The sequence below is a fragment of the Dermacentor silvarum genome, chromosome 6 (genome assembly GCF_013339745.2).
Source record: "Dermacentor silvarum isolate Dsil-2018 chromosome 6, BIME_Dsil_1.4, whole genome shotgun sequence".
NCBI lineage: Eukaryota > Metazoa > Arthropoda > Arachnida > Ixodida > Ixodidae > Dermacentor > Dermacentor silvarum.
In genome coordinates this window covers 170,276,686-170,397,761 of record NC_051159.1, presented here as the reverse complement: position 1 = coordinate 170,397,761, position 121,076 = coordinate 170,276,686, and the positions used below count along the sequence as shown (strand labels likewise).

The window sequence follows — 121,076 nt, the reverse complement described above, 5'->3', positions numbered from 1 at the left end:
AGCGGATCCTGAGCTTCGAGAACGGGAAGCCGCGTTGGTTCGTGAACGTCGAGCAGCAGAACCTGAGGTTCGGGACCGTGAAGTTCAACGTAAACGTACTAAGCGAGCGGCGGAACCCGACCTTCGAGAACGTGAAGCAGCGTCGGTTCGAGAACGTCGAGCAGCAGCACGGCGTTCACGCGATGTGATGGTGACCAACGCAAGTTAACACGTAATAAAAACGTAATAGCACCAAGTTAACAACGTTAATAACACCGTAATAACAACGTAATTAACGCCGTTATAACGACCGCAATGCTCCGCATCAGCCCATGGTTCCCCTCGGAAAGATGGTGTAATTTTTTTTAAGTTCCAAAGCCTTCCCCGCTCCTCGCGAAAAGAACAAGCAAACCCAATAATTATGAGTGAGACATCAGTTTCTCCTTGTCGACGACTGAATGCTTCACTATAACCTATTGTTGGGCCAAGTTGATTAAACAATAAACTATAAAGAGCGGAGAAAAATACAGAGAAAAATACAGCAAAGACAAACGCTCACTGCCAAATATTTATTGTCAGAAGGATGCAAGAATAATGTAGACATTATGAGATATTGATAAAATCAGAGCCTACACTTACGTCAAAGCTGGTTTTTCAAGCAGTATTACTCACTCTCTAGTGCAAGTATATGGGTTTCTCGTGTGGTTATACCGTATGGGTTTCATTTTTAGCTTCGTGCTACAGTCTACTGGATCTGAATTTGCCATTTCATTAACCTTCCTCCACTGTACGGGCTTCCGCTGAACTGACTTACCATAATCTGTGTCTCGAGTTGACGAATAATACCGCCTCGCACTGCGATCTACTAGCCTTCTGGTTAGCTCGAATGGTAAAGCGACCACTCCGGAAAGATGATGGTTCGATCACCGGAGCAGGACGAATTTTTTCTACTGCGAAGCTTTTTTAATTGTTTTTTTTTTATTAGAAACCCATATGGGTTTCCTTTCCGTATAGGTTTCCTTTTAGTTTTGGGCTACATTTATCTGAATGTCAATTTCCCCTTGCATATGCAAACTAGTGCAAACATATATCACTCTATAATGCAAGCATCTTAAAGGCGGTTAACGTATATGGAAAATGAGAAAGAAGGGTTGCGTAAGATTATTCAGCACATGGGCTAGGGCTCAGCACATGATACTCTTGCAAAACCAATTTGCAATGGACGTCGATCTAGTACGGACCCATCCTCAGCGCTTTAAAGTGGCGGTTAAGAAGGCGTGATGTGTGGATGGGATCCTCTTTCGCGGCGTTCCTGCACAAAAGAAAGACGCTTTATTTGGAAAATGTGCTAAACTGAAAACGTTCTTTACTCGAAGCGTACAAAATAACATGTCGTTCTTGCGTCTTAAACATGCTGTCTTAACATGCTGTCTTAACATGCTGTCTTAAAAAGCCCTTACTGTCTAGAACGTTGTTTTTAAATAATTCGGGAGTCATCTCACGACACCTATACGCCGTATTCGCATCAACACACTGACTGTTATGCTGTAATGTCGTTGTGCATGCATTAACTGTTATTCTACTCGTTCTTCTGCACAAACAATGTGCAGTAGTTTACAAACCCATACGTGTAACTGTACAGCCTGTTCATGAGACAAAGAGGAGTCGGCACCGTATTTGCGCACCGATATCTCCTTTATCGACAGGTCAATAAAAAAATGACATATTAAAATTTCTCACGGGCGCATACATTTCGGACGCATTGAAGCCATAATATCAGAATCATGTTTTAGAGTTTCCGTCAAGAAGGATCATGTGACCTAAAAGCATTTAGAATTCGTTTTAGTTTAATGCGTAGCCGTGAGGTGACGCTGATAGCATGCACTCTTTGTCCTGAGTTGCTATTCTGGACATTTTCAAGTTCAGCTTTATTGTCAAATTCTGTAATGGCAGCATAGTGAGCCAGTCAGAGAAGCCGTGACAGCCCTCTGGCCTGATCAGAGTTAACAAGATGGCGAATTCTACAATACTTCGACTTAAAAGTATTTTTGCGTTTCAACGAGCGAAACTATCTTACGCGTGAAATTGGGTGCAGAGAAATTCGAAACAACCACTGTTCCGACAGGACACGAAAATCCCCCGAGATGCCCAGTGCCCATGTGAATGTTAATCTCTATTTCTGTCCCTTTGTCGCTTTTGCAATGCAATAGTAATTATCGAATGAAAGACCAAGCAGCTATTGTGCGCTACATCGCTCTGTGCGTGTGCGTATACCTTGAAATCCGTATAGACGTTACTCTGTCGCTTCCGAAGAAGAAATTGAGGATCTTCTCCTCCAAGCGCTTAAGAATTGAGAGCAGCGAGAATCCAAGCCACATTCCTAGGTACCCGCCCATGTAGCCAAAAGCCTCCACAATCTGGTAAAATGAACGGAGAGCGGATTATAATACGCTTCATCTTATACGCATTATATAGACCGCCTAACTCAACTCTTGAATACTTACTAAAATGAAAGGCAAATATGTCTAAATATCAGGACAGCAAAGTTCTTTTTATCGGCGATTTTGATCTACCTGGAGTAGACTGGAAACGTTTTGATAATTTTTCAACCAACAACAGTCATGCAAGTGCAGTGTTTGACATAATGCTTACACATAATTTGATACAATTAGTTCATGAACCAACGCGTTATCAAGGTGCCTCTAAATCTGCTTTTGATTTGGTATTTATTCCACGTGATTTTCGCCCACCCACCATTGTAATTGATCAAGGGCTGTCTAACCACTACCTTGTCTCAGTTTATATTCCGCTGGCGCAGTTTTCGCAGACTATGAACCCGTCCTTTCCTTGTGTGAAAGACTATGCACATTCCCATGATGCACGCATTATCGACCACCGAGAAACTTGTCTTATAGAGTTTGTTGATACCGATGTTCGCAGTTTGTGGGACCAATTTAAACGCATATGCTTCTACTGCATCGAAAACTTTATACCATCTAAACGCAAAAAAGGTGCATAGGCATATACGCCCTGGATAACGAGAGGCATCACTCATCTCAAGCGTAAAGCGGAAAGATTAAAGAAAAATCATGCTGACCCCGAACTTATATCTGACGCTCTAAATAACCTTGCACATGCGGTGCATACCTCGAAAGAATACTACCTCAACACGTCTCTCGCAAAATTCATAAAAAAATGATCCAAGGAAATTTTAGAACTACATCAGCGAAAAAAAGAAACCCGTATCACAGGTTCTTGTCGATGGTTTAATGGTCAATCTGCCACAGGCAACCTTTCAGAATTTTTGAAAGTGTTCGCTGAAACACCCTGTATATATATATATATATATATATATATATATATATATATATATATATATATATATATATATATATATATATATACATACATGTATGTATATGTATATGTATGTATATATATATATATATATATATATATATATATATATATATATATATATATATATATATATATATATATATATATAATATTAATATCCCCCCTCATTACGAGTTTATGGCCTTCGATGAGTCTAAGTGACCAAAGTCACATAGCGGATCCCTGGGTGCATAATACCGGGTGTCCCAGCTAACTTGGACCAAGATCTTAAAGAGAAAAAAACAGCTCTAGATAAATCCTACCAACTGCATATTAGCGGTAGTCGTGTGTACTTCCAGCCAGTTTCTTTTTTCATCACTAAATATTAATTAACTTTTTGTTTTCATTTGGTGAACTGTTTAGTTATTGCTTGAATCACTAACATGACCATTTTAAAGTTTTGGACCACCTCAAGTAACCTTGGAATCAAGCATTTGATTCAGGAGCTTATTCCAATAAACAAAATTATTGGAATAAGCTCCTGTGTAGCCCTTTTCTGTTTTTCTGAGAGCTGCCTTTTCACCATTTCCGTGCTCTGCTGCGCATCGTTTTTTTTTTTAACATTGCTTGAATTTTTTTCGTTGTTTTGTTTCATGATATGCGAAGGTTAAAGCTATGCTGAGTGCCGCATCAGCACAACATTGTCGCGTCAGCAGACGTTGACGCTTTTCTAACCGCCAGTTAGGTCGCGAAGCCTATCGACCCATCCTAATTGACGAAGCCCCCTCTATGATGCGGCGATAAACAAATGTAGCCGTGCATCCATCAAAGTTCACTTGAGAGCGCTTGACTAGCGGTGCGAGCGCGTATCTATTTCATATCTCGCGTGTTTCGCGAGCTTTTTTTTTTTTTTTCTCGGCAAAAACAACCAGGCAAGTATTAGCACTAAACAATAATGCTTGAATCAGAGGTTATTTGAGGCGTTCTACAACTTTATAATTGACGACTTAAAGTTTCAAGCAATAATTAAAAATTTGACCAAATAAACACAATTTACTAAGTATTATTTAGTGATGAAAAAAAAATAGTGGTTGTAAGTACCCATGAATACCGTTAATATGTAGTTGGTACGATTTCTCTTGAGCCTTAGGTTGCTGTTTTTTATTATTATTATTATTATTATTATTATTATTATTATTATATTATTATTATTATTATTATTATTATTATTATTATTATTATTATTATTATTATTATTCGTATAAGTTAGCTGGGACACCAGGTATAAGCATAGGACGTATAGACTTTGGTGTGTCTTCTTCTCAGGTACACTTCCACTAGGGCGTGTTCTACAGTTGTTTGCAGGATTGCGTGACCTTGCATGGTGAGATTTTTCTTCGTCAGGATGGCTGTTCTCTGGGATCCGATGTGTGTATCGTATCCCTGTAAACGGAGAGTGGTGTGATATTTTTCTTGGATAGCGATGATGTCTGGTTGTTCCTCTCTGGTCAGTTCCTAGAGGTATTGTTTTCTTTTCGTTTCTAGTGGACAGAGCGACAGTTCTATTGCCGATGAAGCTATGGCAATGGAACTGTCGGTCTATCCACTATACACGAAAAGAAAACATAGAATACAGAAATGAAATGAAACATAGAATACAAAAAAGCGACCTACTTAAAAATAGCAGGAAAGTAAGCGCCACGGAGTGTATTGCACAGCGATATTAAGGAGTTACTGGTATATGTAGCTCGAAATAGGACCACGGACTCTCATTTACGCCGTTTTCTATCATATCTTGGTCATAATTAAATCTTTTTTTCTCGTTTTCATATGTCATCATACATTACACTCGGCCTAGCATTCAAAGCCTGTAGCTGGCCTAACCTCTCCAGTTAGCACTGAACTTTAAGTCACTCTCTCTCTCTCTCTCTCTCTCTCTCTCTCTCTCTCTCTCTCTCTCTCTCTCTCTCTCTCTCTCGTGTGCCAGTTAAAAGGGCCCTGAAACCCTTTTTTCAACACAGTAAAAAAACGGTGTTGATCTGTTAACGAGGCTCCTGTGAACATGAGAGCCAAATATTATTGCACTGCATGCAGCAGGTAATTTACAATCTCGTGTCAGAAGCAGTGAACAGTCGCTTGCTCTCGCATTCGCAATGTCGCCATCGAAAGCAGTTAGCGTATGATTAGTTATAAAAGTGTTTCAGGACCCCTTTAAAAGGCGTCCGCGTTAACTTAGACAACATTTACAATTTAAATTACCCTTTCATTCAAGTGCCACTTTCACATTACGCCTACCATGTGTATATTCTCACAGCCACCGATTTCGAGCTTGCAGCATCTTCGGCACGCGCACACCGCAATTTTTTTTTTTTATCTGAGGTGGGCTACTGCCATAAGGCACAGTAATAAAGTAAACTTATATAAGCGGTTGAAACCCCGCGTCATGCAGGAAGTCCAGCAAGTATCTGTAATGAGAGTCATTTTCAATCCACGTGCTGAAGTCGGCATGCCGGTCACTGCGGAGGCCAGACCGTCTGAGCAAAAGCTCCGGGATATGTCGGGTGCCCGGGTAAGTCCGCAACAGGTGGTATATGTAAGTGTATTGTGCCATGGTCGTGCAATTGGGTCAGGTGGCGTTGCTTTTGAGGATGCCCTGTCATTTGTAATCCGATATCCAATACACAGTCCAACATGCTGTCACGAATATATATTGTCACGGGAAGTGATTAACAATGGTCTAACGAGAGACATCGCTGGAGCAACGTTTCCACAAGAGGACTTGCCTTCTCCTTGACTAAGCCAACTTGGTGGGAAGTGGCGCTGCATAGCTCAAACAAGACACACACGAACGAAACACGATCCCACACACACACACACACACACACACACACACACACACACACACACACACACACACACACACACACACACACACACACACACACACACACACACACACACACACACACACACACACACACACACACACACACACACACACACACACACACACACAAGCTAATGCACAAGAATATCCGTGACAAAAAAATTGCCGCGTATCTGCGTGCTTCGCTGCAAATGTCGTCGAAAGACGATAGTCTTCTGCCGGCCGTACTACATGAGTGCTGGTCTGATCCGCGGCCACCCGTGATGCTGTTCTCGTACCATTTCCGTCCTGGCATGATAAATGCAATGGAGGTTTGTTTGAACAGATTTCATTTTACCGCATTATTTCATCAAGCGGCCATTTATGTTTTGCCCTGCCTCAGACAGCGCTTCCTTTATGTTGAATCGGCCGCATCTGGCTGGCATTGATAAAATTGAGGAGGCGCTGCGTGAGACATGGACGCCATCTGGCAATACATCGGGAAACATGAGCTTGTGCAGAGGGTTTCCTTCCTCCATGGCAGAGGGCGCTCGTCGGCGCGCAGTCGGGGAACGCCGTTCGTCGGCGCGCATAGCATGGCATTTTCAGCGCAGCTTAAGAAACTAGGGTCTTCAGAGTTACGTATCTATGTATTTTCTATTAAAGGAACACACCTCCTAATACTTACCTAGTGATGTTGCGCCTCAGATATGCGTAATATTTACTTTGTGATCGATAACGTTCACAAGTATGAACAGCCGTACCAGTTTAAGTAGTGTGGGCAGTAAGCAAGTGGTCCAACTTTGGCCGGGTGGCTGAATCGGGTGACAGACAGACAGACCAAATTTTCAGCGTTTAAGTTCCCCAAGAAAGACTATCGTCTTTAAAAGAACCAACTAGCCTACACGCAACCGTTTACAAGTGCCCTTGTCGAAATGTTGGCTCCAGCGACATCCCTTGTTCGACCATTATTGATCATCTTTCCACGAACCTCTGTTTTACAAACACATGAGTGAATGAGCACATTGTACGCAAATAACTGAACCTAATAATCTGGTATGTGCAAGGCCTTGCAGTAATCGCTCTCTCCTCTCTCGCATCACCTTGGATGCAGAGCACGTGTGTTGGCTATTGCCACTGATGCTGCACGCTTTGAAAAAAAAAAAAGAAACGCGGGAATCGTGTCTGAGATAAACACTGCAGCAGTGCGCTCGCTGTGCCATTTGCTACTGAGTGCCGACGGACTGGACAAGAGCTCGGACGGTGTCCCTTAACGAATGCAATAAAGAACAGTACGGGTGATTGGGCGCATTTTCCAAGGTTGCTGCCGGCACAAAAGCCGTGTGTTTCGTGTACTTCTACGGCGCTTCGACGTGACGTCGTAAAGCAGACCGGCACTGTGGATCCGGATCTACTGACGTTCTCAGTTCTTTGTTTCGGACGGGCTCCGCGAATCGGACTTGTTGCGGGATCACGTCTCGCTTCCCTGGAGCCCACTTAGGGTGCGAGAAGCACGTCGTCGGAAAACGGGAAGTAGAAAGCGAGAAAGTTTAATAACAAGGAAAGGGAAAGAGATCAGGGCGTGAGGCAGATTGCTGACTACTCACCGTAAACGGCCAAAGTCACTCACCGTAAGATTAGGCTCGTAGACGAAGATCTTCTGTGTGTCCGAGGAGAACTTTACGGTCAGACCGAAATGCTTGATCCTTGCAATGAAATGAACAAAGCAGACGGTCGACAAATGTGCGCTATTTCTTTTTTACGTGTACGAAATTTTGTTTTCCTTACTCGTCGCTCGATAAGAACTTGGTCTGGAAATGGAGAGAAGAGAAAAACAAGAACATCTATTAGAAAAGTGTGAACGATCATACGCGTGACTTATATGTCTTACTTCGTTTGTCTTTTCTTTAACTCTTGAAGCTAACACATACTAAAGCTATAAGGCGCAACAAAAGGTAATCGAGTAAATAGTGCCAAGTACTTCTTTTAGTGGACGCTAGTTTTGGAACCAGACCAAGCATACGAACATATATTAGACACGTATTCCTGTAAGTTATCTGCGTGCTTAGCCGCCAATAAAGTCATGAGGGCCTGCAGATTAAGAAACTTACTTTCCGGCATTACGATTTCTGTTAGTGGATATCACGTACTAACAAGACTGATTCGATATCAAGATATATTTATGCGGAAGAAGCCGCTGTGCTCGTACCTGTTGCCTCTTTTGGCGCTGTTTGTCGATTTGCGCCAATTTCACGTATTTTGAAATCCGCTAACATGATCAGACCTCGGTTTGCTACTTTGTTAGAGCATGCTGGACCGGTATTTTGTAGCAATGCGTTACGCTTTATTCTATACTAGTCTTATCATCCACCGCTCGCAGCCGGCTGATCCCGTTGATAACGTGAGCGGACCGTCGCTCTGACCAATGACCAAGCGCGAAAATAGCGAAGAGGCATTAGCATTGCAAAGGCATCGCTACAAAATACCGGCCCTGGCTTTCGTGCTTTGATGCACGCTGCTATAACCTACCGAATCGACAACCATGCCCGTGAGTCGAACGTCGTACGTAGTGTCCCTGTTGAAGAGAGCAAAAAAAAATTTTTGTTTAAACACGCGTGGGAGAAATGAAAACATTATCAGAAAAAAATCATGCCAATACAACGCAAATTTCGGAATCTATGTAAAGAGAAGCTTTCGTAAGAGACTGTAAACCCGCTCATCTTTTGCAACGCGTTTTCGAAGCATAGCGATTGCGCGCATGTCCGACAAATAAGCAAGATGCGAAACCCCCCACCATACGACCCACGTGATCCATGCGACTATGGTTGCACTGGGATCCGCCCGCTTTTCATCACACCATCTCCAGTACCAGCCCAGATTACTATTGCGTTATCACCGAGACCGGCGCCCCTTACTCAGCGAGGTGCCGCAGACGCGCCAAACCCCGGGAAAGGGGGAAGAGAAAGATTCGCTTTAATAAAAGAATTGTGCATTTGACGGCGTATATTTGTTGCTTTGAGGATATTTAGGTCCAGTTTCTTGTTTCGCTGTGTATTTCCGTAGACAGCACAGCCGACAACCGACATCTCTGTAGGTATAGTTCTAGGGACGGGGGGTATTCTGTGTCAGCCTAGTGGAATGTGCATTTCGGCCACCGCTGACTGGCTGAAGCTGTACGAGAGAGAAGAAAGCAGACTGGAGGCGCCTGCCTAGTTCTCGCTCGTACCCCAGCCCAGCCGATCAGCACTTCAGCTGCAGCCGAAATGCACAATTCACTAACTGAACTCTTACAGAATACTCCCCCAGATGGGACTATATGCGAGGTTGGTCCCAAAATACCGTGCAGTGAGTCAGCAAAAAAGTGGAAGAAGGCGTCGCGGTGCCACTTTCTCGCTCTTTCCAATCGAAATGATCCGGTTGACCTCTAGAACGAGCCGGAATGCTGAATGGCAAGGCAGACCTTTATGCGTGCACTTCTTGCGCAACCTATGTTTTATTTGTTTTTGACGAAATGGAGATCGACGAACAGACGGAACAAATTATCAATTTCTAATTTCTTGTGAAATTGGGCAAGAGTTGTGCCGTAATTCATAAAATGTTGCAATACGCCTGTGGAAAGTGCGTCCTAAAGGAAAGAACTGCGTTCACGTGGGTCAAGCGTTTTCGGGAAGGCCGTAGAGACCCCTAAGCCGATGCTAGATCAGGACACCCGTCCACCTCATGCGAAGATGAAAGCATCGATTGCGTGCGTCCTCTTGTGCACGATGACCGCCAAATGACAGTTAGGACGATATCAGAAGTATTTGATTTAGAAAAGCGTCTATTTACAGAACATTGACAGAACATTTGAAATGAAGAAAAAAAGGTTTGTGCCAGGATGATGCCGGAACCTGCTGACTCCTGAGAAAAAGTTGCGACGAAAAGAATGTTGCATCGATTGGAAAACTTCAGACGACAACGATGAATTCTTGTAAAGGGTTGTATACCAGCCACGAAACTTGAATTTACAAGTACGCAATCGAGATGAAGTCACAGAGCAAGGAGTGGAAAGCGAAAGATGAGACAAGGATAAAAAAAAGAAGCGTGGAAGAACAAAGCAAAACTCAGTCATGTTGATCGTGTGTTTTGACAGTCATGGCACCATGCATTTTTGCCTGAAAGTCAAACTGCCAATGCAACTTTCTATGTGGAGTTCCTGCGAAGCGTCCGAAAGATCGTGTGCGCCGCGTGCGACCAAATTTGTCGGAAGGGGGGCGCTGCATTCTGCACCACAAAGATGCCCTTGACCACTCTGCGTTGATAATACGCGAGTTCGTGGCACGCAGTTCTATCACTGAGCTGGAACATCTCCCTACTCACCGGATTTAGTCACCCGCGACTCTTTTTTATTCCCCAAATGCAAACTGACGCTCCGGGGGCGGCATTTCGGGGATGTAATGGCACTTAAAAAGGAAACGACATGGCTGCTGAGGCGCTTCACAGGAGAGGACTTCCAAGAGTGTTTCCAGCAATGAAAGAAGAGGTGGAACAAGTGTATTGTGTCTACTAGAAAGCAGTTTGAAGGTGACCACACAGATCCATCTGAAAGTTTGTGAAATATATTTTTTAACGTGCTGTGCGGACATTACAGACCTCGTATAAGCGGATTCTACTACTAACACGATAAACCGGACACGTGAGCCCTCCTTGAGTGGTACGCAAGCGCATTACGTCTTCAGACGCGTATTTAATAAAGACCACCATGCATTCGTTCATTGTGAACAAGGCACTCGTACTGGGCGCTGAGTGATGGCCTGTGTGTCAGCTATTCAGTAAAATAGCACAATCCAGCAACCACGGTAAGCAAGGTCTGGGAAGGTTTCCGCAGAAAGCTTTGCGTTAAAAAGTACAAAGCAGTAATACTCACACACACGGTGCCCGGCACTTCTTGTGGCACGGTTTGAAAGTGTTGTTTCTAGTGAGAGTTGCCACACAAACCTCTGAAGGAGAGGAAGAGTAATTAAGCTGATACATCCATTATTCATTCACGCTTCTCTTTGGCACGCTCTCTCTTTTTTTCGTTTCTGACTTTTTTTTTTGCAAAGATTAGGCAAGCGAGGTAAAAATGCGCCAGGTAGGACTTTTCTGAAAAATTGCGCTGAAAAATTGGAAAACATGTTGCCAAGTGCGTGCGCACCACAGACATGTTGATTCTGAATCCTTCGCGGGTGAATTCTGAATTTTTTTATTAAGCAGTTCCGTTGATACAGTCGTGTTAATCGATTCAGTGGCTATAACTATGCAATGGTAAGGAACTCATTAGGTGATGTCTTCACATACTTCATAGACACAGGATGCCGGCTAGCTCAAGTAAATGTGACGTTCTCCCGCGAGGTCATGACAAAAAGGGACCATAAAGAAAAAAAATTGTTCAGCTGTATTAATGAAGTATACTCTTTTACAATGACAGGAAAGCCGCTCTTACCGTGAGGGGAGGCTTGGTAAGCGAGAAAAGACGCAAGAACGAAATTCGGCAGGTCAAGCATGGTTCCCGCACCAGCTTATACCGTATAAGGTCATACGTTTTGAAAGCTTCTGCACGCGCCTATTTTTTTTTTTTTTATTGATAAAGAGGGACTACACTATACTATAAGCAAGCAAAAACATTAACTAAGTAAGTTTCGAGAACTGTTACTGCACCCCCCTCCCACATGGGCCCATAAGAAAACAAAAAACAAGAACTTGAAAACCGTGACGTCACACTGACCTACCGGCGATGTGGATTCGGCGCGAAATTTAAAACATGAAAGTTTGGCCATCATTTTATTTTGTAGCAACCCATCTCTTACCGCGAAATTTAAACAAAAATAGTTTTAAAAGAGACATTTGTAATTTTAGTTTGATCTTGTGGTTCTCTTTGGCGTCCGTTTAAAAAAACTGACAGTCACTTTAGCATACGCCAAAGAGGGCGAAGGCGTAAGCCTTCGCGCTCAAGAGACATTCGTTAAATTACTGGGCATTCTCATTCGAATGCGTTGTTACTGCTAATTACTTGTTTTCTATCACCAAAAGTCGTGGGTTCGAGCGCCTTAAACGAATTAACTGCACCTTGTTAACTTCGCCCTAATTAACACCAAAGGTTATGGGTTCGACTCCTACATAAGCTCCATGGTTCGACTCCCACCGAAGGTCGTGGTTCGAGTGCCTGAATTAATTCTATCTTAAAGGGACACTAAAGAGAAACAGGAAGTTCAGCTGGAATAAAAGAGGGACCTTCAGGAATGCATGCAGTTTTTGTTGGGTGCAAAAATGTGAGTTATTAGCGAAGAAATTCGTAAGCAAAGACCAAATATCTCTTCCTCAATTTCTCTCACCCCAGATTCGGCGCTGAAGTAGTGTCGTCACAGATTTCATTGCTGTCAGCGAATCAGAGGGCGCCATGATACGTCACCGCTTGCGTAAACGGCCGAGGCGCTCGCTCCATCACAGGCTGCATGGCCGCTGCGTTTGCGTTCGCTGCGACTTTTGCCAAGGCGTTCTGTGGCCGCGATGGATACCATTTCTGACGCTGAACCTTGAAACGAAGAGCTCGCCAGGGAAGCAGGACTGCGTTTGAGCGACTTCGGTTAAACGGAGTGCGAAATGATCCTCCGTGCTCGCGCGGTAGGTGTTTCCGCGTACGATGGCGGTGAGCCGCTGGCCGCGCCGACGGAAAGCGAAGCCTCGTTTTCGTCGACGCCAGGCGACAATGTTCCCGATAGAACAAGCGTAGAAAGTTCCGACAGAACAAGCGTACTCGGTATGGTTTTTTCCTGTTTTTATTAATGACATTCAGCACTCACCGAGCCGCCAGTTTGCTGCTGCAGGGGCATCAGTAGGGGATTTGATGAAGCGACATTGATGGGACGAGAAAGGACTGTTCGAGAAAGGACTGACCTCTGGGGCACGCCAAGATACTTTCCGAAAGCAGGATTATATACATAATCCGAGGGCGCAAAATGCAGAGAGCATACCATCGGTTTCTCTGGCTCTTTTGCCGTTTTATCATCGGCAGAGCACTGGGCCATTGCGAACGCCGGGGCTCATCGCGCGGCACCGCATGATAGGACACAGTCGGGTTAACACTGCCGCTGCCTCTGAACAAGCGCCTTGCGCCGTTGATACAGCCCTCAACACTACACACACGAGCCATTTTCTGGCTGTTTCCCGCGAAGTCAACGTTTCTCGAGCCACGCAACACACAACCAAACACTGCATCACTGTAGAGCGGTACAGGCGCGCGCGCGATAATGCATGGAGCAAAAACGAAACTACGAAACTATCACGACCGCATGTGCGCCACGCCATTTTTTCTTATTACTTATTTAATTTTGCGCTAAACTTGTATGTCCTCGCTTGAAACGGCTTAAAAAGTTGGCAAATGCTGTTTATGTACGTTTAAGGTGTATTTCATTTTGCGTTTTATTAACGACGATAAATCGCTTTCGACCAATCGCGGCCGGGCCGCGTTTGTGATCTCCGACGTCACGAACGTGTAGTGCGGGAAATTCGAAGGGGCGTCAGCACCTATCCTTCAGTCTTTAGCCATTTTCTCGCTTATTAAACCTCCGTTCGCAGTAAAACTGGTATGTCTGTGATCGTGATAGGATAATCTACCATTAAAGCTGAACTTCCGGTTTCTCTTTAGTGTCCCTTTAATTAACTTTGCATTTTTCGGCACGATGAGCGGCAACGGAGCCAGCTGTGGAAGAAGACGACGGAAGCGACAGCAGTGGCACGAGCGCGAGGGGCCTTAAGGGAACATTGGCATGATGAGTGGCATCGGAGCCAGGTGTGGAAGAAGCATTGCGCGCGCGAGCATTGGCACGAGCGCGTCTCTGCGCTAGACAAGCTCGCATGACTCTCTGTACCCTACGCCGCATTTTCAAGGCCCCCGTCTGATGAGGCATTTAATGCTTTCGCCTTAATAAAACTCGCTCCTTACCAGCGCTGCCTGGTGCACAACCCCTGGCTCCAACAGCACCAGCAAATGCAAGCGCAGGATGCGCGCAGCCGCAATGCGTTGTTTGGAGCATTATTTCACATTCCTGAAGACATGTCTGGAAGCAACCGATAAACTCAGTTTATAGACATCGCATTGCAGGAAACCCTTGTAGTAGAACTTGAGCTCCTAGCTGTTTATTTCAAGAATTCGGTTTTTTGCCGCCACGATTGCATGTTTTCAGAAAGGTAGAACAGCAGCAACGAAATACGCAGTGAGGGAAGTCCGGAAACAGAAAAAAAAGAGAAAAAGAAAAGTAGGAAAAAAAGTAGGATCTATTAATCCGGCTTGCAATTTGTGTGTGTGAAAGGGAGAGGGGTGGAATTAGGAAAGAACGCAATTCAATTCAAGTCGAGTTCAATTCCAGAAACATTTCTAGAAATGAATATAGGCTAAAAGCTGATTCACCACCTTTGCTAGGCCCATAACCCCCATAAGGCAGTGACGAAACGACATCGAAGAACGTAGACGAAGTAACAGAAGTAAAGCATGCTTAATATCAGGTCTGTGGTATGCATAAATTATTTTAAAAATTATGCTTTAAAAGCGTGTTCTTTGTCTGCATACGCATTATCTCTGATGAACAAGGAAGGCATTACGTGCTTTGCATTTATGAGGTATCATACTCACGTCTTGATTCAAGTATCCACCGAAGGCTCTGTGCTTGCCGAACCTTGCATAGTCGGCGCACTTAGACGCATAAGGTAGTGGCAAGCGTTTGACGGTTTGCTGTTCGCAAGTACAAGAATATAAATGTATTGAACGGCGTATAACATACACGGAGAATCAATATTAGAAGTTTATATGCAGGGAGTGTAAAAACAATGGAAGAGCAGCAAATTATTTTTTTGCTCAAGCTTAAGCGTATTGTTCGTCTCGTTCAAGTGTCTATTGTACAGTCGTCACTAGTCAGGGCCGCTAATGGAGCTTAAGAGGTAGCTTCAGCCCAGAAACGCCTATTTAAATACATGGGAATTGAGAAATCATTTTTCTTCGCAACGACTGCTCTGATTTCGATGAAATTACATTTAAAATAAAAAGTTAAAATCTATATATAGTAGCTGTAGGATTCAGGTTTTCTTTTAGAACTGTAGACCATTTTTTTTTCACAAAGATTGTTGAAAATTGCAAAATCGAAAAAGAAAACTTATAAGTGCCAAGTTTTTAACTCTGTAATTCAGTAAAACATAGCGATGTTACAATTCTGCAAACTGTACCTATTAGGACATCTAAAGCGGGCATTATACACCGCTCTGATATATACCACTAATTTGTTAATAGGAATTATGCAACAATTGTAACAATGCAACCATTTCACGTAAGCTGTAAATTCAGGTATCAAATGTATCTTTTTGATATGCTCTAATAGATGCAATTTCCACAGCTGTGAGATCTATTTTGGGTGCAGAGTTACGAATTTGTAAACTTTGTGCTTCAGTTTTTTCATTTTTTTAACTTACCAACTTACGGGAATTTAAAAGAATTCCAGGACTTGAATGTAAATTCTGTTTTCTGGAGTTACTAGAATTTCTCTCAAGTGCAACAAATTTCATTCAAATCAGTTCACGGGGAATGTCTCATAAAAGCGCTTACGCGTCTTACATGTATTAACGCGATATATTTAAGGGCCCCGTGTCGCAGAAAATCCGGTGTCGGCGTCGGCGGCGTTGTCCGTTAACGCTGATTCACACTAGGCGGACACGGCACCGATTTTGGCCTGCCGACTGTTGGCGACAGCGTTTTCCTTCGTCTAAATCGTTGGCCACAACGTTTCCTGTCCTGTAAACCGCTGTCGTCATAAGTCGGCAGATCAATATCGTCATCGTGTCGGCGTAGTGTGAATCAGCCTTTAGAGAAAAATCATCCCGAACCACGCAGGTCCTCCGCAAGGTGCATAGGCGTTACTGAACTAATTGAATTTCTCAAAGCAAAATGCGTCAGTACGACTTACACACAACCTACAGACACGATAGCGTCGGATTGTAATTTGAATATACGAGAAAACATATTTCTGTTACGCGGAAACTCAAATACAAGCCCCTTTCCCAGCTGCCGTTTGAGGTCTGTCTTAGTGGGAGCGGCGCGCCCCGCTCGGTTTCTTGCAACACCATCCAGATGGCGCTCGCCTCCGCGCATACGCGGCAGCGGCGGATCCCGCCGCGCAGGGAAAAGAAAACAAATACCAGAAAGCTCGCCTTCGTGCTTAGCGTTCGCCGCCAGCGTTTGCAGGTAAACATTACGGTTACATAAGCTGCAGTTGCCGGGAAGCGTGAGAAGCAGTCGGGGATCTTTGAATGCTATCGCGTTCCACTCTTTTTTTTTTAAAGAAAATTGGAGTTGGCCCTGATAGTATGCTTCATTTGAAGTATCGCAAATAACCTTCATATTTTAACAGCTGCATATTTGCACATACGTCCGCCCCATATATGCACGTGACTAAAAAATAATATAACGGAAGTAGTCTGCGTCAATACAACCAGATAGAACCAATCATCTATATGTTGTTAGCATTTGTGCAGGCACGTCGTCAGAATCTTTTATGTTGCACGTAAATAGTTGGTTGACTAGAACTAATCAAGAAAGTTTCATTACTTCTCAAAGGTATATTAAGATTTTTGTCTGAGCATGGTATGTTTATCTAGAATGTTTTTGAAAAGAGGTGGACGTATAAGGAATCAAAGCGACCCTTTCACATGTGTGATCCTCGTCATTTTTTTTTCTTGGTTCCCTTATAAATCCTCCAATCAATTTGTATTACATCGAGGAATTAGCACATTCCCGATAACCCTTTCTGTGTTCCGTTACCTTGGGTGCTGCACATGTTCGACTTGACCGCTTTGTACTGATAGCGATTCTTCACGTACGTATACCGCCATTCGCTACAGCGAGAAAGTTGCACGCACCTGCGTCACAGAGAGTACGTATTCAACACCGACTTCTCCAACGATAGCCGACAGCTTGTCTGGGATGCACGTCTCAGGTCTGTGCACAATCACAGGAAATTTGTTCGTGTCTTCGATGGCCATCGAAGTTCTCGTGGTCCAGTATACATTCATGTTGAGCTCTGAAGGAAATGCATCGCGCGCAGCACGACAGAATGAATGAATGAATGAATGAATGAATGAATGAATGAATGAATGAATGAATGAATGAATGAATGAATGAATGAATGAATGAATGAATAACTGTCGTAACTAAACAGCGGAATCAGTGCGTTATGGTCACATCGAGCGTCATCAACACAAGTTGTAAATCGCAGTATATCCGTTCTATGTTAATAAAAGGCAGGCGCGTGAGCATGGACACAAGAAACGAACAGGGCAACACAAGCCGGTGTTCGGGCTGTCCCGTTCGTTAAGGAAAGGACAGGCCAAACGATGGTTTTTTGTTATCCTGTTCGTTTCTTCTCGTGTACGTGTTTGCACGTTTGCCTTTCCGTAACATGAATGCCTGCCAACTTGCTCAAGCTGCAGCTGTTCTAAATATCTGTTCTATTTTGCCTTGCTCTTTTCTGCTATGCTTTACCATGATTTGTTCTGTACGGCTCTATTCTGTTCGGTGAATTCAGGACACATTCCTGTCACTTCCCGTTCTCTTCCGTGCTATTCTGTTATTAAGTGCTTCCGAGCGGTTTCCGAGCGGTTGACATTTTGCGTATGTCGACTACTCTATTTCTAGAAATTTGACAGAGAATAAGACACGAAAAGAGCAGAAAGGAAATGGAAATGTGCAAAGTAAAAAAGTAACAAAACGGAATGACAGGCACAATGCGAAGACGCTGTCGCATAAGCCTCAAAAGACGTTAAACACATATGCAGGTAACAGAAAAAGAAAATTTTCATGCTTCACTTGTATATCATCTTAAGTTTTCTCAGTTTCTGTACAGAAACCATTTGAAAGCCAGCATAAGAAAGAAAGAAAGAAAGAAAGAAAGAAAGAAAGAAAGAAAGAAAGAAAGAAAGAAAGAAAGAAAGAAAGAAAGAAAGAAAGAAAGAAAGAAAGAAAGAAAGAAAGAAAGAAAGAAAGAAAGAAAGAAAGAAAGAAAGAAAGAGAGCTGCTCCAGCGGTCGTTAGAGTGGATATCTTTACTTTAAATGCAACGAAGTTCATTCATATCGGTCCAGTGATTGTCTAAGTGGGCAACTTTGCTTTTCACGTGCGTGAATTTGGCATGACAAAGAGATCGCTTGTGCGACCGTGGTACATCACTTGCTCACCCCATGTCCAAGGCGCCTTGCACTGGAGAAATGTGCTCTCAGGTTCCGCGTACTCTATAAGGTCCAGCGTGTAACACATGTGGTTCGGGTGGCGGAAGTACGTGCGCACTATGCTGCGTACAGAGAGCCATCCAAACAAGACAGTCGTACACGGAAACAGTGGAAACTTCAACTGTTCAACAGCGGTGAAACGAGGGACGCCTCTCCGAAGCCCGCTTTTCGAAAAGGGAAACTTGTGGCAAGAAACGACCAAGTTTCCTGGTTGACTCCGGAGACATCCCTCGTTCCACCACTGTTGATTGTATTACAGAGAGTCAGTGAACCAAACATGCTTTTGTTAACGTGACCAGTTTTTCATATTGAAAAAAAAAAATCAGGAGCCATTCCACTCTGTGAAGGTGGATGACCAGCGGAGCTGTTTAGCACACGACGCAGAGCACACGACTAGTGTCGTCTTGCATGGCGAGCCGCTTGCGGCTGACCTATCGGGAACGATCTTCATCAGTGTTTGCCGCCCGCCGCCGCCGATTGCATTCTCGCATCTGTTCTCGCCGCGCTGCTCTTCGGGAGTTCGCGCTACACGCGGCCTCCCCATTATGACGAGAGAAGAATGCGGGACATCAAATTCGGGACCTGAGGTATTGCTCACGGAGTTGAAAAATCCGCGGAACCCCAGCCATAAACAGCTTCGCTGTAAAAAGTTTGACCCCAGAATTTCGCAAACTTGCGCTAGAAATATTCATTTACGAATGTTGGGAGCAACGATTGCTGTTTTTGTTATTATTATTTCCTGCCAATATCAACATCCTGCATGCGACAGTACTCTTTCCTTTTCTCGCCTTTTCCTTTTCTCCTCTTTTTTTTTTTCCTCCTTCTTTTCTGGCACTCGCATTTACTTGCTTTAAAGAGTAGAGAAGTGCGAATACTCGATATTTTGAAAACGCATCGAATAGACTTTGCTATTCGACTCTAAAATTTGCGATTCGAAGTTTCAGTTAATTGCACATAATAAGGTATGAAATGTGTATTATGCATTCATACAGAAGGCATTGACTAGAAAACATAAATACCGCAGCGATACGTAACTACATAAACAGCATATTACTGGAGTCGCTAAAACAATATATATATATATATATATATATATATTATATATATATATATTTATTTATTTATTGGAATTACCCTCAGGGCCAGAGGCATTATAGAGGGGAGTGGTACATTTAAAAAGTACAGTACAAACGTTCTTCTGTAAATACAAAGTTGGCTGAAAAAAAAGAATAAGTGAACAGTACTAGTCGTAACTAAACAAACAAGAATCAGAGTTTGCGAAAAAAGCAGAATTACATAAATAAACAAGTAACAGTACATGTCTTTAGCAAACAAACAAGAATCACACAGTTTGCCAAAAAACGTAATTACATGGTTGGTTGCACAACAGTAGACTTGAGTTTAAAACGTTATGGAAATGAGAATGATGAACGATGGACGTGATTGATCCTGGAAGATTGTTCCAGTCCTGTGAGGTTCGGGGAATAAATGACTGACTACATGTGTGGGTTGAGCATCGCATGATTCCCACCTTTTGGGAATGATCAGAACGAGTGGAGATGTATGATGGAGGAAGAATAAGGTTGTTGTGCAGGGTGGGACTGTAGTATATTTTGTGAAAAAGACTTATGCGGGAGAGTTTGCGACGACAAGCGAGAGACGGAAGTTCTAAAGAGTCTTTCATTGCAGTGATACTCGCGGTACGACTGTAGTTTCCAAGGATAAAGCGGACAGAATTATTTTGGACTAGCTCAAGAGCTGAGGTTAGTACAATAGTCGGACGGGTCCCAAATGGATGCGGCATATTCTAGTTAACTTCGTGTTAGAGTTTTGTAAAGGAGGAGTTTCAATGGGACAGGGGCAGAAGAAAAGTTGCGTCGGAGATAACCTATCGAACGGTTAGTATTACGAATTATTTTGTTAATGTGGACAGACCAGGTAAGAGTGCTAGTTATGTGTACACCTAAGTAGCGATAAGACGTTACGGGTTCAACAGCGAAGTTGTCAAGCAAATAAGTGGTGGAGCAAGAAGATGTACGAGAAACGCGTAATACTTTACATTTAGTAGTGTTCAGTTCCATTATCCAGGCTTTACACCACGTTAGATATAGAGTTGAGGTCATTCTGAAGAATTGTTACGTCATTTGGATCCGTAATTTCTCGATATAATACACAGTCATCGGCAAATAAATGAATGTTAGATGTAACGCAATCAGGCAAGTCATTAATATAAATGAGGAAAAGGAGGGGGCCAAGTACAGAACCTTGCGGTACGCCAGAATGGACGGGACTCAATTGGGAACTAAAAGTGTTAGCCCACACATATTGTGAGCGACCGGTCAGGAAATATTCAATCCAAGAAAGTAGCTTGCTATCGATGTTTACTTTGCTTAATTTCATGAGAAGTAAATTGTGGCAAACTTTCGCAAAAGCTTTTGCAAAATCAAGCATAATTTTGCATTATATATATATATAATACCACAAAACAATTATTGTCAAGAACGGTAACTGGTAGAATGATTGCTTCGAGTGCAAAAAATTACGGTGGGTTGGCTTAAATCTGTAGAAGTCAGATGGTACCTTAAGATGAGATGGTGTTCAATTCCGTGGTAACGTGGCCGAAAAAGTGGTAGTAAAGTTTTCATAATTGTGTGCAGGTGTTAGTAATATGCAGTCTTTGTAAGATGTAAATCGGGTTAACACGGAGTGATATAACTGGCTTCTAGTAATTGCAGGAAAGGGGAGCTTTCGGTAATCGAATATTCAGTTCTGTTCGATTTGAAGATATAGCGACACTTATTGGAGCCTTCCACTGTGGTGAAGTGGAGCCCCCCGAACGCTTTCTCCTGTGGTACAGTGCACAAGTTGCTCGGGCTTAGAGCACTGCACGGGCCCGGGCCAGACTCGGGCCTGATCATTGAAGGGCCTAAGTAGGCCTTCCAGCACACGCGACCGCTATGCATAGCATGGTTCAATGCATTCTGCGCCAAGCTGAAGTTACACGTGCAAGATGACTGTCATCATCATCATCTGCCTATATTTATGTCCACTGCAGGACCACGGCCGCTGGATAAAAAAAAAAGCCCCCGGCGTGTGGCGCCGCGGCGGATCACACCATTTTCAATGCACGCGGCAGGCCGCACCTTTTTTTTATCCAGTGGCTGTGGCAGGTCGAAGGCCTCTCCCTGCGATTTCCAATTAACCCGGTCTTGCGCTAGCTGATTCCAATTTGCGCCTGCGAATTTTCTAACTTCAACTACTACTATACAGAACTAATAGAAGAGGCCGCAAACCCAGGCGATGGATTCCTCCTGGGGAGAACGATATAACGCTCTATACCAGGAGCGGAAGCGTCATCCCAAGAGTGGACTCCATCCGGGTCCTGGGCTTGGTGATAGAAGCCAACGGGTCCAATAATCAAACGATTCTACGTATCGCTAAGAAAGTGGACAACGCAATCAGGCTTATCAAAAGAGTAACTAACCGCCGACATGGACTTGGAGAAGACAACGTCGTTAGACTGCTTCACGCCTTTGTGCTATGTCACTTCGCCTACGTAGCATCCATGCACGAGTGGCAGAGATCCGAAAGAGACAAGCTCAATGCATTGTTAAGGAAGATAATCAAGGTAGCTCTTGGGCTACCTATGTACACGGAAACCGAAAGACTCATGCAACTAGGAATGCACAATACACTGGAGGAAATAGCCGAGGCACAAGAAAGAGCCCAGTTCTTTAGACTCTCTACCACGCGATCAGGAAGACAGATCCTCAAACGAATTGGTATACCAATTACAGCAATAAATAATAATTCCCAAAGATCTGCGGAAGAATATCACAGTCATGCCTGTTCCAAGGAATGTTCACCCAATTCATAACGTGGGCAGAAGGCAAGCCATAGCCAAAGCCCTGCTAGAGAAAGCTCAAAATCAGCCTGAAGAATGCTCGTTCGTCGACGCGGCTTTCATGCCCAATAGACGAGCCTTCAAAGCTGTCCTTCTGAACGGCAAAGGTGAAGTCGTCAACTCGGCTTCCACTTACACCACGCAACCAGACATTGCAGAACAAGCAGCCATCGCATTGGCACTTTTAGACCAAAAGAGATCCAGGATCCATAGCGATTCTAGGGCAGCCGTCCGAGCATTTACCAAAAGAGTCATTTCTAGACAGGCCCTGGCAATTCTCGACGGAAAGGTTGTCAAACCCCACACGATCATCTGGTTTCCTGCTCATATGGGAGAAATCAACGGTGCTCCCGTGAACCTCAACGAATCTGCCCACAATGCTGCACGAGGACTTGCCAACCATGCAGCCACAAGGCAAGAAGATGCTGAGATTCCTGATTGCAAGGACCACCTCCTCACGTACAACGAGCTAACCAAGCACTTCTACCTACAACGCAGGGTCTTCCCCCCTCCACACAGTAAACTAAATAGAGCTCAGGTCATTACACTAAGGCTCTTACAAACAAGAACTTACCCGAACCCTTTATTAATCAGCAAGATCTATCCGGAGATCTCTGCTCATACAAGATGCGATAAATGTAACGGTACCATAGATCTAAGGCATATGCTCTGGCGTTGCTCCGCGTTACGCAGCGACAAGGACAACACTGAAGAGCGGTGGGACGCAGCTCTACGCAGTCTCACATTAGATGAACAGCTATGAGCAGTCAAACGGGCCCGCGAAGTGGCCGATAGGCTGAGCCTTTTGATCCCAACGTGGGAGCGGCCCGCTTCGGGCTAGGAAACTAGCGCGATCCAATGGACCAAAATAAAGTTTTTCCATCCATCCATCACCCCACCTAGTTTACTGCCGTCCTCGACTGTGCTTCCCTTCTCTTGGTATCCATTCTGTAGCTCTAATGGTCCATAGGTTATCCATCCTACGCATTACATGGCCTGCCCAGCTCCATTTTTTTCCGCTTAATGTCAACTAGAATATCGGTTATCCCCGTTTGTTCTCTGATCCACACCGCTCTCTTGACTGTATATCTTATCAGATGACCGTATATCTTATCAAAGAAAATATTAAAGCAGATGAAGTGCTCATTTTTAACAGCGGAGCTGTTTCAGCCGGGCGTAATGTGTCTGTTGAATCCAAAAATATGGGCCGATCCTGGCAGCAGTGCAGAAAGGGTCTAATTAAGCGCAATGGCACATACACCTGTGAACTAGCGAAGCTGAGCCTGGGTAAGTCTAGCTAAGAAAGGTGGGGACTACTTAAACTTAATCATCGATAGACAATTGATTGCCTATCAATAGCTAGTCGATAATCGAGCAATAATCAATAAATTCCCGAAAATGCTAGGGATGACTTAGTAGTGCTTAGCCTAGCCCAAACACGTGGCCAATACCTTGCGATAACCAATCAATAGCCAATCAATAGCTAATCGATAATCGATCAATAAATTCGGATAACTTGGTAGTGCTTAGCTTATCTTAAATACGTGACCAATATCTTGCGATTCACAATCGATAGCCAATCAATAGCTAATCTATAATCAATCAATAATAAATAAATTCCGGAAAATGCTGGGGATGACTTGGTAGTGCTTAGCCTAGCCCAAAAGGCAGGACTAGCTAGGTGCCCATCAGCTCCGCTGTCTCTTTAGCATTGCGCCGCCAGTGCAAGCGACGCTAATTTCTTTCTTTTCCGCAAAAACGAACATTGCTTCCACGTAAGGAAAAATAAATTATACAAAGAACCACTCCTCAAACCATTTCCATGTTACCGCTTTTGCGATCGCACTATTACCAGTGTCGATACTATGGCATTATTTTAGCGCTAAGGCCAGTTACTTTTGTGCTTCAATGCATAAAACAGCGTTTTCCTCAAAAAGTTAACTGGAACGCCCATGCATTTCGTCGGACACTTTGAAAATGAATATCTCGAAACTGGTTCAGTTCTGAGAATTCGTCCCAAATGGATACGCCTTGCGAACTCAGCGGCTATAATTCGTAGATTGAAAGATGTGCCGTAAAATAATTAATTAAAAAGTTATTTAGCGTAATTATGTTAAATATTCAATTAGGCGTTTTGACCATCCATTAGGCCATCCATGTCAGAATTGGCTTGGAACTACATAAAGCAATTAGCCTCCTTAGAGCATCGTCGTATTAATGCGAACACAATAAATCCTAAGATATGGTCAATTCCATACTTCAGAACACTCTATAAGCATCAGTGGTTAATATATAACCTACCATTCACTTTGAACAAATACAAAAATGTCGATAATTTCAGTAAAGAAGAGCTCGGCTGATACTTTGGTCGCTTGTGATGACCTGATGTAATTATTATTCTGTCCTTGTGTATGGTTCTGAGTATATAATGTACATCCTGTTTCGTTTTCTTAGCAAATGTTAATCTTGTAAAATTCAGTCTCATGCTATGTTGTATAGCTGGTGTTGCGTTGTTTTGTAAAGCTAGTATTGCTATTGTAGTGTTGTTTAAAATGCATTCTGTTAAAACTTTTTCCAATTCTGTTAACTCACCGTTACGGAAATAACCTTTGTCTTTGCGTTCATAGCTATTTCGTCTATGAGGAATTCCAGCGACAGCTGGAAATATATGTGAATAATTGTGCATGTGCGCACACTGTTTGCTATACTATTGCCTTGCCTGATCTTTTGGTTCACGTCAAGCTACATATGTAGCTTTTAGTCCAAAATGACCGTCCAGCATGTAAACTGGAGAATAAATAGATTTGATTGATTTCGTCGGACACTTTGAAAATTATTATCTCGAAGCTGATTTAGTCCTGGGAATTCGTTCCAAGTGGATACGCCTTGCGAACTCGGCGGCTATAATTCGTAGATTGAAAGATGTGCCGTAAAATAATTAATTAAAAAGTAATTAGCGTAATTATGTTAATTCTACAATTAGGCGTTTTGATTTCTCGTGGAAGTAATGGCCGACTCATCGAGTAGTTTAGATCAAGGATTATAATTGTGCTATCTGCCACAGGCAATCTTTAAAAATTTGGTTCAGTTAAAACAAAACCTTTATATTTGCATGCTAAATGACATCATAGAACCATATCGTACAAATCAAGGTAAGTGCATGTGCACCAGCAGAAAAATAGCAGCACATGCAATGGGCCGGATTACTGATGTTCCCGTGGGAGAAACAAAGATTTCGGCCTTTTCTTGCTTATATACTGCAGCTGATTAAACCTCGAGAAGGTGAGGCTGACAGATACGGTACAATCTGTAAGTAAAAAAAAAAAGAGTTCTTTTCTTACAGGCCGGGCCTGGTCATGCACACGCGGGCCCTAGCTAAGCTTAGTAATGAACGCCCGGGCCCGGGCCGGGCCCGGGCTTTGTATTACGGGCCCGGGCTGGGCTCGGGCCTCGTAAAGCGGGCCCGGGCCGGGCTCGCGCCGAAAATTGAGGCACGTGCAGTGTTCTACTCGGACTTGCATAGATCTGCGAATTGCAATTTTCTTTGCGAGACTGTTCGTGCTCACAGGGTACCCCGTGAAACAAACGTTTGTTTCACGGGGTTTCAACGAAACGGACAGTCTGGCTTGGTTTAGGCACACTATATAACTAATCCATGGATGGAGGGAAGCCATTAGCACTCAGTGTTCCAGTGTTTCAATTCCAAGGACTGTTTTCAACTGTTTAAGTCCAATGCTGCTGCTTATAGTTCAGTGCTCGAACGAGAAGCTGCGTATTCAGCGTGTAGGTCACGCTCAATGTGACACAATTAGCGGATACGAATTTAACTTACTTCTCTTTGCAGCGAATGGCCGAGCATGTTGGGTCACTGGAGCGCAAGTAACACTCGAACATGTCGCCCGCGGACATGGACACCTTGGCCTGTGCCTCCAGGTCATGCACCAGCACCAACAGTTGGCCGGGACGAGGCTTGCGATCATGTCATGAGAGTCAAAACAAACGCGGTACAACACAGCAAGGCGCACACCGGGTGTTGCAGCCGAGGCACCCGAATTACTCCACTAATTATACTCGGTGAATACCCAAGAAATCACTAAAAGCTCAGTCCACAAAACCGCACCGCATCTGCCCTATGTGCTTCAAATTTCCAAGACATATAGTTGCCGAGGCACTCCTGTTCATAGTTAACTAGAATAACCAGCCTAACTATACTCATGTTGAAAGAAGTTCGTCTCCGATGTGACGCCATGAAAATAATAATAGTCATCATCATCAGCCTATTTTTAAGTCCACTACAGGACGAAAGCCTCTCCCTGCGATCTCCAATAATTGCAGGAGTCATGAGGGAGCCAAGAAAATAAAGCAACGTAATTGACTGGCGCATCTATGCATCGTCTTCTTGAGTTAGACAGTTGTGTATACTCTACTGGATCCTTAGGCTGTCACCAACTATATAGTAAATTGTACTATAGCTAATTACGTACATTAAATCCGGCCCATCTAGGCACACCACTGGCTGGACGCCTTCACGGCGGCCGCTCGACTCCTGAAGTTTTTAGCCTCTCAAGCAGTCTCATGACACTCTTAAAAAGGCCCTTCGATAAAATAGCTTGCGAAATAGCAGATAGGCGGCTTCAGGGGTTTATCCAGAAGTTCGACTTTGGGGAGGGCCGGGGCGGTCAAGGGGCGGGGCGAGGACCCTTTTTACCACGTTATTTTATTTAATTAAGGCTCAACGCTTTTTTTCATCAAATGGTGATGAAAAAGCTGCTAATTAGCAGAAGTACACTAATTAACCTTTTAAGCAAGCATATTAAACCACATGTTACAAGTTCGGCCTTGTTGGTCCATGTCGAGCTGATGTCGTTGCGCAAGGAATACAACGAAGGTGAAGACAGGCGCGTGCACAGACAGACGGGCACGAACGAACGCTGTATAGAAGACCAAAATGTGTGCCTCATTTTGTCAGGTCTACAAATTCAATACTATATTTAAACACCCATGGCATTCTGTCACCACGTTTGACAATTGCAAGAACATAAGGGACAGCGTTTAGAGTTTTCATTTGGTTGCACAAAGTGTATTCTTCTTTTTTTCTATGCAGAACAAAGTGAAGCAAGTTCTTCAATCTTCAAGTCTTGAGAGAACAAAGTGCAGACATTTTCAAAACTAATATATCATTTATCAGTACCGGTATTGGCACAAGAGATCTAGTTGTGTTGATAGCGGCGAATAGAGGCAGCTCCAGTGCGACGGAGCGTGCACGGCCGAACTTAGGTATATACCCGTGACGACAGTGAAATGCCTCTAGATGTCCATTAGCCATGACTATAGTAGGCCGCGCAACTCTGAGCGCCGGCAGTTGCATAGACGAAAACACACGGACGTGTCTTGCGTTTACCGGGACGTCAAGGTTTCTCTCATCCCTGCAGCTCGCAGTGCAGCACTGTCGTCTGCGCGCTGTGCACTGAACGTCAAAAGAGGGCGTCAAAATTAGGGCTACGTAGCGTCCACCTCCGCAAAAGAGTAAATATTACTTAAAAGATATTACCACAGAGCATGGGATCAGCATGATTTTTTTTTCAGGAGGAATGCCTGTCTGTGAGAGGGGAGGAGGGGGGGGGGGGGCAGGGCTGAAATATATTTTTTTGGGGGGGGAGGGGGGGAGGGATGCTCCTGAGGTGGGGGGGGGGGGGGGGTGTTAGGAGGGTGTTGAAAAGATATTACCACAGTGCGTGGGATCAGCATGATTTTATTTTTTTCCAGGATGAATGCTTGTCTGTGAGAGGGGAGGGGGCGGGGAGGTCTGAAATATTTTTTTTTTTTGGGGGGGGGGGGTGTTAGGAGGGTGTTGAGGGGGTGTGTATAAGTCCCTGGGCGGCATTCACCAAACGCGAAGGCCTCGATAAGGCCAAAAAAACATGCAAGGTCGAATCATCAGTGGCGTTCGCAAACGCAGTGAGCGCCATGACATGATCCAACAGTTGTAGCCGCGCGCGCACAGACCTGAAAAGTTTTCGAGAGGTCGGTGCACAGAAAATTTGTGAGCTTCACGCGGCTTGAAGAGAAACCATGCTACTCGTCTAAGAGAAAAGGTTTTCTGCTTGCCTACCTGATCTTTATCGTCGCAGTTGCTTTTCAACATGGTGCAGAAGGCAGACTTGTTAATCCTATAGGAAAGTAACAGATTTTTAAGGGTCTGAGCCATCAATGCCTAAGGTCATAGGCTAGAAGATAAATTAATACGCAGAAAAAGCTAAAGTGATGATCCGAAGCTTAGGGAGGTAACAAGACTGCGTAGTAGCCATTTAAAACAGTGAAGAGTATGCAAATAAATAGCGGGCACAAAATCATGAGAACAAAATTTGCACACTCGTAAATACTGATTCGAATGGCATGTGGCAAAGTCCCATGCAATGAACGGCCACTAGCAATGACTATAAAAGAAAAAGTGTATAATAATACAATGTGCCAGTACTAACTTCTCGGGCCGAAACTCTTAAGGATAAATAGAAAACTTCAAAGCAACGTGACGTCACCGCTAAGGGCAATGTTACGTAAATAACAGGCGCAACGTTATCATATATGAAAGTGGAAGTATAGATTAAACATAAAAGGTGGGCAAGTTAGTTTTATTTTAGATTAAGCGGTAGAAATGCGATGAGAAATCGTGCACGTGATGTCTAAAACTGTTAGCCAGTGGCTTTTAGTGAAACAGAACGGGTACCAAAGGAAGCCGAAAGCAGCCGACGGCAACAAAAGATTACGTGGAATTTGGAGATAAGGAAATCGACAGGTACACGATGCAGTCGGCCGTTGCAGAACATAAGTAACAAGGTATCGCTTGGAGAGGCATTCGTCCTGCTGCGGACTTAAATGCGATAATAATGAACATCATTAGAGAGAAACCATTATATAAAAACACAGCACTTGGTAACCGGCAGCGCTCCTATAACAGTATACCTATAGTCAAATGATGCATATACCCTCTGACAGCTAGAGGCGCAAAATTTTGAACCACTAGATGGGTGGCGCGGCGTCCCCCCTGCGTCTTCTCTGGACCGAAATCAAGTTATTTCACTCACTCACTCACAAAGCGTTCAACTACAAGTTTCTCATTACTTCATCGACATCGCGTTTGTGTGTGGTTACAGAAACTAAATTATAGCAGATTAATTTTCCAGCGCAATCATTGAAGGCGGTTGTATAGTCATCTACAACTAAAGACAACGAAAAGAGAAAGTTGCGTAGGTGGACTTGCCAGTTTTCCGTGCAGACAGTGAGGGCTGGGAACATGATACCCTTCTGGAGTTCTTCGACAACTGTGACAGAGAATGGGTACTGGAAATACATCTTGAGGATTATGCCCGTCTGCCAAAGGAAACCCGTGAGTGAAACGAGCCATATTGCGGCGCGCACCACGCCACGTTCTGTTACATGCATCTGCGGAAGGAAGATTAAGCAAGATCTCGAAAGCACGCCACGCCGATTAAAAACAACACAAGTATAAAGAGCACGGAACTTCAAGTATATCACTTCTAAGCATGACACTTCAAATCGACTTCATTGAAGCAAGGACCAATTTTGAAGCTACGTTCTCCTACACGTCCCTTTTTGTCGTCGTTATAAGTTTGTAAAGTCAAAACAGGCGCTGCTATTAAAATAAATATAACAGCTATAAAATGACTTCACTTGTTCCGGGAAACAAGCACCGGCAGCCAGCAGTGTTCCAGATACGGTCTAAACTCTCGCTCTTTGTCCCGTAACTGCATCTGCGCCGTCCTTTATACGCCAACCAACACACACCAGGACTCCGTGACAATGACGAAACCGCAGGACTGTGCAAGTGTTGACCGCAAGCTCGCAGCTGCAGATGGCGAGGATAAACGAGTATATCTTCGCTACGCCTTTCTTCCCTTTCAGTGCCTAACTTTAGATGACACGATAGAAAGTCGGAAACTGGCGCTGATTTCGCAAAGCTTGTCGTTCGTAATGCATATTGTCTTATAAGCTATAAGTCTGCGAAAATATAGTTTTCCTCAGAAGGCGCTTAGAAAAAGAGCCTTCTGTGTTTCAAAAGCCATCTGACCTTTACTCCCATGGTATGTCTGCGGTGCAGGCAGGCTATTTTAAGTGCATTGATAACGCACTGATATGAGAGGTACGCAAAACGCCTTACTGCGCATTACCCTAAATTAGACGGGCGAATAGTTAGCATGGCCTAAAGAATGTGAGAACAGTTGGTAGAGCATGCCCACGTCATTCCATAGGAGCCTGTGTCAAAGCTGTCCAACTTAAGCCTTCCCTTTCCACTCTACATCTTGCAAGTTCCGAAGCGCTCGCCAGGTTCCGTAATTTTTGCTACAGCGCTCTTCAAGCCGTCTCTCACAAAACTTTCACAATACTGCTTGGTTTTCATGCGGCTGTCTTCAAACTTGAGTGTTCCTTCTCTTTTAAGCTACAAAAGCGTGAAATGGGAAGTAATTTTCTGGCATTGCAAGTCGTCTCACCAAAGCTTCACAATTCTGTGTGTTTTCATGAAGCCACCCTTGAATGCTCACACATCCCTCGCAAGTTCAAGGCATGTGCTCGCGCATTGAAGCACAACCGCTCCGAAGGTCACACGTGACACTTGCCATTGTTTATATTCTATGAAGGGAGTTGAAACCCCAACCGCTATAGATGTAACGTGCAAGACAGTATTGAAGAACAGATTAACCTTGACCTCGGGTACAGCACGAAGAGCACAGTTGATTACAGTGACTCGCAAGGGACATGTCTGAAAGCACTCTTTCGTAGGACCACACCTTCTAGTAAAGAAAGCCAATCAGCAAGGACAACTGAAAGTCTGTATTTCAAAGGACTCAGCGAAAGGCGCCAGTCAGAAACGTTCTGTCATACTATATTACCCGGAGGAAGGTGCATATGGCAATCCAAATCAGAATCGTGAAAAAAAAAATAAATGCAAGGCTATCGTGCTGTCTTAAAATCTTTACAACAAGCAGTGATACAGCACCAGCGTTAGTGAACTTTCAGAAGAACCTTCGCTTACTCACCGGTGTGCTCAGTGACGGTTCCAAGACTAGACTTTCGAGCAACGCTATAGCCGCTTAACTGACCGGCTTCGTTTGGTCCATGGAAACCGTTGTGAAAGCCGCCAGTAAATTAAGCAGCTTACAAAAAAGAAGCATAGATTATGAAAGCAAGAAACGCGGTTCCACCGATGCAAAACTATGCTGCCAGGCTGAAAGGCAGATTCTGCGGTGAGGATCCAAAAATGAAGATTCTGTGCAGAACAAGCAAGGGAGCATGTAGCCACCCCAGACGACATGGTAAAATTGACTTCTGTGACAACGGAGACCTGCAGGCAAGGTTCAATTTATTATTTTATGGCAAAAAAAAAAAAAAACTGCCCAGCGGAGGGCAACAGCGAAAAAAATAAAACGGTTTGCATGCTGTTGCGGAGCCGGCTTTGCAAGTCGTCAGAACGCGAGGCCAGTCAAAATTCAGCGACGTACACAAAGCATGCTTGCGAAGCACATGGAAGCATAGCTGGCAAGTTTAGCTCATTAGACTGAAGTTCGATGTCCCAGAAATTTGTCAGCTATCGAGCAAGGGGAATTGAACGTAATGCAAGATCAATACTTCGTTTACATGCGGGAAAGAAAGAAAGAAAGCATTCACAAGCAACGTGTCTGAATTTGCAAAGAAGTTTCAAACTTTCAAACCTCCGTTAACGGCGAACTAATATGATGAACAGCAGCTTATATATTCGGTGCAGACGCGTGTTCACTACTAACTGCGGGCACAGGTTTCCAAGCCAGCATCCGTCTACGTTTATTTTTCTGTGGGATACGTCTTGTGCGCAAATAATGTAGCTGTTGTGAAAAGGTAATTAGTTGGACAATTACCTGATTAAGAGAGAACAGGGTAGAAATGTTTGGCTAAATTGAGAAAGAAGGATAAGTGTGATGAAACGACACGCTTATCAGTGTGACCTATCAGTACCTTTGGCTCAGTTTCTGAAGTTGCCTGACATGGAAAAGCCACATCGATACAATCCTTGCATCTGTAATGGCCTCATCAAACGTAATCTGAAACACGCTTCGACACACACGAGGAAATTAGCCAACATTGCGCTAATTCACCCAAAAGTTAAGTACGCGTCCACTCTGTGGGACCCACACAAAGAGTAAATATTCATGGCATTGAAGTCCTGCAAAATCGCGCTGCTAAATTTGTATGTTCAGATTATTCACGTGGCCCCAACGTCACACTCCTAAAACAACCTGGTGAACCCGAAAGCTAATTGCAGTTCGTCGAACAATAGCACGTTTCACACTCTTTCCTAAACTTTATCACCACCCATTCCTTCATGATTATCTTTTTCATACCTCGTCTGCTATACTCGCCTCGTCGTAACCTTCCTTTCAAAATAAAACGTGTAATTTGCCGCACATCCCAATATGATCAATCTTTCATACCACGCACTACAGCTGAGTGTGATAATTCGCCTTCTCAGAGCTCAACTTAACGTGAAGCTAATGAATTTCAAAAACTTGCTCGCCTGTGTTGCATGTCCTGAGTGCTAGTAATCGGTGCGCGGTTTTTCGTTTTACATGGAAGCTGAGTATGGCTAGGATCTGGGAAAAAATGTGTCCGAGATGTTGACAAAAACAAATCATCATGTGGGCCGATCCCGATGATAGTGCAGAAAGGGCCCAAGCTCAATGGAACATACCCCTGTGGGCTCGGGGACCTGTAGCGCGCCCTTGCACTACCCTTGTCAATGAATGGACACGCGGGATTGACGTGCAACAAGAGCGTCGAGTCCCGGGCGGGTGGAGTCGCCATCTATGCAAAGACCGACTGCATGAGTGCCACCCCGTACGATATGCCAGTCGTAAATGATGCCACCGTCTCGGATTGTGCGGACGTTTGTGCCGTTAGGCTAAAAAAATGGCTCAGTAGTTGCTGCGGTATACATCCCTCCCGCAACCTCAAAGAGAGAGTGATCGAAGTCTTTCTGACTGGCGCGTTCGGTCGCGTGTCTCTCGACAACAACGCATCCATCGTCGACGTGGGGAACTCAGCAGACCCGACGGAAGGTGGATCTCATCGTTCATGTTGGAACGTTTCGGTTTAAAGTGTTACAATGGAGTGGATGTGCCAACAACAACACGCAACAGATCATGCATTGATCTCAAGCAAGAATGCGTCTAGAGTCGATATGCAACCAAATGCAGTTTACCATAGCGACCATAAGGCAAAGATCTAAATTGTGACCAAGTGAATGGAATTTTAAAAAAGACAAGAGTAAACAACTAAGTTATGTGTTGTCTTTTCAACCATTTAACATAACCACCAAATTTAAATATATATATATATATATATATATATATATATATATATATATATTTAAACAAATCCAACAGCTTCGCTGGTCTTCCATCTTCCCATAATGGAATTGGGCTCTGAATTTTTCTTTGTCTTTCAGATTTGACACGCATCCTCTGCTTACATGTTACTCAGTCTACTATGTTTTGTAGTGCAAAATTCATGTGTTTATAATGTATAATTTCAGTGTTTCTTTTAATTTTTAGCAAATGTCCTCTGCTTACATGCCATTTGGCAGCGCATCTTGCTTTTGAAGTGTTTTATTGCAGTGTATCGTTCCAGTGTTCTAGTTCTTCCTTTCCTTTTTTTTTTTTGATGATATATATTTAATTGAATATTAAGTCTACGTTGCGTGCCTCCCCTATGCGATACCCTCTGACAGAGGACCTTAAGAGTATAATGAAATAAAAATTAAAAATACATTTCGTGACATTCGCAGTATTCGGGACCAGATACTTTTCTGATAATTGTAAATGCAGTGCTTTTCACCATTCTTGACCACGAAACCGATATGAATTGCAATGGAAATAGAATGTCTCTCTCTTTCGTATAGAGCAAACTATATCTGTACTGCCTCATAATTTCAAACGTTGATAAGAACAAAGGAAATGCGAAAAACAGCCGAAATCATTATCGTGCACAAATATAGCAAATTTATTACAAATGAAAACGAATGAGGACAGAAAAGCAAGGAAATTTCTCGCGGCAATGTTGGTCCTCACGATAATGGGCCGGGATCGAAAGATGGTACGCCTTCCATACAAGCACCCTTACAAAACAACAACAAAACGATTGACAACATTGTGAGCCTGCCTAGTATTGAACTTTCCGCAGCTCAGCTTAGCGCTCTTTCAAAAGGTTTGAATTTTCGCCCGGCCAATGGCGTCTTTAGCGAATTGCAGCTGCTTAAATCGGGAATATTTTATGCCCATCCTAGGTCAGAGAAAGCACGCCATGCGCTACCAAGCGGTAAGCACTGGACTCCTCCTCCACAGCGCGATAAGTGCCTGGATATATATATATTACAACGCAATATACTTGAGCCATACAAAGAACCAATTCCCTTTCGACACGATATCACTATTGAAGAAAAAGGGGCACTGGAAGAATTAAACAGCAAGCAAGATATTGTAATTAAGCCTGCCGACAAAGAAAGAGCAATAGTGATAATGGGCAACAATGACTATGGCACAGACTGCACCTATCTGACTATTCATTCTATCAAACACTAATTTATGACCCTACTGAAGATTTTAAACTTCAGATCAAGGACAGAATCACAGAACTATAGTAAGGTACAACTTTCACATTTCTATAGTAGTCATGCCAGACAATGTAAGGCGGGCATTCCGTACAGTGAAGCACACCGTACATGTTCAAATAAAGATGATTTCAGTGCTAATTGTGCGCTAATGAAAGACGCCCTTCTTAAGCAGAAATACCCGGAGCAGATATTTTATGATGCTGCAACTCTAGCTGACAAGCTCAACCGAGCCGGCATACTTAAAGCTAAATTAGTGAACTATACACGAATCGAATCCTTACCAACTCTGCATCGGTGCCAAAGGTTTCCGCTATTCTTAGAAAGCAGCATATATAACATCCTTGCTCCAAGTAATCGCCTTAAGCGCATATTTGTGGAACCGCCCCGCGTCATGTGTAGGAAAAATAAAAATTTACGCGATTCCTTGAAGAAGTCAACAATAAATCCTAGCCGTGGCACAGGCTGTATGTCTTGCAACAAATCACGGTGCCAGGTCTGACCTCACATGGGAATTACAGAGAAAGCAATCAGCGCCGCGTCCAACTTCTCTGTTCAAATTAAAGGAAACTTCACATGTGACACCCCCAATGTGTTCTACCTACTTGAATGTACAATACATGTATCAACAGTATATTGGTCAAACAGAAACACCTTTCATGATACGATTTAATAACCACAGGTCGCACGCAAAAACTATTTTGAATCTTACTGTATACCCAAACATTTCAACCTTCCTCGTCACTCTTTCAATGACTTAAAGGCAACAATATTTGAAGCAGGCTTTCGCTAAAACCACGACCGGGAAATTCGTGAGTCCTACCTTATTTATAAGTTTAATACCAGCCGCCTTTGGTATTAAAGCACCGAGAAACTCACGTGCTTGCCTTCTGATTAGAACAATGTTGTTACGGACGAAAGGACATTCCTTCTAATTTAACCACGACGCATGTAAAACGGTCTTGCTTTGTCATGACACGTCGGCATATCCTCTCTTTTTTTTTTTTTTTTACTCTGTTTGGAGCCGCTACTGTGTCGCATGCCCCCTTCGCACAGTAGGTCTGTGGTAGAGCGGAGTCTCCTTATCTTAAAAGATGACGATCCCTCAAGACTGGGGAAAGCGCTGCCTTCGTAGCCACCCACGTGTTTTATTGCGATAGCAATTATATGGACACTTCAACCGGATTTCTGCCGTCGTCGTCGTCGTCGTCGCCGTCGCCGTGAGGTTCCCTATAGATAAAATCTTCGCCGCGTGCCGTATGCCCGGGTGGAAGCGTGCGGGGACGCGCGCTATCACGGAGAGCGAACGCACTCAATCTCCCACGCGCAAGCAAGGAAGCGGGAAGCCAGCGCCGGAGGGAGCGGGGGGGGGGGGGGGGGGCGCACTTCTACTCTGCCAACAACCGCGCTCGTCGCTCGCTCGCACCGTCTCTTATCTCCACACGGCTCTGACCTTCATGCGCCGTGCATTCGCCGCTCAGTTTCCGTTGAAGCGATAGACCGCACGTACCTTCGCCGCTGCGGCGTACGCGCTTGCTGCCAGAGTTTTAACGGTCGTTGTCTGCAGTCATTCAGTGTGATCTATTCATGTTTGTTTGTGCGCGCTCACACCACGCTTGTTCATTCAGTTAGTAATAGTCGGGCCACATTTTTCAACGCACGCTACACATGCAATGCTGCCCGGATCGGCAGTGCAGCGCTACAGGTGTGTCCCTTCGCACGCACTGCCCACGGGAAGCGCTTCTCATCAACACCACCGTTTCACACTCGCCTTCTCGTGGTCATCGAGTCTCTCTTCATGTCGGTCTACTAACGCCGCAGCACGCCTGCTTACTTAATCAGCTCATGTTTACTACAATTCATATTGCTACCAAAGCCGCTCACCTTACTTCGTATGACATTGCTGTGTTGCTATCGCATTCATTGCTTCGCCCTTAGGGCGAAACTGTGACATTTTTCCCCTTCCGCCACTGTAAAAAGGACGCCACGGCGCTGGGACCAAGGAATGCCTGAGAAAGTGCGTGCTACGCTTCCCCACGGCCGCGGCTAGCCACCAAGGCCGTTCGACAGACGAACCCGCTAATGGCTAGGCCATTAGCGGGTTCGTCTGTCGAACGGCCTCGAATAAAGATCCACGAATAAAGATTATTATTATTATTATTATTATTATTATTATTATTATTATTATTATTATTATTATTATTATTATTATTATTATTATTATCCCAGGAACCAAGACGCGCTAGATTGGGTCAAGCGTGACACCTCCCGTCAACGAGCGTCCCCTCCGCTCTCTGTGACAGTGAGCCGTGTGCGCCCGAGGCTTTCCAAGCGTGTTCGGGGAATAAAGGCGCCGGAGTGATTACCCTCGCTCCCAAGGCGGTCTTCGGCGACTTTGGACGCACCGGTTGGAGGAAGGTGTGCCCGCGTGTTTCCCTGGCCTAGCGATCTAGGGAGGACTGAGGAAATTTAAGCGGACGTTTGCGGCTCATCTGGAGTGCTCCCCCAGAGAGATGTAGCGAGAGTACTCTCCCAGAACGACGTAGTCTGCTAGATGTAGTAGCGCTGACATGCTACGATGTACTCCGCTCCGTACTCCGGCCAGTACGATGATCCCTTGTTATGTAAATAAGTTTGCCTCTTCCATGTAAATAAACCCCTGTTCCATTTATCCTATCTCTCGACTCATCACGAAAGAAGCAACCCTCGTCAACTCTGCTCGGACGACGGCGTGGGCCCGCTTAGCCTCCGTGTGACGCCCCGGTAGCATATAGGCCAGCTACCCGTTTCTAGACGCACCGGTGGCGTGGCTAGAGAGCGACCCTCAGTTTGACGCCGGACTCCCGAGACCACGACTCCCAGCTCCTACGCGGTATATCATTTCCCTGTAACTTGTGATCACAGTGACCGTCTGATCACAGGCATTTTTAAACACCCCTAAGGCTGTAGTTCTTCCCACAGAACCTAAATCCTCGAGCGTTGCCATTCTCTCCGTAAACATCTGCCAGATACTGAAAAATTAGGGGCGGCCTCACACTATAGTGGTGCGAAGAATGGGCAAACAGCGAAGCTGGCGACCCCAGTTAGCTTTATCTCGGTTGGGGCAAGTTTTGTGGAGATTATGATTCGAGACTCGGCCATTTTTGCGCAAGATCACCCCGGAATCATCGACAGCCCAAGGAGCAGCGAACACTCGATCATTAAAGTAACGGGACGCATCTGGACGCTCAAACGCTTTTGCTCGGTTTCGCGGGCTCGTAACTCCGGATCTTCTGCGAATCGCCGACGATACTCAGGATACTCCGCACGGCGCGGTGACGTCATGGCTCGGCAAAGCTAAGGCGAAGCGATGCGGCGCGCGCGATGACGTCACGGCTCACGCAGCTGTAGCGAGGCTCGGCGCAGCTGGAGCGAAGTGTTGCTAGGCGAAGCATGGTGACGTCATCGCCAGGCGGAGGTTTTGTGCCGCACACTCGACGGACCATCCTCGAGCTTAAACACCTTCGCTAGTCCACCCTGCTGGACAAACTCTAAACTACTACTACTACTACTACTACTACTACTAGTAGTAGTAGTAGTAGTAGTAGTAGTAGTAGTAGTAGTAGTAGTAGTAGTAGTAGTAGTAGTAGTAGTAGTTCACAGGGGTATGTGCCATTGCGCTTGGACATTTTCTGCACGACCGTCAGGATCGGCCCACATTTTCTGTTCGCTCTGCACGGACTAACGGTCGGCCTAAACAGCTCCGGTGTTGATATATTTTACTATCTGCCAACAAAACCCGGACGTCTTTTTGACACCTCCACACCGTCTTAACCGTAACTTACTTGTCCCAAGCCTCGCTTCCATGTACATTTGGGAGCAAAAGTTGAGACAAGTGAATCAGCAAAAATTTGATTTTCTTTAAAGCACATCCATTGAATGTGCGGGGTGTGCGAATATTCAAAACTCTCGGATAACAAATCGAATAGTGCCTTATTCGTCACTATTCGTAAATGCGAGTATATTTCCAATACTTTTCGATTATTTCATAACGTCAGCTGCGCCCAAATAAACATGAAATTGGAGCAAAAGTAGGAAGTCTTCTCCCCCACGGGCATAACGTATACATAAAACATGAGAACTTGCGTAGTGGAGCAGGCTACGTTACTAGGCTACTGCGGTAGCCATACTTTGCAGGCTGTATAGGGATCACTCGCACTCTCTGAAGAGTCCCAGTGAATGAAAAAAAAACTAATTGTTTGATTTTGATGCTCCATTGGTGCTTTTAATAAACAACGCTTCATAATGTACTATGTAATGACAGAACCTTGCTAACTTTAAGAATAATGGGATGTGAACATCGTCTTATAGTAATTGTGACAAGGGCTGTTCATTATTCGAAAAGTGTTCGATTCGATTCGCTTCTGGCACTATTCGATTCGTATTCGATTCGGTCTCGAAAATCACTATTCACACACCCCAAGTGGCAATGTATTACATGGCATGCACACGTCGGCTTTACCATTTGATTCCAACGTGCATACCTAGGGCTGCGAAAAAGTGGTCGCAGTTTCACCTGAAAGGCGAAGCATCAATTGCGATAGCAAATTTGTAGAGAGCTATACGGAGTAATGTTGGTAGCTTTATCAGCTGTATAAACTTGCACATGCAGCAGCACCGGCAACACGCAGAACTAATGTCGACGCCGTCGGCGTTTTGCCCGCGTTCGCACAAAATGCGTGCGGCGTTGCTGACTGTTGCCGGAGCCTCTGATATAAATAGGCACTTGGTGCCGCAGCTAATCGTCACCTCCCTTCCCTCTCCCTCCCCCACCGCCTTTCGCGCGTCGGAAGAAGGCGCGTTTGCTCTACATATATGGTGATTGTAAAGGAGGAAAGAGACGCCTACTTCTGCAGCCCTTAAGGAAGCACGGCGCAGAACGCGCGTTTGTTCTCCGCCGTGGGTTCACTCCCCGTGAAAGAGCGCGTCCCTCGCGCCCGTTCACTCGCACATACAGCGTTCGGCGGCGCGCTGCGACGATTTCATCTCCATTGACGTCATACGGAACCTCACGGCAACGGCGACGGCGACGCCGACGGCAGAAATCTGCTTTGGAGTGTCCATATAATTGCTATCGCAATAAAAAAGAAATCGCGGCACGTGTGGTTTCCTAACTTTTGCTTGCGACTGCACATAATAAAGAGTAAAGGCGACAAAGGGCATCCCACAAACCTTTTTGAATGGCATAGTGTCCTTGAATGTTACCTGCCTCGAGGCCAACTCATGGCGGAGAACAATACCACAGCGCCGATACCAAGACCTAGAACAGCCGCGCCTTGTTTACCACGAGGTCATTACGATACAAAAGCTATAGAGCGATTCTTGGCGGAGCATAGCAGGCTTTGTTCTGCTTAGTAATAACAGAGCTTGGAGGCCAGTTAAAAGTATGAAAAGGAAGGGACGGCCATGGGTATTCAATAAATTATTGCTGGAAAAGGTTCGCGAGGTGCCGTTTAATACCATACACATCCCACATTTTTCAGGAAAGATGTTGCGAGGCCACTGTTAACTATTTCCGTACCGCGCCCATTGGCCAAGGTTGCACTCTATCGAAGGTTTTAAACGCCGCTTTCGAGACCTACCGCGCCGCTCACAGACATACTGCGCTATCGGACGTGAAGGATGAGAACTATATTTTAGTTTTCTAAGCAGTACGCTTTTTATTGCGATAGCAATTATATGGACACTCCAAAGCAGATTTCTGCCGTCGGCGTCGCCATCGCCGTGAGGTTCCGTATGACGTCAATGGAGATGAAATCATCGCCGCGCGCCGCCGAACGCTGTATGTGCGAGTGAAAGGGCGCGAGGGACGCGCACTTTCACGGGGAATGAACGCACGGCGGAGAACAAACGCGCGTTCTGTGCCGTGCTCCCTTAAGGGCTGCAGAAGTAGGCGTCTCTTTCCTCCTTTACAAGCACCATACATGTAGAGCAAACGCGCCTTCTTCTGACGCACGAAAGGCCGTGGGGCGGGGGGGGGAGGGGGAGGGAAGGAAGGAAGGCGACGTTTAGCTGCGGCACCAAGTGCCTATTTATATCAGAGGCTCCGGCAACAGTCACCAACGCCGCACGCATTTTGTGCGAACGCGGGCAAAACGCCGACGGCGTCGACAACAGTTCTGCGTGTTGCCGATGCTGCTGCATGTCCAAGTTTATACAGCTGATAAAGCTACTATCATTACTCCGTATAGCTCTCTACAAATCTGCTATCGCAATTGATGTTTCGCCTTTCAGGTGAAACTGCGACAACTTTTTTTTTTCTTAGTCGATACAAGCTTGTCTTTAGAAACTTTGTTCAATTTTATCGCACATTCTTGATTGTGTTTTTATGACGTACATCTCGTTATTAAAATTGTTATGCGGGAGAAGTGCGTTCATTTTGCGTTCTGTTTATGTATTACATTAAATATTGAGTGCTGTAGTTCCTTCAGAAAAAAAAAAACATCTGGCGTAACGTACAAAAAAAACATATTTTCCCCATGGTAGGGAGAGTTAAGAAAGGAACCGGCTTTCGGAACAAACTTTATTTCTCCGTAGATCTTAATGAAGATTGGGAGACTGGCAATGCTACTGTGATGCAACCATAAAATTTTTCAAGTTTGACCTCAACTTAAATTTTTTTCTGCGCGCAGTTTTTCTTCCGAGCATTGTGCAGAGCTTTGGACAACTTGCAATATCTGAGAGATTTGTTTACGGCTAGCCATACATCCATAACTAAGAAAAAGTGAAACACGATCGGAAAGCAAGAATAGACGTATTGAAGAGAACTTCAATTATTGTAATGAAAAAACAAGGAAAGCGGGTTTTAGATATACCGAACGGTCACAAATGCGTTTATTCGCTCTCATAAAACAGCTGCACAAGTTGAGCAGTTGGCAAAAACAGTTTCGTTACGAACTAAAGACTCGGCTAGTATAATGTAAGACCTCCACCTCAATCCTTAGCTTCAGCCTCGCCATACGGCAAAGAAAAAATCGACGAAGCTATCACTGAGGCCAGGGCCGGTATCTTGTAGCGATGGCTTATGTCTTATTCTATACTAGTGTTATCATCCACCGCTCACGGCCGGCTGATTCCGTTGATAACGTGAGCGGACCGTCGCTCTGACCACTGACCAAACGCGAAAAGCTCGAAAAGGCATTAGCATCGGAAAGGCATCGCTACAAAATACCGGCCCTGATCTACCGTAGCAACTGCCGGTTCCAGACATACGCACCTAATCCGCCTTTTTCATTTTCCTGTGCTGCCCTCTGCCGCACGCTACCGGAAACGTTTTGGTAGGGTGCCGGGGCTCTCGCCGGTTGATTTGTGAACCTGCGCCCTTGATGAGTGCGCATCGGTTGTGCATTTCGTGGACCGCGAATAATTATTAATGGCTTCTGCAGGACAGCATGTCGTTCCTGGAAGCCATGTAGCACTTCACCAACTAATAGCACCGGTGAGCAGGCGTGATAGCGCTGTTTTGTTTATAGTGTGGCCTATAAGGTACGCTGAGTACCCTCTGCCGGCGCGGCTGCTTTGGAGTTTGTTGTCGCTGACTCCTGCACTTGCACCTCGCTTTTCCTTCAATTCTTTTTGCACATTCTTTAGACATTTTGCATAAATAAGAAGTTTTCGAGCGCGCAGCCTTCCGCGTCGGATTTAGCAAAGCGGTGCGCTTGTTTACATCGATATCTACAGCCACAGATCGTTGTTAGCGTCAAAAATTGGGAAAAGGTGCATCGCTGATACGAAAAAAAATGTCATAACGTCGAATAAAACACACATACCTGCTCATATGAGCCGCCTTATTCCACCGTGAGACGAGTCAGTATGAGCGCCTGAGCTACTCAACGGCGACTGTGATTCAGTTACAAATATCGGGCTGTTAATTTATTAGTGATTGTCGCTTTTCTTTAACTTTATCGTACTTAGTTTGCGCGTGTCATAAAGCATTATGAGAGAAAAATGTGCTCACATAAGCGCTCATTTAAAGGCCTTGTTGTTCTCCCGCAAAAACGCGGATGCCATCGTTGACACCGTTGGTATATAACTGAGCGAGGCGGCTGTTTATGCTGCTGTACCGAATGTACCGTCTCTTGTTTCGCGTTTGACGCAGAGATAAACAGTACATCTCAGGAATTAAGAAATGCGTGAGCATACCAGTACGTACAAACAGACCCATCTACGTTGCGAATACGAGCGGCAGCCTACGGGAACGGTGACCTATACAGATGTTGGCACAGCCGTTGGGCTCAGCGCTGTGCCGCCGCTTGCAGATTATTGTGTACGCGCCGTGCAAAGCGAAGAGTAGTTTATTTCAAATCGCTAAGGCCAGAACTGAACTATAAAAGCAGTTTCCTTCGTCCTAACTTGCTTACTTTTTAGTACAGGTCCGCCGGTAGCGGGTGCACGAACTCGACGGAGCCAGGCCTAAGCTTCGCTGAAATCAACATTGGCTCAAACTTCATGTGATCGGCTTGAGAGGGTCGAAGCCTTGCGCATTTCAACCTTTCAACTTCGTAGGCATGTTTTGACTCACTTTGAGCGCGATTATTTATATATACCAACGAAGGCGTTGCGGCTATCGCTTTATCGGTTCGACGGCCTATTGCGCGGGTTTCGGTCGAACGATGGTATAGGCACGGCGATTTTATCGGTGCCGTCGACAAGAAAGCCCTTTGCACTACCAAAGCCAGTCTTACGCTACGCACACTTTTAGTACTGCACTGACGTCGAGCTACCAGTGAAGTTTCAACGCGGTACACGGCACGAGTTGTCAGTAGCGCGCGTCCGAGCGCCTTTTTTTTTTTTTTTTTCGGGGGACGTTTCCCCGAGATGGGGCCACACGGCCGCGCGCGCGACCCTTCCAAAACGTTTCGCGACTAATCCGCCAGGGCAGGGCGCATGCGCCGTCGGGCCGTGAAAAAGGCGGATTGGCAACTCCGGAGTTGGATTGACTCCGGAATCATTCACCATTTTCAAACAGCCGGAATGGAACGGAATTTTCACGCCAGTCTGGCAGATGGAATGGAAATGGAATGGAAGCCCGAGATTACGGAATGCAGCGCGCGTTCGGTGCTAACGCGGGCAAAACGCCGACGGCGTCGACAATTCTGGTGCTGCTGCATGTGCATGTTTACACAGCTGATAAAACTACTATCCTTACTCCGTATAGCTCTCTACTAATTTGCTATCGCAATTGATGCTTTGCCTTTGGGTGAAACTGCGACATTTTCTTATTTTTCTATTCGACCATCGAAGAGTGAGCCCTTAACCGCTTCGCTGTAAAACACCTCCTATAAATACCTAAAGAAAGTATTTTATTGCGATAGCAATTATATGGACACTCAAAAGCAGATTTCTGCCGTCGGCGTCGCCGTGCGGTTCCGTATGACGTCAATGAAGATGAAATCGTCGCCGCGCGCCGAACGCTGTATGTGCGAGTGAAAGGGCGCGAGGGGCGCGCGCTTTCACGGGGAGTGAACGCACGGCGGAGAACAAACGCGCGTTCTGCGCCGTGCTCGCTTAAGGGCTGCAGAAGTAGGCGTCTCTTTTCTCCTTTACAATCACCATATATGTAGAGCAAACGCGCCTTCTTCCGACGCGCGAGAGGCCGTGGGGGAGGGGGGGGGAAGGGAGGCGGCGTTTAGCTGCGGCACCAAGTGCCTATTTATATCAGAGGCTCCGGCAACAGTCACCAACGCCGCACGCATTTTGTGCGAACGCGGGCAAAACGCCGACGGCGTCGACAACAGTTCTGCGTGTTGCCGGTGCTGCTGCATGTCCAAGTTTATACAGCTGATAAAGCTAATATCATTACTCCGTATAGCTCTATACAAATTTGCTATCGCAATTGATGCTTCGCCTTTCAGGTGAAACTGCGACAACTTTTTGAGATTTATTTCTGCAGTTTCAATAGTTGTGGTAATGAATAATTTTAGATTTCAGTTCTGTTGTTATAGTATATATATTCGCTGAAAGTACTATTTGCAATATTCTTATCGATTTGATCATCCGTCGGCATGCGACTGCCTGATGCACATAATGGAGATGGGAGCTTTGTCAAGCTTCAGCCATGTGATGTATTACATGTTCAGAGCAATAAAATACTAATAAAATAAAATAATTTAATTTAAAAACCGGACGTTCGAACGTTTATACATTTTGTTACCGCTTTTCACTACGTCCTGCCGACGACCGCAGGATATCCGAATGTCAAGTGCACGCCAGGGGCGGGACTTTGTGGTTCCTGGACATCCTTAGGACATCAAAGTAGCGGATCTTGTACGAACACTTACGTGGCCAAATCATTATATTTCTCATTTTTCACACGGCTCTTTTAGTATCTATATACCTATAGTAGCTGACTATCGCTGCCGCGGTAATTATAAACAACACGGTATTCTACACTTCTGCTGACACGGAAACATTTCATCGTTACTCTGGTAAAGTGCATTTTAAGACAATCTTTTAGTTAGAGATAACCTTAATGAACTTCTTAAAATTTAGTTCAGTTGAGTTACCAAGATTTATTCGATTTAGCCAGAGCATATTAGATTTACGACAAAAGGATGCAGGATAAAAACGGCCACGTCGCAAACGGTTGCACCCTGCGCGAGCCCACGGTGATTTGGAAAGCGCATCATGTGATTTCACCCACTGACGTGTATCCAGAAAGCGCGGTAACATGCGGCCAGAGATGTGTGATGGAAATTGTGGTAGACTTCGGCGATCCCGTCGGCTCTGAACTGACTTACCGTGACAGCCGCATTCTCCTTGATGACCACCCGAATTTTGCTTGCGAAGCTTTCTTTGCCAACTCTCTCGGACATTCCTGACCGTGGTTGCTGCTGCTATCATCACGAATAACTTTTTTTTTTTCGTCAACTGCATGCCCGATGGCGGGATCGAACCTCGGTCCCCCACCAGCACAGCAGCGCGTTGCTCAAACCATTCGGCTACAATCGCACGTATACTTCTATGGTGCCAACGCCAACTACCTCTTTTGAGATCGCCGCGCGTGTCGCACTGCGTAGCACGGGAGCGCGAGAGCGCATGCGCGCACGCACTTGACCAGATGCGAAGGGGCTGCGTTTGGACAGCTTGTAACGTGGCTTGGATGAGGACCTTCTGACATCGCAATAACACAGAAACACAGGTTTCAGCAAAAGCATGGCATGCGTTGGATCTGCCTCCATTTTTCCCCACAAATAATTGCACTCAGCCACTACGGTGCAAGATTACGTTGTACTTTGCTTTACTCGAATGATTAATAAGTAGAGATAGTATAGGCAACGCCTTCAAAAGATAAGGCTACAAAGCGCTTGTTTTTTGGGCGAAAAAAAGTACTACGTAACTGTCAGTATTTTGTTACATTGCCAAGACAAAAATATACATTTTTGTCTGTAGGCACGCAAGCGCAAATAGTAAATAAATATAGAGAAAGCGCTTAATTTACTGGAATTAGGGTAATGAAATGGACCAGCTCAGCCACTCCAGGAGTGGGAATGGTGTCTCATCATTCCGGGGAGTTCATGAAGTGGAATTACAATGATCTCCACTCTCCAGAGTGGAGTGGAAATGGAATGTATAGCTCCACTCCGCAACTCTGATACGCACTGAATTTAGCTCAAACTTTCATTAAACCACACCATTTGAAGAGATAATTTCACGTTCACTCGGATTATTCTCCAGCACGTATTTTAAGAGAACCACAGCCTACCACACACACTGCAGGCGTGGCCATGGAGTCGTCTTCCACGAACCGACAATCGCGTTCCAACTGTTGCAGACGCTAAGGGCCGATCTCCCACTCTACTTGCTCGCGGCATTTCAGGACTAGCTTCGTGCTGCCTCGGCCTACGTTGCCCCCTTTCAGTATCTGCGTTATCACGACGAAGAGCTTCGCGTTCTGCCATCGCCTTCCACAAACGACGCATCTTGGATATTCGAGCCAGTTCCAAGCGAGCATACGATTTTCGATCTCGAGGCTTCAGACATTCCTGTGGTTTCGTTTATTACGCTGTATCTGGGCCTACAGTGGGCTAAATTTCAAAGCCATTTATACTCTTTTATTGCGATAGCAATTATATGGACAGTGAAAAGCGGATTTCTGCCGTCGGCGTCGTCGTCGCCGTGAGGTTCCGTATGACGTCAACGGCGATGAAATCGTCGCCGCGCTCCGGACGCTGTATGTGCGAGTGAAAGGGCGCGCGCTTTCACGGGGAGCGAACGAACGTCGGAGAGCAAACGCGCGTTCTGCGCCGTGCTCCCTGAAGGGCTGCAGAATTAAGCGTCTCTTTCCTCCTTTACAATCATCGTATATAGAGAGCAAACGCGACTTCTTCCGTCGTGCGAAAGGCCGTCGGGGGACGGGAAGGAGGAAGGGAAGGCGACGTTTAGCTGCGGCACCAAATGCGTATTTATATAAAAACGTTGCGAGGCGAGAAAATGGGTAATATTTCCGATGCTGCTCGACGAGTGTCCCATTTTGATGTCGTCTAAAACCCCCGAGCCGCCCCCAGAGGCACCGGCAACAGTCACCAACGCCGCGCGCGTTCGGTGCGAACGCCGGCAAAATGCCGACAGCATCGACAACAGTTCTGCGCGTTGCTGGTGCTGCTGCATGTCCAAGTTTATACAGCTGATACAACTACTATCCTTACTCCGTATAGCTCTCTACTAATTTGCTATCGCAATTGATCCTTCGCCTTTCGGGTGAAACTGCGACATTTTTTTAAAAACAGAATAAGACCCTGCAAGCACTCATAATCACTGCTAATTGCAGTGGTTTCGCTTGACCATGCCTCCATGGCGTAATAGTTTCACTATAAGGCTTCTGTGCTTGAGGTTCCGTGTTCGAATCCTACCGTCGGACAATTTTAATATTTAACTATTTATAAAGCAGTACTTTCTTAAAGACCACGTCACGAAGCCAATTAACGCCGGGAGGACGGCGTTTAGGCAAATCCATGTACTACCCTCATTCACATGCTGGCTGAACCAACGAAAAAGTATGTATAAACGTTGGGCTGAACTGATCTGCATGCAGCTCCCGTAGACACTGGCGCCCCTCAAGTAATTGTATGAAACTCTATGGTTCTGCATATGGGCGGTTCACGGCAAATTTTAGTACACCCATGCATGGGCAGCCCGGATAACGCCCACGTTCTGTGGGATTATCCGGGTGCCCATGCAGCCATGCTCGGGAGCCTCAAATACCTACTACACGAAGACCTGCGATGCGACCCTGGAGGAGTGGCTGGCGGACTAGTCCCCAGACATTACGAAAGCACTGCTCGTACACCTTAAACTTCTGGGCCTGTCTGAAGACTAGGCCTCGCTCTTTTTAGTGGACCCGGACGCGACTTTCCAATTGCTAGAAAATACAGCGGGGGCGTGGCACTGTGGGTCACGCGAGTTCCGCTTAACACGTCATCATGGCAATCGTGGAGCTCCTAGGCGCTTAGGGACATAATCGCTTAGGGACTTTTGAGGCACTGGTCTGGCGCGGCGGCTACTAGTTAATGAGCGTGGCTGTTTCTCTCCGGGACAGCGCGCAGCGACCTTGCCGAGCGCTGCTCGTACGTGCGTAAGGAGCGAATCGTTTAGGGCGCGTTTGATGTCGGGCGGTGTCTGGGCCACGCCGGCCGCGCTTAATTATTGTATTGTTTGTTCTAGTGGCAGAAATCCTTGCAGTAGTGGTGGTGTGGCATGACGGCTGTTGATCTCGGTGAACTGTGGTGGTGTTTATAAACAGGCGGATGTACAGGGTGCGAGAGAGAAACGATGATATTCCTAAAAACTCATCACTGTTTTGATGACCCAAATATAATCTCACTATCAGGGAGGGAGCAGTCTACCTGACTGGAGCAGTATTTTTTTTTATTTGGGGTGTTGCTACGCTGCGCTCCGCAACACCCCAACGACCGCCGCTTCGCGTCGGCGCCCGGCACTGCGGCTTCGCCGCAGCACCGGGGTTCAAACGCGGGCAGTATCCGCTTGTCTACAGCACCACAGTTCACCGAGATCAAAAGCCGTCATGCCACACAACCACTATTGCAAGGATTTCCGCCACTAGAACAAACGCTACAATAATAAAGCGCGGCCGGCGTGGGCCAGCCACCGCCAGACATTCAACGCGCCCTAAACGATTCGCTCGCACGTAGGAGCTGCGCTCGGCAAGGTCACTGCGTCCGGTCCCGGAGATAAGGGAGCCACGCTCAGCGGAGACCAGTGCCTAAAAAGTTCCTAAGCGATTACGTCGCAGGCACCTAGGGGCTCCACGATTGCCATGACAACTCGTGTTAAGCGGAAGTCTCCGCTGTACCTTCTAGCAATTGTAAAGTCGCGACCCCGGACTGGGGTCTATTTTTAAATAAGTTGTTCTCTCTCAGCTGCTAAGCACCACGCCAACCTTGTGTACGAGGTCTGTTAGTAAAGTATTCGACCTTACTGTATTTTTTGCGAACACCTGATGGATATGAAACAAGCGCGCTACCATCAGCCGACCTTGAACCTTCGTGCGCATGCGCGAATTTTTTCCCAGTTGCCGATTGCGTCAGTCACGGGGACGCAGCGTTTGAGTGAGGTAGTGCGCAGTGCTCTCGTCGTTTTTTTTTTTTTTTTATTGCAAGGAAAATGAGCCACTGGAGCAGTGCTACAGCATCAAATTTTGCCAGAAACTGGGCGACAGCCAAGTGGAAACCATTCGGAAGATTCAGACGGCTTTCGGTGACGATGCTATGAGCAGCACACAGATTAAGGAGTGGTACAACCGGACTAAAGACGGCCGCACATCGGTGGAGAGCGAGCCACGCTCCGGTCGGCCATCAACATGCCGAAATGACCAGGTCATTGCTGAAGTGAACGCTGTGGTGATGCGGGACCGTCGTGCGACTATCCGAGAAATTGCGGAAGAGGTGGGCATCAGCACTTTTCCTGCACATTCCATTATGACCGAAGATTTGGCCATGAAGAGAGTTGCGGCGAAATTCGCGCCAAAGCTGCTCATGGTGGAGCAAAAGCAACTTCGTGTTGAAGTGTCACAGGACATGCTGGATTCCACAAACAGTGACCTCGACTTCATGAACACCATAATCACTGGTGACGAGTCTTGGGTGTACGGGTACGACCCGAAAACCAAATCCCAGTAGTCACAGTGGAAGCATTCCACGTCACCAAGACCAATGAAGGCCCGCCAAGTGCGCAACAACGTCAAAGTGATGCTGACTGCTTTCTTTGACTCCTGCGGTGTGGTACACCACGAGTACGCACCACAGAGTCAAACAATCACCAAAGAGTACTAGAAAGATGTCCTCCGTCGCCTACGCGATGCTGTACGGCGCATGAGACCGGAGTTGTTGTCAACAGGAAATTGGCGCATCCATCACGATAATGCTTCTGCACATTCCTCGCACTTGACTTTTTTTGGCGAAAACTGTAGTTCAACAGGCTCCTTACTATCCCGATATGGCCCCCTGCGACTTCTGGCTGTTTCCCAAAATCAAGAGGCCATTGAAAGGAGCGCAATTTCAGACAAGAGAGGACATTATGGCTGCAACGACAGCCGAGCTAAACTCCATTCCGAAAGAGGCCTTCTCGGAATGCTTCCAACAATGGAAGCACCGCTGGGAGAAGTGTGTGGACTCCCAAAGACACTACTTTGAGGGTGATTACATTTCCAACACTCCAGTTGTGCGGTTTTTTTCGGCCAAAGGTCAGATACCTTTTTAACAGACCTCGTAGGTATGTAACTGCCCACTTATGCAAAGATTTGCCTTGCTTTGTTCAGTGCGTAGCAGCATACGTCCGTTACAGACCCAAGTTCATAGAAATCAACAGCACAATGGTATCACGCAATATCAGCGCTTCGTTAAACAGCCCAGCGCATTCTCACACTGTTTGCTTAATGCGATGTGTTCACTGCGCTGCAGTACTATTATGCACCATACTTCACATCGTAATGGAATTTTGTGGTTACATATATCAAAACACCTTCATGGCACCAGTACCGCTATCAGTTGTGGCGTCGCAGCAGTGCATGGTTTCATGCCGCGAAATGTCTTTAGATTCGTGCAATAAACAATGCATAAAATCCATAGGTCCAGGAAAATTTCCCTATAGCTGGCAGCATTGCGTCAATGGCCTCCTCTTTGGAACAAGGCCGCCTACCAAAGCTGAGGCACCACCGAGGGCTCATGCTTCAAAAAAAGTAATCGATTGATTGCTGGTTCAACTGACTAGAACGGGGACCTTTTGATAAGCTTACTGAAATCACAATCAGCAGAAGCAACTGCATCCACAGCACTGCATTCAGCGATTGCCCGCTGGACCAACACATCAAAACCAACAGAAGGGGGCCCAATCGAGGTTTGAAGTTTCACCACCTCGTGTGAGAACAAATCAGGCGACACACAGCTCATTTTCAAACGAGAATTTAAGAGAATTTATTCAATACTTTACCCAACGGTTGCATTAATTTGAATATTACAAATTTACACATCCATATAAAGGTAAAGTCCTCAAAGTGTGTGTGTCTCAGAGCCCACTCTGAATGACCTGACAAAGCATTTTGTTTTCCTCAAGAGCTCGTATCATTTATATATATTTATATATTTTATGTATGTATAATATATACATGCACACACACAATACACGCACACCTTGTCCCGTACTAGGTGGGAGTCCGTTCCTGTTCTGTCTGGTGCTGCTATCTTCTGCACAATGGTCACACGCACTGCAGTTTTCCTGGAGATGCAGCATGTCTCATCATCGAGGAAGCGCCATATACATTATAATGAAAGTCCGTACAGCCGCGCAGCGCGCCACGCACGATCAACAAAAGAAATTTCATGTGTGTGCAGCTCAAAAAAAAAGAAAAAGCCAACAATCAACATGACAAAGAAAAAAATGCATGACAAGAAACAAACAAGTCGCCTCTTCCAGCCTTCACACAACAAGGCCCCCAAGGCGAAAACACATACTTTGCAACAAGCGTAAAGTAGCTGAAGAAACATCAGCTTGACTTCCGCACTCAGCAGAACCCCCAAAATAGTTTGGCAAGGCATTGGACAGGGGCAAAAAAAAATGCACTGTTAAAACACAACAGGCAAGTATCCTACGAAACTAATATATATATATATATATATCTTTCTCTCAACTATAAACGATGCTCCGAACAATACTGTACAAAACACAGGAGCAATAATAATAATAATAATAGAGAAGAAATGATTAGGTTTTGTTCTACATTGCAAAAAAACAAGAGACAGTAGGCCGCGAGCAGTGGATGCTCCGATCCCCCCTCCCTCCTTTTTTTTTTCTGTGAGCCTAAGAGAAGGGCTGAAAAGCACAGAGAAAAGTGGTGAGAGAATGTCGAGCAAACTGCGAAAAAAGGAAGGAAGAAATTCCGGAGAAATGGCCGAACGCGCGCACACTATTCTCCTCTCAGCCTAGCCCCCCGCCCAGAAGTCGTCGGAACGTCATTGGTGTGCCCCCGGAAAAAGTACAACTACCAAGTTCAACTCCTGCACCATGCATGTATGAAAGCGAAGTCCAGCGCTTTGAAAAAAACTCTGTCCTCCTGCCTTATGTGACAAGAATCAGGTACCAAGTATGTTTTTTTTTTTCTTGTTTCATCGAATAGGTCACCGAAAAGGGGATTGTGGTGGTGATTAAGGGTGGAGGGATGAGCCAAAAGCAGGGACCACACACGAGAGGAAATCCACCGTTAACTGCAACAAGACAACACAACACGGGGAAATTGGAGGAGAAAGGTTGGGACAGAGATTAAACGCACACAATGGGGAAGGTGGGGGCAGGCTGTGAAGAGAATGGAGGGCCAAGGAGGAACAAGCACTTCGGGAATGACAGTGGAAAGGGGCTTAAGAAGGGGACCATATGCATCGCTCTATAAAACACTAATCATACTCTTTACACACTGTCCTCTTTTAAATAACTAGCGTTTTTTTTTTCCTTATATATATATAAAAAAAGATAGGCCTGACATACACACCATACTAAGATACACATTTTGTCCTCTCTTGCACGCTCTCAGACTTCAAAAAGCTCACTTCCACATCTTTTTTTTTTTTTTTTTACCTGTCAAACCAGACACACACCACAGTCGCACAATGCGCGCATGCGCAAGCTTATAAAAAACATCAGCACACACCCCCATTTTTTTTTTCTTCTTCTGCTGCTGTTGTCTTCTCACAGTCTTACACGCATACTTCCAGCAACAGCAGCGGCAACAGCAGCAGCAAGGCATTGTGAAAAAAAGTAGAGAAGGGGGCTGGGGTTCAGAGAGGGAGGGCGCAGTAACCAGGGGAGAGCATGTCACCCTCTCATTGAGGGCGCACTACACCTGTTGTAGCTGAAAACTACACACCCATTCGCTCACTCAGAAGGAAGTCTGCGAGAATAAGTGAGACACCAGTGTTTGGTTTGTTGCTTCCGTCAGGACGAAACGTCGCACCACAAACACTTTGGGATGGCGACAATGAAAAGAGCTTCTTGAGGAAAGCCTCTCGACCCACGTGGCAAGCAGTCTGTGAACACCGACACGCTTCCAAGTCAGCACAACTCCCAACCAAACAGGAGGACTAGTGTTTTCCTCGCACTCACTCACATCCCGGTGTATTATCAATGTGGCAGTATAATTATGTACCAGCCCCTGCCTTGGTGAATTAAACATCTCAAAGAAAGGGTCTGTACCCTGAAGACTCCTAGGCTGCTCTCGAAATGTAGGTTTGCCGGAATAAACAAATAATAAAGAAAGAAACATGATTGGAAAGACACACATACATAAAATACAGTGGACAGTTGTGTGTTGGTGATCCACATGAAGACTCTTCAGAGGATGAAAGGTGTTGTAGGAAATGACCAACTAACACAGCAATACTCAACGTTCAATACATTATTGTAAATGTCAGTCATCAGGGGGCTGCCAGCTGATACAAAGGCTAAAAACAAGCATAACCACCAGCGACTTTGACGAAAAGGTAAAAACCAATACTGTGCGTTACACAGCGGATTTTGGCAAGGCCCCATCTATAATACGGCCAAACTCCCGCTCTTATGAACACAGCAATTGATTGGCAATTGATTCTAAATGGGTTCACCTAAAGTTGTGGAAAAAAAGAGTGAAAGAAGAAAGCATAGTCATACTTCAGCAGCCTAAAAGGGGGTTGTCCTCCAACTGCACCTTTGCCTGGAGAACTGTACTTGGTAGTTTGTTTGCCCAATATCTAAAACACACATGCACACATTCAAGACAGAAGCATGCCGAGAATAGCAGGCACAGCACACTCATTCCAAGGAGACGCACAATGGCCAAAAAAGGAAACCAAGCCAGAGCTGCGCGTCCACAATACTGCTGCCAGGTCTCAGCTATGAGGCCTACTGTGGCACTGCAGGCACCTTCTCGCAGAGCCTGTCTCACAAGTTGTTTCCCCTCTCCCCCCTAAGCACTTGCACAACACACATTCCCACTGGTTGCGTTTAGTCACTGACAGAATGGTGTGCTTGCCAAGGAGTGCAGAATTGGACCCACAGCTGTTCCAGAACTCGCAATGACACACACTGCCACCTGCCATGTTGCCTATGTACAAAACGCTGACTAGGTAAGAGTTTAAACAAAACCTGCAGGAAATTAAAAAAAAAAGTGAAGGGAGAGGGGCACAGAAACTCGCAAACTGGCAGACAGGTGGGCACTTGTGAATGACACGAGGAGAAAGCAACAGTAAAAAAGGAACTCACATACAGATGTGCACCAACCACTAGCATATACGAAGCATGGCGATTGGTTTCAAAAAGACTGCCACAAAAGTCCATGGGCATGGACTTGTTTGCCCCTGTCATGACTTGAGCTTGTTAAGGGCAGGCAGGTCTACAAATCTGCAGCGAGTGCATTGTACCAATGTACAACCATTAGGCTCTAGCACTGATGTGCAGCATCAATGCCTCGCCAGTGCAGTGTGACAACACTATTATCTCATGCTTCCAGCTATGCTGACCAACGTGGCAAAAGTCCTTGCAGCTGGCAGGCAGCACACATCCCAACACCTTTCCTTTTGGCACTCCTTTAAAAACAGATTAATAAAACAAACAAAAAAAACTGGCAGCATGTGCAGGGACAACACACATGGAGGAGCACAAATGTCATTAAGTGGATTCAGGGCCGCAGCCCTCAAGAAGGTTGTCCTAAGCATGTGTAACGCTTTTTTATCTAATAGACATGAACAGCAGCTGCTCACAAAGGTTATATTAAAAAACAAACAAAAAAAGATCACACAAGTGCTGCTGTAACAAATTTTCAGTGGGACAAAACAACAGCAACAGAGTGTGGTGGGCATAGCATGATAAAGACAAAATTTGTAGGGCAGCGAGGCTAAAACAAGTGTACAGGCTGTGTGTGCGAGTCCAAGAAAAAGGAGAAGCATCTGCCCAGGAGTGTGTGGCAACAACAAGAAGGCATCTCTTCCATCCTCCCCAGAAATGGCACCACGCAGTGGGTCAGAAGAGTCGCAACCCCCCTGTCGTGGGAAGGGGCAGGAGAGAAGGACTGTCTCACATGGTCTCTCCTCCTTCAAAGGAAAACAAGCATGTGTGTTGTCCATATGTGCGCCAGAAAAGTATCCACAGTGGCGTCACTCTTGGCATTGTGTCGCCTCCACCAGAGGAAGCAGGGGGGAACGTCGCCTCTATCGGTTTATCGCGGCAAGCGATCATCACCGAGCTTGTGATGTTCTCTCCCTCTTGCAAGCCGGTCGAGAGGGAGCAAGATGCGAGAAGGGGCAGAGAGAGAGAGAGGAGAAGACAACCTGCCTCCAGGGGTGGGCTGGGGATAACCTGTGGTCAACTTCAGGCAGTTCCTACACTAGGTTGTACTCCTTCAAGTTCAGCTGCAGGATGGTGTCCTTTACGGCGGCAAACACGAACCGGATGTTCTCTGTGTCTGCAGGCCAGAAAGTAGAGGAAATGGGGAAGGGAGACGAAGGTCGCTTTCAAAACAAGAAAGTCAGAGAGAAAAAAACTTTACCAGTAAAATGAGAGTCGGCCAATATGAAGACGCCCGCAGGATGACAAGTTTTGGGACTGGCATTGACACATGACTGCTTCAGTAAGTACACTGTGTAAACCTGGGTCGTACACTAAACGATTTTCTTCCATTACCTTTAATGTAAAGTCGCTAAAAAGTAAGTGCAATGACTGCAGCACAAGTAAACAGTTATCCAAGAAGCCCTGTTGATAGCATGGGCCACATCCTGAATTGGTTATTTTCAAGAATATCACTTTTAATGGATTCCGGTTTTCGAAGTCAGCGGGAAAAATGCCATTCCAATGAGGTCTCACGCCAGACATTAACTTACACAAAAGAGAAAATATTTCCAAAAGTGATCAACCAAAATATGATTCCTGCTTGCATAACTACCTCGAAGTGCAGTGTTGTTCCATAATTTACATAAACATAGGCAGGTGGCAAACCTACTACATTCGATCATGCCTCGCGAACAAAAGTGCGAGATAAGAGACTTTCATTGCTGCACTCACGTGCCACTTGGTGGATTTAATCCGAAATGGCTGCAGTTCCAGCCATACGAAGACACACGACTTAACTCTTGTGTGCTTATACACTGGCCAATGCGAGAGCTAATGTAAAGGCCAATTCCCACAGATGACCAGGGTAAGATGATTCTCAAACACTGAAATGAAGCTATTGTGCACAGACAGCAGCCATCCTCCACACTACACTAATATACAGGTTTTGCTATGCCAAGCACTGATGTTTGAAGACTTCACCACCTGGCATCAAAAAGCATAGAATATAAAAACCTAAATAGCTTATCAAGCAACACTTCAGTTAAAACTGGCAGCTGCTCCAAAACATCTGTGCCCACATTTACAGTGTGATATACTCCACTTCATACATAGCAGGCAATGCTGCGGAAGCTATGCAAGTAGTTCGATCATAGAAGTCTCACTCCGCATGTCTCGCAGTGCAGTTGTTATTGGTCTGCTACGTTTTCTGCAAAATAACTACTTCATATCTTACAACTACAACTTGTGGACGCAAGCTTATGTCAAATCACATATTTCTTGTGCAAACTTCAGCTTTTAGTAGGCGATGTACCATGTCTCAGTCACGAGTCCAAGTGATGCGCTAACAGCGGCTGGCCACAGAAACATGTTACTCCACTCGCATAGTGGTAAATGAGCTTAGATTTCCAACGCGCTTCATATGTAAAAATATGTTATATTTGGCAACATAAAAATAGACTTATGTTACATTGACTTACATGGTGTGTACCTAATACAGTCGCTGACCAGTCATTCAGACTCAACGGGGACCACCAGAATGCCTGAATAATCAGGAGTCCGAAATATCAGATTTGCCCAAAAATAAATTACTATTCCACAAGTGGCCAAAAATGGTATGCCGTATTCTTGGATTGTCACTTTCGGAGATACCTTCAATTTCGTGCGATTATAGTGCAAGACTCATCGGCATCTAGGAGTGATGACATTTTTGGCACAGTGCCAAGCACACTATCTTTCGCGTGACTAGTGCCAGATCCAAGGGCGTCTACAAGCAGCAGCATTCTTGGCACAATGCCAAGCATGCTATCTTATCACTGTGTGGAAACACTGTGGCTTGTCGATGCATCCAGTGCTAGTCATGAGAAATATCACAACAATGAAAGTATCTTTTCAAAGTGATCGTTCAAGAATGCGCCCAGGTTTGTCAATGCATGTTGCTGCACACACATAAGCTTGTCCTTGGCCTAGACATCCAGTGGCAGTGATTTTCCAGCAATGCTATTCCTTTTCATGCTTTTCGCACTTCATCGGTGGTCAGAGCGACGCTCCGCACACGTTATCAATGGGACCAGCCGGCCATGAACAGTAGATGATAAGAGTGGCATAGAATCGAGCGGAAGGTGTCGCTACAAAATCGCGGCCCACTTGTTCACCATTGTCTTGCTGTCACTACAGACGGAAGTACAGTCAATGCATGCACCAAATTCTCATCGGCTGTTATTGAATCAACTAGGCTTCACCAGTTTTAGTTTCACGGAGCACCAGCGACATGTCAGCCAACAACCATACTGGCGACGTCTCAAAACGAAAATATTGCCATTTCTGCTTGACTCGGTGGTCATATTAGCACGAAGTTGTGCAGGCGGAATTGTAATTATTGCATGACGTGCTTAAAGGTGCCCGAAATTTTGGTCATCCTTATACATTAAGCCTACGGGGCTAGTGGCAGTGCAGCGGGGCGGTCCAAATAATTGGTCGTTAAATTTAGTCTTTCTATCATATATAAAGCAGTATTTTTGGTTGTGGATGCAAACAGTGAGCGTTGCCTCCTAGGTATGAAATGGAGTATAGTCATCGGAACAAGTGGCCAGCATGTCATGAAAGTTCAAATGACCTGTGTGTGTTATGTTGCACGATGTGAACTATACCAAAAGAGTGAAAATTGACAACAATAAGGCAAAGCAAGACAAGCAACACAGGAATAGAACAGTGCCATATACTGTCTCTCCCCCCTCTATAGGTCTTGTCATGTGGATTGAACTATAAACCTAACCAACTCACCCAAGTTAAATTTCTCTTAAACAGGAATAAATTTCGGCCCACTTGGACATATATAAAGATGGTCAACATTTCATTGTCACAGGAAAATAGTACTTTCATTCTGCAAACTACACAGCTCACATACAAGTGCTAAAGAAACTTCATGTGCAATGTCGCAGACTAGCTGTGCTGTTCTCAATCTCGCAAAGTGGTTGTTTCATACTTCACCAATAGTGATATGAAAAAGTGGGCCCAATTTAGAGCGGAAAAGGCGGTGTAGTTTCTTTTTCCCTGACAAACACCCCCACTGAACAATGGCACATCCCTCACCTTGCACAGTCACTGCTAAAAACAGACTCAGCTGTCAAGCACATTTCAGCAAACCATCAACTGTCCTGTGTGATAAAAAGTAGTCTACCTTGACAACCAATGCCAATAATGCAAACCATGCCTTTTATGCTCTTATGTTATTTTATTTACATACAGGTTGCTGTACATGTCCATGATTATTTTAGTGTAAACCAGTTGCTGCTCTCCCAAAATAAAATTTACTTGCCAATTAGCATTTACGTCATTTCTCACTATCCCTTGTGGTTGTGCTGTTTAGTTGTGTATGTGCAGCCATGGATGACATGGACAGTACTTTCAATTCTCAATGATGCTGGACAGAGCATGTACGAAGATGCATCAACAGTACCAGTGCCACTGGTGAAGTGCCATCATCGCTGACCAATTTACAGGATGCACTTTGGAGTGATGACAGCCCAGTTCTGTATGGACTAAGCATAAAAATTTCCACTGTGCGTAGATGCTTGTCCATGAGTGGGTAACCAATGAGGCTTTTGTCAACAGAGCAGGCAAAACTGAGGACATCAAGAACCAAGATTTTGTGCTCCGATCCTCAAGGAGAGGAGAAGGAAAGTTGCAGTACATGCACACCTAATGTGTCCATGTAGCATGTGTCCAATGTTGCTTGTTTAAATAATGAATAGCGACAGGGTCTCGGGCGACCTAGTTGTAGTCTTTTACGAGTTGTTGTGGCTCAGAATCATTACCTTGCTCTGTCTGTGCTCACGCAATCCACGATGAAGTGAGACAAGTGCTGCACAATGAAAGCTGCGATCCTGTTATCATTCTGCTCGTGGAAAGCGGTAAAGGTCTCCAAGTTGCCAGAAGATAATATTTAGTGCAAGCTCCGACTATAATTTCTTGTGTTTATACAGATGGCATGGCAACGGCCTTTCAAAATAAGCTGACCCGATTGCCCGTAAACAAAAGCCCACACCACTGCATTCACAAGCTTTCCTGCCAGCTTTCAAAATCTCGAGACATTTTTGCCATAGCAAATTTTTTCAATGGATTCAGACTGAGTCTGAATCCATTGACTACTGTATATTGCTTTATAATCGTGACAGCCTTGTAATCGAATAAATACGATAGTTCATGAGGAAAGGTGATAAACCTGAGTTACAATGCAAGCAGGACAGCTCGATATTACCACAGACAGCGCATGCCTTTATCAGTTAAAGCTAGATACCAAATTCTATAAGCACGTACTAATCCTTCATTTAGGCATAATTCATAAGATCAACTCAGTCTAAATGAACCTTATGAAGTTCACAATAAACTATGTCTACAATGTTGTTGTGAAGGAAAAAATTGTGGAGTGCACTCTAGTTAAGACATTCGCAGATCACAAAACCGAATCCATTCACCATTCCAGCAAGAAACAAACTTGTGCCCAAGACGTCATGGGCATCTGCATCCAATTAAATGGTAAATTATGAGTGAGGTCTTAATGCTCTGAAAGCACTCCCATAATTCAAAACAGCAAGGTGCCCCCAACTATTATTGTTCTAAAAACGGTTGACTGAGATGGATGCACATGAGAAGAACCAATATCTTGCAGGAATGCTGAATGTGATTCAAAACGAACAAGAGGCACTGGTAGAACTTTCCAACATGAAAAAACAAGAAGAAAAGTGGCAAGTCACACAAACCCATCCAAACCCAAGGCATGCGACTCAAAAGGAATGCAGGACTGAGAATGAAAGCGTCAGGCAAAGTTGTATTCTTTAAGGTTGTTCTGCATAATGGTGTCCTTGACAGCACAGAACACCATCCGAATGTTCTCCGTGTCTTACGCCCGCAAGGCATGCAAGAGGGAAGAAAGGAAAGGAGGGAGAGAAAGAAATAACACATCAGGCACAGGGCAATACAAAATGAGACAAACAAAGCCAGGAGACATGTAGAACACTGTGAGGTACAAACCAGAAAACAGGCTGCAGTCAAAGGGCACAACAGTCAAGAGTGGGGCACTTCAAAAGAGTGAAGAATTGAATCAAAAGACTCAAGAAAAGCAAATGGTCACCAGAAATGCTAGCTTGGCAACACAGCTGCAGCAAGACACAAACATGCCCACCAATGCAGCATTCTGGGAGCAGTGGAGAAGTGTTACGGTGAGTCACCCATGCATGCCTTCACCCCCCAAAAGAAACAGCACCAGACAGCTGCAGCAACGCACAGGCCAACAAAGCGGCCGCACGCTCCTACCTGTTGCACATGTGAAATGAGAATAGATGATTTTTTCACTGTCCGGGTTCAGGTCCACAAACATTTTAAGGATGAACTCCCTAGCATGAATGGCATCTTTCTTTGGTCCTACAAGAGCAAACAAATAAAGCAACGTCTACGTGAAGATCAGCAGGTAAATGAGGGGAGGAGGGTTGGCAGCAAGGAGCAACTACAGAATGCTTGCAAGAGTGTCACAAGGAATGAGCACACTGCTGTTTACACACCAAAAGCACTCGTTGCTGAAAATTACTGCAGCAACCAGCTACTACGTGCCTGCAGAAATTGTTAGAAGCTTATAATGGAAAAAAAATAATACTACTGTGAAACAAAGCAACATAGCAATTCAAGAAATTGCTGAGGGCCAAGCTTAGAACCTACTAGTACACAGCTAAGCATACTAGCACACAGCACTTAAAGGGCCGCTAAACCACCTCAGATATTTTTTGAACATTTCAAGTAAACACACGCATTGAGTTCTGAATGCCATCACGATCAACGATGTCAAACGCTGCAGCACTATGTGCCGCGGGCGCGCCACAAAAATCACAAAAACAATGCCATCCTCCTCTCCTGGCCTTTCCGGTATCCTCAGCAGTCGTCACGATGTTACCAAGGTGCATCTGGTGATGTCAGCGTCGGTGACGATGCCCATCGATCAAACAAGAACCTACGACTTCCGGTTTATCTGCTAGCAGGTATGCGCGCTCCCTGCTCTGCCTCGCGGTGTTGCTTGCTTGTGCGCACTTGCAAATCGGTAATTACAGCCCGCAACGAAAGTGCCAAATTGGTCACGTTCCAACACAGTCGTGCTTAGCAGTCTGATTAGCTGTGCGAACTAAGTCCGAACGGTGTTGGCCTTTCTACACGTGTGCGCAGCACAGGGTCCATATAGCGGCACGCTTCGCATGAGCACGGGCCGGCACGACAGCAACAGCGGGTAGCCGAGAAGTGCTGAGGCGCGGCTAAGGCCCGTTCACATTACCAGCACGGTAACTCGCTGCACACTGTTTGCCAATCGCGGGCCGACGTTCGACGGCGGTTTTGCTCGCGAACAGTGAGATTTCCTTGCCGTAGAGAGGATGAGACCGGGACCCATTTGTGTGGCAGCCTCACCGCCGCTGATCACTCAACGGCGCTTCGGAATGAATTACCGACGCTCACAAGCTGCAATATTTTCTTATCGCTGTTATCACTCTTCGCAATAATTGTACACAAAGTAGAAGAAAAATACGCTGATATTAGCGGCACCGTCGGCTGCGATGAGAGCACAGCCGAGCCGGTCGTCTCCCGTCGGTAGCCGTGCACTGCAGTTGAGCTCGACAAGTATCGGAGTTCTTGTTCATGTTTAACGTTTGACAGTGAATATCGTTTTTCATAAAAATGTACAATTTATGCATCGCTTTTCTAGCGGAAATTATTTTGCTAGGAACAGAAGCTGCAGCCGATGTTTTTGTCGCTGGTGGCTGAGGCGCGCAGCTTCGCGGTCGTCGATTGGCCCATTGATCGTTCCGCGGGCGGTGGGCCGGCCGAACTGACGTCTACTTTGGACACCTCTCGCGCGGCAGACGTTCTACGGCACTGGAGGCCGATTCGCCGTCCCTATTTTTGCCGCTAGCGTGGACTTGCCTTAACCGGAAGTGGACAGTGCTTTGAGAAGCGCGTTGGCGATGACGTACGTCACGTGACATTTGAAGGAGCACTCGGTGAGGAGGAGAGACCAGCTGACAAGGAGAGTAGCGAAGGAAATAGCAAAACGAGCGAGAGCCGTGTTTCAATCATCAAACGCATGTAACTCCGTTATTACGGCACCATTTCGAAAAATTATCGCGGCTACGTGTTCATTGTAGACTCGTGCACAACTGCAACACAACTAAATTTCGACCTCTAGGTGGTTTAGGGTTAAGTGCACGTGAAGCAACTCTCAGCAGAGAGAATAATGTTTGGCAATAGTGCAAGTAATCAAGTGAAAACTAAGGCATGTTTGCGTGTTCTTTGCAAAAGCAATTGCTGCACACAACAATAACCCAAAAATGGGCTTGTCACCACTACTAACAAATGACACAGAAAAGGGAAAACAATGGCATCAGCACAAACTCTGGACACCTTGATGGCTTAATGGTCACCTGGCCCCATGTACCACCACATACGGAGTGAAGTTCACAGCTACTAAACAGCATAGGTCAGCACTTGTGCAGTCCCCATGGCGAATTCCCAGGACACAGGGTATGCCTTAGCTAAACAACCTCCTGCAAGGGTTGCATCAAGGTAAAACTCTTGTGGCACTCCATAACTGTTGAAAGAAAGGGTGTTCTACAAACCAACCATTCAAACCCTCAAGAAAGACATGGTTTGAACCCAATTCGCGCTCTAAAATCAGCTAGCCACCTTTCTAATGAGAGCTTTAAGAGCACTGCCATAGTACATGCCGAGATACTGTGACCACTTGTCGGCACCTGCTTGAAACCACCAAGAATGCAGCACTTCTCCACCTTCTTGCAACTGTCCAAAAAGAATGCTTGGCTTAACTGTAAGCAGTGGCAGCATATCAAACCACGTGCTCAGGGGCCTGGATGTTCCTAAAAGGAAGCACAGATCCCTAATGCTCACACCCCCAACTAAACTCTTTTGCTACACCATGGTGCTTGTCCTTTGTTGCTTATGATGTGGTATGCATCCAGTGCACAGTGCTTTCTTAAAACGAAAGCAAGCAGGAGCCACTTTAGATAGAGAACAAACAAAATGTGGTTCCAATGTACTAGCAGCAGCTGCACAGAAATTCTACACATTGTCAGCAGACACCTAAGCAATATCACGCACACCAAGTCATGGCACTGCTACTAAAATGCAAACGCAGTGCCAAACCAAGTTTTGTACTAAACACATGAAGCTTTTGTCGATGTAACTTATTCTCTAAGTTAACACCAACACCACTAAGGAATATTACAGTCTCTAACATGAATATATAGTGCGGTATACTTTTTCACTAATGCGAAAGCAACACCAGGTGTGATAAGTTTTAACATAATTCAGGAAGGCGTTACAAAGCAACATATAGGTTCTTTTAACAGACCAATAGACCTGATGCACTGTACAAGCAACAGCAACAAGGCATGTCAGGCTATCACAATCCCATTTATGCACACACACTAATTATTCTTAAAAAATTGAATACAGAAGCAAATCTAGAAAAGAAATAAACAACTTATGACTAATTGCCCACTAATGCAATAAGACTGTATGGTGAGCACAAGAGAAACTAGAGAGCATGTTTCCATTTCCACATCCTCCCCAGTCTGGGAAATTAGTTTGAATTATTCATAGACAGTTTCAGAGCTCGAGCATATTTATAGCATCCAGTTGTGCAGTTTTAACTAACTAAACTTAACAGCTGTGCCACTTTGCTGCATCCCATTCATGTTTCATTCGAGCATGACAGCACCTGTTTAACGAGGTGAAAGTGCACAGATGTCATCAAGGTTGCCAGCAGCAACAGATATCAAGAACTAGCATTGTGCTATGCTGTCAAGATCAAGCAAGAAAATCATGTTTAACGTTGGTTGCACAAGAGCTGAGGACAAATGAGAAGCAAAGGAAAAACCATCATGTCCTCCAGACACTCGTATTTTCCCCACATGCTAACAGCACACAGTGATGACAACAAAAAAGAGCGTCCTGGTCTCTATGCCCAGTAGCATACCTGCCAGCCTGTGAACCTCAATATTCATTAAAATCTTAGAACACTACACCAGAAGGGGGGAATAGCACATGTTCTTTTATGTTTGCACCAAGCACACAGCTTTTGTGGGATATGTATGTACTTTATTACTGATGATTTACTTTTAGATGCAGCAAATGAGCAGCATCAAACTTGAAATTGCACAAACCGACAAGCAGTCTGTCAACCAATACACTGGTTTTAGATCACAATGACTTTTTCCACGACTCTGCTGTTGCCAATTTCGTCTGCTTCAGTAACATCTCTGAATAAACTTGCTCCAAGCAGGAACCCCTCCGGTGCCCTTTTATCATGAAAAGTCTTCCAAGGGTACAGTCGGATATCGACAAGTGAAATTTCTTTGCAATCTGAATTTACATTTCGTAAAACTTCATGAAACATTCCTACAATTAAACAAAAGATACGAATTCATAAATTTTTTTTTATAATTTGGGAGAGTTGGCAGGTATGCAGTAGGGAAGAATGCAGTAGCCCCTCATACGCATTTCCTAGGTGGGCATCATGGTGGAAAGATAAACCTAGGAAAGAATGTCACGTGCCAATCTTGAAGCCTAGTAACAAGAAAGTTAATAAAAGAAAGACATCATAGAAAAGGCACCCAAGCACGTGATGGCAAGTGGTCATTTCTAGGCTGTGCTGGGTTCATTGTCTAATTGTCTGCTGTGCCACTCGGAAATTGTGCAGATAATCGTGCGAACGGTCAGAACTGTCATTGCAATGGTAAAAATGTCACCAGGTATCGAGGCCGAAAACTAAAGGTTTCACATGTGGCGAGCAGAAAGCGAGCAGTACAAGCTGGAAAAAGCAGCGGAAACTCCGGTGGCCTGCGGTACTCAAACCCACTGCAAACCAAGCAATGTATGGCATGCTGCTCCCAGGATTAAAAACATGATGTGCACGTTTGACGAGTGAAAGCAGCGAGAGAATAGCGTCACAGAAGGTTGCCTTGCAAAGGCTGACTGCCTAATGTCATGCTCCCTCCCATGTTAAGCATGTACAAAGAGCACATATACACCCCCACTTGGTTCCAGCCATCAAAATATAGTGCACAAGGAAAGGACGCAAGAAACTGATGACTTTTTGCTAGAACCCTGAAGAAGCAACTAGCAAAAAGCCTCCCTTGCATCCCTGTAGAAGACACACTACAGCACCTGCTCTCAATGAACTAACTCCCTTGCAGCTAGGCACAAATATCACAATACTGTTTAACGCGTGTGCTCACGCTCAGCAGCGGGCGCCTGTGTAGGAATTAAACTTTGGCCACCCTGCTTATCGGTGTCGTGACCGTCAGGTCTCGCTAATTTCGACTAGTTTTGAACACTTAACTAGCCTCGAACCAAGAAGTTAAGGTCAGATCCCATGCACGCTTGCCAGCACGCGCTCACTCCTGACCGCTGCTGGTTAGATGCCTTGGCAGACTTCACTTTGCAATGAGCTATTGATAGCGCTCCAAAATGCACGCGTTAGATGTGGCTACTATGCGTCGGTCAAGTTGGTGCAGAATAAAGCCGGTCCGCATCAGGTAGCGCAGCCAGACAGGAGCATATGAGCGCAGGCATGCACTCTAGCCCTGCCGTGCACAAAGCAAACGCTGCAGTTGCATGTAGCTGCGGTCTGCTACATAGCGTAGATACCGCGAGGTGCTGCGGAGAGTCCACTGGCTGAGCGAACTGCGGCTCGCTGAGGACAAACTGTGTTTGGCACGTCATAGGCGCCAAAATCATAAATAGTGGTGCCTATGTGTACATCTAAAATAAAATTTGAATTGCATGCCACAGTGACTTTCAGTAGGCAGAGCGTTGTGGGCACACTCCACTCCGCCGTAGCCTTCACAGTGCAAAGCATTGAAGAACGAGCGGAAGCACCAGGAACGGTACGTGTGATTGCCATTAACTCCTCCTCGGCTGAACGCTTTTAAGAACTTTTTGTGGCAAGATATTTCTGAAATAATCTAATTTAACTTCAAATGCATTTCTCGACTTCGATAAAAAGTGGTTCAGGGCCCCTTTAACATAGGCCAGTCATGGAATAACTAAGATTTGAAAACCTAGGAGAATTTTTAAGTAGACCCAAGAAGAAAGGAAGCCGAACAGCAAATAAGCTGTGTGTGCATCTATACCAGGCCTCCAATAAACTATTTACATTAATCCTTCCTTAGACTCTCTCCTGCATTCAACAATCTTGCTTCTGAAACTGACTCTGCCAAAGGAACCCAGAAGCTCCCTATACACACGTATGAAGTAGCTCTACCATGGTTGTTTTCCTCAGCTTTTCCAGCTTTTTAAATGTTTTCCAGGCAATTCCTATACAGTAGAACCCCGCTGATACGTTTTTCACGGGACCGTAAAAAACAAAAGTAAAAGCCGGGAAACGCAAGAGCCGAAACACAGGAAAAATTAAGAAATGAAAGTAGTGTGGAACTGAACACAATTTTAATTCTTACGTGTAAAAAAAAAAAAAAAAAAGTTGTAGTTTTGCCCGAAAGCCGAAGCATCGATTGTGATAGCAAATTAGTTGACAGCTATACGAAGTAAGGATAGTGGTTTTATCGTCCGTATAGACGTGTAAACATTCGCTTATGAACTATACAGTCAAACCTCGATATATCGAGCACGGATACTATATCGAATTATTGTGTATATCGAGCACTTTCTATATCACCAGGAAAATCGCATGCATTATTTTTTATTTTGAACGGGGTCGGACGCAAAATGAATATATCGAACTCCGCCACCCCAGACCATGTGCGCTCTGTTGACAGGCGGCGAGCTTTCTTGCACAACTCTCAAAGATAGCAGTGGTGCGATGAGCGTTTCCGACTGCTGCGCGCTAGAACTGTACACATCGATCGCGCCGAGGGCACCATTTGAACGTAGCGGCGTACACACGCGGCGGCTTGGCTAATTTGACGTCAACGACGCATTGCATTTGCCGCACTGACTCTTCGGTGCCGCTGCTAGTGCTGTCGTTGTTATCATGTGATCGCAGTTAGGCCTGGGGCGGTATTCTGTAAGAGTCTACCTAGTGGAGTGTCCATTTCGGCTGTCGCTGATTGGTTGCTTCCTGCACATCAAGCAGCAGCTAATCAGCGACAGCCAAAATGGACAGTCCACTAGGTAGACTCTTACAGAACACCGCCCCTGGTGTGGTGTGGTTGGTGTCATGATGGCTGCAAACGCGAAGAAGCGGACAACCCTGACATTTGCCGCAAAATTGGAAGTCAATCAGCGCGTTGAGAATGGGGAAAAGAAGGCAAGCGTCGCCAAAGCTTTCGACATACCAAGAAGCACGCTGAGTATGCTGCTGAAAAACAAGAGCAACATAAAGGCCAAGGCAGAACAGAACCAGCACTCAGGTGCGCGGCGTGTTCGCAAAGCTGCCTTTGAAGATGCTGAGAAGTCGCTGCATAAGTGGTTTGTTGATGCAAGGGCCCGGAATATTCCTTTATCGGGACCGATTCTACAGCAGAAGGCTAAGAACTTCGCATTCATTCTCGGCACTGGCTACAACATTTTGAGGCCCGCTTCAACATTGTCGGGAAGACAATCTCGGGGGAAAGTGAGGATGCCAATGACAGAGAGATCAAGAAGTGGCTTGAACAAGAATGACCCCAGGCTCTTGCCAAGTATGAGCCGAGCCATATATTTAATGCGGACAAAACCGGCCTGTTTTGTCCAAATGCCTTCGCGACAACCGCTCGACACCCGCGGGGACAAGTGCCACAGCGGCAAGCAAGGCAAGGCTCGCATAACAGTTCTGTTGGCTGCTAATATGGACGGAAGCACGAAGCTACACCACTTGTCATAGCCAAATTTCAAACCCCGAAGTGCATGCGCAACTGTCCCAGTATTCCGGTGACATATGCCTGGAATAAAATGTCGTGGATGACTCGAGACATATTCCAAATATGGCTGAAGGCATGGGACTCGGAGTTGGCACATCAGGGCCGGAACGTATGCCTTATCATTCATAATTGCACGGCACACCACACCGATGTCCAGATGAACAAGATTGAAATCAAGTTTTGCCGCCGAACACCAAGTCGAAGCTGCAGCCATTGGACCAGGGCATTATCCGCACTTTCAAGTCCATCTATAAGCGTCGGCTGATCGACATTTTGCTTTTGAAGCTCTGGATGGGCCAAGATTTTAAGATAGACCTTTTGGGTGCCATCCAAATGCTGAAAGCCTCTTGGGACAACGTCAAGCAGTCGACCATAGTTAACTGCTTTCAGCATGCGGGTTGCGTTGGCCGCACTGAAGAAGCTTCCGAGGAAGCAACCGAAGAGGCAGGATTGGACGATATGGAGGAAAAATGCCAGCTTGAAGGAACCTGGTGCACGTTGGAGCGCTTTGTCGGTGCTGAGCCACAAAGCATGTGCATTGAAGACTTTGTTGGCGGTGATGACAGCTCCGGAACAACGGCGGAGTTGACGGACGTGGCGATCACAGTGGAGGTTGCTGCTGAGCGGCCAAATGAAGACGCTGCCGAAGTTGATCCCGCAAGCGCCGACGTTGCCCCGCTCCCGACTTCAACCGAGACTGTAGCTGTGTTGGCCCTTGTACGCTGCTACTGCGGCGCAATAGAAGGCACCGGCCTATCGCTTGTGGATCGCTTAGACTATGTTGAGGATGCTGTGGTTAAGCACGCGGTTGCCAATAAGAAGCAGGCTACAATGCTGCAGTACTTTCAGCCAAAATAAATAAATTGATTGATTTGCACAAGTTTTTGATGCGTTTTTTATGTGATTTTATATATCAAATTCTGGCTATATCGAACTATTTCGCGAACACCGCGCTGTTCGATATATCCAGGTTTGACTGTATTAACAAGCATGGTGTCAACGTGCACAGGCAAACATGAACATCACACTCTATGAATGCGGACACGCGCTGTGAAACACTGGCACGAGGAAGCGCCGCAGCAGCAGCGAGCGATGTGACCTTCGCTCTGTAGTCTATCACTTCAATGAAAACTGAGCGCCGAGAACACACAGCACGCACAAAGCTACGAGCCCCCGACGCACCTACACTGCCTAGACTCTGCCCCCAACGCAGATCGCTTTCAAGATACGGCCCACGCGACTGCGCACCGCCGTGCAGTACGCAGTTGATGACAGAATAGTACAACGCCGCCCGCTATTCCTCCCTCCCCCTCGCTCCCTCGCCGGCGCCTCGACGGAAGAAGACGCCTTTTTGCGCGCGCGAGATTTAGCAGCGGTCGTCGGCTCCCCTCACACGCTTTCACTTGCACATACAGCATACAGCAAGCGGCGACAGCGTTATCGCCCTTTGACTTCATATGTAACATCTATGCGCCAAAACCAATTTTAGGGCCACAACGTGCCATAGACACCGCCTTTAGATAGCAAATATGGATCTCAAAGGCCATGCTATTGCTGGCAGAAACCAAAATATGTCATAGTTGTCGGCCCCGGCAGTTCGGGCGGCCAATCTCATCGTCAAGCCACCAAGCCAAGCGACATGAAAAGTCAAAATGGCCGCTCTGTCCGGCGCGGGGTGGTAGTTTGCAACGCATGATGCAGGAATGGTTCCACAGTTGCGACGCAACAGCAGGGTTACCAATGCATTGGGTCCTACGGGAGCAATGCCGGGACCGGCCGAAAACGACCTAACAGCCGGGAAAACACAGCACCCGGGAACGTAGCATCGGGGTTCTACTGTATCTGTGGCAGGCTTTCGAATTTTTTTTTAAATGCCTGGTCCTTCCAGTCAGTTCCATGTGGCCACATTGCTTCCTCAAAAGTTAGTAGACAAGAACCTGGCACAAACTGCAGTTAAATCGTCCACCCCCATCCGACTGCATCAGCCACCTTTGCGCTACTGATAGCAACTTGGCGTTGTGCGCTGCCATCTTACAAGCTTACAGAGTCCTGTAGAATCACAATCTAACACACAATATCTAGCAAGCATAAGAAGATGCACATCACATTCTACAGAGTTCCTGCTTCTAGGTAGTACAGCACTCTTCCAACTGATCACAGACTAACAAACTGCAAATGGTCAACCATTTCCTCAGCTAAAAGCATAAGCGCTGTGTGTCTGCTGCCCAAGCCGTGCTGTCACATTGCCACATGGATCCTAACTGACCTGTGGCAACTGTGAAGTGGGAGTAAACCATACGGTTTTTATCAGGATTCTGATCCAGATACATCTTGAGAATGAAGTTCCTCGCAGCAACGTGATCCTGCTTGGCACCTGTCACAGTCACCGGGTTAATAAGGCAACACTTGAGAAAAACAGATAGCTGTTATATTCAGCCAGACCCTGCATTGGCCCAACGGAGGCGTCGTCTACATACCGAAAACTGCAGTGCCAAGGGAAGTATGCTCAACTGCACACAACAAAATGAGGGCTTGTGTGTTGCATGACACAACAGCAAAGGCCACAAAGGCACCAAAGGTATTTGGCATACACCACAGACAAAGGACTTCAAGTTAACCACTCAACTTCACAGCTTCTCCGCACTGCAGAACAGTAGAATGTTGCAGCACACTGCCACTCATGCCAAGAAAATATGTCAGCTCTACGCAACATCAAAATATGATTTGTTCATGCTCGTCAATCCCACAGGTAATTTTTGCTTAGAACAACAGACTGTGGACTGTAAAGCCATTTCAGCTAATTCTCTGCAAAATTTGGCAAATATAAGTTTAGTGGATAACAAACTTATAATGAAGGTTTTCTAATTGCATCTCTGATGAATTCCCATTATTTAGTGGACAGTAGAATGTCATTTTAGCAGAACTTAAAGATGTTTATTGGCTATCGCAGAATTAAAGATGTTGCCACACGTGATAGACAGCCCCGAGGCAAACTTATACCCACATAAGCCTTTTGTCCAAATGAAGGAATCGGCCTCAATACAAATACAGAAGAAGCTATCAAAGATCGAGTTGGTTGGAATGTATGGTAAGTAGCTAGCATGACTAATGATTAATGAACAAACAGGACGTCTTGGAATGCTTCACATTCTAAATCCTCATCACATTATCCCTCCATCTTGAAAGTTACATGTGTAATTCCTCCATCATATAACTCCTACAACAGAAGGCCAGCAGCCATCATAATTTGTGCCTTTTTCTGCAGCCCTCATGTTTAACAGTATGTTTGCATTCCTCAAATGTAAAAGGTGTAAAATGAACGCCCAGCAGAGCCCATTATGCACTAGTGAGAAACTGCTGCCAAATGGTCAGCACAGTCTTTTGTTTTCTGCTGATGTGAACAATTAAAATTTACCAAGTTCCACAAGCATTCAGCAACGAAATTGCCATATAGAATGGCCTCACAAGCACTTATACCCTGAGGCCCTTCAGGAACCATCAAATACACAAACAGAAAAAGTGTAAAAGCGAAGAGAGCACATCACATACATACACCCGTTCATAGCTAATCTACATAACATAGTTTACATTCTCGATGTCACAACTGAAAACCATTACAAATCTATACAGCTGACCAAACCTTTAAAACACACTCCTTTTTAACATTTTTATAAAGCCTCCTTAACAAAAGTTTAAAATTATGGGGTCTTATGTGCCAAAACCACAATCTGATTATGAGGCATGCTGTAGCGGAGGACTCCAGAATAACTTGGACTGCCTGGGGTTCTTTAACGTGCACCTAAATCTAAGCACAAGGGTGTTTTCGCATTTCACCCACACTGAAATGCGGCCGCCGGGGCCAGGATTTGATCCTGCGACCTCGTGCTTAGCAGCTTAACAACATAGCCACTAAGCAAGTCCTTAACAAAAGTCAAGCATCACATGCACTGCCACAAACAGTGCAATAGCAATTAGCTTATGGTGATTTTTCAGCTTTTATTTCTTTACCCGATTACTGCATTACCTGAACAGCCTTATAATAAATAAAATGAAAATGCATGCAACAAGTGCGGTGAGTTGGCGCAATGGTCAGTGCACTCTGCAACTGCAAACACAAAACGAAAGCATCATTGCCCAAGGAAGCAAAAAGAGATGATGTGGACAGAGTACACTGACCTGCACTTTTGTTGCACCAACCCTAAAGGAATGTTTGGATGCTTACTGGCGATTTTGAATTGGATCTTTTAGTAAAACATTCAATATCTTTGATTGCTTGCTTTGTACAGAAAAGAGCACTGCCGTGTACACATTTTGGCATCAGAGAAGCGAGCTGCTGCAGATGTCAGCTGCTTTTGCTGCCTTTCAACAATGCTGTCCAGGCTAACGAGGCAAACAACGATAAATGTTTCATTAAACAATGCGACCAGAAAATGCAATACCGTCACAAAATCCAAGTGAATGCAAAGCAGCAGTAAATGCTAAATCTTAAATGAAAGTTTCTAAATTAAGAATGCGTTCATTGAACATATAGATCGCTTTGGTGCCACGTAGCAGCAGCTGACATGTCCCCCAGAAGCGACAAGGATTGTTACACACTGCACAAATACGGATTCATAGTGGAAAACTGCATATCCGTGAGAAAATTCTTCAGATTAGTTTGCTACATTGTCAGAAATAACATATGCATTTGCGGATATTGGAGTATTTGTGACATCTTCCCCTTTTCAAGTGAGCATAAATCCACATTTTTCACCATGGAGTTTCCCACAAAAATTACCAAGGGAGCTCTGGCACTGAGATCGTTCAGTTAGCATGGGAATGATGGGCAGTACAACATAGATTGTCTCATTTTAATGCTTGTAGCTTCAGACGTTCTTGTGGCAATACTGATACAGTGTAGACCGCTTATAACGTAAGTCGCCGGAGTCGTGAATATCCGCACTATAAGCGGTACCGCACTATAACCAAAGCAACAATTTTCAAGGCCCGCACATATGCAAAACACGTGCACTGAGCCGCCACGCATATGCTACAGTCGAGGAATGCGGCTAGAACGTTTGCAGTCAATTTACAGTCGAATCTCGTTAATTCGAACCAAATCATGCGGCGGCGCCTCCGACCGGCATTGCTCCGGCACCGCTATCGAGTAAAAGCTTAGGAGAGACCCCTCAATGTCGCGCGCGAACAAAACAAAAAAAGAAAGAAAAAAAAAATGCAGAGGAAATTTCACCCTCTCTCCCAAACGGCAAGGTCGCCGATTCTGCGTTGCGCCGGAACATGCGTGTACGTGCCGACGTCTCAGCCACGCTAGCGTAGCCACGCGTAGAAAATGGCAGTGAACCCTTCTTTCTCCGTTATGCTTCCTCTACTTTCTAGTCACGTGTTGACCTTGCACGCTGCGGCTACAGCGCAGAGGGAAGCAGCGGCGCTGTCCCAGGCCGGCCAACGAAACTGCCCACGCCGGCAAACTTCCCGATAACGGCAGAAAACTAAACTTCGGAGAGCTGGTGCCGGGCCGGCTGGAACGGGGGCGCCTGCACGGCGGCGGGCGCGCAAGGCGACAGTCGAAAGTGAGGGAGCTACGAGTGAGTGCGAGGGGAGCCATCGAAGCAGAGGAGTTGCTGAGGTGAAATCCGCTTCCCTGCCGCCCTCCTCCCTCACATTCCATGGTCTCCGCATGCGCCCTTCGCCGTGCTGTGACGGCGCCGCCCGCTCTTTGAAGTTTCGTTTACTGCCGTTATCGTGAAGCGAGCATTGGCCGGCGCTGGCAGTTTCGTGGCCCTCACTCGCTATGCGCGCCGTGATATTTCACGACTCGCACTCAAGATTCTGGTTTCAGCCTCACTGGCTGTTCGTTCGCACCACGTGCCCTTCTCCACTTCGTCCCTCTTTCTTCCTCGAGCACTCCTTGGGGCGCCCGTTTGAAGGGAGCGTTCGCCGTCTCCGCCGACTTCCGTACTCCCAGGCAGCCCCACTGTAACCGGTATTTCGTTTCCCGCAACTGCACTATAAGCGATACGGGTATACATGGAGTGCTATGGGAAAATTAAGGGGAGTCTGAAAAGACCGCACTATATCCAGTCCTGCACTATAAGCAGTTACGTTATAAATGGTCTATACTGTACTACATGCAGCTGCTACATGTCAGGACACCTGGTGGAATACAACGCAACTGCAATGCAAAGTTCACACGTACCGATGCTACACGACACGCATCTCACATCGCGTCACAAGTGGCACAATACGATGCTGCTGATGCTGTTGCTGATCATGATTTATTGGCATCCCCTTTGAAACAGGGCTGTGACAAACAGTCACCTAGCCTGTTTGATTTAATCAGGTATGCGTACATGTTTTTCATTCTAGCATGTTTCAATACACCTTTTAATTCTTCTTTACTTCCTAGAAACTTCTCTATCCACCTTGTACCATTACCTATGCAACTGCTACATGGCGTACCACCTGGCACAATACACAACTGCAATGCAAAGTGTGCACGTATCGATGTTATGCGGCGCCCATTATGCGACTCCTCACACGCTAGGAGGTTGCATGTACAGTAAAATCTCGTTACAAGAGACATGGTTACGAGAGACACTCAGTTGCTTCTACGGAGCGCTTCATCGCCGCCGCAGATGCTCACAGGCTTGCAACGAGTTGGGTTACCTGAGGCCTCTGTCCTGTGACTTCGCTAGCCGGTTAGCCCTATAGCAGCGGGCATGCATACTCCGGTCTTGTGGTCAGCCTTGTGGGGATGCGCGACTTTCACGCGTCTCCTGTAATCCGGCTTCACCGCGGAGCTAAGTGCCGACAGCGGTCATGGTGGTTGCGGCGCGTTGCAAGAGATGGCGCGAGTGTCGCGATGCTAACGCCACCGAACGGCGGGGTGACTTGGGAGAAAAAGGTCGAAGGCGCTGTCTCTTTGGTGTGGGATCGGCGGCGAACACGCACGAACGCTTCGCGCGTGCGCCGGCCCGCTTCACGCGACCGTCGCGCGAGGCTTAGAGCAGGACAACGGTATGGACGAACACGGATCGTTCGAGCGCGCCACCGTTCGCGTGACTGTACACGTGAACGACTAGGCGATGGTGTCATAGCATGGGGCGAACGTATTCGCTCGCTATCGGGTCGCGGTGAGTCGGACTTCCTTGATTTGTCGCGCGCCCGTGTGAATGGTCAATTGGTTGTAATTCGGCTAGTATGTATTAGTGTATGAAAGGTGCAATAAATGCCCTTTTGATTGTTTGCACTACTATGTGTCGTTCCTTTGTCCCAAGAGCACATGCGAGACCCCACATCCTTTGCCTTTATTCACTGTGACTGTCGCAAAGTGTTGTATTTTGGGTTTGTAATAAACCCTTGTTTGTTGACATTCTCATTGCTGAGTGTTCACTGCGCAGTGCCAGAGAGTCAACGAATGCTGCCGTAGCACCTTTGTGTGTTGTGGAGTGGAGAAGCATCATGCCCTTTCCTGACCGTCGCTCGAAGGGTAAGCCTTGTGCAAACCTTGGTCTCCGCACGCGCCCTTCGCCGTGCTGTGCCGGCGGCGCCCGCTCCTTGAAGTTTCGTTTACTGCCGTTATCGTGAAGCGAGTGTTGACCGGCTTTAGCAGTTTCATGGCCCTCGCTCGCTATGCGCGCCGTGATATTTCACGACTCGCACTCAAGATTCTGGTTTGAGCCTCACTGGCTGTTCGTTCGCACCACGTGCCCTTCTCCACTTCGTCTCTCTTTCTTCCTCGAGCACCTTGGGGCGCCCGTTTGAGAGGAGCGTTCGCCGTCTCCGCTGACTTCCGTACTTCCAGGCAGCTGCACTGTAACTGGTATTTTGTTACCCGCATCTGCACTATAAGCGATACGTGTATACATAGAGTGCTATGGGAAAATTAGCGGGAGTTTGAAAAGACCGCACTATATCCGGTCCTGCACTATAAGCGGTGACGTTATAAGTGGTCTATACTGTATTACGCTTTATATCTTAAGTTGACAAGAAATCTTATTTTTCAAAACGAAAGAAGGCATTAAATCTCTGCGCACATGCATAATCATTGGAAAGTGTTGCATTTCCAAGGCAATATTTAATTGAAAACGATCTATTTGCAAAGTCACAAAGCCGATTGAAGCCAACAGGATGAAGTCTAGGCACTACCCATCATTCCCATTCAGGTTGAACTCCATAGCTCCCATAAACATTAGCACCAGAGTTCCCTTTGGTAATTTTTGCTGGGAATTCTATGGGCACTTAACGTGTCCCTATGATGCCTTCTTGCAAGCAACGCGTTACTGAAGTATAAATGCTTACTAATGTCACATCTCAACAGCAGTGCTACTTCAAGCCCTCGCTATACTCCATTTCATACACAGCAGGCAACACTACAAAAGCTTACTTTTCTCACTGCCCGCATTAATGAAATAAAGATAGGGCCTCACATGCAAAAGAAAGATAGACGTATGTGTAACGTAATTCTCATACTTTTATTCCGCAAAATCTAGCGTACTTATCACACGGAAGGTGTCGCATCAGAACCTATTTACCGTATTTATTCGATTATAAGGCGGTCGTGATTATAAGGCGAGGGGGCAATTGGGGTGCCACAAGAAAAAAAATTTAAGTATGCACACCAATATAAGGCGACACAGAGTAGCCGACGGATTATCGAGACTCAGCAGGAATCGCCTGAAATACTGAAGTACTAACACAAACAAAATGCAAAATGACAACAATGAAATGGGGGGGAGCTTTAATACGCGAAGTGCTGGTTATATGAGAATTTTGCTTTTATTGTGGCTTCACGGCAGCACCGTGCGCGCTGCCATAAAGCCACACTGTAAGGCAAAATTTGCGCTGCCGTAAAGCACCACCTAAAGGCATAATTGGCGTATAAGGCGGGTGGCGACTTCGAGGCTAAAAATTCTGGGGAAAAAACCACGCCTTACATTGGAATAAATACGCTACCATGCAAACGAGTGGAGTGACACAATTTTGTGACCAACAGCCACAGAGTTCAGCTTGTGCTCCTAATGAAAACATAGTATGTTGCATATTGAAAGAACAAAGGTGCAGACATGACATGTCCGTTGACATGACCGTGCATCTACAAGTTGTAACTTTAATATACGAGGTCTGTTAGAAAAGTATCCGACCTTTGGCCAAAGAAAAAAAACTGGCATAACTGGAGCATTGGAAACCTATCACCCTCAAAGTAGTCTCCTTGGGACTCCACACACTTCTCCCAGCGGTGCTGTCATTGTTGGAAGCATTCCGAGAAGGCCCCCCTCTTTCGGAATGGAGTTTAGCTCAGCTGTCGTTGCAGCCATAATGTCCTCTCTTGTCTGAAATCGCGCTCATTTCAATGGCCTCTTGATTTTGGGAAACAGCCAGAAGTCGCAGGGGGCTATATCAGGAGAGTAAGGAGCATGTTGAACTACAGTTTTCACCAAAAAAGTCAATCAAGTGCGAGGAATGTGCACAAGCATATTGTGGTGGATGCGCCAATTTCCTGTTGACCACAACTCCGGTCTCATGCGCCATACAGCATCGCGTAGGCGACGGAGGACATCCCTGTAGTACTCTTTCGTGATTGTTGGACCTTGTGGTGCGTTACTCGTGGTGTACCATACCGCGGGAGTCAAAGAAAGCAGTCAGCATCACTTTGACGTTGCTGCGCACTTGGCCAGCCTTCTTTGGTCTTGGTGACAGGGAATGCTTCCACTTTGACGACTGGGATTTGGTTTCTGGGTCATATCCGTACACCTAAGACTCGTCACTAGTGATTATGCTGTTCATGAAGTCGCGGGGGTCACTGTTTATGGAATCCAGCATGTCCTGTGAGACTTCAACACGAAGTTGCTCTTGCTTTACAGTGAGCAGCTTCGGCACGAATTTCGCCGCAACTCTCTTCATGGCGAAATCTTCGGTCATAATGAAATGTGCAGAAAAAGTGCTGATGCCCACCTCTTCCGCAATTTCTCGGATAGTCACACGACGGTCCCGCATCACCACAGCTTTCCCTTCGGCATGTTGATGGCCGACTGGAACATGGCTTGCTCTCCACCGATGTGCGGACGTCGTTCAACCAGTTGTACCACTCCTTTATCTGTGTGCTGCTCATAGCATCGTCACCGAAAGCCATCTGAATCTTCCAAATGGTTTCCACTTGGCTGTCGCCTAGTTCGTGGCAAAATTTGATGCAGTAGCGCTGCTCCAGTCGCTCCGCCATTTTCCTTGCAATAAAAAAGCCTTCTTTTTTCTGAGGTTTTACGTGCCAAAACCAGTTGATTATGAGGCACGCCGTAGTGGAGGGTTCCGGATTAATTTTGACCACCTGGGGTTCTTTAACGTGCACTACAACGCCTCCATCAAAATGCAGCCGCCGCGGTCCGGATTCAATCCCGCGATCTCAGGCTCAGTAGCACAACACCTTAGCTGACTGAGCCACCCCGGCGGGTCAAAAAAAAAATTCGGCATGTTGATGGCCGACCGGAACATGGCTCGCTCTCCACCGATGTGCAGACATCTTTAAACCGGTTGTACCACTCCTTTATCTGTGTACTGCTCATAGCATCGTCACCGAAAGCCATCTGAATCTTCCAAATGGTTTCCACAGAGCATCAACGCCTTAGCTGAAGCTCATGAGCCGTCCCGGCGGGTCAATAATAAAACCGACGAGAACACTGCACACTACCTCACTTAAGGGGGGACGTGGCTTTGAAAATGAACTTCCTGATTTCTTCATGGATTTTGATGAAAATTGGCACAAATGTGTAGAATGTCTCCCTGATACTTCCATGAAAGTTTCAGAGTGATACCTTGAGAACATTTTATTGAGCAGAATTTTTCTCTCTTGAACTTTCTGGAGGGCCTGGGGAGCTTAAAAAAGATGATGGAAGGCTCATTGAGTATTGACTGCATAGCTCAATGCGTGCTGAAGGTCGTGACAGTCTTACTTTTTTTTTTTCGCAACGCAAATTTTTTAGATAGTCATTTTTCAAGTTACCTTCGCACCAAGGACACTTTCAGGGTGAACGAATAGCCACGCCATAAATTTATAAAAAGTGAACATAAAAATGCGAGACTGTCTCGACCTGCACAGTAGTCCAAGAAACGTGACAAAAAAAACAGAATCGAAATAGGCTAAACGGTAACGAAGAAATCAGCTCCAGAAACTGAGCAGAAAGGCGAAAAAACAGTTTTGAGAAAACGGCTCTCAAAGTTGCACCTTCTCTTCAGTTCTCTAAAACGCACCAAAGTTGTTCTCTTTGATGTTTTTTGTTATGTGGGGCTTCTTGGACATGTGGCCTCTGGTCTGCTGAGCCTTCGTACTGCCTTTTTCATGTTTGTATGGCATTCTTTACTGCTGCTCTACAAAGAGCATGGTGCCTGGGTTTCAAACCAAGTGAGGTGCAGAACTATGTGGGCATAAATATACAGTAGTTCTAGCGTTGTATATGCAGACTGCCTCATTGATAGCAGCCTCTAGTGCAGTCAGTGAGGCATTGTTTTCTTTTGGTAGAATCGACCATGTTACTGAATGAAGGCTCTCAGCAGCCTTCTGAATCATCTTCCATTGACAATGGCTGTGGATGTTAGGAGAGCCACTGATAGAGAGGCAGCAATGCAGCTGCTAGGTGCTTTCCAGTCTGTACTTTTGTATCATGCCTCACTTCTGCAGCCAGGTGTCTGTGCCAGCCCAAGTGGCCTAGTGAACAGAGCTCATGATGAGGTTCTCTTTATGAAGGGGTGGTATGATAGGTATTGTTACGAGATATCGTGGCATTACGATAACAGAGTCGGCGCGCGATGTGCTAAGCCGCGGGTCCGAGGTGCCGATGTGCGAAATGCCTGGTCGCGATTCCACGGAATAGACGCTCGACGAGCTTAGTCGCGCAGTCCGAGGCGCCGATGCGCGAAATGCCTGGTCGCGGGTCCGAACGCTCGGTAAGCTCAATCGCGCAGTCCGAGGTGCCGACACGCGAAATGTCTAGCCGCGGGTCCGAGGAATAGACGCTCGAGGTGTCGACACTCCATGAGCGATGTGCCGACACGCGAAATGCCTAGCCGCGGGCTCGAGGAGTCGACGCTCGAGGTGCCGACGCGCGAAGTGCGTAGCCGCGGGTCCGAGGAGTCGACCCTTGTTGAGCGATGTGCCGACGCGCGAAATGCGTAGCCGCGGGCTTGAGGAGTCGACGCTCGATTTGCTTAGTCGCGCAGTCGGAGGCGCCAACGCACGAAATGCTTAGGCAAGGATCCGAGAAGTCCGCGCGCGATGTGCTTCATCGCCGAGTCGGAGACGCCTACGCGCGAAAGGCTTAGCCGCGTGTCCGAGCATTCCGTGCCCGAAGCTCGGTCGCGAAGTTCGCGTCACCGATGCTCGGAATGCTTAGCCGCGAGTGAGACGTCCACAAAAAGCGGGATCGGCCACGCTACTGCGATGTCCGCGTAGCGCCCGCTTTAACACTCGTCGAGATTACGGAAACTGTCCGGAGCTCGCGAGGAGACCGCAACAAGCGGAGCAGACGACGCCATCACGGAGCGAGCACCGGACCAATGGCGAACCGCGCTGGGGTCACGTGGCGGGCGCGGCCAATCGGTGGCTCCGGCACGACCTTCAATCATTTGCTTTTTGTGTGCTTGTTTCTGTATGGAGGAGGTAGCTGAAGCGGCAGATTTGAAGACGGAGAAATGCGATTTCCAACGAGACCAAGATGGCGGCGCTCGGCTGCGCCGTTCCGGAGATATCGTGGCTTGATATCTCCGTTCTTTCGTGATTTCCACGCAATTTTTCGGCACCTTGGCTGATACAACAATTTTTTTAGAGCACTTCTACTTGGTTGTCAGTGATGATATTTCGGAATCAGATAGAATAAGAGTTACAGAAACTGAAAATGTGATTTTCAAAAAATCGATTTTTTAGCCATTTTTCGCGATGCGAAAGCCGCGTCCCCCCTTAAACGCTGCGTCCCAGCGACTGAAGCTATCAGCAGGCAGGAACGGGAAAAAATTTGCGCATGCGCACGAAGGTTCAAGGTCGGCTGATGCAAGCGCGCTTGTTTTATAACCATCGGGTGTTCGCAAAAAAAAAAAAAGGTCGGATACTTTTCTAACAGACTTCGTATGAAGTAGTTACTCAGTAGCAACCATCACAGGTCCACAACAGCACTGCCAAATATGCAGCGTGAGACTTCTATGACCGAACTACTTGCTTAGCTACCGCAGCATTGCCTGCTAAGTATGATATGGAGCACAGTTACCTTCCGTTAATTTGACTCTGACAGGACCGACAAACTCGATTGAATTATCCAGCAGGTTGAATTAAACAACAGGCAGCAAAAACGCGAAACACACTGCTACTTCACTTGGCAGTCTTGTTCCGATTCTAACAAGCCCCCGGATCGAACGTGCACCCACTTTCTATGAGTTCAAAGCAGAGAACGCAGAAATGACATCAAATCTTCTAAACAAAGTATAAATCTAACACACGCGCTATATTAAAAATTTTCATGGCCTACTTTTTACAAGGTCTATTCTTTAGTACAAGTGGCAAATTTGGGTTCGTAGCTACAAAGGTATGTTCGGCATTTTTTTTTTTTACAGCAGTCCAGATATAGTGATGACCGGTTATAATGATCAGATTTTTCATTCTTTTTAATATTGTTATAAGTGGACTGCACTGTATAGCTGCTTTAACCACTGTGTACCCAAAGAAAGATACCACCCAATAAGCTAACATCAGGTTTTTAACAGAGTAAGAAGTTCCATGCACTCACCATCATATTCCGGAAAATAGTCCACTAAATGAGAATACATAATTTTTTCTTCTAGTAAGTCCTTCTTGTTTAGAAATAGAATAACAGACGAGTTTTGGAACCAGGGATATGTGATGATGGTCTTGAACAAAGCTTTGCTCTCCTCCATTCGGTTCTGGAATAAGGAAAAGTTGAGATGAACCATACAGCTGCAGAAGCATTCGCACAATACAAACCTGCACTTAGATTGCTTTTTAACAAGACGATGCATTACGAAATAATAAAGATTTAACCGTCATTTAATAAAACATTGTTGGAAGAACAGGACTGGCTGCAAGTGAAATGCCTTTAGAAGGAAATAGGTTTGGGCATGTTGGTTATTTATCGTAATAGAAATAACATAGCGCAGCAAGGACGTGGGACAAGTTGAGACAGGACAAGTGTCAACTACCGCAGAGGCTTATTTCCTCTTACAAATAAAGCTAACATCGTGAAATATGCTGAGATGGACAACGAGCAAGATCAGACTTTAAAAGCTGAGAACTGAACAGTGATCACGCTGAAGACTATGAACAATGAATTATGCACAACACGTTCTATAATTTACTATTGCAGTATGACTGCATTTCTTCTTTCTTAGGTTTTACGTGGCAAAACCAGTTTTGATTATGAGGCACGCCGTAGTGAAGGGCTCCAGATTAATTTGAAACTAAATATAAGCATGCAGGCCCATAGAAATGGCTGTATTTCTATGGGCCTGCATGCTTATATTTAGTTTCATAAATGATGTTATGCCATGTGGCAAGCCAAGTTAATAATAAAGAAAAAAGGACTACTAGGACTGCAGCAAAGCCACCAATACTCAAGGTTTAGAATTATGGTTTCTTCGTGTAAACACAAGTGGCGTGAGTGAATTACATAGGTGAGTAGTTGGTGAAGAATAAAAATTAGAAGGAAGAAGATGCGAGGCCAGCCTTTGGAAGGGTGGAAGGACATCCAACCCATGAGAAGGGAATGAGTAAATGACAGGGCAAGGAAAAGCCATCAATGGCAATCATACATAAAAACGGGGCCCTACCGTTAGTGACGACTGAAGCAAAGCATAGGCAGCTAATCCATGAACACTTATTTTATGCTATCACAGTGTTTATATTGACTTTTTCTTTCTCAGTACACATACAGTCGAAACTTGCACCAGTACCTTCATTATATCTATTATTCCTTATAAGCATACACATTGATATCAGCCAAAAATAAGGTGATCACTTCGATGAAGAAGAAATGCAAGCGTAACGCCTCCAATAGCCCAGCAAAATGTTTCCTGCAGTTTTTGATAGCCTGTCGGTGGCTCGTTATGTGGCATGGGAACAAGGATAAATTAAGTACACGCACTTTGAACTGTCGCTAATATGCAGCCTAACCAAACCAATACGTGTACGTACGTCTAGAATTTGCCATTTCAACATGGAGGAAAGCTTCTCTTTCTTCGAAGCATTTCAAGTTGAGCTTGCTTAGTACAGTCGTCGATCAACTTTTCAGACACTAAGGCACACACGAGCCCAACTCTGCTACAACGGTCCTCAGTCTAGCCCATGCATGTGATCTCACGCTGGATAGGCGACGAGATCTACGGGTACCAGTGTATTGATGGCGAGCTACCCACACAGCTTGTCGCAAATTTAGCAGATTTGCGAACAGCCATCAGCAAATTTTTCATCATAGCCGTACTGTCTAGGCTGCTTGCATGGAGAGTTGCAGCTTGGTGGTGAGTTGATGAGGCAGCAAATTTATTCACAGCTGCAACATGGTGTGTGCGAATCATTGTGTGTGTGGAAAAATTTGACTTAGAGGCACGAAGAATGACGCTACTAGTTGGTACAACATATTGTGAAAACCATAAAGTTAGTTTAATAATTCTGGAGGAAAAGCTGGGCGAAAAAGTGGCAACCGCAAAGGCGCCAGCATGTTAATACTCCTCATTGTGCCCAATGCATATCTACAGATTGGCAAAAGCAAGTTTTATACAACGATAAAAACGCTCGAAATATAATGCAAAAGAACGCATTTTCACATAGCACAACAGAGTGCGAAGTTCATTCTGTATACTTCTTAAAAAGATCCGAGGGCTATTTATAAAATTTACTCTGCGTAATAGGGTGCCTTTGCAGTTGCCTTAACTAGATGTCGCCACCATATCCAGTGAGTCACTTGCTAGACACTAATTCTCAGAGCTATTCATCAGGAATGTTTCGAGAATTGCATTTTCACATAGCCCAACAGAGTGCGAAGGTCATTCTGTATACTTTTTAAAAATATCCGAGGGCTATTTATAAACTTTACTTTGCGTGATAGGGTGCCTTTGCAGGTGCCCTAACTAGATGACGCCACCACATCCAGTGAGGCACTTGCTAGACACTAATTCTCAGAGCTACCCATCAGGAATGTTTTGAGAATTTCTGAAATTACTTTACTGCTGTAACTTTAAAACCTCGACTCAATGAAATTTGTGATTTAACTAAGTTTTTCACGGCAGGTACGACTTCGTTATGTCGAGTTTTGACTGTACTAACCCACAGGTGTTGCCTATACATAAGATAGCAAAGCCTAACTTAAATGGCTTATCTGCACAATCTCTGCAGAGGAAATGCTATTGCTCCTTGAGATTTGTCATTTCAGCCATGGAAATGGCCAAAACTAGCGCCAATGCACAATAAGAGCTTGAACAAAGTAAAAAAAGGCTCAAGCAAAAAAAAGAAACAAAATGACAGTAGTATAGGAATGCCCACAAAAACCCACAAGGAAAATCATCTAACGTCGATTACAACACATGTGACAGCCCTCAAATCCCCCCAACACACTGTCGACAAACTAAAGGTTATTTGCTCCAGCCGTCCATCTGAGGAGTGCAGAACTAACATGAGCCCAACTTACACCCGACCAATTTTAACTCCTTCCTTACCACGCCATTAGGCATTGATCACCGATGAACTACGTGTTGGAGTGTCTATTTCAGTTAAACGACCACTCTCCTGGACTCATAGCATCATCTCAGCAATTGTACACAAACTAGAGTTGTCGTTTCTGCACGGTTCACATTTTTATCGCGTGGTGGAGATTTCTGAGGAGCATGCGAGGTCGAAGGTTGAAGCGCACTTGAGCGTGGCGATGGTGTCGACATCCGAAACCGCAGCGCGCTCAAAGAAAGTGGTCATCGTTGGAGTTAAGTTCAGATGAGGAAACTTCAGCAGACCAGCCCGGAACGTCAGCTGTTATCAGCCAATAACTTTGGTTATTGGCCTTCTGTTCTGTTCACTGATTTCTAGAGCTGGTTTAATTGCCCTGTTGGTGTCGAAAATATTTCTTTATTTATAGTGTGTCCACTTCATTAAGACAAGACTTGTTGCCACCAGAGCAAAGAAGGGTGGTGTTTTGGCCCCCAGAGAGATGCAGGCATTGACTTCGGGATGACGCTCCGTAGATAGTGGCCCGAAGCAGCTGGCGAGAGCTCTCGATTTTTTTCGCTTGTTTTTTTACAGTGGAGGTCGTTAGTGCTACCCTGCTGGCCAGCTGTGATCCAGAAGTACAAGTCCGGGTCACAGCACGAGCCCAAGAGGTCGCCTTCAGCACAGACTGAGGGCCATCCTCGTGGAGTCGCAGAACCCATCACTCCCAGTAGCGAGAATAAAGTTTTATGACTGACTGACTAGTGCTACCTGTGTCAACACCCACAAATATGCATGGGTGCATATCCTTGACAAACCAACATACAGCGAGAAGGATGGCTCGTGGAAGGAAGTGACCCTTGTGGAAATGATGAGTTCATCACCCTCCTGCTGTACATGGGAATACTGTAACTGCCACGGCTGCATTTGTATTGGAGAACAGCAAAACTGTTTCCAAACTTCTTCCACCAACCATTATGTCAAGGCAACGTTTTACTGCATTCCTGGCCATGCTGCATGTTTCTGACCCAGATACGAACAACGGCGCTGCCACACAAAAATGGGACAAGGTGTCCTGGCTTCTTCAACACATCGACTGCTCAGCGTCATTTTTCGAGCCATATCGTGAAATTTTAGTGAATGAAAGGAAGGTTAAATCCAAAACACAGTCTGGAATTCAGCAATACATTAGAGACAATGTCAAATCAGGCTATAAGTTACGGGTTCCTGAGGACCCAAAAAACGGCTACACCATCGAATTCATAGCGTATACAGGGAAGTGCAAAAAAAACAAGTGCCAATGGGCTAGCCTTTGATATGGTGACCAAGCTTTGTGACAAGTACATACTTTGACAGTTGGCATGTTATTAAAATGGACAATTTCTGCACCTCAACTTCTCTTCTTGTGCACCTCTTGAAACGCAAGACACTAGCGTGCAGCACAACACGCAAAGATCACTGGGGATTCCCCACTGAACTGAAAGACGTCACTTGGGAGAGGAGCTAAAAGGGGAGACATCCGATGGCTGCGATACAAGGGAGTGCTGTACTTGCAATGGAAGGATCGATGTGTTGTGCATATGGCGAGCACAGCACACACACCGCTAACTTGCACATGCTTGCCAAACGAAGAGAGAAGAAGGATTAGAAGTGGCAGCAAATCGCAATAAAAAAGCCACAGCTCATTGACGAATATAACAGCGGAATGCTTGGAGTATAAATCTGACCAGCTGATTGGCTCGTACAATGTTTTGAGGAAATGCGTCCGCTAGTAAAATTATTCTACCACTGCATCGACATTGCAACTGTGACCAGCTATATTATTTTCTAAGCACATCGCACGCAGCACACAGAAACACCTGAGCTTTCTAGGCCTTTTCAGTATGGCCAGCTGGCCTTCAGGACAGAGCTCATTGGACAGCTCCTTGAACTTGAAGACACAGGACGAGTTCCTGTCCCTGTCACCAGCTCCACCCCTCACAGCTATACAGCATAAGTCTGAGAGAAAAAACATCCCCCAGAACTTTACAAAGTGCTACCAAGGAAATAAAGCTGAACACAAAATGAATGTGTTCTGTCACACATGCAACGTGCATTTGTGCTTCACAATGAGAAACTCTTTCAGCAACTGGGACACCATTCTGGCTGAATGAAACATTCACAGCTCCATAACTTATTGAGCTAGGACTTTCAATTTTGTACCCATATTCTGCTATGAAGTCATAAATACGTTGTATGCAACACAAGCTATGAAGACTTTTTTTCTCTGAATATAATAAGTCCACCATTATGAAGCTTGTCATGAATTTAGTTAATTCTTTGTTTGTTAATTTTTATTATGTATTTTGTAATTACTGTTTCTATTCCGAAATGTACCATTGAAATGTGCATTTAATACTGGCATTTTGGCATATATAACATTATGCTGTAAATTTACTTTCCCTCATGAAAAAAAAAATTGTAAGTAGAACCAACCAAAAATTTGAATATTTACTGTGTATCATGTTTTTTTCTATAACTCGAAGAGTACTTGCTCTATGGTTGTAATTCTTTAAGGAAATGTTGCCAAGTATCTTGCAACTTGTATAATTCAGAATTTTCGCCAGAAATTATTTTGCCGGAAATGTTACTTCTTACTAGAAAATTTAGTTTAAAAATTCTTTTTCTTTTTAGGAATTTTTTCTATGCAAACAAGTTCTTTGGTATTTTTTAAAATAAATATCATTTGAAGGCACATTTATTTACCTTCACTTTGATATATTGCATGTCACTGTAAACCTAGTTGCTATTGCAGAAAACATTCCTAACTCAAACATACAAAGAACAGCCAATTTCCCCACGGTAAAGAAAGAGTTAAAAGCAGCATCTGCCTAAGAGTAGTTCATAGGGGCCTAAAAGTTGTGCATATGGAATGCTTACCTCATTGTCAGACTCAAAAAGGATCTGGTCGTATTCACTTAAGGCTACTAGGAATATAATAGACGTCACATTCTCAAAACAGTGGATCCATTTCCTCCGCTCAGATCGCTGGCCACCAACATCCACCATTCTAAAAGCAGAGGGAAGAAAAATGAGAGAATGTAAGACAAGAGCAGCAAAGAACATGAAACAACAGCAGATTGACCCACATGCTATAGAGTTTAAGGTTAATTTCACTATGACTAGGGGCTTTCAAGTGTTTCGCCACAAAACTTGGTGTATTATACAGTGGAATCCCTCTAATACACTTTCCACGAGACCAAGAGAAAAAAACGCAATGCCCGGGAAACATACTGTGCTAACAATGCTGTTAAAATGCAAACATGCTGTTAAATATTAAAACACAGACACTATATACAGCTCAGCCTCCAAAGGATTTACAGTCGCCGACTGATAATGTGGGCTTGATGGGGACAACTTAAAAGCTCAAAATAACGGATTCAGCATAGAATGAGTGACTCATTCCAAATGTGGCTGAAAAAGGCGCGTCATATTCTTGGATCGCCACTTTCAGGGATATTTTATCTTCTGCAAGATTTCGCGCAACTAGGCTAGACGCATCGACGTCTACGAGGCTTTATTGGCGCAGCGCTAAGCACAATGCTTTATCACCATGTCAGGATCACTGCCGCCCATCTACAATGTATCCGGTGCTACAAAACTGATAGCAGTATCTTCAAAAGGTATCCGCCCGAAAAACACATGCTTGAGAACATTGCCCAAGTTTGTCAAAGCATTGCTCCACGCACACGTGCTTGCCGGTGACCTGGTCAGTCTGCATTTCGACCACTGTCATGCTGCCGCTACAGAAAGTCAAAGGCCTGCGCAATACATGCAGCACAGTCGCAGCGTAAGCCGGATGAGTGGGTTTATAGGAGCTCCATTTTCGGCAGCACGCACTAGAAGGTCTTCGCGGCAAGATCTTTTTGCGTCGTTTTCATGAGAACCCACTGAACTGTCCACCCGCTGTTGACGGCGAGCTGCGGAGCTCTCTGCACAGCGGTTGTGGGGATGCGCGACTCACGCGTCTCCTGTAATCCGGCTTCACCGCGGGGCAAAGTGCTAGCGGCGGTCGTGGTGGCTGCGGCGCATTGCGAGAGATGGCACGAGTGTCGCGATGCTAACGCCACCGAACGGCGGGGTGACTTGGGAGAAAAAGGTCAAAGGCGCTGCCTCTTTGGGTTGGGATCGGCGGCCAACACGCACGATTGCTTCGCGCGTGCACCGGCCCGCTTCGCACGACCGTCGCGCGAGGCTAAGAGCACGACACCGTTCGCATGACTGTACACGTCAATGACTAGGCGATGGAGTCATAGCATGGGGCGAACGTATTCGCTCGTTATCGGGTCGCGGTGAGTCGGACTTCCTTGATTAGTCGCGCGCCCGTGTGAATGTTCTATTGGTTGTAATTCGGCTAGTGTGTATTAGTGTAAGAAAGGTGCAGTAAATGCCCTTTTGATTGTTTGCACTACTGTGTTGTCGTTCCTTTGTCCCAAGGGCACATGTGAGACCCCACATCTGAGGTTGTGTCCCTTTACAGCATACAAGGGTAACCCTTGCCACCCAGAAATTTGGAAGTGAGAAGAAGTGACTAGAAGACAGGAAAGATGTAAAAGTGAGAGAGAAAGACAAAAGATCGGAGGGTGACAGGAAAAGGCGGCTGCCGAATTCCTCAGGTGTGGGGTCTCGCGTGCCCTTGGGACAAAGGAACGACAACACAGTAGTGCACACAATCAAAAGGGCATTTACTGCACCTTTCTTACACTAATACACACTAGCCGAATTACAACCAATAGAACATTCACACGGGCGCGCGACAAATCGAGGAAGTCCGACTCACCACGACCCGATAGCGAGCGAATACGTTCGCCCCATGCTATGACACCATCGCCTAGTCGTTGACGTGTACAGTCACGTGAACGGTGGCGCGCTCGAACGATCCGTGTTCGTCCATACCGGTGTCGTGCTCTTAGCCTCGCGCGACGGTCGTGCGAAGCGGGCCGGCGCACGCGCGACGCGTTCGTGCGTGTTCGCCGCCGATCCCACACCAAAGAGACAGCGCCTTCGACCTTTTTCTCCCAAGTCACCCCGCCGTTCGGTGGCGTTAGCATCGCGACACTCGCGCCATCTCTTGCAACGCGCCGCAACCACTACGACCACCGCCAGCACTTAGCCACGCGGTGAAGCCGAACCACAGGAGACGCGTGAGAGTCGCGCATCCCCACACGGTCTGCTAAGCCCAACGTGGCCTGGTTGCAGCCACGTGCGAAGCTCTATGACTCGCTTTTTCAGCAGCAGTTCGTACCTTGCGAGGAGGCACCATGACATGTACCCAAAAGTAAACACAGGTATCAACTACGCGGTGCACATGTCACATCCCTCGACACGTGGCACAATACGATGCAACTATAGTGAACACCGCTTATAACGTAAGTCGCCGGAGTCACGAATATCCGCACTATAAGCGGTACCGCACATAACCAAAGCAACAATTTTCAAGGCCTGCACATATGCAAAACATGTGCACCGAGCGACAGTCGAGGAATGCGGCTAGAACGTTTGCATTCAATTTACAGTCGAATCTCGCTAATTCGAACCAAATCACGAGGCGGCGCCTCCAACCGGCATTGCTCCGGCACCGCCATAGAGTAAAAGCTTAGGAGAGACCCCTCAATGTCATGCGCAAACAAAACAAAAAAAAAGGGGAAAAAAATGCGGCGGAAATTTCACCCTCACTCAAATGGCAAGGTCGCCGATTCTGCGTTGCGCCGGAACATGCGTGTACGTGCCGACGTCTCAGCCACGCCACTGTAGCCACGCGTAGAAAATGGCAGTGAACCCTTCTTTCTCCTTTATGCTTCCTCTACTTCCTAGTCACGTGTTGACCTTGCACGCTGCGGCTACGGCGCAGAGGGAAGCAGCGGCGCTGTCCCAGGCCGGCCAACGAAACTGCCCTCATGCCGGCAAACGCCCGCTTCCCGATAACGACAGAAAACGAAACTTCGGGGAGCTGGCACTGGGCCGGCTGGAGGGTGTTAGATACGGACTCTTTCCCAGAATGACTCACATTTCCCCACCACCTCAAAAGGCCGTCGCATTCCAATTATGGTGCACCGAGGTGCATCAACCACGCTATCAGACCCGTCAGACAGGTTGGCGATACCGCTCCTCAGGCGCCTCACGTCAAGCTATTGCCTCTCATCCTGCTTGACACTTCCCGAAAGTGCAACGGGAGACGGGTAGGAGGCCTTGGTCGAGAGCAAAGTGGTTTTGCAGCTCTGGAGGGTCGTTCCGAGAACATCCCGTCTCCTGCAGCTGAGCACTTCCAAGCGAGGAGGCAACGCCGGAGGCAAAACAACCATCGGACAATGGAGCCCTCGCAACGAATTGGCCGAATATGACGACACCTGAGCTGGCTCGACGATTGGCCGAAAATGACGGGACCCCGAGGGATCTCAATGGACTTCGAGGAATTCCGAGAGACTCCGAGAGACCGAAGGGGTTATAAGAGCGACAAATCGAGGAGAGAATGATTCCTCTTCTTGCCACGGGCCGCAGCGTCCGATTTGCTGCCGGCCGTCGATCCCTGTATGACTGTTCATTACTTTGTATATTAGCACTGTAAATAATGTAAATAAATCCTCCAGTTTCTCCCAAGTCCGCCTCAACGTCCCCCAACTCCCGCAACCAACGCCTGCCAGATCCAATAACTGGTGCCTTCGGTGAGATAGAACATGGCAGCCACCAAGGAGATCCAATAAGAGGCGGCGCCTGCACGGCAGCGGGCGCGCACGGTGACAGTCGAAAGTGAGGGAGCTACGAGGGAAAGCGAGGGGAGCCACCGAAGCGGCGGAGTTGCCAAGGCGAAATCTGCTTCCCTGCCGCCCTTCTCCCTCACATCCACGGTCTCCGCACGCGCCCTTCGCCGTGCTGTGCCGGCGGCGCCCGCTCCTTGAAGTTTCGTTTACTGCCGTTATCGTGAAGCGAGTGTTGACCGGCTTTGGCAGTTTCGTGGCCCTCGCTCGCTATGCGCGCCGTGATATTTCACGACTCGCACTCAAGATTCTGGTTTGAGCCTCACTGGCTGTTCGTTCGCACCACGTGCCCTTCTCCACTTCGTCCCTCTTTCTTCCTCGAGCACTCCTTGGGGCGCCCGTTTGAAGGGAGCGTTCGCCGTCTCCGCCGACTTCCGTACTCCCAGGCAGCCCCACTGTAACCGGTATTTCGTTTCCCGCAACTGCACTATAAGCGATACGGGTATACATGGAGTGCTATGGGAAAATTAAGGGGAGTCTGAAAAGACCGCACTATATCCAGTCCTGCACTATAAGCAGTTACGTTATAAATGGTCTATACTGTACTACATGCAGCTGCTACATGTCAGGACACCTGGTGGAATACAACGCAACTGCAATGCAAAGTTCACACGTACCGATGCTACACGACACGCATCTCACATCGCGTGACAAGTGGCACAATACGATGCTGCTGATGCTGTTGCTGATCATGATTTATTGGCATCCCCTTTGAAACAGGGCTGTGACAAACAGTCACCTAGCCTGTTTGATTTAATCAGGTATGCGTACATGTTTTTCATTCTAGCATGTTTCAATACACCTTTTAATTCTTCTTTACTTCCTAGAAACTTCTCTATCCACCTTGTACCATTACCTATGCAACTGCTACATGGCGTACCACCTGGCACAATACACAACTGCAATGCAAAGTGTGCACGTATCGATGTTATGCGGCGCCCATTATGCGACTCCTCACACGCTAGGAGGTTGCATGTACAGTAAAATCTCGTTACAAGAGACATGGTTACGAGAGACACTCAGTTGCTTCTACGGAGCGCTTCATCGCCGCCGCAGATGCTCACAGGCTTGCAACGAGTTGGGTTACCTGAGGCCTCTGTCCTGTGACTTCGCTAGCCGGTTAGCCCTATAGCAGCGGGCATGCATACTCCGGTCTTGTGGTCAGCCTTGTGGGGATGCGCGACTTTCACGCGTCTCCTGTAATCCGGCTTCACCGCGGAGCTAAGTGCCGACAGCGGTCATGGTGGTTGCGGCGCATTGCGAGAGATGGCACGAGTGTCGCGATGCTAACGCCACCGAACGGCAGGGTGACTTGGGAGAAAAAGGTCAACGGCGCTGCCTCTTTGGGTTGGGATCGGCGGCCAACACGCACGAACGCTTCGCGCGTGCGCCGGCCCGCTTCACGCGACCGTCGCGCGAGGCTTAGAGCAGGACAACGGTATGGACGAACACGGATCGTTCGAGCGCGCCACCGTTCGCGTGACTGTACACGTCAACGACTAGGCGATGGTGTCATAGCATGGGACGAACGTATTCGCTCGCTATCGGGTTGCGGTGAGTCGGACTTACTTGATTTGTCGTGCGCCCATGTGAATGTTCTATTGGTTGTAATTCGGCTAGTGTGCATTGGTGTATGAAAGGCGCAATAAATGCCCTTGTGATTGTTTGCACTACTGTGTTGTCGTTCCTTTGTCCCAAGAGCACATGCGAGACCCCACATCCTTTGCCTTTATTCACTGTGACTGTCGCAAAGTGTTGTATTTTGGGTTTGCAATAAACCCTTGTTTGTTGACATTCTCATTGCTGAGTGTTCACTGCGCAGTGCCAGAGAGTCAACGAATGCTGCCGTAGCACCTTTGTGTGTTGTGGAGTGGAGAAGCATCATGCCCTTTCCTGACCGTCGCTCGAAGGGTAAGCCTTGTGCAAACCCATCTATCTCCACAGCACACATCGCTGCAGCAAAGCATGTTTTCCATATCCATATTTTGCGTTGTAGATACAGCAGCTAGACAAAATTTGCCTGAAAATTCATATGTTGTACCCATTGGTCCATTACAGCCGGGTCTGTTAAAAGTGCTCTAAAGTTTCGCTATCGTCAAAGTAGAAACCAAAATGGCTGCCCAGTATCAATGGCTTGAAACGCCGCTTTCCAAGGCCTTCCACGCCGCTCACAGACACACTGCGCCATCGGACGTGAAGGAGGAGAACAATATTTTTTGTTTTCTGAGCAGTTTGCTTTTTTTCCCACCAGGCAGCAATTTTTGAACGTGCACTGAAGTTTCGCGATCATCAAAGTAGAAAGCAAAAATGGCCGCCTCCAAAAGCAGCACGCGCGCTTTGAAAGATCCCAGATCTTGTGATTCTGCTGCGTCTGCAGCTGATTTTATCAGTGGATCGAGCAGCAGCAAGTCTGAGGATGCTGCTGCCAGCCCAAACGTTCCAGATGGCACAAACCAGCCCGGAACATAGGCAGCCGCAGCCCGGCATGCCCAACTGTAGTGCTTGCAGTTAAATTTTTGTAACTGAATACCTGTTCAGTTCGTATATCTCATAATTTTCGTTATATTTTTTTTTCTTAGTAGATACAAGCGTGTCTTTACAAACTTTGTTCAATTTTATCCCACCATCTTAATTTTGGTAATTTATATCTTTTTATGACATACATCTCGTTAATAAATCTTTTATGAGTCACAAGTGCATTCATTCTGCTTTTTGTTCATTACAATAACATTGAGTGCAGTAGTTCCTTCAGAAAAAAAAAAAACCTGGCTTAGCCTACAAAAAACACATTTTCCTCATGGTAGGGAAAGAGTTAAGCACTGTATATCAAATACATATTACAATTGTGAGCCTCTACAACAAAGTGACCTGTAGAACAAAGGAACAATTCTGTCGCGATCCTATTGCAAACATAGCTGTGAGCGACCTTAACAAAGAAGTGATATGTATAACTAGGGTATAACCACTGATTTCGGAGGCCCTAGGAATTTCGTTATAAAGGTACTTAACGGTATACACCATGTTTCCTAGTTATTTCTCCAAGTTAAAAATCGACTACAGTAAAACCTCGTTAATTCGACCCTCGTTTATTCGGAAAATCGGATAATTCGGACTTGTCCTCTGGTCCCGGCCGGCGTATGCATTATTCAGTGCAGTCAAACTCTCGTTAATTCGGAAGTATTTGGCCACACATCGGTTAATTCGGACAACTGTCGAAGCTCGACGAGCGAGGAGTGCCGTAAAAGTGCGACGCAAAAGAGCAAAAACGGCGCTAGCGTTCAACCAAAAAGAGGCGCAGTCCGCATCGCCATAGTCATCAGCGTAAATCGCACGCGAATGACGGCAAACCCGGAACGCTTCGTGCCTATTTGTGCCTTTAAAGCCTTTATTCTTGCATTTACCGCCGTTCATAACACCGCGTTGGCCGCGGGCTTTCATAATTGCACAGTCGCCATCCATGATAGCGTCAATAGCGGCCGCGGTTTCTTCCGCAGCAGTTGCAGCAAACATTAGTTTCGTTTTGACTCGGTGAGTGCGTCGGCCGCGTGCCTTCAGCACCGCAATGTCGCTGTTCATAATCGCGCTGATAACTGCCGCGGTTTTCTCCGCAGCGGTTGCGGCAAACACTTCTTTCGTTTTGACTCGATGCAAAGCTGTCGATGATGAACAGCACGAACTACATCGCGATGGACGAACGATCTTCTGGAGATCAGCTCACTGGTGAAAATTTAATCGGGAATATGCACACGGTAGTGCAAAACATGTCGCAAATCAAGGCGCACGCTGCGGGCGTGCTGCGAAGGAAGTCGCGAGGGCTCGATCGCCACGGCGAGTGCCAATGAGTCAAGAGATAACGAGAATTGCTGCTTCCGCACTGCTTTTGTGCAAAATAGCAACAGGATTTGCTAATTCATTCACTAAATAAAAGCGTGTTGACGTAGTAAGCATTTGCTTATTGTTTTCTGGAAACCCTCAATAATTCGACATTCGGTTAATTCGGACATTCTTTTTTGGTCCCGTCAAATCCGAATTAACAAGGTTTTACTGTATTCATCACACTGTCCTTTTTAATTTCACTGGAGGAGCTCTTTCATGCAATTTTAATTCCCTCGTGTCATAACACACTAACGGCATGGATACATGCCATATGCCTCAGATGACCTTCTGATGAGCCTATAGCATTTTCATGAGGTCTCAACAAGTCTGCAGGGACAACGCTTGCAGTTTGCACATGTCGAGAGTCATTGACCATATTTAACCATTTCAGGCCATCACTGCATGATGCACCATAGGTTGTGCACACATTTCAACCTCTAAGTGACAGTTCCGTCAGAGGAATGGAAGTCGACAAGCTGTGGCGCTGAAAGGAGGGAAAAACAAATGCAGGCATGATGCCGCATTGCCATGGCTTGCTCATGGTACTAAAACAGGTAGGCAGGGATTCTGTTTTTATAACCCCTCAACCAACCTCTGCATGTGCCATAGTTTAGCATGGACTGTGAGATTGTGGCATTCTACATTCTAATAAAACAAAACCACCCTCACAAGAAGAAACAACAAAGAAAACAAATGGCTAGTATAGGCTACGCCTTGGCTTACCTGAAAATGATGGAGTCCAAGTCAAATGGGTATTCGATAATGCCTGTAGTGGGCACTCGTACCCGGAGGATGTCTTGTTGCGTAGGAAGGTAGTTCGGGGCAGCTATTCTGTCCACGTCTGTTAGGTAGCTGCATGGCAACATTAAATGCACGCTCAGCACACTCATAGGCAAAACAACATTCAGCTCCTACAAACATCTATCCAACCAACAGAGGAACGACAGCAAGTGGTGCCACGTCTTCAGGACTACAACAGCCTGAACCTGGTTCACAACATTATGGCAAAACAGCGCAGACGATGAGACTTGTGAAAAACGAACATGGCAATGTGCTAATCCGGTCCGTTTGCCACATATCGCGTTGTCTGTGCTGTTTCGCCATAATGTACGTCCTCAGGTGAAATTGATCACTGCAAATTTATAAACCATGAGGGTTTTTAGTTAGGCTTGTGGGTTTCCACAAGCCAAGCCAAAAACCCTCATGGTTTATAAATTTGCAGTGATCAATTTCAGCTGGGGATTATAGTTTCAACTGATAATGCAGACTCAGCGGGGAATGCCTAAAAGTTTGAATAATTGGATGCATAAAAAAATGCATTCTCCTTAAAATAAGCTACATTATTTCACAAGTGACCAAATACCTTGTCAATGCATTGCATGCACATACGCTTGCACACGTGAACCTGTTCACTCTGTATTACAACCTTTCGCAGGGTGCAGCAACAAATAAGAGGTGATCTGGGATTATATTAGGGACCACCGTCATGCTGCAGCTACAAATAATAGATTTATCAGGGATTATAACAAAGGAGACTGCGTGTCAACTGTCACGTAGTTGTGACGATGAACACAGCAGAAAAAACTGTGAATCGCAAACAAGCTATTTATTGGGCAAACCTGTGCCCAGATAAACAAGTTACATTGAAGCACAACAATAGCGGCAAGCACAGTTAGCGATCCTTGAAATCTGATCTGCGGGTCAAGCATGTCGGCTTTTATAGATGACTTCGTCGTACATTCTAGCGTAATCGCTGGTGCCTTCTAGAAAGTACTACACAATCCATGTCGCGCAACACAACAGATAGAAGCAACAGTAACATTCGAGTAAGTTCCAAATAATGCTGGCACATCTTGCGCTGAAGTGATAACGCTAAATTGTCAGCGGGTGAAATGCAGTCCCCGGAAAAAGGATAAATAAGTACACGTGTCCCAATCAACAACCAATTGTGTTCCCCCATTCTTAAATTACTTTCTTCCCAATTAACTCGAATGTACAGCTCAGTCCACTCTTAGAGGGAACACGCGAGCGCATGACCAGCGGTCCGCAGAGCGCTAGCTGCTGGCGAGATTTCGAAACACGGAGCATGCGCATAGATTCATTCGGACGGTGCGTGCCCTGCGTCGTCTGCTACTTCTCCGCCCCAGCGCTAGCAAGCGCTGGCCCATCTGGCTTTCTTTCTTTTTTTTTTTGCACTTTGAAGCCCTGATACCAACCCTGCCTCCCGCTTGTTGAATAGGCGTATATCATGGGTTCTCAAAGTGGGTTCCGCGGAACCCGGGGGTTCCGCAGGCCCCTGCTCGGGGTTCCGCGAGCCACTGATAAATTTTCCGTGGTCCCGCGCTCGCCAAGTGGCGAAAACGGCGAACACGAGGTGCGCTTGATGCACAGAACCTCAATTACCTATGCCCGAGTGTCAAAAAGCACATCACAGTGCGTAACGGCAACGCGCGAACTGCGCAATAAATCCGCAAGCAGCTTGTAGCCACCCAATCTTCGAAAACGGGCAGCCATGGGCAGCGCGCCTAAGCTTTCGCACTTGAATCTCGGAGGCTCTGACTTACCACCGTGCGCATTTCTCCCGTTTGTAGATAGGGTAGGTGCCGATAGCGTGCGCACTGATGTTATACTTCGGAGGAATAAAAAAAACTGATGCGCGGAGCACCACAAGTGCGCGCCGCAAAAGAGCTAAAACGGCGCTAGCGTCCAAAAACGAAGCGATGCAGTCCTCATTGATATGGTCCTCAGCGGCAATCGTACGCTATACGTGACTGACAGCAACGCCGGAACTCTTCGTGCCTAATTGTGACCTCAAAGCCTTTATTCTTGCGTTAATCGCCGCGCGTAACACCGCGTTGGCGGCTAGCCGCGTGCCTTCATAAGTGCGTAATCGCGATCTATGATCGCGTCGATAACCAGCACAGTTTCGTCCGCAGCAGCGGTTGCGGGAAATAGTAGTTTCGTTTTGACGGTGCGCGCGTCGGCTGCGTGCCTTTCGCAGCTGCGTAGTCGCCATCCATGATCGCGTCGATAGCGACCGCGGTTTCGTGCGCACTTGTTGCAGCAAACGGTAGTTTCGTTTTGACTTGGTGAATGCGTCGGCTATGGCGTCGGCCGCCTGCCTTCTGAACCGCAAGGTCGCCGACCATGATCTCGTCGATAACGGCCGCGGTTTTCTCCGCAGCGGTTGCGGTAAGCAGTAGTTTCGCTTTGACTCAGTGCAAAGCTGTCGAAGATGAAGAGCACCGGCTACATCGCGATGGGCGGGCAATTTGTTGGCGACCAGCTCACTGGCGAAAAAATAATCGGGATGTGCACGCGGTAGTGAAAAGCGTGTCTCAGATGAAGACGCGCGCTGCGGCCGCGCTGCGATGGATGTCGCGAGGCCTTCGCCGCTGCTAGCTCAAATAAGTCATTGCTAGCTCAAATAAGTCATGAGATGACGAGAACTTCAGCTTCCGCACTGCTCTTATTCTTTCTAGGGTTTTACGTGCCAAAACCAGTTCTCACTGTGAGGTACGCCGTAGTGGAGGGCTCCGGATTAATTTTGACCACCTGCGGTTCTTTAACATGCACTACAACGCAAGCACGTACACGGGCAAAAGTTTTTGCATTTCGCCTCCATCGAAATGCGGCCGCCGCGGCCGGGATTCGATCCCGTGACCTCGTGCTCAGCCACGAAACGCCTTTGCTAACTGAGCCACCGCGGCGGGTGCCGCACTGCTCTTGTGCAAAATAGAAACAAGATTTGCTAATTCATTCAGTAAATAAAAGCCTGTTGACGTAGTAAGCATTCATTTATTGTTTTCTTGATACCTTGGGTAATTCGACATTCGGGTAATTAGGACATTTTAATTCGGTTAAATGGGGGGGGGGGGGGTTCCTTGGCGCTTCATGGAGCTTAGCAGGGTTCCCTGGAACGAACATGCTTGAGAACCCCTGGCGTATATGGTTGGATGGGCAAACTTGGTATGGTCACTGCATCGGGCTTCAATTATTTTGTCTCTTATGAAAACTGGCCAGATGCTGCAAGCAGTACGTGAAAAACATACGACTAGCTTATTGGTTAGCACTGACACAAGGTTGCGGAAGTGACAGGCTTCGTTATCACTTTTGCAGAATTCCACAGTTAGGGGTTGCTGCACAACCATTATTCAGGTAAATTTTCTCAACTGTGAGCAGCGGTTGGTCCTATTTTTTGCGTTTTCAAGAGCATGAACTTGTGCCAACACACTACCAGCTTTGAATCCTTTTAAAGTCCTGTGACTAGTTCTGTCCCCATATACCCTCTGTCGCAATATAATGAATAAATTTTCTCCTCCACATTTACTTTCATGTGTCATTCTATGCACACCTTACGTCATAGCGCACGTGTGGCTGTAACAGAATTATTTTCATAAAACTGCATGTCCTATCGATACCACAAATATTCTAACTATGGAGCTTCTGTGGATGTTGCTTCACCGAACAAGAACCGAGTCGAGTTAATACTCGCGAGAGACTGCAGCGACAAACAAAACTTTCTTTTTTTTCTGCTTGCTGATTACCCGATGAGCAGCAGGAAGAGTGGCGGATAGATAAATCCCGCCGCGGAAAAACGGATGCGCTCTCCAGCGCTTGTCGAGCGCGGGGGCGGCGAAGTAGCAGACGAAGCGCGGCACGCGCCGCCCATATGACTCTATGCGCATGCGCCGCATTTAAAAATCTCGCGGCCAGCTAGCACCTTTCGGGCCACCGGCCACGCACTCGCGTGTTCCCTTTAAGAGTGGACCGGGCTGTACAGTTCAAGACAACTGGTGCTTATATATATATAAAAAAAAAAAAATTGTTGAGCTTGTAGATAGGTTTATCCCTCTAGGAAAGGTTTTCTTAAACACCGCTAGACCCTGGTGCAATAAATGTCTTAATCGGTCGGCAAATCACAAAAAAAGATTTTATTGTGCTACTAGGGCATTTCAGAGCGCTTCCTGCTGGGCAACTCAAAGGCAGCAAATTCTAGTGGCCATATCAATTTAAAATCATATAAATTAAATTTCTTTACCAAGACTATTCCAAATATGTTAAAGAATAACCCTAAATGATTTCAGAATACAGTGAGGGGAAACCAATGTAGAAGAATACCATTAGTGAATACAAAAGGGAAAATCGTTTCACAAGTGCACAGTGCAGTATTATTGAATGAATGTATTAGCAAAGAATTCGTGACTACCACAAACAATAACAATTTACCTTTTTTCCCAATACACAACATTCCCTTGATGGACCCAATCAGCATATATGCTCAAGGAATTTGGTCGATCGTTAACAAAATGAAAAGTTCATCATCGTGTGGCAATGATGGCATTATTTATGTTTCTTAAGAACACCATGGAATACTTTTTTATTATTTTAGAGGGCATATTCTCACAATCACTCGATTACAGCTCGCTTCCGGAAGACTGGCTGATAGGCAAAGTGACCTAAGCAAAGTTAATAAGTGCGCCTCATCTTCTGATCAAAATACCTATCGCACTATTTCTCTAACATCCATACGATGTCAAATCATGGAGCATATCATATATTCAGACCTGGGCACTTTTCTAGAAAATATATTTTTCACACCCGCACAGCATGACTTCCGCAAGTTCTTTTCATGTGAAACACAGTTACTAGCTTTCACTAACAATGTTAGCATCTCTCTTTATTCCAGATCAATAACTGATTGCATCTATCTCGATTTTGCTAAAGCCTTTGATAAAGTCACTCACTCTCTTCGACGACACAAATTAAGCCTCCTAAAGACTGATCCTAATGTACTCAGTTGAATAAGTGCCTTCCTTGCTAACAGTACTTGTGTCTACCAATGGCTTTGACTCTCTTACAACACCTGTGCTCTCAGGTGTCGCTTACAACACCTGTGCTCTCAGGTGTCGCGCAAGGTTCAGTTCAAGGCCCTTTACTGTTTCTAATTAATGATCTTCCCACTAATATTTCTTTCAAAGTATCGCTTGTTGCAGATGATTGTCATTTACCGGAAAATGACAACCCATAACTGCTTTCTTTGTCTCCAGACTGACCTTGGTAACATCTTTAACTGGTGTCGGACATGGCACATGAAATTAAACATATCCAACTGTAAATGCGTGGCTCCTTGTCAATGCATGTCTTCCATCATGCATTGACAAGCTCTCATTACTTAACTGGTAACACAGTTCTTGATACAGTATCGTATAAATATCTATAAATACACATCACCTCTGATTTAACATGGAAGTTACACGTACAGGCAGTCATCGCAATAGCTCATCACAGTTCTGGCTAGATTTGAAGAAATTTTTAACATGTTCCTGTAGCATTAAAAAAACTACTTTACGCAACCAATATCCGGCCAGATTTGGAATATGCCTCGTCCGTATGGGAGCCTATTAATATCAGTCTTGTCAATCAGATTGAATCTGTACATCACTCATCATGACTACAACTGTACAGCAAGTATAACGAACATGATGTCTCTCTTAACCAAGATATCACACTCTGCTATATTCCATAATATATACTACCACACTTAAACCCCCTGCGCTCTTTTTGTAGCTCCGTCATGCACACTGCATCGCCTTGATCATGCACACAAGGTTTTTGTTCCTCACTGCAAAACTACAACCTTTGCAAATTCATTTCGTTCTAAAACTTGCAACGAGTGGAATCAGCTGCCACATAGTATTCTGAGTAGCACGTATCAGTAGCATTTTCAACATGCTATAACTAACCTTATTGCAAATGAATAACCTAGGATTAACCTTAAATTTCTATTATTGCTATTATTATTACTGCATTACACTCCTAATAATATTGTGTTATCATTAATAATGTTGCCATACATTTGTATTATAATTGCTTTTCTGATATCTTGCATAGCGATCTTAAACAAAAAATGCTTTGTGCCATATTTATATAAATCTGTGTTATGTGGCTAACGTGCCCGCCCCCTATGTCATGCCAAAAGGCCCTGAGGGTAAAAATAAATTAAATGAAATTAAATGCATGCATCAAATCTCCAACCAATGTTAATTCCAAAAAAGGCCAGCCCCATTTCGATACTCAAATGATCATGGGTTTCTTCGTAACAGTCATTTGCTCAGCACTTCCTTCGCTTTATTGTCGCTTTCGTTGGCGCAGATACTGACAGTGGAGTTGCCGTAATTTCAAGCTACTGAATATTTCTGAGTGGCAAAAAATTGAAACAGCAATTGAAGAATTCACCAGAGACCTTGTTGTTGTTATTTAACACTAAAGAAACAAACGTAAGACACAAGAGACAGGCACACCAATATACAAATGCAGCATTGAAAAGCTTAGTAGCTTGGCTTGTCCTGTAGTTTTAGTGTCGAGTAGGCTTTGTTGCCTTCAGTTTTGAGGAGGTGCCGGAAACATCTTGAAACAAAAAACACTGCATATCCACGGGGTGAATGATGATGAGTGGGCGAAGCTCCGGAGGGAATCATCGGTAAACCGTGAATCTTCCGTGTAATTCGTCCAGTCTCGCCGCACTAAATCGAACGATTGACTTCCACCAATGACACGCGCCACATGTGACGTCATTCCTATTTTATAACAGCGCCCTTCATTAGAATTGCACCATCTCCCGCTTAAGGGAACGCTAGCACAAATGCGTTAGAAACATGCAGTACTCTCTAGTAAGGGGGAGAGGCCACAGCGTCTTACGCAGCCGTTTACACATGCCGGAACGTGCACCGCGTTTGCCGACGCCATCACATGACTGCTGAGAAAGTATAACCCCCGTATTCATAAACGCTCGTCGACTTGAACTTGACTTGCCACCGCCTTCAACGCGTTTCGAATGCACTGCCCAAGGCGGTGGCAAGTCAAGTTCAAGTCGAGGAGCGTTTATGAATACGGGGGTAAGGCGGAGAGGCCACAGCGTCTTACACCAGCTTCTTACACGGGCCGTAACGCGCTAGCACAAACGCGTTAGAAACGCGCAGTCTTTCGTTAATGTTGGATATTTATTGTCATCGTGGTGCGTGTGTCCATGTGCGCTTCGTGGCGTAGTGGTTAGCGCCGCGCGTTCGGAAGCGAGGGGTCCCTGGTTCGATTCCGCGCTACGGACACAACTTTCGGAATTTTTTTTTTCATAAAAGTAGACGTGGCTACCTACTACGACGACTACTACTACTACTACAGAGGAGGGACAGACCCACACCCTAAGGAGCTTCGCCCCTAAAAATATATCTTTGCTTATCGTGGTGGCCTAATTAGCACGTAGTTGTGCAGGTGGAGTTTGAGATATTGAACAGTGCACTGTAAGCCATCCAAAATATCAGCCGTCCTCACACAGTACAACTTAATAAATTTTCCACGGGACCACGACAAAAAAAACTTAAAGGGGCCCTGAACCACACCTCGGGCTTGGTGAAAAAACATAGTCTACGGACAGCATACGCTTCTGTGAACATCTCACCCAAATTTTGCTGTAGTGCGCGGCTCATGGATCTCGCAAGCGGAGCACGAAGTAGCCTTTCTTTCAAACGCGATCTTTTAAACAGAAACCTCTTCTTCACTCTTTTCTGGGTGTTTTATTTCTTAATATAACAGATTCCCATACGCGGCTGCTATTGGCCAATAGCTGACCTCAGTCAAGAAGGGTGTTTGGATCAGTGCACTTCTTCCTACTGTTACTGTGTATATTTATTGACGCAGTTTAATGAACAGGCTGAAGTAGGCGAAAATATGCTTTCGAATTTCGATAATAACTGCCTGCGTAATTCCGGAAGAAGCCGACCATCGTCTACTGACATTCGGCCGCGGCTGCCTATGTAGGAATTAAACTTATGGCTATCCTGCTTATCGATGTCGTAGCGGTCGGGTCTTGCTAATTTCGACTAGTTCTGAACAATAAATTGCCTCGAACAATGCAAAACTTAAGGTCAAACCACACACACACACATGCTTGCCAGCACGCGCCAACTCCTGGCCACTCTTTGCTGGACACCTTGGCAGACTTCGCTTCGTATTGATGGAGCTATTGATAGCGCCTCAAAATGCACAAGTTGGATGTGGCTACTATCCATCGGTCAAGCTGGTGCAGGACAAAGCCGGTTCGCAACACGTAGCACAGCCAGACAGGAGCATATGAGCACAACCGCACACTCTGGCCGTCATGAACAAAGCAAACACTGCAATTGCATGCAGCTTGCGATTTGCTAAGTATATGTAGTTACCAAGGCTGCCGCGGGGTGTCGCGTTAAATCCACTGGCTGAGCGCACTGCAGCTCAGTGAGGAGGACCGCTTTGGCACATTTGGTGCATCGTAGGCACCAAAATCACAAATAGTGGCATCTACGTGAAGATGCAAAATTAAATTTGAACTGCACACCACGGTGACATTCAGCAGGCAGATCATTGTGGGCACATCCCACTCCGCCGTAGCCTTCACAGCGCAAATCATTGAAGAAGGAGTGGAACCACCGCGAACGCTATGTTTGATTGCCAGTAACTCTTCTGCTGAACGCATTGATGAACTTTTTGTGGCAAAGCATTTCTGAAATAGTCTAATTTAACTTCAGATGCATTTCTTGACATCGATAAAAGTGGTTCAGCGCCCCTTTAATAACAGCAAAACGTATTGTGCGAACACGCTGTCAAAAATCACACAACTGTGCAGTGTCATATGTAAGAGGCCACCTACGGCGAGAAAAGAAGACGACGAAGATCGCGGAGCGTTAGAAACCGCGCGAGCGCTCGAGGCACGTGAACCGACGTGTAATCCGCGAGGGAGAAGCAATGAAGCAGCATTATCGAAGTGGCTCTCGGTCTGGAAGGTCGCTTCGTCAGCTATGCTCTGACGACGGGAGTGCGGAGAGCCCGGCTACAAAGCTCGCGACGCTGGCAAGGCCCAGGCGTGGCTGTAGAACTCGAAAAAGTCCGGGCGAAGCTCCTGGGAAAGGCTGCTGCTGCTCACAGTGGTTCCGGTCTTCTTCGCGAGAACCCCACTTCCTCGGCCGAGCCCAACCAACCGATAATCACCGTGACACCGTGTCACCATGCAGATCGACGGAGGGCGAAGAACGCTTCGTGAAGCCTAACCAGGAAATTGAAACATCAGCAGCGACTACCCAGGCACCAGCCACGTACTCGGTCAGGTCGACGGAACTGCAAGTCGTCGGCACTTACGGCACCAGCAACACTCCGAACGAGCACGACGTGGACTTGACAAGAACTTCAAACCGACGGTCCGTAAGAACCAGCACTTCTCCACTGCGACGCAGTTAGGCCGAATTTAGGGGGGGCCAGACTTTGATGCGAGTCGGGGATAAGACTCGGGGGCACTGGAAGCTAAGCCCGGCCAAGCCAGCGGAAAATCCAACATGGCGGCCTCCAAAATCGGGTAGCGTGGCTCGGAGCGAGCGATTTAGTCCGGAAAATCGAACATCGGCACCTAGATTCGTCCGAAAAAATCGGTCGCGAAAATGCATTAGCTCTATGGGAATCCTGCCGGTACATCTATGAAGTCCGGAATATCCACCACGTCCGAATTTTTGGAGTCCGAAAAATCCGTCGGCTACTGTAGTCCATTTGTAGAAAGAATATGGCCTATACTATGTAACAGCTTGCCTTCGCGAGTTGTGTTGTGAGGAGGAGGGCAGCGGCAGTTTGAATTGCTTTGGCTCTCAATCGTTCTTTAAACAGGTGCAGCACGGGCACTTTCGATCACGATCAAAAATGGTAGCTGGTGCACAGCCCGACAATCCGGATCGAGTTGGTTGAGCTTGCTCAGCATTACGGTGCAGACATCCTGCAATTGCGATCCACTGGATGCAGATCGCACAAAGTTGTGGTTGAAAGTGCCCGTGTAGAAGCAACCGATCCGGATTGGACTCGACAGCGCGCCAAAGCGCGCGAGTGGTGGGGGGTATAAATTCAACATGGGTTTCAACTTCTCAGGGACTTGACAGTCACAGTCATTTCGCACGACACAGTGCTAAAATCGTCGGTACTTGTGAGGTGGTGTCCTACTCGAGTTTCTTCGTGCCTTTTTTTTTTTTTTTTTGGTCTTTGATGAATCCTCTGCCTCTTCCTTCATTTTCGTTTTTAACATGCCCAGTGACATTGCATCACATGACGCCACTCGCTGCACCAGTGCCAAGCTGCCGCTCCAGCTGACGCCCCACAGTGGCACCTAGCAGAAGCTACGAGCCCCAGTGTATCTTTAATAATGGACCCCAGTTACATGCGAGAGCCCTCTCCACTGACTGCGCGACACAGATAATAATGTCGCATGCAAAAACAAATAAATTGGCATGCGAAAGCGAACAAGCGCAACTTACTTGACTCTTACTTGAGTCTAACAACAACAGTGATGCACACTTGCCTCCTCTCATTTTTTGCACTACCTGCCAGGAAATATGTAGACTCGCACGGGCGAGTGTTGGCCCTTCCTATTTTCGAGGCTGCTGTTGGCCATGTCACCGGCACTCCGTGCGAAGAAAACTGGCGAAGCCTAGTCAATCTAGTATTCGCCGATGAGAATTCGGTGCATGCATTGATAACACGCGTCTATGTGTAGCGACAGCCCAACAATAGACGAGATATGGACTGCGATTTTGTAGCAATGCTTTCCATTCGATTCTCAGCCACTCTTGTCATCCACTGTTGATGCAAACTTGACTTACAGCACATACATAAACAAAGGAACAGTAAGAATGACGAAAGACTGTTGATTGCCAGCTGATTCCATTGATAATGCGTGCAGTGTGTTGCTCCTATGCCTGACAAAGCATGAAAAAATCGCGGCTATGGAATGTCTAGGCCAAGGGCAAGCGTATGTGCATGCAGTAACACGCGTTGACAAAGTTTTCTTGGAAAGGTACCTTCATTTTCGCAATGTTTCGAGTGACTAGCACTGGATACGTCGACGGGTAGCAGTGTTTCCGCACTGTGATAAGTTGCGTGCTTGGCACTGTGCCAAGAATGACGTCGCTTGCAGATGCCAATGTGTCTTGCACTATAGTCACACGACATTGAAGGTCTCTCCGGAAGTGACGATCCATGAATACGGCACACCTTTTTTGGCCACTTGTGGAATACTCACTTATTTTTGGGTGACAACGGTATTTCAGTCTCCCAATAATTTGGACGTTTTGGCGGTCCCCGTCAAGTCCGAATTATCGGTCAGCAATTGTATTACGCTAATGGCACGTGCCCCCTTCTTAGAGGCAAAGAGGACTACTGTCATAACTGCGATGGCTGGGTTGCTGTGCGCATGCTGACTACGGTGTAATTTGCTTCAAGGAAGGTTCAAGCAAGCTGCATTGACATGTTTACAAGCTCCACAGGCTATTTTAATCAAACATCACAGGCAATCAATGCGATGTCACTAGTAGTGCACCCCCTATACACTAACAAAAATAGACAAATCAGAAGCTTACTATTTGGCAGAATCTGTCAGCTGGTACTCGCGGCGCCTATCGTAGCACTCCTGGATGCCATCATCAGCCCAAAGCTGCTTGATAGCATCCACGTAGGGCTTCTCAAAGGTCGTGACTGTTTCGTAGTCTACAGACATCACCAGGTTTGCATTTTCCTGCAGAAAAAGATGAGAAAATAATTAAAATGGGAGTTAAAGTGGCAGTAAGCAAAAGAGCGAAAGTTTTCCTTGGAACACAGAAGCCGGACAGTTCCATCAATCGGGCTACAGTGAAATTGCATTCACTACACTAAAGATTGACTTTTTTTTAAGTGTTCTACCTGGCCTCAATATCATGGGGTTTTGCACGTAAAAAAACCCCAATGTGATAATGAAGCATGCCATAGTCCAGGGACCCCACATTAATTTTGACCACCTGGGGTTCTTTAATATGCACCTAAATCTAAGTACATGAGTGTTTCTGCATTCCATCCACATTGAAATGCAGCCACCACAACCTTGAACTCAGCAGCGCAATGCCACAGCTACTGGACTACCGTAGCAGGTAACACCAAATAAGTAATTTTTATAAGGCATATTTCAACATTGCATGCAGTTGACACTGTTTCCAATGAATACCTCCGCCTTCAATGAGTCTTTTCATATGGTCAAGTACTGAGATGGCTTAGACCAGCACACTAATTTCAATGTGTAACTCTTATCAGAAATGAGAACCACCACCTGAAAGCTATTGTCATCAATGGTAATGCAAGGTAACCTTGTAAGTCATGGTAGCAACTACCTATTTATTCATGTAAGGTCTGCCCTCGTTCAAGGCCCGCACCCCCACTTCGGAGCATGGAAATCTGGGGGGAAAATACACGCTTTGAGAATCTGCTTATGTTAAACTTTAGCTGTGTTTGCAAAAAATGCTGCTCTTTTAAAGTGGCCATTTACAAGTACGGAGAACACAAATAAGCTGGGCACAATTTCGCCGACAACTGCCTCGCTCAATATAAACTTGTGCTCAATCATGCGCATCCCACACATGACGATGGTGGAACGAACACAATAGTGTGACAACAATATGACAACGTTGGAATGACGATGACAGCGTGACAACGATGGCACGACACTGGAATAATGACAAACTGATGATGGAACGACCACTGTATGATGACGAAGCAATGACGACAGAATGAGCATGATGGCATGAGCAGGTGCAAGTTGGAATCAGCTAGCACAAGACAGGGGTAATTGGAGATCGCAGGGAGAGGCCTTCATCCTGCAGTGGACATAAATATAGGCTGCTGATGACGGCATGACACAATGACAACAATGGCATGACGACAATGTGATAACAACTTTGGAGTGACAGCAATAGCAGGACAACAACAGGATGATGATGATATGACGACAGTATGAATAAAATAGAATGATGATGCTGAAATGATGACCGTGGCGTGTGTAATCATCAAGACAAAATGACAATGAAAAACCACGACGGCATGACGGCGACTGTATGACGACGATTAATTTTTAAAAGTTGAAGTCGGGAGTTTTACGTGCCAAAACCATGGTATGATTATGAGGCACGCCGTATTGAGAGACTCCGGATTAATTTTGACCACCTGGGGTTCTTTAATGGACGACGACGACTTGACAATGGTGGCGTGATGACGGCAGAAGGATTATGATTATCACAACGAAGGAATGATCTCAATGGCATGAGCGCGATACGGCGTGTTAGTGTTGAAGCTCATGTACACGCTTCGCTTACATGGATCACCTGCTGCCGCCCCTGGCCGCCTCAGTTTGCATTATGTCCGATACTAGCCAGCGGAGTGACAAATGTATGACGACGTGACTAAAATGGCATGTCGCTAGAATGACGACAACAGCATGATGACAATGGGATGACACTGGAATTACTACTACAGAATGACAATGATGGAATGACCACAACTGCATGATGTCACCGACAACAGAGTGAAGACAACGCAAAGATAACGACATCATGACAACGAAGAAATGATCAAAGAATGGCATGGAAGTGATGAAAGGACAACAGCATGATGATAAGGACGTGCAAGTTTTCGAGATCACCTGCTGCCCTGGGCTGCCTCGGTTCACACTATATCTGGTGCTTGTTCGCACTACATCCGGTACCGGCCGCTCGTGCAAGAAAGCCAGCAGCCAGAGCCGAAAAAGTGGGGGAAAAAGGCAAAGAAAGGTTCACTTTAAAAGTATCGCTAAGTGTCACGCGAATACTGGGATGCTGGTAAATTCCCACAAGCTGGTACTGTCCTGCCAACGATGGCATCAGCATTACTGTATCCCTCCCTTTCTCATACTGGACCCCCTTTGTGGTCATTTAACAGACCGTATCAAGTCCTAACTGGTTGCCACTTCAACATACGTGGCCGTGCTTCATGACAAGTGTGCCGCAGCCGCTCGAATCTCCATCAACGAGCCTTAGAGCGAAATTTCTGGGCTCATATTCCAAGTGGATAGCAATGGGCAATAGCAAGAAGACCCCTACCAAGCGCATAAATAGGGCATCCCTGCATATAAGTGTGAGCTTGGATCTTGAATGTGTGGTGTACGATTTCATTCAAGACTGTCATCAAGAGCTTCAAAGTGACGAGAATGTCAAGCAGTATGGATGGCATGGAGGACAACCAGCTTTGGGAGGGCGCCAATGAGGCAAGCTCGTCAAACAAGGACAACAGAAGTGTTGAGGATAGCTTAATAGTAGTGTTCATAGTCAGCCTCCAGCGGTTACGTTAATCTGCATGGCAGTCTGAGCGCAGTTCCAAGGCTGCAGTGAGTATCCATAAGTCTACCTCCCCCCCCCCATGTAATGCCCACATCGTGAAAAAACTCAGAAGTGCAGTCCTTTCAAAAGTACAGTGGCTTTGAAACAATTCGACAAAAACCACCCAAAGCATACCTTTATTTCAATCAAGCAAGCCAGCTTCTCATCAGGTTTGGCCATTTTAAACAGATAAGTGCAATGTATACAATGTGTACTGATGATCGCGGCTACAAAGTATTACACCGCTGTGCGCCGCAAGAACAGCTGAAATTTAAAACAAAACTCTGTGTACCCTTCTTCTCAAGGGAGCCGCACTGCCGGAGAGTCGTCAGGCGCGCAGTGCATCTGCGTTATTCGCATTGCTGAAACCCCCCCCCCCCTCACCGCGACACGTAACTTCACAAATTATTCAAGGCTGTAGCAGTTATTTGTTTGATAAGTTGCTTCACTAGAGAACTTAAAGTTTTGAGAAATGATAAACACTTACAAACCGAATGACTGCAAGTATTTTACTCTGCGCTGTAGCAAGAGGGACGTACTTCCATTTCGTGTGCTTATTCCCACAGTGTGCAGTCGCGCGCGCAGGAACCAAAACTATTAGCCATTTTCTAACAGGTTCCAGCACACATCGTGCTCTTTGATTGACTTGTGTCTGCCTCAGTGCTCATGTAGCATTGACTCGTAGCTCTAGTCAGGTGTCCTCATGCACAGCACGCAAAATCGTGTGCTGCGTGAAACGAGACAAATGCAATGGCTTGCACGTGAGACGGTCACCAGAAGTGCGCCGCACAGCAACAAAGTGAGAGAGAGAAAAATAAAAGAAGACTGAGCCCGTGACATATGCGGCACGCGATTTAGAAAACAGAAAATTATCAAATTTCTGATATTGCAATAACTAAAGCTGTTTACAACAATTCAGCAATAAAATATTAGTTCAATTCTGGTGCTTTCTAATAATCTAATTGAGGTCCACAAATGCAACAGTGCCTTGTGCTGACTTTGTTTAGATACAAATAAATGTCCAAAATAGCGTCCACCAGTACCACAAACATCACGTGACCGCTCTCTCCTTGCTCCAATAATTTAAAAACCCCACCCACAGGTTTCATCAAACTCAATATCTCACCTGGTTCTCTGGAGCTCGGAAAGGGATCTTCAGCATTTCCCTTGCCTTGACCATGCTCTGCATGGCCATGAAAATATTTTGATAAACAAGCTTGATGAAGCCCTTCTTGTCCTCATCATTATAGCCGTGGCCATGGATAATTCGCATCTGCTTGATGAAGGTGCTTTTTCCTGACTCGCCTGTGCCTGCACACAAGACGGGGATGTCAACACACAAGCACACACTAACCAATGAAAAATTATGCAGGCATTTTAAACAGCGATTACTGATCTATGGAACACACACACAAACACATTTCTCTGCATAAAAGAAATCATGCTATACAAAATTTCACACTTAGTAGACAATGTTGAAGAAGTTACACAAGCAGTGTGATCATATAAACCTACCAATCCAGGCATTAGGTGATGGATGGTTGAGATTAGCGACTCCTACGGAATGACCTTTATAGTACTAAAAAGCGTGAAGCTTTTCCACTTCCTGCAATATTTATGCAGCTTTTGCTTACAATATACGACACACTACGTTTTGGTTGCGAATGCAGGCACTACACTGAGAAAACTGCGCATGAAGTAACATTACACAAACGTATCCTCAGCGCATTTCATGGCATATCGGTTTAGATATGTGGAATCTTACATCTATTAATATGCAGTAGACTCCTGTTTAGACGAACCTAGTTAAGCCACATTTTCGGAGAAGAGGAACAATGTGCTAACATTTTTCAGTTTCCCATAGACCCAATGAAAAAAAGAAAGATATCTGCCAAACACAAACCACTAATTTGGTTATGCTGGACCTCAGCAGCAGCCATTAATGCCTGGTACTCGGCCCTGCAAGAGGCCCAGATTGGCAAGCTTGGAGGCAACTCAGCTAGCTACATAAGAAGCACATGGCGTTTCTGTGGACATAAACAGATACATCAGCATCAACGATGATGTGGAAACCCGCAGGGCTGACAACATAAGCAATCACTGAAGAGGTCCTTGATGTGCGACTGTAGGCTGGAAACTAGGCAGGGACAGTAATCAGGAGCCACAAAAACAGCTTCACAGGACACAGCTAATCATGCCCTGAATACTTTGGTGCATTCTTTTCAACAAAATGGGAGCAATGAAGAATTTTTGAACAAGCTAGATAGTGAAATGTCAGCGTTGGTTACTGTGCACAGATTTGCATAGTAGTGCAAGCAACAATTACTCAATTAAGATTGAATAAAGCAACACTTTGTATCATGCAAATGCAACAAATATCTCCTTTTAAAACTGCCTTTCAGTTTTAATGCTGTTTTCGCTTATTATATTGTGTCATGAATATGTGGCACACCAGGAATGGCAGGTTTCGAGTTCTGTAGATCGATTCTGTTAAAAACTGACTCCTGACAAAGCAAACCGATTTTACTCGTCCCTCAGTTTGTCTTAACATAAATCTACTATAGTCATATATTACAGTTGCGATGCATCAAGTTAGCGTCACATCAAGTCATGAATTGTTTTGCTGACCATATCTCATGCACTATATTTAGGTTGCGAGTGCCAGCAGTGAGATTTTGTCGTAGCTATCACAGTGCCAGATGCCAACTGTGAAATAGAGTACATATTGTGTTGCCTACATTACCAGTCATTTTATATCTGTTGTTGCCAGGGCATGTAAAACTTTAGCTGGGTGCTACTGCTGCTCTATGCAAGCTCCTCAGCTTCCGCACGATGTGCGATGAAAGATGGTTGACATGACCCTTACTATGCCCCATAAAGTGTGATCAACTACAGGGAAAGTTGAAAGTGGTCTCTCCCGGTGATGCCCTGTTTTGGTGTCACTGGGCTGGCATTGAAAAAAAAGAAAGCCTGGAGGCTATGGCTGAACGCAGAGTACAACTGACGAGCATGTTTCAAATGTTCTTAAAATATGACAGCACAAATTGCGTACTTCCACAGTTCCTAAAAGCATATATATTTGTGGTATGTATATATTGTCGCACATATATATTGTTGTATATAGATTAGTCTGGCCTACATAAGACAATTATTGATGCTGAAGTCAAAGGAACTTGAGGTGTAAGTGTCCCAAGCTCGTGTGAAACCTAAAGTTTACCTAGAGAGAGAGAAAAAAAAAAAAAAAAAGGCCAATATGCATTGCCAAGCATTCACACTTTCATGGTGCCAGAATGCATTCATGTAAGAAAATACTCTATAACAACACGCACTTGCAGCCTACCGGTCGACATTTCAACTCAACATGCAGCCTTTCATGATGCTTCGCAATTTCTTTCCCACCCACTTGCAAACTTCCAGTGCAAGATGATGTTGCACAACCACAGCAATGTAAAAGCGTTTCCCAGAACCCTCTCGGAACTGCCTGTGAACCGATAACATACATTATAAGCTCGCTTTGAGAGCACACAGTATTGCAATTGTTATTTCAAGTGTTTAAAATTCCTGCTCTCGACGTCTGGCTATTGGGCGCTCTAGCATGCAGGCCTCAGCCTTTCCGTTTCGCCTTGCGAGCCATCTAGAGTACCATGTTTCGGTTAATAAAGATTATTATTATTTTTAAGTATAATGGATTATTCAAGAATGACTAGTATTTTGTGCTTGTCATCAACAGGAAGGTTAAAAGAAATGGGTACAACCGCAGAAACGTTTAAATACATCGCGAATAGTGCACTTTTGCCTTACCACCATGCTATTGTGTTTCAGGATATCTGATCGCTGCAGAACATTAAAAAACAGCAACTGAATTTGAGAGTCCCAAAGAAAGGAAAGCTCCTAATTCATTGTTTTATATGCAATATACAGATCTGGCTTTTTTTCTTGGTGTAGTTGAAATATCTGCTAACACCACATGCAAAATGTGACAAATCAGCCTTAACCAATGTGCACTGCATCTGCAAAAAATATTATAATGTGAACTGCCAAACACAGTAATGCCTTCATTGTGTCGCCCCTGGCTAATTTTCCAAACGCACTGGCTGATATAGTTTGACAAGCTCACAGCAACAAACAGGATGTGACTAATCGGGAAAATAATTAAGCACGACCACGCTCTTCTATAAATATACGACGATAATGCCTAGTAAGGACACAAACCAATTGGTAGCAAACACAGCCACGCTATGAAAGATTTATGGGCGGATATGAACTTTACTAAGTATTCGTTTTTTATTTCATCTCGAACGTGTCATGCCTGCACGCTTCCGTGTACCGACGATTACAGCGCCACTTGCTCGAAGTATGGCCAGGCTCAACGTTTTGACAGCCTTTACTACGCCCCTACGATCACGAGCGAAGAAACAATAAAAAGAAACGAACACGCTCGCAGAACCCTTTCAGGTTGCGCTTTCGCGGTCTTGTCCCCAACCTCTAACCTCAAGGATCAACGCTACGTCCTTTACGCCTTGTTTTCTTTTCCGCGACCACGTCCGGCTGGCGCTGTGCAAACGGCGCTGTTTACGAGATCGTGCCTTGCCAAGACGCCGCCTGCCCCACCACGCCTACTTCAGTGGCCGGCCCCCCGGTTCGTGCGCTTTTCTCTAAACACAAAAAAGAATATCGTCGCTCCCACGTGCGCTGCCCGGCGCAAGGAAGGGATTTCGGCCCAAAAATAGCGACGCCCCGTCGAAATACACGCAGACCGATTCCGCTGGTAGCCTCACTGCTTCGTAATTGGGCAGCCGGCACGAGTTCCCGCTATTCCGTACACGCACACGTTCGCGGAAATAAAAGCAGATCGCACGCTAGCAAACACATTCCGAGGTGCAACCACTGCGCCCGTCTTCCGACTGCTTCGGGACATCGGTACCGAACAATCGCACAATGTGCAAGCGGGAAAAGAGCAGTGCCAAACCGAAATGGGCTGTAAACGAATCACATCGGAGGTGTGGCGGCTGTGCGTAGTTTGTATTGGACGCATTCTCGAATTCGGCACAGCGATCGGAGGCGTACAGCACTCCTGACCCGCGTCTGTGTCCCTCAAGGCGAACAAGTAGCGCGGGAATAAAACAAATCTGTTCTTTCTCGCGAGTGCTGCAGCCGGCGCAGGTTTCTGGTCATCGCCGTACTACAAGGCGCTAGCACACCGGTGTAGCAGCGTGCTGTACCTAGTAGAGCTCCACTACAGTTCTCACGTGCACGGTGCAGCTTCACACGGCTCCGTCCGAAACGTGGTGCGATCAGTCGGAAAGTTTGAGGAGATTTTTAGTGCTTGAGGCACCGTAATAGGCTTAGTACCGGCCAGCATTTAGGCCTAAATCAACATGGCCGCCTCGTACACAGAGCCTGTCATGTAATTTCCGAGTTTAGTTTATCCGTGCGTAGCATGCAATCCGTGCTACTTACCGAGCAGCAGGAGCTTGAGCTCCCGCCGGGCATCACGCTTATCCTTTCGTAGTTGTCGCTCGATCTCTTGATTGATTCTTCTCTGTTCTTTCGCTTCTTCACTAATGCAACACGCCATCATGATCGCGGACTCCTCTGAACACCCGCCGTCCAGTTTGTCACTCCGACGACTCCGTGGTGCCACAGTCACAACAGGCGTTCGCCGTACAATCCACAAAGTGCTCCAGCCTTTCGGAGAAATGAGGAAAACAGAAAAAAAAAAGCAAACCCTAGTTCTGAACACCTCGTCACAGATACCCAATCAACCCTCACCGCCGTACTCTCAAGCTTCCTTTACTCCTCTGGGTGTGGTGATAGCCGAGAAATTTGCGTGAGTCCCCCCGTTGTCCGTCACGCAACTAACTCCTTTGCCGCATCCTGATCGCTTCGGCCGACACAAAAAGTGGCCGCATAAATCAATTAGTTGGCGATGCAGGCTTATGCAAGAAGAAGTACCTGCTTAAAGGCTTCCTAATCCAATTTCTACGGTAAGAAAGCACATCATCACAGGGAGTTCGCGCAACTGTGCGAACAGCCGCCACCAGAATGCGCCGCAAAGCATCATGGGACAGAATTCGTGCCTAAAAAAGTCACGTGACTTTACCACGTGAGTGCTCATGTGTGTACGTCGGCTGGTTGAAAAACGAGAAATCCATTTAAATAGTGCGAAACCCCTTTTATCCTGTTTCGTGATCGCGTGTTCGGAACTATCCTGTTATTGTTATTACTCCTCTACGCAGACTCGAAGCACGTATGTTCCAACAAAAACAATTCCAAGCCGGCCTGTGTTGATCCCCTCCGCGCCGGATTTGAATGAGTGCGGTTGCTGTGTTGTACGGGGTAAACATGATCAAGAGAGGTTCCCGTAAGGTTAATTCTAGTTACATGTGATTTCATAAGTATTATATAAGGGCGGACACGCTTCGTTGCCGCATTTTTCTAACGTGCTGCTATAATAGTATATTTCTGTGACGAATGTGGTTATGCGCGTGCGGTTGTCGTACGTGAATAGGATCGTGATGGACGGACGCTTTTGATGCTGCCCACAGATTTTATATTGCAGGATCGCTGTACAAGTACGGTGCAACAAACTTGCAGTTATTTCTGTGCATAACCATAAAAAAAGTGCTCTTGTTCAAACACTCTAGGCGAAAAGGCCTAGTTTACACTCTCTCCTGCAACACCTTGTCCTGCATTTCATACGTTGACATCCGCTACGAAAAAGGGAAATCACATAAGGTAGAGCTTCGGCGACGACGAATATCTCCAGTTATTAAAAATAGTGGATTCGAGATGACATCATACGTTTTTCTAAGCAGAACTTAGAAATCTGGGGAGCTTTAAAGTGAAGTGCTATAATCGTCAATAAAACTCAATTTTACGTCACTAATTAGCATGTTAATTAATATTAGCGTACATATCGCTATTTCGAAACTGAACTCGGTTAGTCAGCAAGACAAATCTACATAGTAGGAATCCCTAGACTAGCCGCAGTTTGGATATTTGCCCTCAAACATAATCTTGTCACCTATGAATAACCAACTACAGTTTGCCACTTATAAGAAAAGGGACATCATGAGTGTTGGTGTTGTATTTTTCATCAATGTCAAAACATTTCTTGCACCTCTAGAAGAAAATGTGCCACCATATGTTCAAATTTAATCTTCGTAACCTTATAACATTTCTTCTCCTGTAATACATCCTGCATTATTATTTGCACATACATAACAAGTCATAGCAATCCACGTATAATAGTGATCACAGAACATGATATGTAGGGGCTATAACTAGTTAATAACGTGTCTAGACTGACCTCAGGTCTGCCATCCAGGAATATATATGTGCTACTGTAAGGGCACGTTCACACCAGTGATTGACAGAGGTCACGCGGCTGAATGTGACTGGCGACCAAGAAGTGACACACGGTTACCGATGTTCACACCGGCATGCGTAATCGGCCCAATGCCGCATCAAAATGTGACGTTCAGTTGCTTTTGCTCCACCATGAGCAGCTTTGGCACGAATTTCGCCGCAACTGTCTTCATGGCCATATCTTCGGTCATAATGGAATGTGCAGAAAAAGTGCTGATGCCCACCTCTTCCGCAATTTCTCGGATAGTCACACGACGGTCCCGCATCACCACAGCGTTCACTTCGGCAATGACCTGGTCATTTCAGCATGTTGATGGCCGATCGGAGCATGGCTCGCTCTCCACCGATGTGTGGCTGTCTTTAAACCGGTTGTACCACTCCTTAATCTGTGTGCTGCTCATAGCATCGTCACCGAAAGCGGTCTGAATCTTCCGAATGGTTTCCACTTGAATGTTGCCCAGTTTCTGGCAAAGTTTGATGCAGTAGCGCTGCTCCAGTCGCTCCGTCATTTTCCTTGCAATAAAAAAAACGACGAGAGCACTGTAACCATTCAACAGTTGATCTGATGATTGGTTTCGAACACTGTTACCTCAGCACAGCAGCACGACGCGCTAGCCATTTGACCACAGACTACCCAGTGACTGAGCTAGGTGGGAAAACAGTTAGATACAAACATACATACATAGGTACAAACATAGATAGATAGCCCCTGGAAATTGCGTGAAGGACTCTAAGAATGCTAGCACATAGAAAAGGGCAGTTTTGCCCGACGGACAAAGCATTGAAAGTGACGGCAAAGTTTAGCATTGCGCTGAAGCTACTCCAACGTTCTAAGAATATGCAGAGTCAACATGCTGGCAGCGACGCAGCACGCGAGGCAACTGCTTCTGCACAGCAGAAACAGCACCCTGGTAGCTATTAGGCGTTTCACAACGCTGGCGTGGTGAGCACCGCCATCGGCATCGTAGGTGTCACACCTCAATAGGGCATGAGACGATACCCAAGTTTGTAGCTTGAAGAGTACTGTCTGTTTCACTCGGACCACTGCATGCACCACGATGTGGTATGCACACAGCTGATCAGCAGGAATGCTATAACGTTCTTGCGTTCAACGTTCATTCCAGCAAAGGGAAACAAAACATTGCCCTGGCTCCATTGTAGAGTCGATTGAGCGGAGCATGAGGATGCACCCACTTGGATAGCTCGTTTTTGCAGCCAAACGCACTGCGCGTCTCCGCACATCTCTTGAGATATTCTAACCCTCCACATGCGGGCCGTGCAAGCATGTCGATGGCATGATCGACAACAATGGCTATGGTATGAATGCGCCTCGAACATCCATGTAATTGTCATCACAATAGAGCTCAACAGTGTTTCTGAGCTGCATGGAAAAACTTAATAAAAGGTATGCTGTTGGTCAGACCACAAGTACCTACAAAAAAATCACATTCTGGAAGCCCACCTCAGAAGCAATACTTCATTTCTGTCACACATATTTTAGTTCACATACTAGTGAGATCAAAAGTGACTGCTCTGCTAGGAACAAGAGAGCTATTTGACGGTGATCAATTTCAAATGCTCACAAGTGTATTATTAGCATGTCTGCCTCCCAACGCAACATTCTGAAAACTGCACGGTGCTGCCACTTTTAAATTTGCAGCAAGCTCGTGTCCATTTACAGATGAGGTAGCCCAGTTGAGCCACAAGTTCAAGCAATTCATGTTTGAAAAGCTCCATAGAAGGCAGCCAACCTGAGCCGAAAACCGTTATTTTTTCTATTTTCATTCCAAAATGAACAAAAGTCCAGTTCAGTTCCAGTTTATGCAGAAGTAACAGGGGGTGTGGGGGGAGGGGGGGATCTGATTTTCAGTTCACTTTCACTTTGATACCGTGGTACCAATAACATAATTTGAGCAATGTTTACTAAAATACTCAATTAAGCAGGACTTCCTGATCTTATATCTTTGCACACACTGTGCCCAGCGGTGCCAACACTATCGATGGACTTTGTTGGCCTTATAAAATTGTCATCCATTTGGTTATTTCAGATCACTTTAGCCTGATCTAAACTTGCCTGTTAAGTCAAGCTGCGCAGAACAGAATTTTGTGACATTTGATATTTTAAGCATAGCTCGTTATTGGAGAGGCAGAATGAATGAGTTGAAGGCATCCCTTCATATCCAACAGTGCTTACAGATCTGAAATCTTCCATCATTGCAATTTATTTACACACTTTCTATTGCACTTTTTAGAATAATCAGATAATGCAAGTTTTCCTGCACCACATGATGCAGTGGCCACAACCAGAATTTTGCAACATACCATTTGAGAACAAA

General features: G+C 45.9%; 3 protein-coding genes across 4 annotated transcripts; 1 reads left to right on the top strand and 2 right to left on the bottom strand.

The window, feature by feature from the left end:
* Positions 1 to 17,083: 17,083 nt before the first annotated feature.
* Positions 17,084 to 29,728, bottom strand: LOC125946360 (uncharacterized). The gene is made up of 5 exons (XM_049669191.1): positions 29,637 to 29,728; positions 28,488 to 28,545; positions 26,208 to 26,344; positions 18,421 to 18,533; positions 17,084 to 17,268 (listed from the first exon to the last, which is right to left on the bottom strand). The coding sequence occupies exons 1-5, from the start codon at positions 29,726 to 29,728 to the stop codon at positions 17,084 to 17,086; spliced, it is 585 nt and encodes a 194-aa protein (XP_049525148.1).
* Positions 29,729 to 51,474: 21,746 nt separating this feature from the next.
* Positions 51,475 to 117,402, bottom strand: LOC119456396 (guanine nucleotide-binding protein G(q) subunit alpha). Of its 2 annotated transcripts, XM_037718123.2 has the most exons (8): positions 116,830 to 117,402; positions 112,496 to 112,680; positions 108,574 to 108,728; positions 96,872 to 97,000; positions 88,398 to 88,527; positions 82,558 to 82,711; positions 61,191 to 61,298; positions 51,475 to 56,013 (listed from the first exon to the last, which is right to left on the bottom strand). In XM_037718123.2, the coding sequence occupies exons 1-8, from the start codon at positions 116,948 to 116,950 to the stop codon at positions 55,931 to 55,933; spliced, it is 1,065 nt and encodes a 354-aa protein (XP_037574051.1). In that variant the 5' UTR covers positions 116,951 to 117,402; the 3' UTR covers positions 51,475 to 55,930. The 2 variants fall into 2 exon arrangements, with proteins under 2 accessions (XP_037574051.1, XP_037574052.1); XM_037718124.2 differs by lacking the exon at positions 61,191 to 61,298.
* On the top strand, positions 66,834 to 70,102 carry LOC125946454 (uncharacterized). Its single transcript, XM_049669807.1, has one exon. The coding sequence runs from the start codon at positions 69,083 to 69,085 to the stop codon at positions 69,647 to 69,649; it is 567 nt and encodes a 188-aa protein (XP_049525764.1). The 5' UTR covers positions 66,834 to 69,082; the 3' UTR covers positions 69,650 to 70,102.
* Positions 117,403 to 121,076: the final 3,674 nt, after the last annotated feature.

Coding starts and splice junctions, on each gene's coding strand:
- LOC125946454 (XM_049669807.1), top strand. CDS start 69,083: ATGGGCCAAGATTTTAAGATAGACCTTTTGGGTGCCATCCAAATGCTG.
- LOC119456396 (XM_037718123.2), bottom strand. CDS start 116,950: ATGATGGCGTGTTGCATTAGTGAAGAAGCGAAAGAACAGAGAAGAATC. Junction 61,299..82,557: donor CTATTTTCCGGAATATGATG/GTGAGTGCATGG, acceptor TTGCTCTTGTAG/GACCAAAGAAAGATGCCATT. Junction 56,014..61,190: donor TCATTTCACATGTGCAACAG/GTAGGAGCGTGC, acceptor TCTGGCCTGCAG/ACACAGAGAACATCCGGTTC.
- LOC125946360 (XM_049669191.1), bottom strand. CDS start 29,728: ATGTATTTCCAGTACCCATTCTCTGTCACAGTTGTCGAAGAACTCCAG. Junction 28,546..29,636: donor ACTGTCTGCACGGAAAACTG/GCAAGTCCACCT, acceptor ACTTTCCTATAG/GATTAACAAGTCTGCCTTCT. Junction 26,345..28,487: donor ACTGCGACGATAAAGATCAG/GTAGGCAAGCAG, acceptor CATGATCGCAAG/CCTCGTCCCGGCCAACTGTT.